The sequence below is a fragment of the Falco rusticolus genome, chromosome 6 (genome assembly GCF_015220075.1).
Source record: "Falco rusticolus isolate bFalRus1 chromosome 6, bFalRus1.pri, whole genome shotgun sequence".
In the NCBI taxonomy this organism is placed as follows: domain Eukaryota; kingdom Metazoa; phylum Chordata; class Aves; order Falconiformes; family Falconidae; genus Falco; species Falco rusticolus.
In genome coordinates this window covers 71679731-71784450 of record NC_051192.1, presented here as the reverse complement: position 1 = coordinate 71784450, position 104720 = coordinate 71679731, and the positions used below count along the sequence as shown (strand labels likewise).

Below are 104720 nucleotides of genomic sequence, written 5' to 3'. Positions count from 1 at the left end.
CTTGTTGTGTTCCCTTCCATTTTCAATTACAAAAAGTATTTGGTATCGTTTTCCCTAAGCTGTTACTTAAACTATTGCCTGATGTGAAATAGTTGCTGTATTTTACAGCACAGGTAGTCTCCTGTGGGAGATTTTTAATGAGAGGAGAATTCATTAAATTAGTTTGTTGGTAGCATGGTAAATCAACTCCCTCAGCCCTAACAGTGAGGTATAACAGAGCTAGTAGCAAAGCTAGTGTTAGCGCTGCTAAGCACTTTCTATTCTAGTTTTCAGTTGTTCGTAACGGCCAGTCTGAACTGAAACTGCCCCTGCTGGGTATCTGCTTCCAGCTGTTTTATTTTAGCTTGTTTTGGTTGTTTTGCCTTTTATTGTGATTTGTTTGCTTTGTTTTTAGAAAGTTCCATTTACAACAATCAAGCCAACTACAAGGATGAATTTAGGGGATAATACACGGTTTTGTCCATTATAAACATAACCATTTCACTGAACAGCCTCTAGCATCTCTCTGGTTTGTAAAAACAGCTTTCAGATTTGGCAAGTAAATTGCTTTTATTTCAGGGATATATTTTTCCATCTTCATGAAAATGTGACCTGAAGAGAAAAAAGCTTAAAAATGTGGAGTAGAGGCTTGTTAAAATTGTGCAGCCCAGTCCCCAGAAAGTTCCACCCATGTTGATCATGTGTGATCTTTCGTTAGGCCCATCTCCATTCACATCTGAATGTATGCCTACTCTCCAGGGAAGGGCTGAGCTTGTGCCTTGCGTTGTTAAGTATAAAACAAGGAGCCTCTAAGGGGCTTGTGTAACACAGCCCATCTCTCTCCCCTTCAACACTTTTACTCAGGCTACCTGTAGTTAGGCAGGGTGTTGGCAGCATGAATCACATAAAACACCAGTCTTCTGCTGTGAGCTGTTTGTGGGTTTTGTTGGTCTTCCTGTATTAACACTAAAGGCTACTCATAGTTGTAAACTCCAAGTAAAATTTAATGCTAAGTGCTATCGTAAACCATGATGTGATTCTAGAAGGGATCTGTAGAGTGGAGGAGTGCTTCTGAAGTACCACAGACAGAAGAAAATGTTGTGGGTGAGGGGAAAAAGGAGCAGCTGAGCACCGTGAGACAACTGTAATTCTGGAAGATTTTTGTGCAAAAGATTGTTCTCTTCATCGGGTGGGACTATGGAAAAGGAAGAGGAGCAAAATACAGGTTTTTACAATGCTGATTCAGAGGCATCAGGTTTAATAATCTGTAGTTGAATAAGGAAGTCAGTTACCATGTTCCGGTACAAAAAGGTGACTGTTAGAAATAAATAAGCTTTCATATGCATACACGTGTGTATAAGCAGTGAGAAGGACAGTGGTGTTAAAGTGATGGAAGGTTGTTTTAAAGGCTGAGGAGAGTGATCTACAGCCTCATTGGGCCGCCTTTATGGGTCGTTACCCTTCAGCCCTGACGTGTCACTTCCTTGAAAATTTAGTATGAAAGTCTAGATCCAGAATCATCCCTGACAGTTCAATCAAATGGTAAAAAGCAGAGATACTGCTCTTTATAATAACCATGAAGTTGTCTGGCAGAACATACACATTAATAAACAGCTACACAAACTAAGGCCTTTTCTATGAATGAAACATATACGAACATGGAATAAAACTTGCAAAGGAAAAAGAGATGGGTTCTTGGGCAATGATTTCGTGGGAGATGGTACTCAAATTTAACAGCACACTGCTGCTGAAAGCACCTTTTCATTTCCAAATCTGCTTTTCAGTGCCTTATTTTGTGCAGTAATTGTTGAATCTTGCTGCTTCTCTCCCAATCTGCAATGGCTGCATCAACTCAGTAGCCCAGCAGAAACATAACCAGGCAGAAAAATACACAGCTTTCTGCTGAATTAGTTCAGTCAGTTACTTGTTTCAGTTAGTTAGGTCAAAAGGCTCTAAAAAGCATCAGGGCATAAAGGAAGAACTGGGACTGCATCAGGGGGTGGGAGGCTGGGGAGAGCCTCTGCAGGCATCAGCAAAAAAAGAGTGAGATAACCTGAAGCTGTGCATTTCCTCTGACTTTGTGAGAAAGCATTATGGTATAGCACCAGCTGAAATTTGTGGTAAATACAGTGAAATGCAACTCAGAATTATGGTTGGTCAGTGGTATCTCAGGAATCTTCCCAGATGCTGAAGCCAGCAAACTAGTATTTCTGGAAGCTAGCAAATGGTGAAATAAGGGACATGCTCACAGAAACCTACCTGTGGGCCCTGGGAGCTGGCAATATCCAGTTTTACTGTGAGCTGATAATATCCATGATTTTAATGTGAGGTCTCCAGGAAAATTAGGTTCTAGCTACAGTTAATAGTGGAAAGATTAACGGGAACAAAATGCAAGAATGTGATTGTGATATGCAGTGATTTGGGAGAGCGTACGTAAAACTGTTTCTGTCCACCAGGCATGATCAAAGGACTGTAGCAGATGTTAAGAGCAAGTGATTAATCTGCCTTGGGTTCTGCTCAGTGTAGTGATTTGGTTTTCTTAACTGAGTTCTCAATAGCTGATAGACTCCATCTTCTGAAGAAATGGAGCTTTTTATCTTCACTATCATAGAAATCTTTGGTCTACATAAATCCAGATTAGGACCACTAGCTGTGCTCTGCTTCCAAGATATCCCAAATTTCCCATCTTTCTTAATAAGTATGTGGATTTTAAAGCAGTTCAAGAAGTCAGAGTGAAGCCCTGAGGGATTTCAGTGACATTTGAAGCGGCTTGTTTGTCATTGTGTGATGTTTTCAGCTGGTTGAAAACAACTCATGAAGATGAAAGTTTCTTGGGGTGGAGGGGGGATTTTTGTGTGTGTGTGTATTTTTAGACCCTTTCCCTAATATTTGTCATCCTATGATAGACGTCAGATCTCTGATACCTGTCACCCCTATGTACTCAGTACAGAGGGGTCTGTTTTCAGCTGCACACACTGAGAGACAAGAGTTTTCCAGACAACATCTCACTGAAGGACAGAGGCACAGGATCCCTTGCCCTCTCCAAATTCTAGCAGATGCACCATGGCATACTGAAAACCTGTACATGCCTCAAAGCACCTTCCTGGGTTGAAAAATAGTTTGAAGCTAGGAAAGCTGTAGGATGAAAGTTCATATATGCATGCCCTGTCCTTACTCTTTCCTAGACATCAGTTCATGCCCACTGTTCTTGCTGTTCATGTTCACGAACACTGTTCATGTTTCTGTCCTACCTGTGGCCATTGACTGAGACAGGAGCGTGAGCTGGCTGCACCTTTGTTCAGGTCCAGGATGGGCAAGCTTATGGACAGGAGTATCCAAATCATAAGCACCTTTGGATCATTCTCACACCAGAAATGAAAGGAAAGTAAAATACAACATCTGTCCCAGAAGGAAAAGGCCTGTGAGATCCTGGCTTTTATGGGGTGCACAGAGAGTGGCTAAAGCTGTGAATTTGCAATAACTTACTTCAGTTGCTGGCTTCCCCATTCTCAGTCCCTTCCTTGAACCACCTCTGGCACTCAGTGAACTCTGTGCTGAGTCATGATGATAAATCTTCAGAAAATTTAGCTTGCTGTTGATGTTTCTCTTCTGGAACTGCAGTCTTAGAGAGCTGATTCTTGCACATGTTTTGAAGAGGGGGTGAAAGGCGGAGGGACAGTCCCTTTCAGACCCACGTGCCATAGCGTCGGGGGGCAAACAGAAGGGAGTGAGGCTATCCACAGCATGAGCTTCATTTTGGAGAGAGTGGATACGATCAGGATTTATAAAATCAAGGCAGTGGGTACAGTGAATGCAGGTTGTTGTTCTCCGAATCCTGCAGTACTAGAGCTAGGGGGCAGCCACTGAAACCAATAGGCGATTGGTTTAAGACAGATAAAAGGGAATACTTTTTTAAGTAGCAGGTATAGTGGACTTGGGGATTTTGCAGAGGGTTTGGAAGCAGATAGGTCAGTGGCCTGGAAAGGAGACAAAACGATTAAATGGACTACAGGTTCATGAAGAGACTCTAAAAGGAATGGGTAGGGATGTGCTCCCTAACATCCCTAATGCAATGATTGTGGATACTGGAGGAGAACAAAGGAAATGTATATGCCCGGCTTGCACGTTCTCTTTAAATATCATCTCTTACTATTGGAGATAGGATACCGGCAGTAACTGAATGTTGGTCCGACTCACCAGGGCATCCCTTGTGTTCTTTTCAGGTCCCTGGTTTTGTGTCCACAGGTATGTAAGGACAAATGTGATGTTGCTAGGAGTTTGTAATTTATTTGGGAGATTGTGTTTTATATTTTGAAGGTGATATCTCAGGGTTCTGTTACCTCAGTGAAACCTGATGCTTAGATCACTAACACTGCATTGTACCCTATTGAGGAAACATGCAGTTTTACAACGATTGACATAGAATTAGCACTTGGAAAGGGACCCTTAGACTAAACTATAGTCCTTTTCTCCTGGGATCCTTCTATTCTGTCTGCACAGAACTTGATGGATACTCATGTCTCGGGAAAGATTTTGTAAGCTATGATAGAATTTCCCCCCAGAATATTGGTGTATTTTGGATATAATATTTGAGAGTCTTCTGCTGGAAAACATTTAGTGCAGCTGAAGGAGAGGGAGTGCCAGATAAGACAGATTGCTAGGCATGAATCCCAACCCTTATTTGTATGAGTATTCCTTCTGCCTTTAGATAATCACATTACCATCAGGAGTATTGCTTATACAAGTACTACTGAGAAAAAGTGGTGAGCCGGCTTGGGCTCTCAAAGCAGTGTTCTTGTTCCAGCACTTTCCCAGTGAGATTCTGACCTTGTTTCCTCGTCAGAGCTCATTAGAGTTGGGACATCCAAGTAAGGAGGACCACCCACTACTAAGCAGCCTTCAGTAATGATTACCAACCCATCTTTTAGACCTATCAGAAGTAACATTTTTAACAGTCCAGACATCGTTTTCTTTCCCCTTCCAAAGCTCATCCCACACTTAGATACACGAGGGTATATTAGACAGTACTGTATTTCATGCTTGGTTGATTATGGAGCCAGATCTTTGGTCTCTGCTGAGGGTTTTTTTGCTGCTCCTCCAGTGCAGATGAGCCAGAAACCTTCCACAACGATGTGGTAAAGGAGCCTCTCGTGGGTGTAAGACTGGTATCTCTTGGTGATTATCATCAGGCAGCGTGGGTTAAGATATGTCTCCTGCCAAGCCAGCCTGGAGGAGCACAGCTCAGTGAGACCTCAGGGATCTTGCCTAATAACAGTAGTGACCTAATTTGAAAAAAGAAAAAAAAAATCGTCATTTTTTTGTGGCTGATAATACTCAAAGGAGTACCACTGTGGGTGCAAAGGGAGGATTCTAAACATCAAATGATAGAAAGTGTTTACATGTCTACTTTTATGTGCAATTAATCAAGCTTGGAAATAATGAAGTAATATTTATTTGTACACCTAAAATGAGGAGCCAAGTTAAAGCACTTACAGAAATCAGCCCCAAAAAATGAAAACATGAGAAAAATAATGCCAACGACACTGCAACTTAAACGGCAGATTTCAAGCCAAACATCTATGAAGGAAGAAGTATTCCATGGAAAAATATCACATTCTTGCCATCTTCCTGACCACAGAGTTAACACTCATTATGGTAAAGCTAGAATTACAGCAATATGAATACAATGCCGCGGACAATGGCCTGTCAGTGGTTTTCCACTATAAACTCGCATGTGAGGTTTGCAATTTTGTGAAATACAATTATCTTTGGCAGGGATATCCAACTACAATATCAGCCCAGAAACAGAGATTTTTAAATTTGTTTATTTCCTTTACCAAGTTGTTCAAAGTTCATTGTTTGGTAAGTGTTAGAGCCTTCCTGGCTGATTGCCTGCTTGTGCCCTATCTGTACTATGAGGATGTGTGGAGAGTTTGTTGTCACTGGTAGTGCATCAATGCTGGGCAATATTCAGAGCTGTGAGGCTATTACAAAGTCCACACTTCGGACCAAACTGCTTACATTTGTTATCAGTGAGGTCTGGGAAAGTCAGGACAGCAGGGTTATAGCAAATTAGCACTGACTAACATATCCAGGCATGCACAGCAAAACATGCTTTAGGGAATACTAGAGTATGTTATTACAGCTATGGAAGGAGAGAGAACTGGCCAGGACGATTAAATGGGTAAAATTGAAAAGATTTGTCTCTCTTACAGAAAAAGAAAATTCTGAGTCGATGTTACAAAAAAACCCCAAAACCCTATAGGGTCAGTGAAACTGCAACACACGAAAGCCACTTGTAGAATTACAATTTTGATTCTTTAGTAAGGTTTAGCTAAGGCTCTTCTCTATCAGATTGTGGTAATTGAAATCCAAATCCCAAGCCCGGTTTGTTCTTTTCACAGACAACTCAAAGGAAAATATGGTGCAAACAGTGAGTGCTGATCCCCAAATTGAAGTATAACAGCATGTTTAACTACAAATGCTAACCGTGTAACATCTGCGTATAAACTTCTGGGAATTAGGTTTGAAATAACCATATGTGTAATGACTTACTTAAAAGTAATTATTTTGAGACAAATATTGCATGCATTTAAGGGATCTCACATATGTTTCGATGTGACTCACTAAACATGAACATATATTTTACATGGATTTATTCCGTGTCAGTGCTCTGGAAGAAAACATAAAATCCTTGTGCTACAGAGATCTCTGGTTGCTTCAGCAACTTGTTAGATGTTGCAGGGAAAAACTGCTGAGTTTACATAGTTTAAAATAAATATGCATCAAAGCAGTTTATTGCTTTATTGACAGTATATAATGAACCAGCAATCAGTGAACTCTGAATACAAGATCAGTAATACAATAGGCAAATCGTACTGGAAATTTCTGAACAGTCTCCCATAACTAATCCCAAAGTCTTCTTAGTGTACACACACACACACACACACACACACGCATGCACGCACAGAGTTGTATGCACCCCCTCACTTGTTGGCAGTATGGGTTACAAAAACACCCCCCTTTCCAAAGGTTGCAGGTCTCCCTATTTACATGTGCCTCCTCTGGCAGATGTGGGTCCTGTACCTTAATGCAGGCCCCTGCGGCTCCCTACAAGTTGGTGACTGAACCACATGCCCTTGAGAAAGCTGTTTCCCCTCCAAGGTCTCTCCCTCCTGTTAAGTTTTCATGCATCTTTTATACTTCTTTTCAGTCTGGCTCCTGCTTAGTGTCAAGCCTCTTTGTATTGCCCCAGTAACCGTTTAATCTGGTCGATGGTCATCTTCTGTAACATGATCAGTTGTTTGGGCAAATGCTGATCAGGCGTTTGGTGTATTTGACACCCCCCACCCATCCCCACCCCCAGCAATTATCTGTGCCATTTGTCAAGGCGGGGGCTGTTCGTCCTGCCAGGTCCATAGTGAGGGAGAGCCATCCTTGGGAGACACGTGGGCCGCAGGAGCAGGAAGAGCAGTGGGCACAGCGAAGTGGCTGCTTGCAGCCGTGTGGCTGACACTGCTCAGACCAGAGCGTTGCGATGTTCTGGATGCATCCCACACAGTTGAAGGTAGTAAGTGGGCAAGCAAACCTATTTCCAGACTCTCTTCAGGCTCCAAAATCCAAAAATAGTTGCTTTACTCAATGTCTTTTGAACACCTATTATGATTCTCAATAAAGGGATCATAAATGGGACGGAAGCAGCAAATTGGATCATTGGAAAAACTGCACAGAGAGGCCATCTGGGCCTGGTGCTTTACTGGATCGTGAAGAATTCACATTTCACACTCCCACGGTTTACATTTTCCGAGGTGATAAAGACATTTGGATCATTTTATTTTTTGGATGTTTTACATGAAATGAAGAGCCGTGATTGAAACTGGAACTGGAGTCAGGAAATAACCAGACTGTGTACAATGTGGTAAAGTGCTAACAAATGCCACGTGTTACATGATTAATTTAGTATAAATGCCAGTTATAGATTTGGTTTGTCAGCAGTTGGCTCAGGTTTTGTGATTACTGGCCAATAGTTTTAACTGATGATTTGATCTATAACAGAATCTCCAACTTTGGGGAATGAAAGAGAGTTGCATTGATACTTTAATGCATTAAGTGTATGCAGAGCTGTTAGCTTCTAGAAAGGGTACAGATAAGTTCTGGAGTTTTAATGTAACTGGTGAATAGCCTTTAGTTTCAATACAGTATGATTTATGGTGGTAAATCAGGGCCGGGGGGATAGAACTATGTGACTGCTATTGTTTCAATATGTCTTCAGGTGACATTTTTGAATTGCAGTAAGACATGCAAAGAAGACTCTGGGTCTGACTGTAAATACAGCTGCAAAGTATGGCACCGCTCTTGCCTCTGAGTCAATCCCTAATCGCTGTTCTTGGCGTGTCAGTGCTGGGCCGCAGGGAAGGGCCATCTGTCAGAGGAATTGAAAATGGAGGCACTGACCATCTGTAGGTATTTAAAGTCTCCTGACATTTTTTACAAGCTGAAGGATAATCCAGTGTTACAATTTATAGTGTGTCTACCTATTATCCTCTACATTTTTCAAGGGAATACAGTATTCTTTCACTTCTGTGGCCTACCTCTTTATGTCACAAACCTATTTCCCCCATCCCCGCAGTTCACTGTTGGCTGAAATGACTCCCGTAAATCTTTGTAAATTGGAGGTGTTTTCAAAAGATGTGCTATGTAAATTACAGCTCACTGTTACTGCTGGAGCTAAAATGCAAGCAGAAGCCTGCCCTAAAGCCTTGGAATTTTGAGTGGCCTAAAATGGAATTCAGATCTAGTTTCTCCTTTGAAAAAGTCAATAAACACTTTATTCCCTTTCTTTATCTTCTAAGTTTGGTGTAGATCATTTGGCAAATGCAAATGTCAGCTCTGTTCCAGAGAAGAGATGTATAGATGTGTAAAGGTACTGTGCTTGCAGACTTCCTTTATGTGCACAGCTTTAGCCGGTTAACACTAAATCATAGTATACGCTATTTGTAGAATCAAAATTTTGATTGCATTAAGAAATTAAGAAAGATTTTTAATGGTTACTTCGCACATTGAACAGTTGAATTTGACATACGCATTTCTATTTAAACATTTATTGGGCTGTGTCAGTGTGAAGGAAACCAGCTCTGTCACACGCATGAGCATGCACACACACACAAAGTTTGGCTTCTTCCAGCAACAACAACAAAAAAAGGTTATTTGAATATTTTGGTTAATTATCTTTCTAATCCAGCCATTCAAATACTGTACATGTGCCGAGCTCACATGGAGAGAAAGGAAAGATACAGAGAATTTTTAATAAAAATGCAGTCCCAGCAGGATTTGAAGCACACTGCTTTGAAATACAAAGCCAGAACTTTATTATCCAAGCTAAGCAAATTTTCTGAACATATTCAAGGTGTTGTTATGGTAAGTGAAGGAAGCCTGTGAAGTTGCTTGGAGTTGTTTGAGAATAAAAAATAAAACACATTTACATTTCAACAGATGGTTGGCAGAAATCAGAACAGAGTCCATTTTTCTGAGCAGGATCTGCATGCATGCAGACTACAGAGGGATGAGACTGATGGCTCCTTTGCTGCACAACCTTGTGCTCTTTATATGCATCACATCAGTGTTAGAGAATGGAGAGGTGAATATGGGATGCGATATGGAGCGGAGACCAGCTGAGTGGGAAAAGCTATGCACTTGTGTCACAGGGAGGAAAGGCAGGGAATATGAAAGGGTATTTCACCCTTTCCACATAGCATCCTCCTCTCCCATTTTCTCTTAATACAGTAGTACTAGGAGAAGAGTGGATATGGAGGTTTCTGAGTAGAGAAACTGGAGACTGCCTGTGGCATGCTCAGCCCCTGCAACTTAGAGTAATGGTGGTTTTGGCATTCCTGGGTGCCACAGCATGCTGGGGCTGCGATGCTCTGCACATCTGCATGAAGCAGTCTTTTGGACCAGGAGAGCTGTGACCATCTACCTGTTTATTTTCAGAGCTGGAAGCTGGCAGCTGGCTGTAGTGCTGCGAGAAAGGTGCCTTTGTCACCTCCCTGTTCCTGCCACCCCAAGAGCCTGCCTCTAAAGGCTTGAAGTGACCTGCTATAAAACATCTATGAAAGACTTACTCTTTCTTAGGGTGGAAGTGTTCTTCAAGACGATACCACCAGAGGATTTGGACCAACTGGTTTTTGCTTTCCAACAGAAAAAAAAAAAAAAGGTCTGTCTGGATTCTAGTGATACCCTCCCTAAAGAGCCTTTTATGGTGGAAATGACTGTGTGTATCCTGTGTTACAATAATTAATCTGGCACCAATTAGCTATCAAACTCATCACTAGAGTATCTGAGCAAGTCTTGGGTACAATATTGCCTCATAGAAGCTACTGCTGTCTGTCACATTCCTACTGTTCACTGGTTCCAAGGGAAGGAGTTTGCATTTTTCTTTTTTAGGGTTGGTTCAGAGCCTTCATAGAGGGAGGAGATAAAATTGGTTCAGAGCCTTAAACCACACACTATACAAAATGCTTGTATTTCCAGCATGGACATGGCATGGTGTTCCTGATCAGATTCACACTTCTAATACTAGAGCTATGTTATCTCTAAGTCACCATTTTCTTTTGAGACTATGTCTAACCTTAGCCCAGTCTATTAAAAGCTCAGGTGATCTGAATTCCCTTTTTCTGGCTTTCCAAAGAGCAACATTTTAGCTGTTCCGATGGCAGTGGTTTTGTGAGGGGGAGAATAAGGAAGCAAATTGTCACTCTTGTTTATGATTTCAGACTCTTTTTGAGAAAAGTTTTAGTGCACCCACATTTAAATGTAACTTAAGGTTCTTCTTCCTTCCTATTTTTGAAGCTTACTGTTCATATATTTTATGGAAGATGGATGTTACTAGCACAGAACAGTGTGGTTGTTATCTATTATACCATGATATATTTACTGAGAAAATTTTAATAAATAAACCACAGGCTTCAACCTCTGAACCCTTCTAAACCAGCTGATTCCCATGGGGGGTTCAGGAGTTTTTATGGACGGATACTGTGTTCTCATGAGAATTTTATTAGAGCTCATAGACTCGAGACTGACTAGCAAGAGAATTTATGAGGTTACATGGGAAATATCACATCTTTCATCCCAACACCCTATGAGTTTATAAAATGAACCCTTCCTTAAGCTGTGTTATTAAATAGAAGAGTTTTAATGCAACTTTAATAGAATATCTAATGTTATCAATGATTTCTCATCAGTCAGTACAGCTGGTTAATTTTGCCAGCTTTTCAGTTTTCAATTATCCTGGGTTAGGGAGTTGGGTAAAGGGTTTTTGCTAAAAATTGAAAAAAAGGCAAGGGAGTGGAGGACATAAGTTACTAAATGCATCAAAGAAGCTTGTCAAGATAGATAATAAGAAGGGTGAATAGTGTCTGCTATGTATTTGCTTAGCCTCTATTCTGTTTACTCTGTTGAATACTCTCTAAAATTCCTCTTGCTGTTCTGTTTAAATTTAGAACAATGTTGAAGTTCTTTAGCTGCTCATTATCCCACTTGAAATTTAACTTAAAATGTTATTTTGCATCATGTAGTTCAGCTGGAAAGCTGCCCAAGCCAAGAATTGAGGTCTGTGGTAGTGAACTACAGAGGAAGTGGTCTAAGCAAGTCTCCCTTCTGGGGATATTCCAACATTTTATTACATTGTGTGCACTAATGAGTAGAGCAAAGGACTGAGAGCCAGGAAGGGCAGAGTTTTAATCAAATGACTTATGCTACAGCCCTCAGCAAAATACGTGACCTTGTAATTCGGCCATCTTAGCTATAACAGTGGATAAAAATAGGGACTCAGTGTAGTGTTCAGGCAGAGATAAAGATGTTCTGTTTCAGCTGCATTCATGGTCTGCAGGTTTTTTCCTCAGCTTTCAAATAGACACAATGGGAAGACAGAAGATCTCCTTTCAGCTACTCCAGAGAAGCTCAAATCAATGTTGACATGTATTCTTCCTTGAACAAGAGCTTTTACAACTGTCAGATGGAGGTCAGTCAGTCCTTTGATCAGTCTGATTCACTTGTGAATGATCAAATTTGTTGGTCGTGGTGGTGATCAGGTACCAGGGAGACCAGACACAAGGAGGATGAAGACACACGTTTGGTGGGTTCAAATTGGATATGCTCCTGGTGCAGTTTGCCCAACAAGTAGAGCTGGGAGACTGTCAGGGCTGCACAGTTTGGGACACTGAAGTCCAAAGAATGTCCTTTAATTGGTATGTGAAGCACATCAGATTTCAGTGGCACTGGAAACGCTGCCTTGGCCATCATGCCAACAAACTATGGTTGTTTAAGATGTCACAGGCTTTGTTTTAAATCAAGGGTAGATCTTTGGTACTTAGCTAGCTCTGATGTAGTTAAGAGCAGCCTGCTCCTGCTGCTGTTCCCTGCAGCTCCAGCTATGTGTGTTAGTCCTTACGGCTGTCTCCGATCATGGCCCTAGAACTCCACCTGGGGAGCTTCAGGCTCTCAGCAGTGTGTGAAAGCATTCACCTGTCCCCAAGATTCCTTTGAATGGAAGGTGCCATACAGAAGTATTAAGAAGAGCTACCTACCCTACTTCTATATATTTCAGGCCCTAAAAATGAAAAGGACTGGCTCACCTTACCGAATGTGAAGCCGTCCCTTTTATTTCAGTATTACATTGCACATATATTTGTCTGCCCTTCAGAAATGGAAGAAAACCCAGTGGGGTTTGACTGCTTACCTGATCAGCTTTCATACATTAAAGGCCTGTTGTGACGGTAAAGCACAGGGAATCAAAGTATCCTTGGTTCTTAGTCTACGGACTTAGCAGAACTGCATTTTTATGATGATTGATCAAGCATAGGGAAAACATAATAAAAAAAGTATTGTGTCTCTAATCTGTACTATCTCAGGACAGGAAGGAGTGGGCAAGTTAGATACTGTACTGCCTTTGGTAAATCAATTGATCTATGTATTTTCAGATTTTTTTGCAGAACAGGTTGACTAAGTCTCTTGTGCTTCAGAGAGAAAGTATCCCTAAGCTAACATTTCACTGATCCTGTGAAGGTTAAAACAGGAGGAAACAGCATACAAGCCGCACTACAAATCATTGAAGTTATTTAATAAGAGAAAAGCACTAGGCTGGCCCAGAACCAGTCTGGACAGGCTCTTTGTTGAAGTTATCAAGGTGACCACATACCCAGATATAATTTCTGGCCTCATTTTTTGTATCTTATGTATTTGTATGAATTTGTTATTCTTCTGTTTGACATTTCACATTCACCGGATTTGTTCTTTTTCTGTTGTGGTTCATGTGAGCACAGCAGTTTGGAGTTGGATCATTATTCCTCAAGTTCTGCAGCAGTTAAGATGCAAATATAGAGACAATTTCCATGTCCATGACCCTAGAAGAGAAAAAGCTTTGAAGGTACAGGGAACTTACGAACTCTACTCCTGGCACTTTTAGTGGAAGTTGCATGATTTTGAACATCTCCATAATATATAGTTACTGTATGGGTGTTTTTCCATCTCCGTAAAGATTTGCGTCATACCCTGCTTGGTTCTCTGTGCAGTGCTAGCTATTCCTATTACATAAAATTTTCTTAACATGAACAAGGACCAATCAATGTAAGTCCAAATATTTTTCCCACCAAAATATGTTCCTATAAAACAAATACAAATTTAGTCACTGGTACAATGTCAGGCCTCTGAGTTAATGAAAACATTCTGGTTTTCCTTTATTCTTTAACATGAGCTTTATGTTTGTCTCTTTTTATCAGCCCATAGTATAACATGAACAAGCAAAGAGGCTCATTTTGTATCTCTGAATGACCATCAGGTTCTCATTGGAGTACATTGCAAACAATGCTATAAACTATTAGGAATGGGTGCACAACAGTTTTTATGGGGATATTTGCTGCCTCTGGCAAATAAAAAATTGTTCCCCTCATAACAGATAGTCATATCGCTCACTGGTTATCTGTAGCCTCTTCCTGCCAGCCGGTGCCCTAGCAGGGGTGGTGGCTACTGAGGCCATCTCTCTACTAGAATGCCCTACTTTGTGCTCTGAACAATTATTTCAGGCTCTTGTGAATGTGTTTCCACAAATATGTGGCCTGTGAAGTGTGCCTGCTGACACAGAGACACACTTTTATTTCCCTGTTCAGGTTATCATCCTGCCTTGCTGCATCTTTGCCAGCCCTTACTCTGCCAGCTTCTTAGGCTTCTTCAACCAGTGCTACAAAACACAAAGCTTACTAATAATTGTTTAGTATTTTAGAGTTAGTATTAAATGTAGGAAAATAGATGTTATTGCTGTGACCTGACCAGGAATTCTGAGTGCAACTTGTGCTTCCAAGTGTGTTTCACTGTTTTAGATATTTTCTAGTAAGAAATTATTTGACCTTTTGTCCTGTCCGTCCATGATGAATCTCAGTCCTAATCTAAGATTCGGGTGCCCTGTTCATCCACCCTGTTTTTCTGCTAGTGGGAAAAGCACTGTTTTTGCCCTGTCCATCCACAAAGAAGAAAAACACCGAAGACCTCCTCATTAGCAAAGTTCAAGTTGGGAGAAGGGATGATCTGAGCATCCTTTCAATGTGGAACACTTCAAATGAAAGAACAAAAATTGAGGAACGCACAAAAGAATGTTTTCAAATGATGTGTTTTTCAGTTGGAGTTTGGATTAAAATAATAGGAGAAGGAACCTCCTTCTGTTGTGCTAATTGATGTTGTGGAATAGCACAGAAATGTTCTGGAAATACTAACCAGCCATTTTCCTTCACAGCCAGAGAAGGAAAACCCAAGGGAACTGTTGCCTTCCTAATTGTGGAAAAGTGCAGGAGTGCAACTCAAACATGTATTTTACATTTTGATTTTAATTATGCATTATGGTTTAAATTTACTTCCACAGTGTGCAAAACAGTCAAGAAATTTGAACTCTAGGTCATGAAAGAAATACACATGGATATTGGCAGAAAACGTCCTCATTGGGTGCTGCTTCAGACTATCATTTACATTTTTAAATCACCCATCCTTAGGACAATTACTCTGTAGAAAGTCCATTGCATCAGATGTACTTAAAGTTTATAAAATGTTCATTAGATATGTTTAAAAATATAGTGTGAGAAAAACCTGTTTCTGTTGGCACTGCCATTTTATTTGTTTGTCTTTTCAGACATGTTTTTATTGGCATTTCCATCTATGTTTGAGCTCATTTTTAATGAACTTTTAACTGCTAAATAGCAGTTATCTGGGACAGAAGAATCAAAAGTAGTTAAAAGTTCCGCAAAGCTAAGAAGAATAGACAGAAGTACTGCTCAGCATTTTACACAGTAAGCTGTGGAACAATGAGCTATAATTATCTCCTGTTAAAAACAGCAAAATAAGAAATATGCCAGTTTAGATTTGAAGTTGGCAGCAGTTCAGAAGGTTGAGAGAATGAGAAATTGTGGAAATTTACTGCTTTATTTTTCCCTCCATGCCTCCTCTATGTGAGCTTTTTAGGTTGTGTGCAGACGCTCAAAGTTTATTTGCTCTGGAAGCTCCATCTTCTATACCCTCATCATTAATAGTGGTAGCATGAAGCCAACAAGAGAGGCTCCAAAATATGTCGGTTGTCATTATTCCAGACACCAGGCAAAACACCTTTCAGACTAACTTAGTAGTTACATACAGTTCAAATAGGTGTGAGGAACAAGGAAGCATTACCATCCTCATTTTACAGATAGGGAGTTAAGTGTATGATTCATCTCACTGACCTGAGACGCATGCAAGTTCGATGTTTAATACTGAAGTAGTTGCATAAGCTCCTTCCTTAGTGGAGATGGATAGCCCTCAGTGATTTACTGCATCTGTCTTAAAAATCTGTTTTAGAGTGGGTAGAATGGGTTATTCTTTCTTAAAGCTCTTGTTCTCTCTCTCCGCTGACTATAAGGGAAGCCACATATGAAAATTCCTCTAGGCAATTCTGCCACTGGTGGTAATGATCAAAATTATTATAACTGAAACCTCAGATCTTCATGAATCAATCTTGATCAGTCTGATCTTCTTGGTCACTTTCAGAAGCAGATTGGCCAACCTGTGCTTGTAAGATTTTCCTAAACCTTCAGATGGAAATTTTAAGCATTCTTCAGTCTGGAAAGAAACCGGTTGGATGCTCAGGTTCGGCAGGTAGTAGTGGATCATTTGTACTTTTCCTGGAGGTCAGTAACAAGTGGGGTACTACATTGGTCTGTCCTGGGACCTGCCCTGTTTAACATCTTCATCAATGACCTGGGGGAGGTGAGGGAGGCAGGGCATTCTTATTAGGTTTGCAGATTGACAACAAAGTGGGGTTAGGGGAATGACCACCTGGTACACCTGAGGGCAGGACTGCCATTCACAAAGACCTAGACAGCCTGGAGAAATGGACCGACAGGAACAATATGAGATTCAATAAAAACGAATGCGAAGTTGTGCACCTGGGATGGCAAACATGAGCCAGCAATGTGTCCTTGCAGCAAAGGTGGCTAATGATATCCTGGGCTGCATAAGCAGGATAAGCAGGTTGAGGGAAAGGATCCTTCCGCTCTGCTCAGCACTGGTAAGGCCAGGCTGGAGTGCTGTGTCCATTTCTGGGCTCCTCGTTACAAAAGAGACATGGACATACTGGAGCAAGTCCAATGAAGGTCCAATGAAGGGCCACAAAGATGATTAAGAAGCATCTCTACTATAAGGAGAAGCTGGGAGAGCTGGGATTGTTCAGCCTGGACAAGCGACGGCACAGGGGCATCTCATCAATTGGCAGAAGTACTTGAAGAAAGGGTATAAAAAAGAGGGAACCAGGCTCTTTTCAGTGGTGCCCAGTGACAGAACAAGGGGCAATGGCCAAAAACTGAAACACAGGAGGTTTTAGCTGAACATCAGGAAACACTTTTCCACTGTGAGGATGGCCGATCGCTGGCACAGGTTGCCCGAGATGTTGTGGAATCTCCGTCTCTGGGGATACTCAAAAGCCATCTGGAACAATCTGGACATGTCCCTGGGCAGCCCCCTTTAGGTAATCCTGCTTGAGCAGGGCGTTTGGCCTAGAGGACTTCCAGAGGCCCGTTTGAACCTTAATAATTTTGTGATTCTGGGAAAAAAACCCTTTCAGCAATTCAGGCCAGAGCCCGAGTGTCAGGGGCACAGCTCTGCTGAAGAGGTCCTGGGGGTCCTGGTGGGCAGTGAGCTTAGCCTGAGCCAGCAGTGAGCCCTGGCAGCAGGGATGGCCAACAGCATCTGGGCTTATAATAATAGGAGCATGGTCAGCTGATTTGGGGGAATGCATATTCCCCTTTACTTTGCACCCATTAGACCTCATCTACATTAGGATGGCCAGTTTTGCCCCCAGTCCTCCCCTTGCAACACACAGATAAACTGGAGCAACTTCAGTGGAGGCTGCCAAGATGGTCGAGGCTGGAGCATATGCCCTGTGAGGAGAGGCTGAGGGAGCTGGGCTTCTTCCATCTGCAGAAGACATGGCTTCAGAAGGACCTAGCAGCAGCCCCCAGTGCCTACAGGGAGGTTGTCAAGGAGATGGAACTAAGCTCTTCACAGTGGTGCATGGTTGAGGGATGAAAGACAATGCTGTAAGTTGAAAAGAGAGAGGTCCATAGTGAGTATGAGGAGAAGCCTTTTCCCCACAACAACAGCCCAGCAGTGGAACAGATTGACTAGAGAGGTTGTGTATTCTCCATCCTTGGAGATTTTCAAGAACCGCCTGAGCAACCTGGTCTGACCCCATAGCTGACACTGCTTTAAGGACAAGGTTGGGCTAGAAGCCTCCTGGGGTCTCTTCCAACCTGAAAGGTTTGTGACTCTCAGCTGACTATGCACTTACTCTTCATGCCATTTCTTCTCGTTGAGGCCAACAATGTCAGATGCTGTGAAGAGAGGAGCTCAGAACAAAACTGACATAGCATTATGTCATTCTCCTAACCTACATTGCCCCTGGGTTACTGAATGCCCTGCTTAGTTCCACTCACCACACTACAGAATAGATGTAGGAGAGTCAGAAAAGATACAGAAAAGAGCACTGTGAGGAAAGACTAAACAGGTTAGGTTCTGCAACTTGAAGAGAGATTACTGGGTCTGGATGCACTATGGGGCTAGGAAGTGATGATTATTGAAGAGATGCTAAAAAGGGAATGATTAGTCACTGTTTCATGGAATACAAGAAGTAGAGAACACTCAACAAAAGGATCAGGCAGCAAGTTTAAAAACAAACAAGACTTGTTCATGAGTATATAACAACATTGTGCAATTTTTTGTGGAAGCCAAAAGTACAAGTAGATTCAAGAAGCTATTAGATGAGCTAATGTAAAATACATGCATTGGTACACGGGGATTTGGATGAAACTGTCACCTCAGGGGGTTCCTAAATGGCTGTTTGTTGGAGGTCAAGAGGACGTCAGGAGAAAGTTCAGGGTATGCATGGCCTTGGTCATGCCCCTGTGCGTCTGCTGCTGTAGACCATAAAGGAGAGTCCTATGCTGGATGGACATTGGCCAGTCTGACAGTTCTCATTACTACCTCACCAGCAGCAACCATAGCCTGCTCCTGCTCCCTGATAAGGGTGGATGAAACGGGAAGTTAAAGGAAGAGACAGCCCAAGTTCTGAAGGAAAAGGTACCATGTGAGAGGAAGGCAGGGAATCAGGAGACCACATTTGCTATTGACCTGGGGCTGCTGCGTAACTCCAGACTAGCAATTATTTTTTTCTTTTTGTGACACATTATCCCCATCTATAAAATTTATCTTTTGGAATCTTCTATAAGGGTTATTAGCATTAAAATATTAGTAAATATGAAACACAGGAGGTGCCAGCTGAACATAAGGAAATACCTTTTCACTGTGCAGGTGACTGAGCGCTGGCACAGGTTACCCAGAAAGGCTGGGGAGCCTTCATCCTTGGAGATTTTAATAAGCCAGCTGTAGTGGAATGAAGCTGGGCTAATTAGCACTGATAATATACAACTGTGGGCTGGCTTCAGGGGCCGTGGGTTGGCCAATGGAGATAAGGTGCAGCTGTGGCTGGTTAAGTGAAGTGGTTGGGAGCCAATGAAGAGGGAGCAGCCGTGGGAGAAGTAGAGAGAGGAAGAAGCAAGAGAAGAGAGAGTGTGCCCTGGATGAGGTGAGAAGGCTGCAGAGGGGCTGAATGGAGAGTGTGCTGGTATGAAGTGGTGAAAGACCTTGTTGCTGCTTGATAGTTTGGAGAGTGCTGTGACAGCCAGCTGGACATGCTTCTGGGCAACTGGCTCTAGGTCACCCTGCTTGAGCAGGCAGGTTGGACCAGAGGTCCCTTTGAACTTCAGATGCTCTCTGATTCTGTGAAATAGCAATACTAGTAAATATTAAATATGACTTAAATGTCAGGACTATTCATGTTAAACTATTGAACCTGCCTGGAGGTTCAACAATATGCCTGAGAAAGAAGGGGAGTGGCTCTCTACTTAGAGGGAGATTTTATTCATGTTTTCTGATGTGACTAATATTGCAGTGTTCTTTGTAACCTACTTTTTTATAAGGCTTGTTTTGCACTGTATTTGGATGCTTCTTGAGGTACACATGGATGAAATCATAGCTGCCATCCACTAATGTAATTTTTAAAATATCTCAGCAGGGCAGAATACTCCTAATCAAGTATCTTAGGGACTAGGTGGCCACCTTATGTTCAAAGACATAATGCTGTTTTTATACAACCATATCTTCCTGTCCAGGACACTGGGCACACAGCTACTTTCACTATCTGTATCGTCAACAACTTCCATACTTGGAGCTCTGTCTTTGTTCAGCTTTGATGCATTTATCTGGGCAGATGCCATTAGCTGAGCTCACAAAACAGCTGTAACCAGACATGAATTTTACCCCACAGAGGAAACGGAAGTGTTCGGTGTGTCAGTAACGGGTTGCCAGCTGTGGAGTCTTCAGGTTACACCTGTCTGTGGCTGCTGCTCTGTGCTGGTGCAGAGCCAGTCCGCACTGCAAACACTTTGACTAGCCATTGCAATGGTACCCAAGCCATGAGTGCAGTGTTGCTAACTTATCTTTCTTGTTACATGAGGTTTGGAACCTCAGTACACAGAGTTGTCGCACCTGGTTGCTTCTAAAACGCAGGTTTACATGACTACCTCTTTATTACACTGCAATCCATACAGCAGGTAGCCCCAGGTGTATGTACAGCATGCCCTTACTGCTGGCCAGGGTGGGTGTTTTGCAACAGCAGTGAGACTGCTTTGCAGTTGGGAGAATATACGGCAATGCTGGCTTATGCAAAATAGACAGGAAGACAAAAGATGGTTTTTATCGCTACTCATTAACAGAATGAGTCCCTGAAACGCTGCAATTTTCCATTGTCCATTTTTTAAGATTTTCCATTGCCAGTTAACCTTTTAATTTTATTCTTCCCTAAACAAAAAGGGTCAGGAGGATGAGAGAAAAATTCGCTTATCCCAGGCTCTACCCCAAAGCAGTGTTACCATACAAAATAAATACCTTGGATACTAAGGCATAGAGATTCAGGTCCAGACAAAAAGAAGACACAGACAAGTTTTAGGTATGTCTGTGTGAAGCTACAATTCTGAAAATTTCTCTCTGCCCCTATATTTGGAGGATTCAACAGGATTGTAGCTTTATTAATTTCAAAGCATTACCTATATACAGGCAGATATACATGTATGTACCTCCAAACACACATATGTATAGAAAGAGATACATATGCAGAGACTTGACAGACTTGAGCAGCATCACGTTTGGCTCACAAAGAGTGGGAGCGGTGGTCCCTTCCACATCAGCTCCAGTGGGGAGTCCTACAGCATTCCCTGGCATGGAGTGAGCTTCTTGCAGCAAAGAGAGGTAACTGCTTTTTCCTTGAGAAACTCCTTCTGTATTTGACACAAACTAATTAAGGTTAGTTGGAATTTGTGTATTTTATGTGAAATGTATCCACCTTATTTCAAGGCAGAGTTTCGTCCTTATGCCATTTTCAGGTTTTAGGATGTAAAATATATCAGGCCTGTGTGAGATGGCAAGCTGGTGACAGTCTAAAAAGACAATGTGTAGACAAAGAGGGAAGGGGGAGAGTTAAAGATAAAATGCTGTTTCTCTGTGTGTTTGACCCCGTGCTGAGCTGTAAGGTTTTGTTTCTTGCTTTAACCTTTGCTTGGTATCTCACTTGTTATTGTAACTTTGCCTAATTTTTCTCACTCTTTTCTTTCTTTATGCTATTTCTTCACATAAATACAAAAAGCACAGCAGTAAGCATTAAAAACAGTGAGATCAGAATGACTTCAGTTGGCTTACTGCAGGGGTGAATCTTCCCCCTTGCCATAGGCCGAGCAAAGGAGAGAGGTGAGGGGAATGGATTTCTTTAAAGTAGTGACATGGAGACTTCCCACATTCGTGCAGCTTTTAAATCATCAAAGCCATGGTGGTTATCTGTCCATTCCTTCTCAGTGTCCATTGCTCTCATGACTGATGCTTTGGTTTTCTTGAGACGTACTTTACATCACATTGAAATGATTGAGAGGTGGTTTTCTTGGTGCAATTCAGTGATTAGGAAATTAACGCTACAGGCACGGTTCTCTATGGATTTACATGTTGCTTTGGAAAGCAGAAATGAAACTCCACAAAAACGGCCCAGTAGCATTATAAACCTATCTGGCAGCAGTAGTTTCCCAGCTTGAAGCGAACAGCAGCAGTGAATTAGGCCCTAGAGTTTAATGACCTGAGCAGGCCCGGGGAGAGCGAGCGCCCTTTGTATGCAGGCCAGGAATCAGTTGCCTGGACACTCAGTGAAAGGCAGATCAAAAGGCTGTTTGAAAACCCAGGCTTTTAGAAGCAAAGATGGGAAACAGGATCTTTCTTTTCTAGCTCTGGAGCTGGGAGATAGAGGAAACAATAGCTACTGTATAGATAGAGAGTTATTTGAATTCTCCCTGCTACCTCTGTGCACCTGATCAAACAGCTGGTGGTTGAAAGGATGGTGTACCGTCAGGCTTCCTGCCTGATACGAGTGTGATAAAAATTGTTGCAGCTGAAACATCTAAAAGCACAAAGCTTAGAAAAAAAAAACAGATCCCAGGGAGGAAAAGTGAGGCAACACAGAAAGAACCCTAAGTTAGGACCCTATTGTTCTGGCCTGCAAAGGCTGCAGAGGGAAGACCAAGAGAAGAGGAGACAAAATGGCTTTTCTCTAAATACGCCTTGGATGGGCTGTACACAAGCACTAAAGACACACTTCCAACCTACCTTTTCTTTAAAACAATCTTATCCCACTACACTAGTACATCAACCCCATGTACCCCTCTCCTATTAACAACCCCCTCTTGGTCCAGGATCCTACTCTCCCTACCTGCTACTCTGGGACCCCAAACATACCCCAGCCTCCCTCTCTCACTTCAGCAGCTAGGATCCTTTATCTCACCTCTCTCTACCCCTTTTTTCCCTACATTAGTCCACATTTCCTACTTTTTCTGCCTCATACCTTCCCCTGTGGCCAGACCCAGGGCACAGCTGCAATGTTGGTGGCCTCCTGCCACAGGAGCAGGGTGGAAGACAGGGGTGTCTCTACTGTTGACCTGCATGCAGGGAATCACCAAGCAGTTCAGCAACTCAGCGCCAGAGTTGCCACCGAAGTGGTATGCTAAACCCTAGCACCCTATGAACCAGCCTTAGAGATATCAAAACCCCAGCTGTACAGGGAGGGTCCTGGGAATCCTGCTATGGGTGGCTCTGCTAGGTGACCTTGGGTTTGGACTGGATGAGCTCCTGAGGTTCTTTCCCACCTCAACCTTTCTGTGGGTATGTAAGCACTGACCTCCATGCTGAGAGAGGCAAGAGGAGAAATGAAGCTGAAACTGCCCTGTTCAGAGTCATGAAGGTTGAGTTTGAACTGCATCGTCAAGTGCCAGGCCTGTTTTTCAACCACTTGAGCACATTTGCTGCCTAAATGAAGTCTCTGTGCAAACCTTGATATAATTTTCCTCTGAGAAAAGGCAGACAGGAGAAAACATTACCTTCCCTGAAATACTTGGCCAAGGACAGCACCCAGCGACCTAGGTGGCTGGGCAGCAGGAGTGAGATGCAGAGGACTGCTGACCCGGACATAAGAAGTCATGTGAACTGATGGAGGGATGCGAAATGGTGAGGACATGCATGGGGACAGGTGAAAAGCTGGAAGCAAAATTCCAGTTCAGCCAGCACATACGATCCTGACAGCTCTGGACAACAAAATATAAGTCAATACTGCATCTCCAGGGCAGAGTGGGAAAGCCATGCTACTGTCTGTGTTCATTAGGAAAATTAAACATTCCTGCTATGAAAAATACATCCATTATAAAATGCAATGGAGCAATTTATTTCATATCCCCACTATAGTCTGCTCTAGGTAAAACAGATAAAATTACTGCATTTTCACTAGGAGTGTTGTCAAGATAACTTTTAGTGCAGCTATTTTAAGAAATTTGTAATTTAAACAGACATGAGTTAACGTACTTTTACATTGTATCCACTTCCTCAAGGGCTTTAGCCAGTCACAAAGCAATTTCATTGTTGACAGCAATTCCAACTGTGTGCTAGTAGCAGTGTGAAATGCAGAGCGTGATCTCTGCTAGTTCTTGTCACCACTGAGGAGGGCTGTGCTCTGCCTTTGCAGTGCTTGGAGGTTGACAGAGATCTGTGGCAGGGCCAGCATCCATTGGGCTGAGCTGTGGCACCAAAGGCCATTCAGCAGGTCGGCTTTGTAAAGTCAGCCTTACAGGGCGTACCTACCGGTTTGTTTTGGTCTCGTGCTTTTGGTTTTCTTTTGATTTTTAAATCACTGCGTTGGAGAGAGCATTTGAACACTTCAAAATTATTCTTCCACTGGAGCCAAAAAAGAACAGCCATACGCTGCAGAAACGGTGAGGGGGTATGTTTATCCCAGTGGCCCGGGGACTTTGAAAGAGCTTTGAATGATATAAGGAGTTTTGAACGTTATCTAATGGGAATTGTATAGGATGAGCATGTTTCAGATATTAAATCATTAGGACTAAATAAGGATGGACTAGGCGCAACTTTTTATGAATACATACTAATAAGCTGCTGTTTGGAAGTCTTACGCTATTTGCAGTGATGCTGCTAGCAGCATTGCCAGCCCTGCAAGCTCAGTCGTTGGGAAGGTGCCTGAAATAACTGACAGCCTGGCTTAGATACTCATTGTTATTAGGTCTGGTCCTTTAATTTTGCTCTCACAGTTTCTTTTGCACAGTCTGGCAATTAAGTTGCAGTCCTGCTGACTAAAGTACAAGCCAGGGAGTAAACTAAGGTGATGTAAGGTGCTGCTGTGCCGTATAACTGCCTCACACTAGGGACTGGACTGATAGTGCTGTTTTCATAAATAGGAATCATCTCCCTAATCCCAGTACTTCTCTGTCTTTAACAAATTGCATCAGCAGATTCTTTGAACAAATGGATAGATGTTTGTTGTGTTTCATAGCCCAGAGACAGATAGTGTGGGAAAAAGAAGAGCTTTCCATCATTGATCATGGGGGGAAAAGGCAGTACGAATGCGGGTTGTATAGCACAAGTTTCCCCAGATATCTGTAGCCCCAAATTCACTCCTAGTACCTAATGCGGGACTGTGGCTAGCGGAGGAATACACTGCTGTTCTGTAAGGATGCTGGGAAGTTGTGCAGGTGACCTGACCCTTTATTTGCTTGGTTCTGGAAAGCTCAGGTGAGTTTACAGCATGCCGAGCCTGTGCATTGCAGTTGTGCTAGCAGGGCTTCTGCTGCTCCTGAGTCTCGCAAATCCATACACCTGGCAGAGTTTCCCCCTTGCAACACAGGAGCATCTAGCTTAAGGAGTATTGTAAGCCTTCTATTTGTCATTTTGCCACTTTGTACTATGTGAGTCCTGATCTCTTCCAAATTGGATTATCCTCTTACTCTTTCCAGTGCCCCTGAAATCAATTACGTCAATGTTCTGTAAGTAATGGTGAGACTATACTAGAGAAAAGACATGCAATGGGTTTTACATGCAAAAATAAAGAACCAGTCCAAGTAATGTATGTAAGCCAGGACACAAAAAGCACAAGGTAAAAACAGATGGGAAAAAGGGTACCCCTAAGTGAAGAGAGGTAAAAGACAGAGGGAAGGAGCAACATTAAGAGACTTAGCAAGGATACAAGAAAACAGCACACAAAAAAAATACACAGTATATCTGACTAAGCAGTGATCTAGAAAACACAAGGAAGGGAACAAAAAGAGGGAAGACAGCGTGAAGCAAGGAGGATAGAAACCTTCAGGACAACTGAAAAACAGAGACATGAAAGCTGAAAGTGTGGGAGGCTTGTCCATAAAAATACAAGTACAGAAAAATGTAATGAAGTTGTGTGCTAAATTCATCCTGTTCAGGCTCGTTTTGTCAGCAGCATAGATGACTGCAGCAACCAGCAATGGAGGAGCTCTCAAGGTCATCTCTCTGACTGCCTGCAGAGCAGAGAGCTTCTCGGAGCCAATAGTGTCTTTTATTTGCTTCCCCAGGCTTTTAATAACCACTAAATATAAACTGAGCTGTTGGCAATGTAAGTTATGTTCTTTGTGAACAGTAAAAGCATGTGTTAGATCCTAATGATAAAGGGGTACAGTGTGGAGGTGAGAGAGATTGTAGGTTGCAGTAAGTGTATTAGCAAGGACAGAAGTTACAACGATTGCCTGTTTCTACAGAGGTGATTCTGTTTTGTCTGTCCTTCCAAAGTTGAGAAGACAGGCCCCAGGCTGTTCCGCCAATAAACCTGGTTCTGTCATAGTGCCCAGTCCTCTAATGCAAGACTAGATTAATTCCTCCATTTTCTGCTCTTCAGTTTTCATTGACCATGGGCTGCACAGACAGAAATATGCACAGCTGCATATGGTATGTTGTTGAATACACACCAGGAAGCCTCGGACATTCTGGCTCCGCTGCAGGTATTCCATTATATCAGTTTGAGAAACACTATTATAATGTAATATAATACAGCCCCACTCTCATCATGCATCACTCTGCATGGAAAGTTAAACAACAGGAATGCTTCGGAGATCATTAACACCATAGAGCAAGTGATCTTGCCTGAGAGGAGAAATAAAACTTAAAACTGTCCAGTGACTCAAATGTTTAATGCAAGCTTGCTGAAAACTGGATAGGAGCAATTCACTCTGAACCCAATGGGAATGACGTGCCACAGCTCAACACCGTGCAGAGTCATGGCCCCAGCCATTCTACTGTGCCGAGCCTTCAGCTTGGGTAATGGTGGTAAGCTTTGTGGGTTTTTTCTTGGTCATCCTGTAAATGTACCACTGACTGTCCTGAAATGCATTTTAGAAGTTTCCAAAGGTAGGAAACTTTTCCTTCTAAAAGTAGGCACGTAATTGCCCTTTCTGGGCTTCCTGTTTGCTTGGGCAATGGGAATTTCTGGATTAGTACATGGCATTTAGCCATGTACTTCACCAGATGCAGTGCATCAAATCATTGCCTGACAAGACTAATCTTTTGTATGGGAACACTGCTAAATATAACTCAGCTTCTGTCGTTCTTCATGGTACGACACAAGTAGCTCCATATCAGCTGGATATCAAAAAACCAAAGAGACAGAGAAAGCAGAACCTACAAGAGGGCAGATCTCTCCCCGGGCTCATCCCCAAAAGGGAGGAAGGTGGGATACCCTGTGTGAGGATGTCAAGACACATCACAGGTGCTTAAGTGTGGTGCTTTGGCAGCTCAGCTATTGTTTTCAACAGCCCCCGGGAGGGTGGCATCTCCATGTCAGCTTCTGCACCCCAGGCCAGGAGCAGAGGACAGTGGGAGGGGAGGTGACCCCTCTGCTTAGGGGTGGCTGCACTGCCTAAAGCCCTTTCTTTTGGACTGCACGTGCTGAGACATCTCCTGTGCCCCAGTGGAGGCAGAGAAGGACCAGCGTCCACCTGGCTCAATGTAGGCAACTGCCAGCACAGACATCTGTGCCTGAGCTGCTCAGGCTGTGCTCACCTTATAGCCAGCAGACATATAGTCAATATAATGGAATCACAGTAGGCTCTGCTTCATCTTGTCTTGGAATCAATGTCTAAAATCGTTCAGATGAAGGAAACACTGGACATGCATTTATCTCCCAGGTGACAGTACAGAGAAGTAAAAAGGTCTGGGCTCCTCTGTGTCCTATAAAGGAGTCCAGATCAGCTGTAGCTGCATATATTCTGGGTGTCTTAAGTTGGGACGAGTGTGATGCCAAATACTTTGCTCAGCTATAGCTCACAGGCCTGCTGATCACCACCCATAAATTTAAATCAGATGCTCTCTTTCTAGCTGGGACAGCCAAGAAGTGAGCGGAGGAATGCAGGGAGCTTGACACAGGATCCACAGGCAAAACAGTCCACACTAGGAATCCCTCAAAAACTGGAGGAGATGAATGTCAGAGCACAGGGATCTCTCCTCTTCTCCCTGGTTTTGCTGCAAAGTGCAGCAGATGGAGGGGGGAAAATAAGTCGTTTATTCCTGTAGGCCACAGGTTAGTCAATACATTGAACCTGAGGTCCAGCTGACTAGGCTCTGTGTGGGTACACCAGATGTAAAACACCCAGCTCATGAAATGAACATTTGTTTAGATACTTCCTTTGTTTCCTGAGGGTGCTCGGTAAGCACCACTGGGTTTGCACCGCCTTATTCCTCAGCTCCCTTCCATCTGGTTCAGATTGCAGCTTGCTAAGTGCCACACCACATGAACCTGCGACCTTTTCTGATTTATTATCAGGCTGGGGAGAATCTCAAATGTAGAAATTAGTTGACGGTGCATTAAATGAGTTTCCTACATAAAGCATAGTGCATTACGGCTTATTACCGTGTCACTGTTTTCTGAAAGCACCTAAAACAAAGCTCTGAACTGCTTCACATATTTTTAGTAGGAAATCATAAATCTTCCCTGACATTTTGGCAGCCCTCTTCCTCTTCTGCCCTCCCATGAAATTCTGTTTTCTAAACTGATTTCCATAATTTCTTTCACTGTGAACCTAACTTGCTGCCATTGCTGGTTTCATGAATTTTACTATCCCACAGGAAAAAGAGTAGGGAGGATGGTGGATTTTTTTTTTTTTTTTCCTGCCTCCAAAAGTAGAGGATTTATGCCAGTGTTGGAGGAGAAGCATCATGTCCTCTTGCACTACCCCTCAGGACTGAGGGCTCCTTGGAAGGCAGGACTCTAGTACTACAGTTTTGTGAGCCTGGTGAGTGTAGGTGAGTGCAGGTGTGCTGTACAGGCCTGGCCTGGGCTGCATACATGTTGCATGTCACCTGTGATCTCCAGGGAATGAAGCTGGTGATGCTTCTCTCATCCTTGGTCAGTCCTGTTCAGCGAGTTCCCAGCATCTCCTCTCTGCTGGGGGCGACCAGGCACAGCACTGAGTGTAAAACGTGAGGAACGATTCCCTGCTCCTTCCCACTGCTGTTAGTAGGTGGAAATGGCACAGAGCTGGTATCTCCTGGTTCACCACGAGATGGTGGTACATGCTAACGCTGGGCTGGTGCCGGAGCATCTCCTGGCGAGCACCGGCTTCGCTTTCCCTCCCTGAGCAAAACTGTACCGGAGTGACAGATTTATGCTGGGCATCTGCAAATGCTGGCAATGCACTCTATTTTCATTATAGTTTTATTTTCTCTGCTTCTGACTCCTTTAAATTTTTATGTTATCGTCCATACCCTGGGTGTTCAGACTTAGCCTCCTGATTTGGTCTACTGGAGTTAAAACTAGAGTTAGGGGTTTGCTGCAGAGGTCCCTTCCAGCCTTGTTTGAAGGGAAGAAAAGATGGCAGCTCTCACCAGTAGCTACACCTGGGATTTGCTGGGGGCAAAGCAGGATTATCTGCAAAGAGACTCCATCTCACAGCCTGGGCTCCCCACTGCTTTGGCACAGGACTCCTTGGGGAATATGTGTCTTACAGAAAGTGCCTTAATATGTATGGACTACCTTAGAGTAGCCACTTCATTACAAAAGCTGTGCAGGCAAGACAACTTGGGTTTGAAACTTCATTATAAACCGCACAGAAGGATCTGGGGTTGACTTTTTCACCACAATGAAAACTAGTATGTTCCTTCTGCATTTGCACTTCAATGTGGAAAAACATGGAAGAAATGGAAGAAAAAACCACCAGTCCTTATGCCTAAGTATGTGTAGTCCCCCATATGTTGGTGTGCCCTGCTCTGGGCATGTGAGGCATGTGATGGCCGGAGTCCCCCGGGCAGATGCCATGAGGTGACTGCCGCAGTCTGCAGCATGCTTGGCATTGGCATGTGCTTGCTGCTGAATAATAAATACCTGTCTACAGCTCTAACTCCTAGGCTTATAACTGTAATATCTCTCCCAGTCCTTCTGTGTAGCTTGATATAGGATCTTTACCCACGTAAGTATTTGATGTGAAATGTTTTTTTAAAAAAACAGGTAGCCCAGATCACTGCAGGGGCCCAGGGGACAGGGAGTAGGATCAGATGGGGTGTCCAGCCCCAGGCACCTGCCTCCAGAGGAGGCTGAGCGTGCAGGGACAGGCTGTCACCCACTGGTGACTGTGGGTGACTTGCTGAGAGGCCAGGCGAGTTTGAGTTCGTTTGCACAGGTATCCCAGTGCTCATGCTGCAGCCTGGTCAGTGACAACTTCAGAGGTGACATGAAGTCAAGTTTCCTGTGGCAGAGGAAAGGAGAGAGGGTGCCCTGCAGGACTGTGCTAGCCGAGCACCTCAGGAGTGACTGTGCGTAAGGGGAGGCTCTTGTCAGGCAACCTGTAAGACACAACCTGTAAGCATCCACATCGCATGTGGTAGCTGGGCCCGGATTCTGGCGTTTAATCCAAGATGCTGGCTGAGCCACTGCTGTTGTGAACAAATTAGGTCCTAACAAACACTGGACAATCCTCTTGGCTTGTACTTACTCCTCCAGACTGAGACCTCTGTTTGCGTGAAGCTGCTCCTTGGCTCTGCTCCTGTGCAAACTCAACAGTCGCTTAGATGGCGGGTCGTTCAAGAGGACCTCTTTGATCCAGAAAAGAGAAGAACACGAGACTTGGCAGATCCTTGGGAGCTTACAGCCCTGCCTCTCACAACTGACTTGCACAGCATAAAGATGCAAAACTCCAGGTGCATTGGCAGGCCAGCCGCTTGTCTTAGGGGCTACATGGGATGCTGGAGCCCCATGAGCCTGAACATACAAGCCATGTGGCTGTTGCGGAACACATAGTGCTGGCATACTGTATGACTGAGGAACTGTGTGCTGCAGAGTCCACTTAATGACAGAAGTCTTTTTCCTTTTCAATGAAGGGCTGAATTCTTCCCCCAGCCTTAAGTCTATGTTTCTAATGCCTTTTATATTCAAGCTATCAAACTTCTTCCAGCCAGTTTGGTTATAGCAACACTGACCTCACCTGGATGGCAGGACCGATTCTGAGCACCTTAGAGAGGCATCAGTGCTGGACAATGAAGATACACTCAGGAACAGCTGTTAGAAATTAATACTGAGTGAACAAAGGACAGTATTTAATTACACGAGGAAGAAAAATACTTAGATATTCTGTACATGACTTAGCTGCTCCCTGCTTCAGCCCTTTGGTTTGGTCAGACCTCTATAATCTCATTTGTATAGCCAAGCTATCTTGGCATATTATTGAGTTTGGCTCAAGTAGCCAAACTTCATTACACAGAAAGCAGAATCTGAGATGTGCGCAGCCATAAAATGGAGACACTGAAGACATCCAGTTAAAAACAAAGACTGAGCCAAATGCGGTTCAGACTACAACCAATCCCACATCAGTTCTTGAGTCCAAATTTTCTCAGAGTTCAAGGTGGAGGGAGGGAAAGATGCAAGTTACATACATGGCTGGTAGTGCAGCCTATGGTTAGGACTCCCCAGTGCATCCTGCTGTCTCGATCCTGGGTTTATTTGCATATATGTTTACCTAATCAGCAAATATTTATGCCAAAGCTTTCCTTGCCAGGTGTGTGTTGAAGGCTGAGTTTTCTTCAAAGTTTTCTGCCAAAACAGTTCCACATTTCTGAGAGCATCCTTCTTCCTTAACATAATCATGGCCAGGTTTACGACAAACAAAAGCCCACATCCCCCTCCCAATGTTCTGGCAATCTTCTTCAAAAAGCTGTGGTGCTTTTTTTATTGGAAGAGGGACTTGGCATTGCACAAAAAAGTAACCTCACTGCTGAGATAGACTTTTTCTAATCTCAGTGAAAAGTCTGTCTCAATTTGGCTAATTCATAAGGCTTTGGAAAAATACCAAGCCAGCTGTAGTTCACAAATGCTCGCCAGAGGCCATCTAGAGCTTGCAGGCTTCGTTCTCTGGTGAGTTCATGAGCACGGGACATGCTCCAGGGCCCAGAGTGGGACTTCTCTAGCAATTGCAATTCCTAACTGCTTCAGGCCAGAGCAGTTCCAAATTCAGATACTCAGAGTTGAAATCATGGATTTTTAATTTTTGGTTTTTACCTGTTTGTTTCCAGGCTCCATGAAGAACATTAGCTGAACTGCATGCTGAGGAGGTGAGACATGCAAGAGGAGGAGACAGTTTGGAAAAGGAGGCTTAGAGCAGACAGAATGAACCCTGGCAGAGAGCTGGGGTACCCAAAGGGCGTAGAGACTGGGGGAAAATCAGAGGATGGAGAGAACACTGAGGCACGACAAAGTGCAGAGTGTGGCAAGGCAAGTGGGAAACGGCACGTGGGGAAAGGATGTGAGTGACCTCATTTCATCTTCTCTTTGCATGTTATTCTGAGCTCACTTAGGAACCGTTGAGCTCACTTAGAAGGCCTTCCCATAGCTTACTGACTGTACATTAAATAAACCTGGTTATGAAGACAGAATCACACATTTCCACCTGATACCATCACGGTGAATGTTATTAAAAAAGCTCCAAAACTTCCCAAAACAAAGTGCTTGCTGAACACACCCGAAATGCAAGGAAGGGCATTACCATCATATTACAAACAGAAAACCAGAGCCTGGAAGTATTTCCTGATTATTCAATCTGAGAAGTAGATTTGTTCTACCAGAAGGCTGTATAGTGTTGTGTGGGTGTACTTCATATATTCCTGTTACCCTCTACAGCAGATGCAAGTCCTAGATTTTTCTGCAAACTAGGCTTAACTAATGTCAGACATCTAAGGAATAAGGGATGCAAAACTCATAACTGCATGTGGAAGAATTTGGCCTGAGCTGAGGAAGAATGGAGGGGTCAGAATCTGCAGCCTGGCAGACCCTTAGCCAATTATTCTACAGTATCATTTGATATCAAAGTTACTCCAAGCCTGAAGGGTTCGGGAGCACTCCTTCCCTTCCAGGATGTCATAAAATTTGGAGAGAATTTTCATTCTAAAGCTTCAAATTTGTCCTACTAAAAAAAAAAAAAAGGGGTGGGGGGGTGGAATTCAAAGTCCCTATGTACTTCAGCTGAGCCTGGTCTGGCCCTGGAGACACTGCCTTTGCCATCACTGCGTAACAGAGCGGTGCTGCCAGTGCCCACTACTTGCTCTGAGATACCCTGTTCAAATAGGCACTTTGTCATCTCACTGTGAGGGCAGCTCCACCGTTTGGCTCACATTCCCATTCCCAGTTTCTTTAGGGCTTGCTGACAGGCCACCTAGGTTTTATCACTGTGACCTGCATTCTTGGTGATTGAACATGTTGCTTTTAGACATGCTGCACTGCCAAGAATAATTGTTAGTTTTAAACCGGCTTTGAAAGCAGCAGCCAGCTTGCCGAAGGGATGCAGAGGATGAGTTAGTGATGGCAGCCACTTGGCATTTCCAACCCTGTGGTGTGAAGGAGGATGTGTTTTAAATATTGTGACTTCTTGAATCTCCCATTATCTTGTCAGAGAAGAGGAATGCAATTGACAGTATCAGGATACGTACACATGATCTCTTATTACTGTTTAAACATAGAAAACAAACTCCTGAGCTGACAGGATCACTATTAGCTATGCAAAATTATTTGTCAGCTCTTTGGAATATGTTTACTTTTCTGGACAGTAAAAACACTGTTTCTTCAGCAACTTCTACTTTTTTGTCCTTAAACAGCAGTGTGAATTATGTTAGTCACCTATATTTATTTCTTTCTTGTTACAAAAGCAGGTGGGCCTACAACTGCAATCGAGTCCTATCTACAAGTGCACAGTTCCAGAAAGAAGTAATTCTGCATTTCAAATTATCCTCCCTGGCTATGAAAACCTGTGTGTTTTTAAAAAATCTTTTCAACATCTGCCAGTATGTCACCGTACTAATGCAATCCTTTGTGGTCATCAGGAATTTATTAAAGCACCTTCATGTCAAACCAACTTTGTTTATACCTCACGTGACAAGAAGTGAAGACTTCTTAATTTATAGAAGCCCAAAAATGCTCATAGATTCTACAGATTTAGAGGCAATTTTTAATAGTCTTTTTATCACACAAGACTTTAAAACACTCAGATGTAAAGTAACATAAAGGCAGTGCCATTTTCTGAACCTATAATGTTTCAACTAAGTGCAGTGTTAGACTATACATGTAAATGCCTGGTAAACTGTAAGTGGAAACCTAAAGCAGGGGCTGTTATGCACACAGCATGAAAAGTAATTTAACTTAATAACTCCAGTTCAGGTTTCAACCTTGAGAACTCTGCATATTCTTTTATTTGTGCCTAACGATGTTGTACAGCATTTGATACTTTTGGGATCATTACAATGTTAAGTCCCCCATCTTGTCCAACTGCAAATTAAATTCTCTGTTTCCCCTGTGGGCCCAACTGCATGAAACAGTTGCACAGCTGAGTAAGGCAAGGGGCTGACTGCATCCAGAAATTCAAAACTGCTTTGGCAATTTCAGCTCTTTTGGGTGTCTCTGAAGAGGACAGGGAAGGAGGGACTTGGTGCAGAGTGTGGGATCACAACAGGCATAGGAGCGACCAGGTCTGCTAGCACCCGTGATGTGCCAGGCTCACTCCTAACACGGAAAGGCACTTCAAAAATACAGCACTTTAGAGCAGAACCTTCTGCTCTTCCTTATTTTGTAATCACAGTCTGGAGGCTACAGCTGCCTGCACACTGGTGTGAGCTGCTGGGGCCATCTCTGGTTCCACTTTGTCCCTAGTGCAGTTCAATTTTGGGTGCAGAAATGCTCCAGGGCTGAAGCTGAATGCAGTACCCAGCCAATGCCTTCAGCACCAGTCAGTCATGCTGGGCCTACAAATCTTGCCATCTTTTCTGACCTTTGCCAAAGCACCCAAGAGGTGAAAAGCAGCACTGGTACACCCTCCTGAAGACATGGGGTGGTGGGAAAAGTATGGTAGCTCTGGTCTTCCTCAGGCCAGGAGATGTTGAGACCGTTCTCCTACTTCCCATTCCAGTGACTGGGCTTTCATGCCCTGAAGTAGGCATCACCCTCCACCTTGTCACCCGCCCATACTTCAGAGCACCAAAGAGCTCCAGCTCACCTTTCAGAAGGGCCCTCTGGAGAGCATCCAGGTCCTGGATACTTTGCAAACAAGCTACGTGGGTTTTAGGACCTACCTCTCTCTGAAACCCTTTGTACTGGCAGCCCATGGTGATGCCTCAGTCTATGGTGGTGGGACTGGAATTTGAGGGGACTGTTTACTGCAGGGGCTTTTATGGAGAGCCTGGCAGATGTCACCAGCAGCTCCATCTGCCACTGCATGGCCAAAGGACCAACAGGAACTTCTGCCCTTGAACATCTGCATCCTCTGCAGTATCTCTGGGCCAATCGGGCAAACAGGTTGAAATAGCTCTGGTTCAGATTAGTTACACAGAGAACACAAACAGAAGCATCAACATGACCTTCGAAAACTGAGTTCCCACACAAGATGAAAGGGAGGCAGAATGGCTGCGAAAGTTTGTACAAGCATAACTAATTAAGTTTTCACATTACAAATACAACTCAGGAACAAATCATTATTTTTTGGAGTAGCATCCAGTCTTTGCATTTACTTATGGCCGTGCAAGCTGTCCATCAGTGGAAGAACATGCCCCAGCAGAGGTGGGAGTGAGATCCATCTCAGATGTCCGATACAGACCAGTAACCCCTCTCTCGTCAGCAACATCTCCTTCCAGCCCCCCAGCAACAGACCCCAGCCTCTTCACTGGCATTTGCTCACCGAATGCCAGTCTTCAAACATAGCTTGAAGGAGGCAGATTATCAGTGGCCTACTTGTCAGCAGTTTGTCAGGCTGAGCACAAATAGGAAGGTTCAGGAGAAGAATGGAGGAACCCAAGATTCACATCAGTCTGAAAAGTAATGAGGGACTCCTTGTTAGGAAAATAACAGACCAGTCAGTCCAGGGTAGAGCTGCAGATCTGGGACTGAAATAGGACAGGTAGGAGAAATACTCACCACGCTGACAGAGAAATTGGCCCACACACAGAAAACAAGTCTTCCCTGGAACTAATCCGCTGTGGTCACGCCTGACTGCAGCTGATGTTTCTAATCTTTTCCTCTGTATTAGATTATCACTGCTTTTCCTTCTCTGGATTTGCTCTGTGTTTCATTTTACTTGCATGACTTTTGCCATTATACAAACTTAAAGTAACGTATTTTTTTTTTTTTGTCTTATGCTTAGCAAATTGTGAAACATGCTTCACTGGGAACACAGAGCTCCAAACTGATGAGACAGGCAAGAACATGAAAATAAGGACAAGAGAAATCCCATTGTGTTCACTTCAAGCCCTGTCATCAGAGTAACTCTGCCAAAAAGTGACCTAGAACTGCAGGTTAGGCCTGAACTGTGGTTTACATATTTATAAAGGAAAAGGCTTTACAAAGCAGGTGCCAAGATTTTGAACCTATTAACTGCTTTTCTAATGCTTTTCTGGGTCTCATTGAAATTTCTGCTATTGAAAGTGTTATTTATTTGGAGGTGGTGAGGGCAGGGGTTTTTTTTATTTTTAACACCATGCCAAAAATCCCAAACCTGCTCCTGGTCCTCTTCATCATCCAAACCTAAAATACCTTTCTTTCCCCCAAAGTAAGTCCATATGTTCTATGCATACTAAAATGCCTAAATTATTAGGGGCCAATTTTTAAGTACTAAAATGCTTTACAGGTATGCTATGTTGTACTGAAAGGAAAAAAACATGCTTCAGAGGAGTTCGCAAAAGACTGCATCAGGCTGGACCCCTCACGTGTCCTACTCAGTCATTTCTTCACAGTAGCATCATTCCGTGCTTTAGTTTTCTGTCTCACTTTTTGTGTTCTCCATTATTTAAGTTAATGCTTCCTTACTAGTCCAATTCCTTCCACAAAAGTAAACACAAGAATAATATTGTGGAAGTAGCACATAGTGATGGTGCTGCTGACTATAAAAGCGCATAGTTCATGTACGCTAACAGAGCAGTACTTGTGTGGAGGGAAATCACTATTATCAGAGGCACCGATACAGCTGGAAAACTAAGTTGTTGAACATACAGGTCCCTCTCAGATTTAACACATCACTAAAACTTAGGTGATAATGCCTCTGGTGTTTGTTTGCAATAGCTCTTCCCATCCCCTGGCTCTGTCCACACTGTCAGAGTTGTCTGCAAGGCCTATCGCCACAGAGCCTGATTCCTGGCCAGAATTGTGGTGCTGCACATTAATGAACGTTATTAACAAGCAACAAGTGGTGCAGGTGTTCATGGGCTAAAAGCTATTGCAATCTGACCGACCTGGTGGTGTGTTGCATTGGAATAAGCACAAACCGATTCTAACACATTTTTTAGCTGCACGGAAGAAAAAGACAGTTGTTTTCATTGACTGCTTCTCAAACAAATCCTTCCATCAAGGACTTAAAACCACACTTGTAGGTTTTCTCTAAGCAGTTCCTGCTAACCAAGTTACAAACACAAAAGTGCAGAAAAAACTAAACAAGTAGACAGGACAGAAAAGTTGAATGAGCATTGGCTCTTCTTATTTTAATGAAGAAATATTTTAAGTTAATATCAGTGCATATTTAGAAATAGCATGTGATACTCCCAATGCCAAATACATCAGCAAATTACAGTTTCAAAACTTTATAAATTAATGGCAAGAAAAATAAAATAATTAAGATTAACACAGAGAATAAGGTTCAAGATAAACATCCTGTTTGTTTGTCGCACTGTGTCAATTATATTCCTGGTACTTAAACAGCAAGGTAGATCCAATATTTCATGGTAATTAGGCTCTCCAAAATAGCAGTTAAATGAATTAAGCTGTTTGCATTTATTTTTGATGTATCATTTAATGTTATTCTTAGCTGTTACAAAGAAATTTAGTCATATCAGAGTAAAATTTCATTCCATGACTGATAAATCACACTAGCACAGGAACACTGCCTTCTGGTTATACCCACTGGAAACAGTCAGCTGAGAATAGGAAGAACTACACGTGAGCACATTTGGCTGTTACATAAAATGGCTTTTTTTTTTCTGGTTTCACAGCCTCATAACAATACTGTTTTTCAACATTGTTCCCAGTCATTGTTTTTAAAATGGTTCATCAACATATCCTGAATCAATCACTGATATAAATAACTCCAGTGACAAAATCTATTATGGAAGAACACAGAACTGCAAACTGAAAGTTGTACCAAATGATTTTAAAGTGGAACTGTACTTAATCTATAAAATCCTGTTAAAAAACCCAACCAACCAACCAAAAAACATCACACAGTAAAAGCAATGTCTTTAATTAACTGGCAACAGTGGAATCTGAAAAACTGAGTTACAATTTTTAGAGACAGTTAACTCACAATGGACTCTAATGCAAGCCAAATTGTACTGAAGCTAGAGAGATGCACATTTAAAGCTTGCAAGTGTGATACAAAAATATTCTCTAGTTCTTTCATTTTGATACAGGGAGTTCAATTCCCTAATGGAAGAAGATAAAATACATCCTCTTTCCAACTCCATCGCTGTACATATATATTCCCTTGATATCAGGAAACAGCATTTCCCTAACAAAAATATCTGCCATGGGAATTGCAGACTTTCTGGTAGTAAGGATTTGTTGATTTTGCTTTTTAAAGTATGTTTTCAAGCAGGTGAAATACTGATAGGATACGCATTTCTTTCACTACTAGTCTACTGCCTAAATCATATACATCAATCCATAACTTCAATCCAACTGCAGTCTGCATTGCCTAGAACGATTTGAGAACCTAGTGTGATACTACGGCATGGAGATGACTGCCAGATTATGAAATACCAGGCTAAATCAGATTAGTAGGAAAAGGCACATGCTTCGGATTTAGCAGGAACATCTGCAGGCTCCTCGTTACCATATCCTTACACTCCTGAAGTTACAGTAATTCTGTGCATTACCCAAACAACAGAGTTTGCTTCCAGAAAATCGTGAGGTAACAGGAAACTTCTGCTTATGGCACATACACATGAAAGTCTGTGAACTCAGCTGAAACTCTCGAGGTGCTTGGGACAACGCAGACACAAGGTAGGCTACAGTCTGGTTAGGCCAGAAACAAAAACTTAACCTATCATTATACTGCACACATTCCTTTTATGCACAAATACAGGGTGCGCAAAATAAGCTGTTTGCTCAGTAAAATTTAATGTTTTGCATATGTAAAATAATCAGTTAATACTGCAATACAATGAAAAAACATGCACTAGATAAACAGAGCTTCTTCCCCATGAACAGGAGTTCTCAGGAACATTTTATTCTGCTTCAGGTAACATCTCATGATTTGCCAGCTTACAGTCCCTTTTAAAGAACACAGTATTTAGCTAAACTGAAAAGCAAAATTAAAAAACAAAAACAAAGGAAAAAAGTTTTGATTTTAGTTGCAATACAGCTGGGATAGATGCAACTGCGCTGTTGCAATGCACCAAAGAGTAATGAAAATTCAACATGAATATCAGAAGAATAAATAGATACCCTAAATTAATTTCTGTAAATACATTCAAAGGTCCACTTAAGACACCCTTATGCGTAACTCACACTTCACTGAATCTGCAGATAGAGATGGATGTTAGTTCATGGGGAAAGCAATTTATCATGTGACTCGGTTTATCCGTCATTATTTCAGCAAAAATCAGTAGCAAATTTGAAAATCTACATTTATTTTCCCCAGACCGACCACACAGAGGCTTGTCATAAAGTCTATTATTTCCAATGTTCAATCAATAAGGCTTTATTTACACTTTTTTATTATAAAGTCAGGAAAAAGTTTGGTGCAATGTGCAAGAAAAGACTGCACATTTCACTGACTGGAGACTAACATCTGCTTATGGTTTAATGCTAACCCACAGGCAGCCAATTAAAGTCCCATATATCCATGTTTTTACATAAAGTTTCCTTCCAGATTCTGTCAGAAGCATACTAGCAGTCAGGCCACCTAAAAACAGCAAAGATGGCAAAGTTTTCTTGAGGCTTAGTTTGGAATGAACACTTTTCCCAGGGAACTTATTTCTTCTTTTGGAATCCTTTGCATCATAAAACTCTATTAGTAACCTATAAGCAGACAAAAGGACATGGTCAAAGTTACACATTAGCCTACCAGTAACTACCTCTAATCACACATTGTTTAACAATTGATTTCACAATATGCAGCAGCTCATCTGTATCAAGTTTAAATTCTCAGTATGGCTTAAGAATATGATGCATTCAAAGTAACATGGCACGTCAGAGTACTCAGCCTGAACCCTTGTAAGCAATAAAAGCAGATTTTCCTTGGAGACCAATTTTAACACTGAATATAAAAGTTGAAAAGAGTCCTTTTCATTCAGCATTTAGCAGGTACCGGGCAGTATCGTAGGACAAACCAGCACACAGTTAATCACTGAACACCAAAGGAGGGAGGAAAAAGTATCTTCGTAAAACAGGCTAATAAATAACAAGGGCTCTCAAGACACTAAATATTTTGGAAGCCATAGGTGCAAGAGTAAAATGCTATGCCACTGGTTTAGTAGTAACTTTCTTCCTCCTATTTTTGAAAACCAGTAATAAATGGATTTGAAAATTTTGGGGTTTTGTTTTAAGTATCTCTAAATTCGCCTGACAGACTGCTTTGGTCCCAGGAAAGATGTTCCAGTTAACAGGAGTCTACAACGAGACAGATGATCTGGGTTCAGTTTTGCTGGTCTTCACCAGAAGACTACTTCAGGGATACTGGACAGCCTTTTACTGTATGCATCAGTTCCTTATCTATAAAATCAAATTCAGACCTTCTTCCTCTCAAAATTGAAGAAAAATTACTTAGTGATCCTAAACTTCTAAGACACTTTAGTAACAGTGCCATTTTTACAGATAGTCATGTTAAGTTTTACATGGATTTGAAGTTCACTTGACAAATTAATCTAGTTTTACTTCCATGGACTGTGAGACTGGTGGAACAATTTTAAAGCAGAACATACTTGAAGAACCAGGGAAATTTCTGTCTCACACAACGTATTCAAAGATTTGGGAATTAAACAGATTAATCTCCCTTAAACTGGACTTCAGATGTGGCAAAGCAAACCATCATCTCTCAAACAATATCTAAATCCCACATTTAGGCATGGAGTCCTTCCAGAGCACAAGGTCACCCAGGATCTGCTGCATATGCTCACTAGTGACCTTATCAGGAGATACTGGAGGGAGCCAGTCACTTCAGTTCTGCCACGATTCAAAGACAGACAGATGAAACTTTCACTTCACCTAATTTTCCCAGCGAAGGTAGGGATCTCGTGTTTTTATGCAGTCACTATCTGATGGAAGATGCATAAACAGTTTTGACAGATTAGATCAAGATCTGCCCCTTTCTAACTGTAACCTAACACTGATTACGAGGCTAGAATCAGCTTTTTGCTTTCTTGCCTACCATGGGCATATTACGTTCATGGCTGCATATGACTCAGCTACAAGAAGGTACATGGCGAGTATTCAGATGAATATGAGTCTTGCCTGGAACATGGACTCACACTTCTTCAGTGTAAGGAAGCTCTGAAACCCAAGAATCCCAACCTCTTGAACAAAAGGTTTAACCACAAGGTTATTATACAAAGCATGCACAGGACTACCAACACCACCTCTCTTCTGAGAGCCTTACAGCTTGCACTGCTGGTAACACAGAAATCACGGGTATATCTGTTAACACGAGACAGCTTCTTGAAACAGAAAATCCTGCATATTGCTACTCACTTATCCTTTATTTCAAAACGTTCATGAAGCCACCTTCTCATATACATCTGCTCTTCTGGAATGTCCTTCAGTTCAATTCGATCAATGAAAATATGAACTCTTGGGCATTCCTTGCAAAGAAACTCTAAAAGGAGAGCAAAACAACAGAACTGAGTTAGAAAAACACCGTAGGACATTTATTTGTCTAAACTACACCAGAAATCTGACCTTGTAGCTTTAAGTGCCTTGAAAATCTAACTTCAGTTCTCAAAAGCCTCCCCTCTTCATGTTCAGACCCTGAGCACTTCACTAAACCTGGAAGCCATCTGGCCTAAATACTTTTGAGATGGTGGCCCATTATCATGTACAGCATGGAAAAGCTGTCCTAAAATGCACCCTGCTAACTATAAAATGCTGTGTTTGAAAATGTTATACTTCCACCTGAGCAGCAATTTACTCATTCTGTAGCATGGGATGCAATAACTTTGATGTCATAAAGTTACCCACCCCGCAGTTTTGATTAAAGTTAGTAATCCTCTTTGCTCATCCTTTTTGAAATCTAAATTTTGTTTGCTCCTGGATGACAAAATCAGAATTACAGTGATTTCCTGAAGTATGTCAAGAAGGAAGTGGGCTTCAGTTTAAATAATAACCTATAATTAAAAAGGATAATGTTCAAAAGACTCAGAACAAAATGCTGCCTTCCATTTTGCATCCCTTCATTTTTCCTCTGTCTTACAAAGCTCGAGACAGTCCTATTGCTATCCTCTTCTCCCATTTCCTCAATTTGTCCCTAGAAAAATTTAGCGAGCAAGCCTTAATTACAAACAAAACTCCATTACTCAAATAGCCTTGTGGAATTTCTTACAACTAACAAGTGGTAAGAATACTGCTCATGGGATGAAAATCCAACCAGTGTTTGTGTATTAGTAATAATTTGTATTTATCAGTAGCAAGGGTATTGCAATAGCCATAGCATCCCTGTGAAGAGATGTACGATGTGAGGATGGAAATGCTTAGAAATTTGGACAGTCTTCATATTTTGAAAAGGGACCAGAAGTGCCTTCCTACAATACCGACAGGCAACAAATGTAACACAGACTGGGTGGTCCTTTATCTTGTTGACATTCTTTGGACAGCTGTGCAGATGTATGGAAGACTTTGACCCCTAACTGTTAGGGGTATCTTGAGGAATGACTATGTGCAACATAATTGTTGCTGCCTGTACATCTTTATTATTGTCTGCCAAAGCAGATATCCCCCTATTTGTTTTTCTGCTTTACAGGATTATTGATTGTTAAGGACTCTGCTGTAAAAGCAATCCTTATCGTATACTAGAAATTGCCTCACAGATTTTCAAAAGCCTATTCGTACAAATGTATTTGTGGGCTTGTAGAGGGGGAAGGAAGGAGACCGGCTAAAGAAATCAGCAGTGTCTTACAGCATTTTGAAGCAGAAATCTGTAAGGTGTTGTGTGCGGTTTTGTCTAGTCACCACGGGGTAAAGGGAGCAACATGGGCCACACACCACCAACTGAAGAAATGGCTGAGGGCTCTAACCAGAAACAAGTCCACCTCTTCACCACAGAGCAGCAAACACAACTGTTGCTAAAAAGTTTCTGGTACAATAATCTGCTAGCTACAGCTATTAAGGTGGCAGACAAGTTAAGTACTTGGGAGTCCAGAATGATGGTACGTATAGACATCACCTTGAGGTTTATGTGCGTGCTTTTGCTAACCACAAAGAAATCAGTGGTTCTCTCCAACCTCCCCCCTGCCCACCACCAAAGGCTAGGGGTGGGCAAGATCTTGGGAGGGGACACAGCCAGGACGGCTGACCCAAAGTGACCAAGGGGATATTCCATACCATATGATGTCTACTCAGATATAATAGCTAAGAAAAAGGGGGAGGAAGGGGGGGAGGCATTCATTGTTTATGACATTTGTCTTCCAGAACAGTGGCTACATGTACCGAAGCCCTGCTTCCCGGGAAGTGGCTGAACCTCACCTGCTGATGGGATGTACAGAATAACGTCTTTTGTTTTCCTTCACTTCCACACGCATGACTTTTGCTATTCTTTCATTAAACTGCCTTTATCTTGACCCACAAGGGGTTTTTTTTTTTCCCCATCTTACTTTCTTCCCTCCTTGTTCTGCTGAGGAGGGGAGTGGCAGAGTGGCTTGGTGGGCACCTGGCACCCAGTTCAAGTCAACCCACCACAACAGTATTTTCCAGATCTGTTTCTCTTAGGATACTATCCAGGCATATGAATGAAGGTCATCCACTATATGAGCACCTAAAAGCATACTATTAATATTTTAAAATGACAGATGTATCATCCCTGTCTTAAATGCTTATAATGTCCACTGATGTGCAAATCCTCTTTTTGAGTGCCATTACCTATGAAGTGGAACATTCTAACAATATGCAAAACTGTATCTAAAAAAACCCGTGCATGGAAGCCAGATGATAGTCTTTTTTGTACTAGACTCCTAAACAAAACATCTGTGCTATGCAAATTTAGCTAGGGCTGAAGATCTAGTTTTAAAAGATGTTAGACACATTCTGTGCATTACATAGTTTATGTTTCTTTTGCTTCACAGCACATAGGCTGTTCTGTATAGGAACAAACAACTCTTTCCTGATGTTATTTATAATCTCAGTTATAAATTATTAAGCAAAGTTACAAACCAAACAAAATTCTAAGCCAGATGAGATACCATTATTAATAGCTATATGGTATTTTTAAAACTAATGTTAAGCTGCTTAAAAAAATACTGATATTTGGTCATTTAAAGACAGCAACAGAGTAAATTATCAATAATAAGCTCTAGTTAACAAAACACAAATAAGGCATTAGTATTTGAAAATTAACACCTTCCACCACCAAAGCTGAAATGTAGCAACTCTACAAATCTTCTTAGAAAGCAAAAAATCCTCCACAAAAATTGAAGTGTTGCTGCTGGGTTTCTACCTTATGCCCAAGTTCCAAAACAAGTTGACCCTTACTACTTCCCACACTAGTCATCTCCAAAGAGTCTAAACTGAGTCCCCATATGTGAAGATCCTAAGACTTTGTTTTAACTTCCCACCTTTGTTAATCCCAATGCCCATCTCCACAGCCTTCCTCTCCCTTGCAGCTTGAGACTTAGTAGAGCCTTGCCAAAGACTGTGTAATTTGCAGCTGCTCCCCTAAAGAGGATCATGATGGATGGCTATAAACTCTTCAGAAGGGACGGGCAAGGAAGGAGAGGCGGTAGGGTCACCCTGTATGTTGGAAAGCGTTTTGATTGTCTAGAGCTTAATGGTGATGATGACAGGGTTGAGTGTTTATGGGTAAGAATTGAGGGAAGGCCAACGAGGCAGATATCATGGTGGGAGTTTGTTACAGACCACTGAACCAGGATGAAGAGGCAGACTAAATCTTCTACAAGCAGCTCGGAGAAGTCGCACAGTTGCTAGCCCTTGTTCTCAGGGGAGACTTCAACTTACCAGGTGTCAGCTGGAAATACAATACAGCAGAGAGGAAACAGTGTAGGAGGTGCCTGCTGTGTGTGGAAGAGAGCTTCCTGACACAGCTGGTGAGGGAGCCAACTGGCGAAGGCACCCTGCTGGACCCGCTGTTGGTGAACAGAGAAGGACCTGTGGGTGATGTGGTGGTTGGAGGCCATCTTGGGCAGGGGAGCCCAAGATGTTATGGAGCAGATCATCATAGGCTCCATCACAAGGCACATACAAGACAACGAGATCAGGCCCAGTCAGCACGGGTTTATGAAAGGCAGTTCCTGCTTGACTGACCTGATCTCCTTCTTTTTCAAGGTGACCCACTTAGCGGATGAGGGAAAGGCTGTGGATGTTGTCTACCTTGACTTTAGTAAAGCCTTTGAGACAGTTTCCACAGCATTCTCCTGGAGAAACTGGCTGCTCATGGCTTGGACAAGTGTACTGTTTGCTGGGTAAAAATCTGGCTGGGTGGCTGAGCCCAAAGTGTGGTGGTGAATGGAGTTACATCCACTTGGCAGATGGTCACAAGTGGTGTTCCCCAGGGCTCAGTATTGGGGCTGGTTCCGTTTAGTATCTTTATCAGTGATCTGGATGAGAGGATTAAGTGCGCCCTCAGGAATTTCGCATAAACACCAAGTTGGGTGGGAGCGTTGATCTGCCTGAGGGCAGGAAGGCTCTGCAGAGGGATCTGGACAGGCTGGATTCATGGGCGGAGGCCAGCTGTATGAGGTTCAACAAGGCTCAGTGCTGGGTCCTGCACTGGGGTCACAACAACCCCACACAGTGCTACAGGTTTGGGGAAGTGTCTGGAAAACTGCCTGGTGGAAAAAGACCTGGGGGTGGTGGTTAACAGTCGGCTGATATGAGCCAGCAGTGGCCCAGGTGGCCAAGAGGGCCAAGAGCACCCTGGCCTGTATCAGAAACAGTGTGGCCAGCAGGGCTGGGGCAGTGATCGTCCCCCTGTACTCAGCACTGGTGAGGCCGCACCTCGAATCCTGTGCTCAGTTTTGGGCCCCTCACTGCAGGAAAGACGTTGATGTGCTGGAGCGTGTCCAGAGAAGGGCAACAAAACTGGTGAAGGGTCTGGAGCACGAGTCTTATGAGGAGCGGCTGAGGGAATGGGGGCTGTTTAGTCTGGAGAGGAGGAGGCTCAGGGGAGACCTTGTCACTCTCTACAACTTCCTGAAAGGAGGCTGTAGTGAGGTGGGTGTCAGTCTCTTCTCCCAAATAACACGAAATAGGACAAAAGGAAATGGCCTCAAGTTGCACCAGGGGAGATTTAGATTGGATATTAGGAAGAATTTCTTCCCCAAAAGGGCTGTCAAGCATTGGAACAGGCTGCCCATGGAAGTGGTTGAGTTACCATCCCTGGAGGTATTTAAAAGACATGTAGATGTGGCACTTAGGGACTTCCGTGGTTTAGTAGTGGACTTGGCAGTGCTGGGTTAATGACCGGACTCTATGATCCTAAAGGTCTTTTCCAACCTAAATGATTCTATTAGTCTATGATTTCCATCCATCGAATCAAAGCCATTTTATCAAAAGCCTGGGCACTAAGGACATCTGCAGATGACTTTGTAATGTATGCAATCAAGCTACTCAGGCAATCTGACTAGTCTTTAATTATCCAATTCATGTCAGGGTTTAATGCAACTAATCCCAATTTTTTTTTCTCTAGACGGACAATGTCACTGCAATCACATAAGAACACCAGTGGGTAAGAACTATATATTGAGAGGTCGTTTTTGAGAAGAAACAGCTGGATTTTATCACCACAACCTTTAAAGGATTGTGGTGGTCCCACGACTATTAATTTCACATTAGCTTAACTCCCAGAAGACTTACGTAATTAAGCTAAGAAATAAAATCTTATTGAAGCAATTTATTATGTGCAAATTATATCCAACTTCAGGGACACTAGCCCTCAAGCCAACATCTGACAGGCTTTTCAGATCCTTAAACTTGCCAGAATTCCTTATAATTAACAGCAGGAACAAGGAGGCCTGAACTTTCCTTCAAGACAAAACTTAAGTGCAAATCACACATTATAATCAAACATTGTACCAGGGACAGCATTAGTCAATCAAGAACTGAGTACAATTTGGGTTAAATGAACACTAACAAGCTGTGTGGGAGCCAAGTGGACTGACTTTTGTGTGGGAGATAATTTCCTAATAACACTTTCTATCTGGCTAAATAACAGATGTAAGTGCAGAATGTTTATAATGCTTCTAGTGACCAACCATTGCAGAAGGAAGGAACTGAATGTAATGCAGTGGATTGAGCATTTTTTGTTCTTAAACCGTGACACTGGGGCCTTCCTTCTGTGGGACAAGATTCACACTAACACAGGACTGAAATATTCAGTGCAGAATTAGGATTAATGAACAAGGTGCAACAGCCTTCAGAAAAGGAATCTGGTCTACAGTTTTTAATTCCAAACAAATGTTTTGGGAGGGTGTTTTGCTTGCTGGGGCTTCCACAAGGTTGTACCAGTTTTCAATTTCTCACCTTCAAAAGCCAATTAATTCTGTTTTCAATTATCAGCATTACCAGGGAAAGTAAGGGAAGGAGAGAAGCTCTAAAGCACAGCCATACCTGTAACTGAGAAGGGACATACAAATGGCCTCAGACCACCTTCCTCTTAACTCTACCGCAGAAGTTCATTCCACCACTCCAAATTATTTGCCTTGCCCCTTAAGAAAGTTGTGACAGGGGCGTTACACTTAAACAGATATTCCAGTTTTCAATTACTAATGAAGTCTATTTTTATATGCACTTTAAATATGACAGCAATAAAGTAGCTCAGATTTCAACCTCCTACATCAGCTCTTTTACTGCAATGTAATTATTGCCAAAGTCCTTCAAAATTAAGGAAGGACAAACTGTAGCCTGACATAGCAGTGTCTACTTAAAGAGTCCCTGGTTCTCTCCTGTTTGTGATAAACTGAAAGTGATTATCACAGGAAACTGAAATCTGAATAACCTTTATTATTCTAAATAAGTAGCATTTCAAACATATAAGAGTATGTCTCTTCAGGAATAGAACACTGCATGTTGTGGTGCTTATAGTTTCACTGGCAAAACAGTGATAGCAAAGACATTCATTCCTCTCTGAACTGTAGATGCTTTCTCCACCCTTTTAAAATGTCCATTTTTCTGGACTTAAGTGTGCAGCTACCGAAGCAGCTGGTAAACTATCCCCCCCTCAAAGAAAGAAATCCCATCTCTCCACTTTCATTTACTTGGTACACCAAAGTAACAACCCATTGGCAAAACAAACTAATTTAAGTGCTGTGTTGTTTCTCTGCCTGAGACCTTCCGTCACCTCAAGTTGAGCTGACAGGAAACTATTTCACGGCTTGCTCTAACAAAACAGAGCAGTGCTACAGCAAAGCAGAACTAGATGGGAAAGCAAACATCCAGGGTACAGCACAGGTTGTTTAGATGGATTAACCTGGGGAGCAGCGGAGGAGTGGGCAGCACTAGCACCTGCTGGTACTGCTGATGTAGGGAAGCGTGGAGGGGATGTTGTGCAGGCTACGTGGAAGCTTGCCTGGGACCTGAGGAACAGCATTTTCAGAAATACTGCTAATCCCCTGTGCAAGGCCTGAGAGGCACACTGAGACCAGAGCCTCTATGCATGCACGAGGGGCACAGCGTATGGAGTAAGCACCTCAGGAGCTGGGGGACATTCTGAGATGAGAAATGGGATGCACCTGAATCATTATTAAACCAGGGTGCTGGCAATGAAAACTAAAAAAAGTTAGGGCACATTTCAACTAGCAGCTGGGGAAAGCTGGAGGTCAGGAAAAGCAATCTGTTCAGAGGGACGTAACCTATGAGGTGGATGTGGCTAAAATTCAATGTGAGGGCAAAACTCAGAAGCGCCTCTGTACCAGCATAAGAAGCCTAACCATGAAGACAGAAGAAAAATAATTATTGGCACCAAGAGATTACCCCTGTAAGGCAGGTATCCCAGTGGTCTTGAAGTATCATGCAATGTCATCAGGCTACCACGTTTATAGGAATGGCAGAATAGGATGTACAGGTGAGGGAATGGCAGAGTGTGTGAAGGGTTATATAAAGTGTAATAGCCTTATATAATAATGAGACAGAAGCACAATGAAATCCTTGTGGACAGAAATCCCAGTGGATGGAAATCCCAGGCCCTAATAAAACATATCTTAGACAGATTTTTAAATTACTTCTTGATAAGTGTGATAACAGTGACCAGAAATTGTCAAGCCAGACTGAGAGCTGCAAGTTCAGGACTGACAGCAAGAGCGTGTAATTCCAGCTACCTTTTATCAAACTGCATCAATACTTCATCAGGATGAGGCATATGCAGTGGGGTGGGGTGGGGTGTGTGGGACACAGACACCAAACCAACCCAAACCAAAACCAACTAACCGAATGAAAAAACCAGAAAGAAAAAAAAAAAAAAGACAAAAAAAGAGGACATTGTTTCCTGGAACAACTAGCAGCAAAACCCACAAGAAAAGATACATTCCCGATGTGGTCTTCAGTGGTGCACAGTGTTAGTGAGAACTGCACTGGAACCACCGTACAATTAATTAAGCAATGTAGAGAAAGAGACCCAATGAATCCAGTGCACAAACACAGAATTAAAGAACTATGTAATAAGGGAGGGAGGGAAAGAAAAAAACCCAAAGTGCAGAAACAGTGCAAAAGGAGGCAGCCTAGAGGCTGTGAAAAAAAGACCCCCTAAATACCAGGAAAACTCTTATTAGAAACCCACATAAAAGATGTATAATACTGCAAAAGAAGTAGTCTGGGTGGATCTGAAACCCATCTGTATGGCTTAAAGAGAAAATTAAGGAGGCTACCACTATACTCCTACCTTCTCTTTGAGGAATGGAAATCTCGTCCAAACAAAGGAAAAGCCACAAAACCACTCATACCAAATATAAACATAAAATTAAGAGGAATAAAAAGGACTTGAAAAATGCAAAGGATGCACTTACCATTTTAACTTTTCTGAATAAATTAAAAGCAGTAAACCAGGTAAGGCACTGGTGGAACTGCTGGATGACAAAGGTGTGAAGAGCAGCACTCATGGTAAAGTATAAGCCAATGCAAGAGAAGCTCAAAAATTCATTTGTATTATTTTTTCTTGCTGAAAATGTTTGATTCCTACACCCATTGCATTCTTTGTACCAGATCCCTCAAAGGAAGTAGATCAATAAGTAAACAGACAGCAAGTATTAGACTAAATAAACAAGTTAGATGTCAGGAAGTCACCAAGTCCAGACAGCAATCATTCAAAAGCTCTCAAATGTGGAATTTAAAAACAAAGATGTGTAACCTATCATCACAAACACCCACTGTCCCATAAAAATGGAACCCTTCTACAAACGAGGGCTTTAGAGATGATGCTAGGAAATACAAACCAAAGAGTCTTACCACCCTGGGTAAGATAGCAGGGTCTATAATAACATCACTACACGCAGAGATAATCACAGTCTGTCGGCAAAAAGTTGGCATGGATTCTGTAAAGGGAAATTCTGTCTCACCCATTTGATGGATTTCTACAACAGCGTCAAGGAGCAGGCGGATAAAGGGAATTCACTGGACATGACATATTTAAATTTCCATAAAGTCTCTGAGAGGGTTCCACATTGAAGGCTATTAAAGAAATTAAGCTGCCATGGGATTAGAGGAAATGATGCTTTATAGACTGAAAGCTGCTTAAAGGAGAGGAAGCAAATGGAAGGACTTAATGGTCACTTTTCAGGATGGAAAAAACCCAGCAAATGATGTCCTCCAGGGACTGATGCGAGGACTGGTTTTATTCTGTGTCATGACCAACGAGCTGAAGAAGAGAGCAAACAGTGAAAAACAGTTTTTCACATCTTTTTCAGGACCTCAAGCTCTTCTGGGTAGTCAAATGCTGGCTGAACTCCAAAAGGACCTCAAAGCTGAACAAACTGGGTGAAAATGTGGCAGCCAAGCTTCAGCATAAACAAACACGGGGAAAAAAAACCTGAAAACCTAATCACATGACGCTTAACTTGGAACTGGTGCTTACAGTTTGGGAGTTGCGGCCCTTCTCTGAAACCATCCTCTCAACTGTGCAGCAGCAGCCCAAATCACCCCAGATAGTGGGTGGCATCAGCAAGGACACTGAGAACAGGGCAAGTGAGTCACTTTGTAGATAGATAGAAAGATTGTGAACCCACATTTTAAATACCATGTGCAGTTCTGGTCCCTGTATCCGCAGGAGGCTGTACTGGACTCAGAGAAAGCCAAAGAAAAGGCCAACTAAAACATTTAAGGAGAAAAAGCACTTGCATTACAAACAAGGAGAGAGATTAAAAAGCCAGAATTCTCAGTTTGGAGAAGGGAAGCAGAGGGAATGATATGACATCTTAAAAAATAATATTAAAAAATCCTGAAGATGACAGGTAAGAATTAATCCTGCAAATTCGAGGGTAAATAATCACATTTCTGTACCTTCCAAAAGATGCCCAGATCTAAAGACTCTCTTAAAATTATTATCAGAAAATAGTACATATGGGTTTTTTATACCAGTATTAGCACTGGAGAACAGCAGAGTGTCATTGTAAGATGTTGCTGAAACTAGATGGTATTTGATGAAGACCCATAGCACTTGCACTGAAACAATCTTCAAGTGGCTTTAATCTGTTATTCTAACACATGCATTCTGGCCTTTGTACTGCTCTGTAAGAATTTGTAAATATTGTATGTGGGCCAAGTTAGCAGGAGGTTTCCTACAAAAGCATAATGGTTTTGATCAATAGGCTGCCAGCAACAGAACCTTGATCAGGTTAGGTCTGTGGATTACATCTAAAGGGTACCCCACTGCTGGTAACTGGAAAGGAGCAAATTTAGATAATCTGTGCCTGTCTTGGAACATTTTTAAAGTTTCAGAAGTGGAAAAAAGAAGTTGAACTTACAATTAAAAAAAAAAAAGGGGGGGCAAGAAAAAATACGAGGATTGGACTAGTTCAAAACAATGCTCCAGCAAATAAACAGGATCTGTTCGGAACTACGCCAGCACTGCTAGTATTGATGTTTTTGCCTTTCCTTCAGCCAGTCTGTTTTGATAAATACAGAACAGAGTAGAAGAAACAGACTCTGATCAACAAAAAGCACAAAAATAAACACAGGCTCTCTAAGCAGAAACGTATTTCTGGCCAAACCTGATAGTGTGAAGAAATTAAAGTTGTTATTGTTATCCTCAGGGTTTAGATACACTTTTGAGTAAAGATCAGGAGCTCCTCGAGCTGTTGTACATAAATGCTGCCTAGGGAGCTGAATGCTTCTTATGTGCATGAGGCCCAGTGTGCAGGGTAATTTTATGAATCTCCAGTGTAAATACTTCCAAAATCCTCTTTGTGTAGCAGAGGTTTTTGATGACCATGTGCTTTCTGATCACTAATTCCCAAAGGGAAGCTACAGATATCTACCTTCAGTAGGAGCTGCTTGAGAGTAACAGAGATACACAACATCCTAGTTTACAGAGGCACACACACTCTAGGCTCAAAGGGATGGTGTAGGGGGTTATTACTCCCATTGGGGGGTGTTAATAACACTCAGATGCAGCACCCACAGGTGTTTGTGATGTGGGAAAAGGAAGAATCATTTGTGCTTGCCTTATTCTTACACTGCTCCTTAGGCAGTTTTTTGACTGTTGGTGGAGGCATAAAACTGGGCTACAGAGACTCCGAATACAGTCATCTTTACGGCCTTGTTCTGAGATATGTAAAGAAACAGAGGTGCCACTCATACTCAGACTGATACTCATTTCTCTGATTTTTTTGGAGTCCTGTGAAGAACTACAGCAAGACCCGCGTACGTTCCCATAACCTGATGCTGCTCTTCAGTGAAACATCATTATTTTTGAGAAGTAAAATGTTTATTTGTTACAGTACGAAAATACTTTGTGTTTACCCAGACGGTCCTTATCTGCAGAATATTGATGCATATGTCCACATCTGTGTTCAAAGTGCCATTTCAAATAAGCCATCCACAAATTAACAGATAGGCTTTCATCTTATCCAAACTATTTTTACTAGGAAATTACAGGGGCTCTAAAATGACAGATCTAGTCCTACGGAGGACAAGTTAAAATGCATTCAGTTTAAAACGGAATGATAGTTTATTTACTTTGTGGTACTTGGTGAAATCACGTTATCAAAAAAGTTGTATTTTAATATTTTACACAAAATAAAACCAGGGTTTTCCTTTAAAGGAAAAATGAATGATAGAATATCACAGAACTATGTTGTCAACTAGTACTGTTACCAAAATTCCTCCAAGTATTTAAATGGAAATTTACATTTTGAAATACGAAAGGTAGTTACCTAAATATTGCTTGAACAGATGCGGAATTACAAGTTCTTGATATGAGATCTACTATACATGTTAAAATGCAAATTTCACCAGTGCTGACATCCAGCCTCAGTTCTAATCTACACCCTTTCTTCAGTTGCTCTAAAATAATTGCCATTTCCATATTCTTTCATGCAGTAAGAACACAACAGCTAGCAGAGATCTGAACAGATTATTAGTCATTTCATCACTGTAAATCTTACTTTGGACAGTTTTACATTCCTGTTACTGTATATCAGTTTATTATCAACATATCTGTAACCATCTACTTCTTATCATTCTTTGGACCTTGAAAGACAATGGATGTGATCAAATCTGGGCCACGGCCTAGACAAAGACTGGTTTCTATTGCTCCAGTTTCTTTTCCATTGTCCTGTACTTCACTGTCTAACTGGGTCCTAACAAAAATGCAAGCATTTGGAAAAGTGTAATTTCCCCTAGGGAAGTTAGGCTAGTCTGACCTCCTCAAATTGTACTGATCAAAGTGATGTACAGATTTTCAGAAATGTACACAATACACACGCTTTCAAAGTGTTTGCTCTGGAAATTATATACAGCAGAGTCAATAATTCTCAGGAATTCTTCTGACTTCTTTAAGACAGAGTCTACATGTACTTGCTATTTTTATTCAGTGTTTACCATTGTCACATGCTGCTATTTCACACAGTCTTTCATCTACAACAGCCAGATGAATACCATCTGGTTATGTTAAAGCCTTCAGGCAGAATAATAAAGATGCAGATGTACATAATGCTCTTTCAGGTGCAAGAATGACAACGGTTCCCATGTCCCACGAGACCTGCCTCCTAACACCAGGCAAAGCTGGATGGAACACTTAGGACATTCATTCAGAAGGGGGAACACTAGGTTGTAATTTTTTTTTCCCCAAGCTTATTTCTACTGTTTACTTAATGACAGGGTAGTAAATATCAACAAATCCAGCACAAGAGTTCCCCCCCCACCCCTTTTCCCTTCTAAATAGTTTTTCCAGAATTCAGCACCTGAGATGCACTTCAGCTATGCCCATATGTCTATTTACAACTTTTCCTAATGACCACAAATAAATACTGTCTAGCAGGATGGTCCTCCCTAAGCAGGACCATCACGTTCTTTCATTAATGATCTGGACAAACCATCTTCAGTAGTGATAGAGGAGAAATCTGTGGGAAATCGCTGTTCTTTGGAAAGACTACCATGTGCAGGATAAGCTTTCATTGGAAATGTACCAAGATCCAAACTTCTTGGAATCAAAAGGAAAAAATAACAAATAAATGGCAGGAAAAAAAATTCATCCATTGGTCACAACTGAACGTGAAGCAATAGCAAAAAGCAACATCCCTGTCTAAAGCTAATCTTAGTAGTCCCTGTCTGAGACTAATGAAATTGACGCCTTCTAAACCAAACAACTTGCAGCTGGAAAGTGCCAACAAAACATTAAAATGCATAAATACTGACAAAAAGTTCAACACATTTGAAAGGATATACTATAGTAATTTGCCTGCTCTAAAAAGGTACTGTTACCAGGTGTGCCTAGCATTCACCGTTCTTCTCAAAGCACTAATGCAGAAAAGATGGTGAATATCCCTTTTCCATTGGCTAGTATACTATGTTGTGATTTAATCCTGTTAAGCAAGTCAACATTGTGATATTTAAGCTTGCTGGAATGAAAAAAAATTAAAAACCTGATTTTGCTAAGAAAGTCTATTTACACTAAGAGTTTCATATTACAAAATTTAAAATGCAATTCATTTTTTCTTCAGACTTTTTACACATTTACAGTTTACTAACATAATTTCTCGGATAAAGCATGGTAGTACAATTCACAGTCACTAAAATTTCTGTTTAACCTGCTCTGTTTACTGCTGGAGACAGCAGCCAAGAGCTGACCAGATCCCTGGGTAAGTATGTTTTTTTCCAGAAGTGGTAGAGGCTCTTCTGAGGAATTGAGATTTATAGAACTGAAAGTAAGATGCATTTCAAGAAACACATTATATCTGTGTGGAATTCAGATTTCATTCACATGGGAAATGTCATACTATGGGAAATACAGTCCTCAAGTAAAGTTGTGTTTATCAGAAGTTTGTTTTCCATGCAATAAATTTCAATCAGAGTTGCTAGATTGAAAAAGACACGTCAACCTTATCTTTTAAAAATTACCAGGATCACACTGCCATTTTATTCCGATGAGAATGAAACCCAAAATTCTCATTCAGCATTGGCACAAATATGAAATGTTCATATGAAATGCACACATGAAAATGGCATTTTATAACTCATTTTAGTATGGTAAAAGAGCAATAATGCTAAAAAATGTCAGATCCAAAACAACATGTAATTCAATTCTTGTTATATTATATCCCTGGACAGACCAATTGTTGGACTTCTGCATAACAAATGGTGAAATGATCTTGATCTCTTAGAACAGAAATGTTTTTCTTCCACTTTATGACTGGAGGGCCTAAAAGAATGACAGCTATGTTCCACACTGGCATTTATAAAGTGTCCTTAATCTACATAATTTATATTATATGGAATACACGTGACTGCCACACTAGCATAGATATCCTACATGGATATTTCATCTACCTATTCTGTAATGGGTAACAACTGGTTGGCTGCACTTCATTCTATGTTACTGAACTTATTTTTACCCAAGGCTGAAACAGTGATTACCCCAGCCCTAATAGTAAGGGTGGCTGAAAGATACGCCTGGGCTGCCCCGCCGTGAGTCTCCAAAGGCTGGATGTGGGGTAGCCACCCCAAACCGCCTGATTAACACTTGACACTGGATGCAAGAAATAGCCAACAAGGAAATGAAATTTGTTAGTTCCCTTTCTGTAATGATATCATGCTTCATGCAAACTGGAAGGTTCAAGAGGTGAAGAGGTCTTATAAGGAATTTGAACATTTGCCATCTTATCATTAGGTAATGACATTTTAATAGTTTAATTAACCATCAGGCAGTGAAAATTCCAGCATGAAAATGGTTGAAACTGCCTAGTAATTAAGTCAGGAAACAAGATATGCTGCAGGGAAGGGGAAATGGTCCTATTTGTTTTGAAGGGGGTCTTCAGAAGGGTTGAGTAACAGGACAAGAAGGAGGCTGCCCAGTCTTCAAGTAAGTCTGTAAGAGGGTCATAAGGTATTTTAAAAAAATAAAATTAAAGATTTAAATAATAAAATCTGTAAAATCAGGTTAAAAAGAAAATTATAAATAAAAAATGTTAAATCATGAAAAGCACTTTTGAAATTTAGCCATAAAAAAAATTCCTGTTGGGAACAAAACGTACATAAAATAAAACCATCCTAAGACCTTACGGTACAACACAAATGTTAAGTCAATACACAGTGTTGTTGCTCACCTATCCAAAAGAATTTTAAACAGGGTGAAAATATAAACCCACACAATTCCAGAACTTCTAAACAAGTAGCAGCTGGAAGGAGTTCATGTGAACTTTACACCATCTCAAAGAGTTACATCTGCTAACGAAGTGACATGGAAACAGCCACTCTACAAACTATTTCTAGCAGCAGAAGGAACAAGTCCCACTGACACCAGGCCAGAAAAGGAGCGGTAAGATAGCTAAGAAATTCCCTGCAGGTCCCTCAGCCAACACTGATCCCAAAAGTTTGAACAGCTCTGCGGAACTACGGTGGCATTTTTTCCCTGCTCTGTATCAGTAATGCAAAAGACTCAAAAGTGCCACTTTGAGCCAACTAGCAACAGACAGTTGTGCACAGATATGGCTGAATAACACATCAACTACAACCGGAAAAAAGATGTCTGGCTCTCCAGTGACAATGCAGGTAAATGAATTACTATAAATAAATAAATAAGTAACTCCACCACCGAGCGTAATCAAAAACCAGCAAACCCTGAAGCTCTCTGTCCCAGAGTTTTCCCCAACAGAACCCCCCCGAACTTATTTTCTGGTTACATTACTTGGGGAACATACCACTGACTGACCCCATTCTCTTAAGGTGCTATAGGTGTTTTAAAATACTACACCAAGTGAAGCCCACTTGCACAAAATGCTGTTAAGCATTTGTAAGGTTACTGGGTATGTGTAGTAATTTTGAAAATTGCCAGTAAAAAACTATTACTACGTATTTTCCTTTTAAAATACATGCATTTCATCAATTAGATCACATGTACACATATGTAGCACAGAAGAGGGAAAGAGACAGAGGGAGAATTTACAAGGATGCCAAATCCCAGTGCTAGAAAAAAACATGAAAGTAAATGGCACCTGCTGCCTATGGCCCCAAGTTCTTTTTAACTGCAAAGAGCACCTGTATGCAGAATTTGAGTACAGAATATTCTCTGCAAGGAACAGGGAAGGGAAGGAGATGGCAGGAATGTCATAGGTAACTATTGTAAAGCCTAGACACTGGTGAACAATGCCCTTCCAAGGTATCACAAGATGACTGAAGCACTGTGGAGATTATCTCCAGGGCATTACAAAGCAACCGAAGTTGGTTCTGTATATTAACAAGCATATGGCTGTAGCATATCTCACATACATCAACTCACCTGTCATAGATGGTGCCAGTTTTCTTTGCCCTTTGTGGTCCACAGTACCTTCATAAGCTACAGTCACATCATACACTGCATCCAGATAGTCTTTCATTGTGTCAATGGCTACATGAGTAGCCTTCACGCGTGGTGTTAGCACATGCTTTAATATAGCAAGTCCTAGAGGGGAGGGGAAAAAAAAAATAAATTACAGTGCTTGAAAGTAAACCAGACCACATTCACAAAAGGAATATCATGGCAAGGAACTTTAGCACACCTGTTCAAAATCACAAAGGGTTTATTTTTAATCTCAGTTCTCGTTGAGAGGGAGCATGTGTACGTATGCACATTGCATATGCTCTACTGAGCACATGTAGAGGATGAAACAGAAATACTAAACAGTATTAATGACAAAAAAGCTGCTCAACAAGAGCCCTTTTTATAGCTCCTGCTCTAGAAGCAGTGATGATTTTAATGTGGCTCAGAAGCCTGGCATTTTACTTCCAAAGGACAAACTAATTTTGTCTGAATACTGAATCCTAATACTGCCCCACGGTAACAAAAAACTGGTTGTCTTAAACTACACATACTTAAATAGGATGCTGTATTTCTCCAAAGCTACCATGCTGTTAGAAGTTCCAGTATTTTATTATTTCCTACCACTGATTCTAGCTTTCTCTGCTTTTGCTTCCTTCTAATGGCACATTCTGGGATGTTAGATATGGTAACTCTCACGGTCCTCACTTCAGGGAAGGATGGGGGAAAGCAGTTAGACTCAAGACAGCTTCAGCTCACTGCAATGACTTGCTGCTACAGAAAACAGGACATTCCACTTTATCCTCACAGTTGTTTCCCCTTACTGCTTTCTTCTGTAGGCTTTTTCCTGCTAACTTTGTAGCGCCCTGGCACCCCTCCCCCGCCAGCTGATTCATCTCACCATCCCAGCAGAAAACTAAGCAGGGAGGGGGAAAATACAGCACCAAGCTCTGGCAGCAAGGAGGAAGTCCCCATTGCCCTGCAAACAAGCTTTTACAACTGGCTCGGCTACTAAAAAATCCATAGTCACAGAAATTAACCGTTGTCTTTAACCATCCAGGCCAAGACACAGAGACTGATATGTCAAGGACAGAAGTAGGTCAGGTTGAACAGCACTCCGCAACTCCTAACAACTGCGTTTCATATCCATGTGTGCTTCTGCTGACCACTTCCACCTTCCACAAATACACTGGGTTCAAGGGTATAAACTTTATTCTGTAATTCTAGAATATATTCTAGAATTCTAATACACAATGACTTTCAATATGAAAACAAATAAACAAAAAAAACCCCTAAACTTTTTCACGATCTGAACAGAGCTCTTCCACACTTACTTGAAAGTGCTTCTAGGAAAAAAAAACCATATTAAATATTTTTTTTTTTGCCTTAAGATGTGTGACTTTCTCAAAGAGAAGTATCAGAATAAAACTGCAATTCCTTTCTAGCCTTATTTTTCGTTGGCTTACGCTTCAGTCCATTTTTAAAGAACCATCCATTGGTGCTACTGGTTCCTGATATATGAAGCAGAATTTTTTCTAAACCAATGTATTGTGTATTGCTTTTGATATCTTTCTGCTTGCCAAATCAATTCAAAAGATATTGTATTATGTCACAATTTTGTGCTGAACTTCTCTCCCTCATTGGGCACAGGATACTTTGATCTGAAGTTATGAAACTATCTACTGAACACTGAGAGATAATGCTAGTTTCTAAACTGCTCTAACAGTCTTAGAGTTGAAAATTTCAGTATAAATAATTATCTTGATTTCTTAACATTTGCTAAGTATCTCCTTGTCTGAACACAGAGATAAAAGGTTATTTCCTAGCACTCCTTCTGAAGCCACTGTTCTAAGCCTTACCAGCAAAAGCGGTAACTGTCTATGTGAAACGTTATATGGATCGTGTAAATATTTTGAAGCATAACATGGTGGTAGTGTTTTCTTAGCTTGTGAACTATTACATCAAACAGATAATTATGTTATGTTTCCAAATGTTTACTCTGAAGCACTGAATATTCTAGTGTTGTGTTAGCAACAACATTAGTGTGGACATTACGCTCAACACAACTCTTGTTGAGCCGAATTTCCAAGCATATTCTGAAAACACTATCATTCCTTTCCTGCCCAACTTGTCTTCACCCTAACCAAACTATCACTGTGGGGAAGAAAAAGGGAAAACAGGTTTCATCAGGGAAAAATGAATCCTCCAGACAAATTAATTTAGTTATCTAAGACTATTCAGTGCTGAGTTTTGTGAATGCGTGGCCAATTTTGGTGATGAAGATGGTCAGTGACAACCTGTGAAGTGCAAATGTAGAATAAACCCCTCTTACTCCACATGCTATCAGTGAACTCTTGAAGGTTTCAGTACAAAATGAGTATGCATCTAATTAAATAAATTTAAAAGTCCATAATCCATTATTCAGAAACGCTCCAGTGCATGACAAACAAGCAGCAACACCAGGAGTTCAGCACATCCTTTTAAAGAATCTGTTTTATAAAAACATTAACCACACATTCTTGCAATTACTTGATGATCTCTGCTAAAATCAACAGAACAGAATTTAAACCCAAGTAGTTACAGTATAGTTACCTTGGCAAGCTGCCTGCATCCAATTCACAAAACACACTGCTTAAACTGTTTTTAATGTTGTGCAATACTAGGTTAGGACTCTCTGTCAAAGTATTTAAGGTCATGAGATTTTATTTTAAATGCCAAAGAAAATGAACTAGATGTCTAATAATGTAATAATCTACCTTAAAATGCTATAGCTTTTCTCTTCTACGTTAGCTAACTTTTAAATGATAAACAGACATTAAAAAAAATATGAAAATAATGTGAAAATCTTAAATACAGTGAGCAATGACACTTCAAATATCATCAATTTACTAGACTACTGTAAGATGATGAATTACTTCAGAAAGTCTGCAAGAAAACTAAACTGAATGAAGGTTTTAGCTTAAGAGTGCAAAGGCCTCAGTCATTAACGTCTATAAGAATTTAATTTTTTATCTAAACGCAAAAGAACAAAAAACACCGAACAAAACATCATTTATCTAACCTCTCAGGGTGAAGTTACATATATAATAGCTGAGTACAACCCTATGGAGAAGACTGCCTTTCCTCTTCCCTTCATCCAGGCCAAAAGCCCGCAGAGCTGTTCAGTGCAGGCAGGCCATCCACATTTTCAGACTTGGTCTGCATTAGTTATATTTTCACCCCTGACATGCACACACCACATTTTTAAATGAAAACAATGAAAAAAACCAGCTCTGAATTAAGAATACCCTCTGCATATTACATTAGCATTACCACATTTCATCAACAAAAGTTATGTGCTCACTGAAAGTGAATGTCAGAATTAGTTTGAGTTTTTCCCCACCTATAAAAACACGCAACTTGACAGTAATACAAAAACTGAAAGCAGGGTGAAAACAATTAATTTATTTTGATAACAATTAGATCTTTCTTTCCTTCCTTTTCCTTTTGTGTGTGTGTATGTTCATTAGTGATATTAGACTGAAAGCTTTGCAGCTATCTGGTGTGTCCCAAGCACTCGCCCAACACTGAGGTCCCACCAGCCTTCTGGAATGCCCCCAGTGATCGAAGCCTTACTTATTGAAACAGAGTCCAGACTTAAAAAAATTACATACGGTGGGCAGGCTCATCCATTTGTGTGCTAGTATCCATTGACTTACATATGAAGGACTCAGCTGATGACAGTATTAAAAAATCGCATGCTCTTGTAAAAAAGTGTTTTCTGTTAGTGTGAACTGAAGCACAAGAATTACAGGTAATCCTCTCAAAAAGAGTATGACCATTCCATAGCAAAACACGTGAAACACCACACTTTGGTACACTTACTGCTGTGACAGGTATCTACAGAAACACAAGGTAGCTTCTTGCTTTCCTCAACTTAATTTCCTAAGGATGACTTTTAACAACAGAAATCCTTTCTTCATCCTAATGGATGGTACACCCCTCCAACGTTACTTAAGGTCCATATCCCACCCTTTTTAAAGATTATATTCTCCTTTCCACATCTCACTGTGCACTTTTACATCAAGCTTGCCTACGTGAAAGTGTGTGGAAAAAATATCACCAAAAGCTATTTTCTTTAGAGACAGTCCCAAATAACATCTATGGATACTGAATACTTCAGATTGCTTTAAAATACAATCTAAAACCAATGCCAAGATCTAGAAGGGAAACATTTTCAATTAGCTCAGTTGAAATACCTCTTTTTTACATAACCTGTAAAAGCAATTTTGAGATAAGCATATCCTGCATGTACAAACATCTTAGCAGAAAGCACAATACTAGTCAAGATAAACTTCGCATTAAAAACCATTTACATTTGCAACCTTTCTGCATAAAAACAAGGGAGATAATAAATGAATACCCAAAATGTTTGCTTGATTAAGTGACCTCAGTTAGAAATCAAGCATCTCCATAAATACCTTTCATCAGGAAAACTGTTTTGTCTTTATTCAGCAAAAGCAAGCCAAGTTATATTTAACAAGCTTCTTACCCCTTTCTCTTTGACTTTTCAGATTTAGTTACATTAGGAGGAGGACGACTTTGGATTACTCCTGTTTATTTTTTCAGATATTTAAAATGCCATTTCTTAACATTTGGATAAAATACCTGATCTATAAACCTAAGAAATTTGGGTTGTTTGGAACTTTATAGAGGTCTAACTACTAGAAAATAGTCAGGAATCTATACATGCATATGTTGGGAACATATAAATGGAACAAATTTTATACCAGAAGCTGGTACAAAAAAAAAAAAAATCATGTATTTTGTGGGTTTTATAGAAATGTTGTTCTATAGTCCAGTACCATTAAAAAGGCCCAGTCTTGCAAGACTTTAACAGTTTGAAATAAATATCTAAAATAAAAAATGCCACTTCTAACATGAAAAGATTAGAGTTAAATCCCTATGAAAATATTAGTGCCACCTAAGTAATATAATTCCCTGGACTCATCAACTCAAGCCCACTAACTAGCTGGAAAGAATTGCTGCACTTTTAAGATGCCTAAACTCATAGACTGGAGCTGAAAAAGGGCCACCAATACGTAAATCACCTGAATGACTGCATCAGATTTTGAAGATTGGCTGACTACTCTTATACAATGGGAAACTAAAGCAAACCCTGAGCTAAGAGTTACTGACATAAATATTGGAATTTGGAAGGCAAAAGCTCAGGAGACAAGGAGCAAAACACATGCCGCGACATTCTTAGTTCTTCAACAGAGCAGAGGAAGAAATATTTGATTATGAGGATCTTACAAAATGTCCCATTAGAAATACCAGTCACCAACCATACTGAAACACGGAGAGAGCGCCCGTCCTGGTAACAATTGCTGGAATCATCTCACACACCAGCTATTTCCCATCAGGTGAGGACCACTGGGTGTATCAGGTTCAAATCCAGATGGCACATATCCCCATCAGCTTGGAAGTGGGGGCTTTCATTTGCCTCCGGGAGAAAAGAGAAAACCTGGAGGCACATCTTCATTTGATATTCTGGCAACACTGCTTACATGGCTTACTGTGACTGTGAAACCCCTGCAAATATTGCTATTTTGGCCAACAAAGATAAATACCGGATTAATTTTCTCAACCCCACAGGATTTAACTTCTATGAATAACTCCTGCATTAATCCTACCACAAATAATCAAACAACTTAGTTTTAGAGACGTAATTTTTGCTTTTGGTTTTAAACTTTAGGAAGTGCATTTTTCCTTCCCCAAGGCAATCAAACAAATGTTTTTTGAGTTTAAAATGCTCCCTCCTCTATCCTGGGTTAGAAGCTGATCTGACTGGAATTTTCTGCCACTTGTAAAATGTGTAGAATAAGTAATCTTCAGTTTCTGAGGGTACTAGCATTACCCTTAGATGACAACATTCTCAATTCATCACCATAAAACTAGTATTCCTGAAAGTAAGCAACTTTCTGCATCTCATTGAATGAAACTTTGGACAGAACTCACAACAGAGTTCAAATTGATTAGAATAGAGTGTCAAATCTATCAGTGCTGAAGGCTGATCCGCGTGTCTCAGTCTCCAGCATGAAAACCACGAATATTAATGCCCTAATTTTATCAGTTTTACCTCTAGATGTTTTTGGCATTCTTTGGTTTTAATAAACAAAAAGCTGGCAGCACATTAAACTTAAACTTGATAAGGTAGTTAATGACAACTTTGAAAGGTCAGTCTATGGACTTAATTTTTAAACTGCATAATATCCTCTATTTCTTTCTAAAAATAGTAAGAAAGTACACAGTCCTACTCCCTCCCTAGAAATTTCTCTGTGCTTTATAGCCTTCAGTCTCAACATACTCATGTCCAGATCTACCCAGATCTATCGGATTTACCCCGTGTGTCTGATTTGCCCATGTTTCAGAAAAAGGAAAAACTTGCTCTTGCTAGGAGTCAAGATTTTGGTAGAACCAAAGTTCTGTGGCAGAACATACCATAACATGAAGTATTGTCAGTATTTTAAAAAGTTCTCTTTCAAGGGTGACCTCTACCACCTTTAAATTTTTTCGCTGTTTGACATCCTTCCATCCTATTCATAGTCAGGTAAGATTTACTTATATATTCATATCAATGAGGAAAGACGTAACAGTTGAAACCAGCAATGTCAGAATATTCCTTTGGATGTCAACCTAAGCTTTTTTGTTGGGTTATTTTTAATTTCTTTTTATTGAACTGGTCCTAGAACCAACTGTAAAGAGGGAGTAACAGTGTCCAAAACCGGCATTTACTTAAAAAGAACATCAAGATATGAGATACAGCTCATCAGCTGGTCACATGAAGGCCAGGTAATTAAGTTCTGCTCAAATTAATGAACCTTCTCTAGAAGAGAATCAAGCCCATGGAGAGTAAAAGTAAACACAAACCCCACAAAACCTTTTCATAGTTCCTCTCTGCAGAACCACTAGAACATACACACATACATATCAAAAACAGTACTTCAGACATCATGATAAGCATGAGTTATGCTTGTGCTCTAGGAGTAGCTTTGTTATCTTTAGACATAATATCTCTGGTCCTAACATCAACGTGAAGTTTAAATCTTATTAATTAAACCACTTTTTCCAATATTACCACTTGCACTATTTTCTCAACAAAAAACTTTCTGTGCAAAAATGTAGGGAAAAAATCATTATAAAACTTACCTTTCAAGGTATAAAACAAACTAAGACATTTCCCTGTATGTCTGTGAATCATTGTGCTCTGCAACAAATATACTAAGATGACAAGATGAAATTATCACGCTTCTTTACAATCCCATGAGGAATGAAATGCAAATTTTAAACTGGAAGTCACAGTACATCCTTAATCCTCTGCGTGGCAGAACTACTGGGCATTATTTACTACCTTTCCTAAAATTGTAGGAAATAGGAAGCCTCCGGAATCTTTTAGACAAGCATGCACTTGTGACTTTTCAGTTCAGCTCAGCAGCGCCACGTAAGAGCCCCTGCATGCTTACAAGGAGCACAACCAGCACTCAATCTACACGCACCCAGCTGGTGAGGCATTTGGTCACGGCTTCCATGGTGCAGCTCCAGCACGCAGGCAGCAGCCAGGACTGTGGTGGCACTGGGGCTGCTCAGAGGAAGCCATGAGCCAGGGCCAGCAGTGCTGCACAGCAGCGTGGTGGGACCCTGGGGAGTTGTTGTCATCTCCTGCTGGAGGCCACACAGAGCTCCCCGTCCTCACAGTTCCCCGATGTACTGGTATGTGCCTCGTACCTCTTAGCCATCAGAATAGTTTGGTATGCAGTTTCCAGTGTCAGCCATCCCTGCTTCTCAGTAAACTTGTGTGAGGGATGCTCTAATCCAAGTAAGTATCAATTTTCGCATGAACATGCAGGGGAGCAGGGTCCCATGCAGACTTCTTCCCATTCTCTCCATATAAAACGTTGAGGAGACACCATCAACAAAACAATTTAGCAGTGGGGAAAAGCCAATCAAGAGAATTCTTGCACTAAAATTGGAGATGCTTCTTGTTTAATAAATACTTGTCTTGACCATTTTTAAAAGGAGTAACCCTTACAAAACAAAAGCAGACCAACACTGGAGAGAAAAGCACTAGAAGAAACAAACAGGTGCTCTGAAAGCACAAAAGCAGTGTTTCACTGTTTTGCAGATTGTGCAGTTATAATTAAGAGGTTTACTAAAATAATAATAATAATGATAAGAAGAGCCCTTTCTTTTCCATGAAAGAGGAGGAAGGAGGGGGAAAAAACCTATCAAACACCCCCTCTGAACTCTCAAAGAACCACCAACCTAAATGAAACATTTGACTTTCATTTCCGACAGGAAATTGAAGCAATGAATAAATACATTATGACTTAAGCACTCCTGCTCATACACGCAAATTCCATTCTTCCCAAGGAGGAAAAGAAAAGCATGTATCCTTTTGGACATGAGCTAACAATACTTAATAGCTTGATGATATCAACAGGCTGATTCACAGACTTGTGAATTCATTTCAGTATGTCACAGAAATGAATTTACCAGACCTATTTGTTATTCTTTGTTTATCTTCAGAGTGAATTATTTCACTTTTGGTCAACAGGAAAAAAACAAAACCAGGAAACATGTTCACTGAACTACTGGACTTAAAAGTTTACGTGTATTGTGCATATAACGTGAGAAAAAAATGAAAAAGCATGGGACCCTTAGATTTTTTGCAAGCCTTTCTAAAGATGAAGTAATTCCACCTGTGGTTATAGAGACAACACCAACAATCAAAGCGACTACAGAATAAAGTTCAACCAAGGAAGGGTGAGACTGTAAGTTGAGAGGAACAAAACCAAAAAGCCATGGTAGTACAAACACTAATTAAAAATTAAGTGATGGAAGATTGTTAAGGCATAATCTCTATGCAAAATATTTTTTATATCGAGTAACAACTGTAATTGGAGTTATAATGTCAACTTAGAACAGTGCCCTGGATCCAGTGTAAGTAATTCTAATGCCCCTGAAGGAGCAAGAAAAGAAGTATCGATAAATATATAGAGACAGAAACGAAAGAGCTTTTTTGAGAATTGATACTCTTGTACAACATGAAATGCATGAAATGTCTGTACATAAGCAACTCTCATCTTACTTTGTGGTAAGAGAAACTGGTTTATGCTATTCTAGACCTTAAGTATCAATCAGGCAGGGGCTTAACAGTCTAGTTAAGGCGAGATCATCTTCATATTATATAACATTTTATATAACAGGTTAACACCATACCAAAAGAATTATTTCAGAACTTTTTTTTGCTTACCTTCCTTTTCAGCAAATGATTGACTATCTGCAATGACTTTTGGTATTTCTGGGTTGTAACGAGTTCCCTCTGGAAAAATCACTAAATACATCTGTGGGATTAAAAAGAAACAAAACAGACAAGTTCTCATAATGAATGTAAGCTGATGTCTTTTATAGAAATTGTCATCACTTGATAGGTCCATATTATATTTAGTTCACATCATCAATTACTGTTAAGGATCCAAAGAAAATCAGAATACTTGAGCTAAAATTTCTTAGCTCTAAGAAACTTACTGTTTGAGGTTCAAAATAATGTTTTTTGAATATGCACCACAGAAAGCTGCCCAGGTGATTTAGGAAAGGAGATAGCATGCGTGAGCAAGTCAGGTGCAGCTGATACTAACTAGAGTATCAGTTTTGTTAAGCGGAATAAGAGGAGATTTTGAAAGGACAGTCAAGTATGACTAGGCCACAGATGACCTATATTATAATTTTTTCTTTAATACTGATCTTGCATCTAGTCTTTCCTTATATTGAAATACACATTTAATTCCATTCATAATGAGGAATACTATTAATTGTAATTATGATAGATGAGCTACCTTAAGCGCCTTTATGCATCTCACTATATGAGATATTAAATATATTATGAACTTAAACTCACATTTCAGCATAACTTGAACTTTAAAGTCACATTCCTTTAAGCATTCATGTCTGCAAGGTTAGATTTTCCCCAAGTAAATTAGTTTGCTTGCCTATTCAGCAACAACTGTCTGTGGCTTCTCAAATCACTACACAGGTAAAGGTTGCCTAAGTATCTGCGTATCTGACTGTAAAATTAGAAGGAGTCACATTTGATGGATTTTCCATTTTTTTTTTGAAACAGAACAGAGGTTTCCATCTCCCTCTCTTTTTTTTGGTGTGTCTTACATAATCTCCTACATAAAAGTTGATGCAAAACATCACTTAAGCAAGGAAAATTTCATTTTGGGGGTTCATGTGCAGAAGAAAAGGCTACGGCCACAAACAGTAACCAGTGTGGAGTTGAACATGACACATTTGCAGTAAAATCATGCCTACTGTGCCGAGACTAACTACTTAATGTTACCTTTGCAGAAATGAGTCTCAAGAAATATTTGAAAGAAGAAGTAGTAGTAGTGGATTTACAAAACAGTCCAAAGAGGATTATCAGTGAGTACAGGAAGACATGACAAGTGGGAATGCACCTCATGAAAAGATGCAAAATTGAATAAAAACTCAGAAAGAGACACACAGGAATGTAACTTTGTGCTTCTGGCCCACAAAACATCACTGTGTGCTGGTATTTGCGCTTAATGATTGCAGAACAGCTAGAGTGCAGAAAGACAGGACCCAGCAAATGAACTCTCCAGAATCACCCCACAGTGTGGAAGGTTGAAAAATGTGCTAAAATGCAGAGGAGGGAAGAAATCTAGGAACTGTGCCAACCAGTGAAGCCAGCAGGAGATCAAGAAAGAGGAAAACTGAGTACATAGCCTAGAATCTGGCAGGGGAAAAAGAAAAGAAAATATTAAGCATGGCAGAACCAGTAGCAGTAGAATAAAAAGAGCTAGAGGAAAGGCTGTACTTCTCATGGCATGTTTGGGGATGAGGAGAACTGGCAGATTGCAGAGGCAGGTGAAGTCCAAGAATATTCAAGGGCTGGCAGAAACCCAAGATGTATCCTGATTTGGTGGGAAAAAAACAAAAGAAAATGGGTTTAAGAGTCAAGGTGCTTACTGTTTATAACATGACAGTAGCAAAAGCACAGGGACGAGTACAGGAATCCTTAGACCCAGCTGCAGTCCACACCTCCCCCGGTCACGTACACATTTCATCTATGAAGTACACTGCTGAAATATTTCAGTGAATGAGTAAAACTTTTCAGAGTTAGCTGGAAAGGCCATAATATTCAAATCCAGGTGCATTTTTTTTCTTTTCATAAATGTGCTTGTATTAAAATCATGTAATTTGGATCTTTAAAATGGTACTTCAAGATGAGGTTACTTCCCCCCTCCTCATTAAAGACTGAATGTTCAGCTAATACAGTGGCTGTAACAGGTATTGACAGAGCAAAGAAAGTGAAGCACACAGGACAGGAATGCCATTCTTGGGACACAGGTCAGCACTTAAAAGCATGCGATGCCATTACGGGTTTTCAAAGCAGATAATCAGCCACTGAAAGCTGATTACACAGAGGATAGTATCTACTTACTCCAGTCCTACGTGTGTAATACCAAGCAGGAGTTGAAATTATATCTTAATTATTCCTGTAAACCTCTAAAATGCAAGCAGCCCAACAGGTTTGTTGACCAAAAATCTGAATCTCTCTGAACTGAAAGCATACCAACAAGGCAGAGAACTGGCCTTTACATCAAATTCAGCATATATAAACCTAGTATGTAGCTCATTAGGAGTACTTTACCAAGTAAAATTAATGAATGTAAACTGATGTCCTACTTACACTCATGTACAGTCCTGCACAAGACAAAGATACTCTACCACTGCAATTCAGCCTACCACATCTTCTTGCATGACTGGCTTCTCTCTTCTCCAACCATGGGCAGCAGAAGCTAAATCCTTAAGTACTATTTCCAATCTAAGATTTCAAATAAGCTCCCCTGAGTTTGGCTTAAGAATTGTTGAATTACAGAAGCATTTTAATTACCTAGAAACACCAGCTGCTGCTAAGGCAATTTTTTATACAGACTTTTTTCATTTAAGGCAATTAGCTACATAAAAGTTACACACTTTATTGTGGTGACTGCAAAATACACTGCTCAAGTTCAAAATGGCACAGAAAATTATGCATTACCATAGTACCCAATTCATTGAAACAGCAGTTTTAATCCAAGCAGAGTAGGTCCCCTATGTTCAGTTACATAGTATTTTCACACCTGTTTCTGTGTCATGGGTGGGTGTCAATACACTCGCTATCTCTCATCAATTTGAAAGCTTCAAGGAGTGGATCAGGATTCATTTAGCAGAACCCTACTGATTCTTGTTGGAGACAGAAAACCAGAAAAGAGGCAGGTGTTACCCAGAGTCCCCAGCGTAATGTCCGTGAACTTGCCACAGTCCACAGATGAAATGAATGGATGATGGTAATCGCTTTCACCCAAGTAACAACGCTATTCATTTCCCCAGTGTTGTGAAGGTCTCCCAGGAAAAAAGAAATAGCAACAGCACCAAGAGGGGCTGTGCTTCCAAAGGGGGGAGTGGGGCAGCCAAGGAAGTCCTTGAGATAGATCAGAGTGCCACAAAAGGATTTGGTATAGGTGGAGCAGGGGAAAGGGTCATGAATCACCACAAGTTCCTGGAGTACAGAACAAAGTTTGCCCAGATACCATCAGCATACAGCAAGAAGAGGTGATAAAGATAAAACCTGGCCAAGGACAGGGCTTTGCAGGGTGTCCTGGAGACAGTAGCTGCCACTCTGTAGAAGAACATAGGGTGTCAAGAAGTGGTAGCTACTGACTAAAGGTCTCTTGCATTTACTGTGCTGCTCCCAGATGGGTGACAAGGAGAAAACAATTAAATATTTTTATTTACTACGTTCAAAATTATATTAAACAATGCATTTGCTTAGTTTAAATATTATTATTATTATTATTGCATCCTGACAACTAGACCGATTCATATCTGAATCCATTTAGACCACTGCCTAGAACACATGCTTCTGGTGAACTGGATGACAAACATTAACAGTCAGATCAATTACTGAAAAAGATATGGTATGAGAAAGCCTATCTGGTATAATTGGAATGAAATACAAAAGGTGATGTGAGGAAAGCAGCAAGGACATTCAGGATTTACAAAGAAGTTGTTGGGGATTTGCAAATTAGTAACTATATAACAAAATTATTACATTAAGCCTTATAGCAGTTGTATTAATATATCTACCCTCTCCAGGTTTTCAGTGTTTGACTGGTACTGTTTCACACGACAAAGATTTATTTTGTGACTGAATGGATGACAAAACCAAAACACACAGTAACCAGTTAAATATTGGCTGTACTGGGTTAAATCCCACATCTCAGAATGCAGGTTTCCTCTCTCTATGCATGATAAAAAGAAATATAAGCTACATTTTCAGTTATCAAACTGAGTAGTTGGTGTTCACGAGAGTGAACTTTCTTTATAATACAAGCAGATTGAGCATATCAAGTGTCAGCTGTATATATTGTTATATTTAGAAATGCAGTTTATCTTGTTATGGCTTACATTTAAACAACATTGGCTCAAAAGTGTCTTTCAAACCATGTGATAGTCTCTGTTCCCACAAGACATAAGATTGGAATTTGTTACCAAGATTTTATGGAATTTAAAACAAAATCACATCATTTCAAGTGAGTTTTGCCAACAAAAGGCCCAATATTGAACCACTTGAGTGTATACTTCACTGAGTTTGAGAAGCAAAGTAATTTCCAGAAGTAGATAAGACAATTTATTGGTTCAGGATCCCCACTAAGAAAACAAAGGTGCAACAGTCTTTCAGTCTAGCATCACAGTGCTTTTTTTGCGTGTCTAATATTGCTGCGATGCGGAAAGAAGGTGTGAACAGCAGGGCAGGCAAAGGGGCTGTTTAAGGCAGCAGGTCAGTAGAAGTTGTAAGAAAAGGCAAGCAAGGAGCATCATGCAGTCCACTGTCCCTACATAAAATGAGGCATACCAGATCACTAATCCAGTTCTTCTGTCAATGTAAGAGGTCAAGAGGCAGCCTTATCTTTTCCTGTCTGCATTCCACCTGCAATTTACTTCTCATTACAAAAAAATAAAAGACCACAGTAAAACAGTAAAGGGCTTGCTACACTGACAAGAACAGAAAACCGCTTCTGCCTTTCTACACATCTTCAGTTTCATAATGGGAACAGGGATGGCTCCAGACAGACTGAACATTAATCATTTGGATTCTTTTGTTTAAACTGTATGTGGAGAGAAACTGTAAATAACAAAGTGACCCTTAACACAGACTCCCATCTATCTCCTCCCTATTGGCATATAATTCTTTCCTTAGCAGATGACAGGCAAGCTTTTTTCTAATGTTACATTAAAGAACTCCACCATGTATGCACAGAATGACTAAGCAACAACAGCTGCTCACTAAACTGAAGAAAAGCCCACCCTAAGCTGTAGCATCCAGTGCATAACTTTGAATAAAAATCCCAGAATAGTAAATGAATTATTTTCACATGAAGCTGATGAGTTCAGGGCAACTTCCTTTACTGATTAAAATGTCTTCATTTTAAAAGCAACATGATTGGTCATGACTGTCATGCAAAGTTGCAGAACTTCGAAGTTTCTTCATGAATAATGCACTAAGGACACAGGTTATCATGTTCTTCTCCCAGTAGTAACTGTAGGTTGAAGGGCATTTACAACATCTACATTTAAATTCTCAGATAAAGGGGATTGTAGGAAGTTTAGTCTTCCCTCAAATGACTACTCAGCGGTCTGTGTCTTTTACTCCAATAGATATAGACATCTGTCTCAAAAAACAGGCTTTTGACAACTTTGGTTTTGTAAAACTTAAAATTGTCAATCCCTATGTGATTTGGCTGAAAGCGATTTAAAACAGAATGTATTTCTGCAGCTTTTACACTTATTTCTCTTCTATACTGCTACTCTAGATAATATGAGAAACACGGGAACAACTGCCGGGGAAGCACATCCAGGTTCTGTGCCCATTTCCCACACCACCAAACTTGCAGATAGCCAAATTACATCAAAAATAAACGTACCCAAGTGGTGCCAAATTCATTTGGCATTAGTTTAGATAGGTTAGGTATAGGCTTTTGATCCACACGCAACTGAGAAGGGAGAAGAAAGATTATTCCAGAAAAAAACCCAAACCTTCTGGATTTATTTCATGAATCATGTGTAGACGTCCACCATGGAAAGCAGAACCCACAGTGGATGTAGCTTTAAAGAAAAGCTTTATGTTTAAACCACCCCTTGCATGCCAGCTGGGCTAAAAATCACACACTAGCCTGTCCAGTCAATTTATAGCATTGCAGGACCACTGAACATCATTTGCAGGTTTCCAAAGAAATGCAGAATTAGATTAATTTCTAGGCACATCTTCCTAAGATTGTATTAAAAAAAAAATCCACGTTTCTATAAAGGAGACTAATTTAATGCAAAGTTCAAATCAACTCTTACCACAAACCCTTATTATTACAACAAACCACTGCATCTTAAGGCATGCAGAGGAAGCCAGAAAGCCAGACTCAACTACAAGCTCCTCTGAGTAGGAAGAAATCCATGGGCCTATGCAGGAAAACACCCTGCTAGGGTATTTCATCTGGACTAACTGAAGCAAACTTCACCAGCATTCTGCAGGGGGAGGAATTGCTTAGACTGATGACTCCAAGTATGTTTCACACATCCTGCAATTTGTCTTTGCTTATTCTATTACACCGCAAGTTGTACAGAAAGTAGAATCTTTGCCACTGACATACAGAAAATAAGCTGACGCAATGCAACCTTTTAATATCCCAGGACCTTCCCTGGTAATGTGGGCACAAGCTACCACTATTGAGTATGACCATCTTCTCCATGTGGACATCATTATATTAGACACTGGAGAGCAAACATTTAATTGTCGTAATGTATTTCTGGCCTTTGTAACTTACATGCTAAAATCTAGAAACAGATCCACTTTCTTATCTTAATTAAAAACAGAAAAAAACCTGTTCATGTTACATCTTAGACCAGGACAAATGAGTTTGAGCACAGTCTTAAACTGAGATGCTTTAGTCATTTAAGCCTCTCAGTAAATGTGAGGCCAGTTTACTTTTTCAACACAGACACATGAGCAAACATAAACACAGTAGCCTCCCCCCACACCCCCAAAAAACCCCACCAACTATTATGAAGATCAAACCAAACAATGCACCACGCACCACCTCTACCCAAGCCTCTGCTTATAAAAGGTTTGACGCTTGTATTTGGAGTGGCAAATTCTAATCACATCATTTTAAATAAGATGGAAGTGTAACTGTTCTATGTCAAGGCCTGCTGAGTTGGTTTTCTTAAGTCTAGCCAAAAAGGCCGAATACATTTTAATACACAGCAAGCAGTGGAAGCGAAGCACAGTCATTCTAACCACTGAGCCACAAACCATACAGGGAGTCATGAGAAAAGTCACTTGGCACTAACAATCATTCTTCAAATAGAAAATTATCAAGAGTTTGGGGTTTTTTTGTGTGTTTTTTTTTTTTTTCTCCTCCAGGCGTAGCACACAAAGTTCTAAGATGTCACTGCCACTAAAAAGGATGGATCATTGGGATGACTAATTAAGATTTGGTAGGAATGGTTCTTCACTTTCAGAAGTCAGGAATACCAGTCTCTGACAACCACACAGTAGTCAAAATATCATCTTTTGAAACACAGGGAACAGGAACAGTGGTTTCTCAAGGAAGGTGCTATAGACCATGTTCTCAGGTTTAGTTTAGATCTCCCCTGCCCCCTAAAGACAGAATCACAAAGTTCGTATCATTCGTATCATAACAAGGACTAGTTAAATCTTCCCAAGTTTAATTAGAGGTATCCTAATCACAGAAAGTAACTGTAAAAATACAGAAAGAAAACAATTCCATGATTACCATCTTGTAGTTTGTAGGTATCAGACACAGCTCATTTCTTTAATAAGCCTTTGCCATTAAAAACACAAAGAAATGAGAAGAAAGGTATAATCTTACCGGAGTCTCAGCTTTCACCTGGGCCCGCAACTTCTCCCTCATTTCTTTTTCATTGAATTTGGCACTTCTTCTTACATAGACTCCTCCATGCTATGAGAGGAAAAGAAAGAAGTATTAAATATTTAAATAGTTTAATGTAGAAGAGTTGATATAACAAACAAGAGACAATGACAAGTTGCCTTTGTGACTCATGCTGCAAATTGCCCACAAGACATTTTCTCCTAGGATGAAAGCACCTGAAACTAATTGTGCATTTGCATGTACTTAGTTCACAAAATCTGTTTAAATAAAGATCAGATGGAAAAAAAAAAAAAAAGGCATAAGACACTTGAAGTGTCTTGTTTAAAGGTGTTAAATAATTAATTGGAAGGTGGCACTGAAACTGACCCCAGGGATCTATCTATTCACGACAACATTGTCAAGCAGCACAGCTTGTACATCAAGGGAAAAATCACACAACTGAAGTTATTCACATACAAGTACTTATAGATCAATGTTTTCAATTTGGTGTGCCCACTCCTAAATACTGATTAATGCAAACACTGGAACTACAAATATCATACCTCTACATACAAAATTTATGAATAGCACAAAAGTAACTAGCATCAGTCTTGAAAACTTCTATGCATTTTATTAGAGAATCAAACTTAACAAAGAAGTTATACCAAGATAATAATTGAATAAGTAACACAAAATCTTTATAAGGCAAAAGATTTTATAAAAGTACTTTTACTGAAAACCATTAAAACTTGGATCATTTCCTGGAAAAGATTAGTTTTATAACTTGTTCCACAGAGTTTATGACAAAAACTTAAGTAAAAGGACTATGGCAATGTACACACAAAGAAAGAGGGTTATAAAGAAATAAAATTTGCCTCATCATTTCCCTCTTACATCACTTTATCTACCGCACAGCTACACAAGAGGATGTAAATGAACATGCTCCAAAATGAACTACTGAACTACTGATACAATGAATTCAGGGTGGGTGGGTGAAAAAAATAAATAAATAGCTTCCAAAGAACAAAATTTTGTTTTTCTAACTGATTCCCTAGCTTGGTAATACTCTTTTCTGCCCACCCTGAATCGTGGCATTAGGATTTGTCAGATTATTTCTGTCCATTTATGGTTTTACACGCTCTTAACAGAAAGGTGACAGCAAGATTAAAACTACTAAAAGCTGAACCTCATTCAAATGTCTTATCTCAGGAAGATACAGTACATTTTAGAAACAGGGGTAGGGGTGTGTGGGGAGCTGTTCTTTTATTTGCATGGCATAGACAGGTAAAAAGTTTGAGGGGTCAGGAGGAGGCAGGCAGATGAGGCAGTTATGCAAAGTGCTTTCAGGGTTTGCTTTTCATGGCATGGCAACGGCCATGCAGCTGCTTAGCTAGTGGTATTTGATGTGACTTTTACGTTGTTCTCCAAAAGCTGCAATGAAAAGGAACAGAAAGTCAATGATGCATTAACTCCTGATTAAATATTCTGTTTTAACATTATGGTCTGTGGTTCCCTTCCAAGTTGTGCTGCTGTGGCTGGCAGGGGACCAAAACCAAGAACAGAATCCTCCAGTCCACCAAGCTTGGCCTTCAGCAGGATGGAGCATCGTATCAGCATCCCACAAGTAGTTTACCAGTCCTGGATAGATAACGGTATAAAACCAAAAAATGTTTCATGAGCTGTGCAGCAGAGCGCCACATGTTATCTACACACTCCATATGTAAGACCATTTTTAAGATGTGACACCATTAAAGGGAAGTAGAAGTCTTATTCTGTACAGTAATACTCACCACCACAACTGCTTTCAGGAAGGGCAAACTCAGTTTGGTATGAGAAATAACACATCTGCTATACAAAACTTCCACATCATTGGTAAGTCATCCTTCTGTGTGAGCTCAGTTAGGTCAAGCTTTGATAAACGAGAGAAGGCTGGAATCAAAGTCTTCCCTTATTTATCAAACTACAAACCAGCTTCAGTAAACTGGAAGAACACTGAACCACCTTTTCCTTGTTTAATTTGTGAACTTGGAGAAATCAAATTACTACTGTACAGTTTGCTTAGGACACAATATCAAAGACAGGTTTGGTGACCCCACCTAGACTTCTTAATGGTCAGAAACAGATTTTTACTTCTCAAGTAAGTATAGTCATGTAACATAAGAACAAATTACATAATGTAAGATCACCATTTGCTGCATAAAACCCAACTACACAAAAATGTCAGCTGCCCTATGGCACAAAGCTAAAGAGAGGCAAGGTGCCATACCAGCTAAATATTTGACTAAAATTGAGTAACAACCAGAAGGGTACACAAGCTGACGCTGAATAACAGAAGACATACTTCCTATGTTAAAAAGTCAAGCAAACTCTAGCGTATCGAAAATATTTATGGATATTACATCCCAGCCTCACCAGGTGCTGTAAGATGAATAGGAGCTAGCTGCATTTTGGTGGAGAAAGATAGGGCAAAAAAAATTTCAGATCCACCCAAAAATAATAAAGCCTCATTTTTATGAAAAGAAATAGTTCTACCTAATAAATCAAACCTGAAACATAACAGGTTAATTTAAGTGGTTCTTTTCTTTTCTTGCTATTAGATAGCTGCCTCCCAAGAAGAATGCTATTTATGCAGTTGTATATAACTCAAATTCCCCAATTTGTATTGCATTTCCTTTTCAGTAAGAGATCAAATATATGAATGCTTTTCAAAACAGATTTCTGGAAGTACTGTTTTTAAAGTTGTACTTTTTTTCCGCTGTACTTTAAAAGCCCCCTTCTTAGTCAACAATGGATTATGTTTACAAATATACTTCCTTTGTGCCTGAATTTCGCTCTCCTGGACATCCAGACCACGTTTATTTCCAAACAGGATGTTTACGTGAGGTAGGGAATATGAATTCCACAAACATGGCGTAATTACGTGGCTCTGGAAACTTTTAGTGGAGTGTAAGTGACATCACTGACAGAACATCAACAGGAAGGGCAGGAAGTGTTTTATGTTTTTGCACTGTTTGGTGTGATAAAAACAATAAAAATACCTATTAGCTTGCACTGCAGGCCTGCTGCATCCCGTCTCAGTCATTTAAACACACACACATCACCTCCGTAAGCTGCCTTTCATTTGTGTCACTGAATATATATAGATAACTAAATGTAATTATCCCCTACTACGTTTTGTAAAGTTCAATGTTTTGAGGAATCAAAAAAAAAAACCAAACCCAAAGATTTTATTTAATATATATGTTTTGATTAAAAAACGTAGGCTACATTCAGATTAATTTCCACAGGAACCTTCTTTTAACAGTCAATATAGCAGTCAGGAAACTGAGAGCCGGATATTCCGGACAGCAATAGTCATTTTCCAAAATCTTGAAAAAAATCATTTCTGGACAGCTAGTGATAGCGGATGGAATATATATCCTGCCTGTATTTTAATTAAAGCAGACTTAACACACCATCAATGTAATGACTACAGGCAAGGACAAAGAGCAAAATATTTCCATGCAGCAGACTGGCCACTTTAGCGGAAGAAAAATGTAAAGAACCAGATTCTTTAGTAGGGACAAACACTAGACAACAAAGAAGTCCATTTTTCTCCCAGTGGATAGCCTCAGTGAGGTAGGACAGTCTATACTTATTTAGCGGACTGGGACAGCAAATCCACCAATAAAAAGAAACTGTGAACAGTTTTCTTATTTTGTCTGCACATATTCTTTTCTTAACATAGTGATTTTAGAAGAAAGGATGGCAACCACCCATGCTCCAGCCTAGATTTATGTGACATGATCCAAGACCCTGAACCTCTGTTCAAGTTCTGTACCCACACCCAAGCCAGAAGGCAACATCTGATGGCTGGGAAAGGCTACTGCTTAAGGCAGTCCCTATTCTTCAGCATATTCATTAGGCAGTTCATGGATCTGTACCTCCCCTTGCTCAATGCTCTCTCAACCCAATCTAACATTAGCTTCTTGGAGGCAAAGTTTCAGTGTCAACGGCCACACAAGGGCTATCCTGCCTCCTCCCCTCTTCCCACCCACGGCTGTATACTCAAAACTTGCCCCCTTTTGTTGTTTCTAGCAATCAATTGATCTGACTACGGATGCAAGAGTGCAAGCAGTGAGAGAGAGAGGAATGTGCAGCCAAGGATGAGGGAGAGAGTAAAGCCTCCTATTCAGACACACGTCTGTGGTTGCCCAATCTTCATATATTCCTTTACAAACTAGCATATAGTTCACATCATACCCAGCATAGTATTTCTCTCAGTATCCCCCATCCTCTCGGGAAGGGCTGACAGTCAGTTCAAGGAAACTGCCTAATTGTATTAGAAGTATTTTTCTAAGTGTTTTTTGCCTTTTTTTTTTTTTTTTTTTTTTGGCCTAGGCAGTGTGAGGGAGTGGGGGGTAGAAAGTAGATTAACGTTCAGGGAACAGGTAAAGATCAAAGACAGAAGCCAAGGAGAAAAATCTTGCTGAACTGGCACTTTAGAACAGTTACCCAAACTTAATCCATTTCTATTCTAATAGCTAAATGCTATTCTAATTCTAAATGCTGAAATAAATACTGTGAAGCCATTTCTGATCACCTAGCAGAACATACCATACTTCCAAAAACATGCCCCTCTATGTTTTATTTCACTTGTATATATAAAGTCCTGCTTTCAGAAAAAGGAAAGAACAGACGTGACAAATTCAGAAAGGATTTTAGAGAGGTAAAGCCATCTCCACCATTTCAGACTAAAGATCACATCCACTCAGTATGTTGGCTGTACAGTGACCATGGCCCACTGTACTTCAGGAATTGTGTAATTTTGAGTCACGTCAGGTTGAGCTCTCAAACGAAAAGGAACAAGAGCAGCATTACGCCGGAAGAGGAGAAAGTAAAAGGCCATAATAAGAATACTGCTAGACTAAGGTTTTTGTGTAACTAAAGTCCAAAGCAAAACCATCAACACTTTCAGAGGCTGGGATCTGCTTTTCCTCCACGCTAAGTTACTAAGGTCCAATTTTCCTCTTTCATATTGTGCTAAAATAAAACAACTGAAAAGTAAGTAAGTACACCACAGGAGTGTCAATTTACTCACAATTTGTAGCATGATAAAAAAACCCCATACATAAAAAAATAAGGCTGTGTACACCTGTTGCTAACTGGGGTTTTGGACTGTAAAAAGAACAAAGTTATGGAAATATTCTGATATGCTTCTAACAGACTCAACAGTTTTGATTCCAGTAATAAACACCATCGATAAGAAGTATTCACTTAGAAAAGTAAACTGCTTCTTTAATAACTGTCCCTCCACTAAGCTACACACCTAACTACGCAGAGTGCAACCTGCTCTTTTCATGTTCAAATAAACAAGTGCCAGCTCAGAACTACATCTTTCCAGCATGGATGATAAAGAGAGGGAAGGTACCTCTTACATATTTGACCCACAAACAGCAAGGAAAAAGTGAATGGGCTTACCTGTGAAAAATACCACCCGTACAACGGCAGCCATTTTAACCCATCTTTCAAGACATACCGGACATGCCCGAGAGCATTCTGCCTGATTGCCAGCATGTCTGCAATAATCCAATCAACTGCAAAGACAAAAGCCCAAAATGTTTAGTTAAATTAGTTTCTAACTGCCACTGATGAAACAAAAAGCGCATGTCGTACATATAAATATCATTAAAGGTTTCTGAACTAGAAGTTCTTGCTTATTAGGGCAAGGCTGGAAAGATAGTACACAGACAAGCAGATTTTTAAAATCAAGAAAAGTGCTAAAACAACAATAAAAGAATACAAACCTGTACACTGATGATTCGATAAATATATTACATTTTCTTTATTTTTTGGCAAATCCCCATAGATTATTACCTAAAAAAAAATAAATATGTATTACTTCATTATTTATTTTCATTGCATTTGGTAGTGATGAGATCCAATGCAGTAATTAGCTATTTACTGGGAAAACTGCCAGCAAGTTAGCACCATTAACAGAAAAACACTCCATCACTGCATCAGTACCCACCACGCATATAAGTGACTTATCACCAAAGCAGTGAATACTAATTAATAAGGGCTTAGAAAAGCTATTCTGTTCTTGCGCCTCAGCCCCAGACCTGGATCCACAGAAGCTGACCTACATCCACAAGATCACTGCATAAATATAATTAAAGGTAAATTGTAGACACGTACAAACCCACCATTTAACTTTATACATCTAATAGATAAGACATGCTTCAGCCAGACACTCATCATCATTCAACCTAAAATGGTGAATTCTCCTGGATTAGATCAAGAATAATATCTCAACCATCTGCCATGATTTTAACCATCAAGAACAAACAAAAAAACATGAGGCTGAGGCGTATCTTACATTAGTCTTCAGCTTCCAGCCGGAAGGTTTTGTTTTTTCCCTCTGTTACATTAAAGATACCATTTAAACTTGTAGTTTCCTGCTCCTGAAAGTGAGTGAAATAACCTTCTGAGAGCATGACTACAAAGCAAGGTGCTGAAGCAGTAATCCAAGTCACCTTTTAGGCACCTTTTAAAACAGATTAATTACTTTTATTTCAAATATAAAATGAGAAATTAATTAAACCATTTCAATTCTGAATTGAAGAATCCATGCATCTGTTTAATCATTTTTAATAAATATTTTCATTATCTAATGAAGCTTAGTTTTTCTAACCTGTACATGCTAGGTAGCACTCCCCCCGCCCTCTGCCAATACCAATGGCTGTACTCTTTGTTTCTTCTTCTTCAAAGTGACTCCATTCACCAAAACCTGAAGTGCTATTTGGAAGGTTTACACGCTTACTATCACCACTTCCCTAGTCTGGACCATCTGGGAGTTTTATTAGGAAGATCTAACTAATATTCAGAACTTGATTAATATAATTTAGTATGCCAAGTCTTGTATTGATCCTTACAAAAGGTCTCTACAAGCATCTCTGGAAAATCTACCCACACCTCTGTTCACCTGTGATACTGGATGGGTAATGCCTTGTATTGTAATGCTACGCAAAACCCACACATAAAGCTGTATGTTTTACACTCATTCTCTTCCTCTCCTTTTGAAAATGCAACTGCAGCGCTGATCATATTTTGTTTACAAGGCGAGAAACCTGATATTGGCAAACTGAGATAGTCAGTAAATTTGGGAACAAGACCACAATAAATTTTAACTGAATATTCTTTGCAACAAGTCAGTTGACAAGTTTATTCTGAACAGTATCCAAGTAATTAAAACAAGATTTTGCTGCAGGAGTAGTTTTCTCATTAAAGTTCCAGGAGAATTTATAACCTTACTGCTGACACTCCAGGTCCCACACACCAGTGCAAAGTAGCAGTCAGAGCATCTGATCTTACAGTTCTGGTGCAAAAATTCCACTGAAATAAAAAATTATCTTCCTAATCTCACTTACGGAATTAAAGCTTCATTTTTCAAGTGTATATTTTCTTGGCAGTGTTATGCACTAGGCGCAGAAGCACTGTTATCTTTAATTTCAAGTTAAGACTCCACTATGCAGTTTCTGGCAAAGACTGTTTTAGAGGAAGGGAAAAGGCCCAATACAACAAATCACTAAACCAGAAGGTCCTGAATGCTGCCTGTGCTTTTTTAAAATACAACAAGAACAAGAGGAAAACAAAACCTGCCCTTGACACTGTAAGAGCTACCACACACAAGAAACAGGGTTTGAAATACAGTTTATAACTTCAATTTGTAAAAATTTCCACTTTAGTGTACAAAGTCAAAACCTCAGTGTAATCAGACCCACAATTCAAAGCATTCACTTGTGATTATTTTATTAAGTTAGAACAAATATTAAGGATCATTCCCTTAAAAAAAAAAGTAGCATTGTGCCTGCCAAATGTAACAGTTAATCTGTTTAATTTTTTATTTCAGTAAAACTGGATCTAGTTCACTTTTTAATCCCAGAGGAACACTCACTCATCGTTACTGTAAGCAATGTCAATGTACAACATTATGTCTTACCGTAACAGTTACATGTTACATGTAACAGACCAAAATCTTTTTACTCATGATAAAACAGTCATACCGTTGTACAGAACTAAAAAAAAAAATAAAATAAAATATTATTTCCCCCATTTATAATTAGTTCTCATTAAACACAACAAATGGATATCCTATTTCAAAGCAAAGGATGGAATGAGAAAATCTGGAAATTCTATGTTGATCGCTCAGATGGCTCAGCCTAAGAGGATGCAACAGCTTTAACTGCAGCATCATCCACTTCAGCACTGCCCATTTCATTATCTGAAGAAACGGCTTATTACAATTCATGATAGGCCAGCAAACAGCTACTCAGATATTAGACATTCACAGGTAAGATCTGAGAGCTACAAACTTACGATACAACTGTTACTATAACCAGGTAAGAATGGCAACTTCTGACCTACATTCTCTAGAGGCTTCCTTAGGTTTCACAGAAGACACCTACTCTGTGGGCAGCCACACAGCTCTCCTCCTGAGAACAAAGCACTTTCACTTTGTTTTTTTTTCTGGAAATTTTCATAGACTTTACACAATATAGAGGGCTAACAGTTAAGAGCTTTGAATCCTGCAGAAACACTGCCCTTTTCCCTTCCAGATGATGTCTGAAGAATTCACCTGCTTGTGGATAAATTGGGAAAGAGTCCCATCATGGCAAGCCTTCAATTTCTGGCAGTCCGATGCTTTTGGTAAACCAGAGCACCTATGTATATTATAGCTGCAGAAGGAAATTACACAGTACTCTCCTTCGTGGTCTCCAGAAAACCTCTGATTCCCTGCTGCTTTTTGTAGCTAACTTCGCAGAATCCCCTGCTGCAGGCACTGTGCAGTCTCTGGCTCCTTCTCAGTCTGCTGGTGCAGAAGAGATCCGGGGACCACAGTGAAGGCAAGCACTTGAGTGATTTACCAGGGACAGCAATGCAGAAGAAGCAACTGCCCACAGTGCCAGCTTGCGTGCATGCCCCTTCTGAAGCAACCCGAAGAGATCACGGTAGCCAAGACACTCCTAGTCCTCCTCAGAACAGTGCTGTTCCTGGGGTCTGCTGAGCACCAGGGGGGATGGTCTTCCTCTCTGCAGGGCACTCACCAGCCAGCACCAGGGAAGCAGTGCAGGACATGCTTGGGAGGCAATTTTCAGTTTCAGAAGCTAATGTACCTAGTGTTTCAGATATTTTATGCCGCTTTCCAAATGCCACAGCATACATACATCCCACCTATGTATCAGCTTTGAGAGACTCTGAGAATTTAAGTGTCCTGCCTGCACAATGAAGCACAGGAGGAACCTATTCAGTTGAATAGGTGCTGCTTTGTGGTTTGTTTTTTTTTTTTAAAGGCACAATTAAGTCAAGAAAAGAAAACAAAAAGAAGAGCAACACAGCAAGCCAAAGTAAGCAGAGATTTGAGGGAAAATATTTAAAATACAGATTTACAGTCTAACATTACAAATGTTACTTGGGTACAGAACATTAAAATGTGTGCTTTTAACCATGTTTTGGTTGCTTCACAGCCCAGTTCACAGTAACGGGTAATACAGTTACTGTTAGTTTGGGTCTTTCACAGCTGTTTACATAGCAGTGCTGTCAAACTCAATTCAGTGAGGTCTCAAAGAAAACTCGATGCTATTAGACTCCCTTCTGTGGGAAAGCCAGTACCCAGCTTCCCTGGATGCCATATACCAAACCGTTCACATGCTCAGGAGGTACAAGACACACCTCAGAGTGCTGTGGCCAGAGTAAGCCCTGATTCACTGGCAGGAGGTTACAACTTCTGATGAGAGAATTTACTAATTCAGTGATCGGCTGATCTAGGCATGAAAATAGCAGCTCCTGGGTAAGCTGGTATTTCAGATTCCCTAGCAGTTTCTTCCAGTGCAACACATTAAACTATGGCCCTACTAACATGGTAGGTCAAGTAGCAACATAAAACAGTCCTGCATGGCAGCCACACCTGAGTTAACTTGTAGTTTGCATAGATTTTCATTGCAACAAGGTTGATACTCCCAATTTAGAGGTTGAGTTTTACTTCCTGCTTATGAAATCTGTACATACCAAAGAAAATTAAACAGAACATTTAATCGTATCCTAACTACATCAGCTCAGTAAATAGGGCCATGACAAAAATAACTCAAGAGATACACTATCAGAAGACTGCTGGCAGGTCAACTGGCAAGCACATCAAACCCTAAGCATAGAGATTACCTTTATATGATAATCGGATGTGGCTGATAACGGGAGCAGTTCAGGAACTGACCTGCAAGCAGATCTGGCACTTCTGCTTTAGTGGCCAAAAGGCAACACAGCTAGATACTGGTGGTAAAAACTAGGGCCATCTCATCTGATGTCCTATCACATGCCTACCAGGCACACTCATTCTTGGGTCCTTACAGGACTTAACCCTCCTCTCTTCTCTGTTCAAAGAAACTAGGTGTGAATTGCAGAATGCTCCCATCCTTGCTGTTACTTCAACAAACCCGATATGCACAGGGACACTGTGCAGAGAGCATTCTGATCAGGAAAAAGTCAGCTTTAGGCACAGGCAATAGCAACTGGAAAGAAGCATAAAAGCAGTAGGATAGCAGCAGGAGAACATTCCTTCCCACTCCTGGAGGAAGAGAGAAGTAGAACATACAAGACATCAACACTTCAGTTAAAAAACACCATACAAACTTCGTATACTCAGCTGTCCCCACAACATGCTCTTCTCTCCATTTTGCTATTTCTTCATGCCTAGTTTTATAACTGGGACCGCATGATCTTTGGGACAACAGCGTCATTTTTAGCTGGGCACTACTACAATATGAGTGCTTATTAAAATCAGTAGTATCCCTCATATGTTTGTTAAAAAGTCTGGATATAATTTTGTGGTGAAAGGGTGGAACTTGCATCAACAAACCACCAGAAGCAACTACCAGATACGGCTTGTGAAGTCAATGTGTAACCCTGTGCAAGCTGACTTCTGCAGCACTGCTGCAGGCATCTTATGAGAAGTTGTTTAAATTCTGTCTTCGTCTAAAAACCTGCCTGTTGACACAACCAGTCCTTTGAGCTTCTAGAGAAAGTACCTCAGATCACAGAATCTATTTACCCTGTTTGACAAGAAGCAGGCTCAAGACAGGATACAAATGGGTAAATTGTACATGGTGCTGACAAATTTCTCAGGTTTTCAGATGTCCTACTATAATAAGAATTTCAAATGTTTCTTTTTCTTTACAGAAGACAGAAGCACTTTTATTCACATTTAACAGATACGGGTTTCACTTGCTTACAGCATAAGGAATATAAATAGAACAGGAGACTTCTATGGTTTAGGTTTTAGTTGCTTTTTCTCTAGATCTAAAAAATGTTTACCATTCATTATCATTTTTCTCAAAATACCTTTAGAGTCAAATACAGTTTTTAGGTAGTGGTTGTATTATTGGTCATACCTCGTAACCTCTTTAGTTAAAGAGACTATCTGCTCAATACGTAACTGCACAAATCTGAAGTCTGCTGCTCAGGCTGAGCATCAAACCATAAAATCACAATGCAATCCATTTTACTGAAGCAGAGAGTTCAAATATTCTGCAGCTATGTGTTTCACTGGGGTTTAGTGAAGAAAACCACTGCCAAGAGACTGAGCTCTGAAGAATGTCGAGAAGATTCCTATATGTAATTACATTTTATTATTTTTAAAAATCATTCAACTGATTGAGCCAGAAAGCAGAGAACTTCAAGAAGCAGTTACTCCATTTTATTTCCTTTTTGTTAAGAAGACTATATTAGCAACCTATATGGATTATGCAGGACTGAACCATACCATTTGATGTTAAGTATCAAGTGTGTACATTTTTGCTTTCATACTAACTTTTAGTCTTATGGTCTAAATTGACAAACTTACAAACATGAGTGGTTCTCCTTCATTCAGTGGCACTAGCTGCATGTATAGAAGTGTAGTTCTAATGATGACTGTAAAGGCTTTACAGTTTCTAGCTCAATTAAACATAACTGACCCCTGAATGAAGGGAAAGGTCCTTCTGGAAGAATCAGAATCACTAAAATCTTAAAAGAAATGTGGTTACCTTGGAAACTAATGAAAACATATTAATATTTATAATAAAATTCATAATATCTATGTCAGTAAAAATACAGCTTTAGTCTTTTATTCTGTGCATATTTGACTACTTTCTGTATTTAAGCATAAAAAAGACTTGCAAATATTTAGGCTATAACACATTAGTTGCCTTATTTTCTAGAATTTTACAACAAATTAAATAATTTTCACTGCAGGCAGGCTGTCTGAAGGAAAATCCTGATAGTTTCAGTGCCGGCAGCTTATTGAAGGAAATCAAATAGACAGCAATAACTACCACACTTACATTTTAGAGCAAAAGCTCAAAGAGTTTCACATAGAGAGGTTAACTAAAAAGTACGTACTCAGAATGCCTAGTTACTGCAGCAGGCTAAATGACGCCAACATTCCCTGTTACTCTGAATACTCTAACAGGATTACTGTAATTCTAAAAAAAACCCCCAAATCCAAAAAAACCCACAACCCTGTAAAAGGAAGGAGACCTTTATCAACAGATGCACAATATTACGTGTTTAACCAGGCTAGTTCTGTTTTCAGTGCCTGCCCGCCTGCAACTTTCACAGATGCTGCTGAGAGGACTTAGATGTGAAGGACTGAATCCTACAGCAGTGTTACGCACTTTTCCTTACAGCCCTGCCCACAGCCTCAGGTGGCGATTTTGAGCAGACCATTACTAACCATTTTATTCATACCAGTCTACCATTACCTCAAGAGTGATGTGTATAGTTTCGTAAGTTCTATTTAGAGGGTGATTCAGGTGGTGATTATTGTTTAGAGAAGGGGCATGTGGTAGAGTAAAGAGGTTCTGGGAAGTATCTGTAATAACTGGAATATCCAATATGAGCAAAAGGCTAATTTCAGAGAATAAGTTTTCACAATACCAAGTATGTCGGGGCAATTTAAGTTAGTTTACGCTTATTTAAACAGTCTTAGACTAGATTCAACAAAACCTCTGGTAGATACCCATGGCACATCAACCAGAAGCAGGAGCTCTTGGCTTTGAGGGGAGCTCAGTGCTGCAGAAGGGGATTTACAGAATCTCTGATTCTGAGCCTGCCAGCTTTGAGTTGCCACAATTTAGCTCACTGAAAGCAGATGCAGATTTTAAATTGTATCCCACCCTAACACACTGCTCACTGCTGTCAGAAGGTGCATCTATGGAGTGGGGATTCTCTCTTCTGAAAACAAACTGCCAAATCACCTTTTTCAAAGCAGCAGTGGAGACGTGTATGAAGAAAGAACTGATGCATCCTGTAGGCTGAGTTTGTGCTCCAACTCATTAAGTTAAAGAGAGGCACCATAATATTTATTCCTTTTTGGGTTTGGTTTGTTTGTTTAAATAGAAAAAAAAAAAAAAAAAAAAAAGAGCTAAACCTTTTATTGAGGTCCCCAGTCCTGCCAGCACATGTTCAATACCATTTGACAGTACTACACACATCTGTATTACTTAACTCTTTCAGTCCTGGTGACAAAACATGAACATAATGTTAAGATTCTGGCATCTAAATTCTGAATAAAACCTATTTCCAGTGTCTAAATAATTTACTGGATCTTTCTGCAAATGACTTGCTTTTGTTAACAAAGCAGTTCTACAGCATGGACCATGGAGCAGCCCACAATTACAACCAGTGACCACTTGCGAAAGTCAAAGTTAGAGCATCCAAATACCTTTTATTATAAATCACCAGTAATTATATATTTTTTACAAGTACTGCACGTATTTCCAATATATATAGCACATGTGAAAGGAGATTATTTATAAGATGAGATTTCAACAGCAGGGCTTTTCAGAACATCTGGCATCTTGCTATTACACAAAACCTGAACATGCCTTCTAGCACAAGAGTGGAAGGAAGTATTCCACCTGTTTCATCAAGAAAGAAATTGTTCCCCCTCATAAGCTTTTGGCACCTCTGAAGATCTCTTCTCACAGATTTCTGCAATTTCCTTAAAAGAAAGGAAAAAGCGACCCACATTTAATGTAGCTATTGTTTACTTTATTACTCTTCTGTAGTGGAAAATACATAATGTTCATGTCCCATCTCATCCACCCCCCAAAAATAACAGCTACAGTGCCTTGGTACATTAAGCACATTCTGGAAATGCTATCCCTTTGTACACCCCAGGCCAGCCAGAAGCAGGAAACCGCATGGCAGTTTGCAGTGTTCTTCTAGTTAGTGCTCTTTATAATAGGCCCTTTGCTTCTAAATGCCAAGGACTCCAAGGAGTTGATTGTATCTCTGTAATACTCTTAGAAGCATTTGTATCAAGTACAGGCAGAACTGGTGTGAAGTTATCAGCGAGTCAACACGCAAGGGAAAGGGATGATTAGGAAACCTCTGTGTCCTGTGATTGTGGAATAAGGTTTTTGAAAGCTCCTACACACATAATTTTCAGTAAGTATTTAGAATTTAAGCACTATGGACTTTCAAGGTGAGGCAAAGGAATCATTACACAGCAAAAGAGAACATGCAGGGAGGTATGTGAGCTAGCTGTAACTAATCTACCACCAGACCTGAACACAGTGAACTTGAATCAGCTTTGAAAAACAGCCACTGTTAAAATCACTCTAATATCTGCGCACAACCACAGCCTGTGAACGAGCCAGTTCACCTGCAGTTTGCTTGTGACCATGCACTACATTCCCTTATGCAAAAACGAAGCAAGTGTTCCCTCATATTTCCAAGTAGCATTAGAAAATGGGATGGCTTAACTCTTCAAGTCTGAAGTTCCAGAGGAAAAATTACTGCAACTACCACAATACTGTTCAAAGTCACCCAAAATAATTATTTTTCTTCACATCTATTATATGCCCAAATATAGATTCAACCAAGTAACACAGGTAGCTAATTTTACATTTAAAAAAATCAAACTAGGATAAACTCTGATTTCCTAGTCACACACTGAGGAGCTAGTTATAACAGGGAAGACGACAAGTAGTATGTGACAGAAATGAAATGAACAAAAGAAGAAAATAATTTCCCTGGGTTTTTTATCACAAATCTCTTCACAGCATAAATTCAAATTGACAGAACAAAGATTAAGGAGTATTTTTCCCCTGAGAAAATTATACTTCCTCATAATTGTAATGTCAAAATCCCTGACATCTGAGCCTACTTCATCTAACACAACTAAAACTTAAGAAAAAAAGGATACCCTGTAAGCCTGAGGTAAATAGTTTGAAGCAACTGGAGTCAAACATTTAGCTGCGACTAGAATCTTCTCTTAGCAAGAACAGTGTCTGATGGTAGAGTACCAGGAGAAAAAACCTCTCAATTAACCATCATCCTTACATAAAGTACCTGGACATATTATGTAAGCAGAAGGAAAGGGCATGGAAGAGCACTGTAAAACTCCATGGCCCAGTATCTACCAAAACACAATTAAATGCAAAAAGGGAAAAGTATATAAAACTCATGCAGGTTAAAAAAAATAAATACAAAGAAGTGGTTTTAGAAAAAGTGATAAATACTATTTGTATCTTCAAATGTAAGAAATTATTCAAAATCAGGACAATTATATTAAGAATGGAATATACTAAAAATCTTAAGATATTAAAATTAAAATATATTTAAAAGACAATTCAGGAGATTGTAAAACTTACTGACCAAATACATGGAATCTGCGTTTTTAAGTGCATTCAAACTTGCCCTTTGACTCCTTAGCTTTTCCTACCTGACAAATGCTCGACTGTTTAGGACTTTCACAAAATATATGTAGCCAACTTCAAAACGTGAACATACATACTACTTCTAAACTGCAGACTGCATTAGATAAGGCTGACATAAAATTCAGATTGTTGTGACTTGCCAATTAAATAACACATGCTAGGCAAATCTCTACACAAAGCTTCTAATTTATGAACCCAAACAGCAGTTTTGGTTTATGTAGCTGATACTCAATTTTTAAAAATGCTAACAGACCTCAGTTTCAGTTTATTGGTTTTATTTTTCATATATTGGGCAAGAGGTTGGGGATGATCAGGACCAGCACCAAATGCAGACCCTCACCATACTAAATTTCCTCCAGAAATTTGGCCCCAGAGCCAAATCTGCAGCACAGCAGAACTACAGCTGATACCCCAGATAAACTGGAGTCATGAAGGACTTCATTTTCACCTTCCGAATGACAGCCAAAGGCAGACATAACAAAAATGAAGATTACGCAAATATATATTTTGCAATAACTGAAAAAGTAAGAGCACAAAGCTTACACACCTAATGTAGCTATTTTTGCTGCCTCACACCACAGTTGAACGTAAGAGTCCAAAATTAGGCATCCATCCCAATTTGAAAGTGGCATCCCTCAGGCTTAGCAGGCATCACTTAATTTCTGCCACAATAACACACAGGACTTTGTAGTATACTATACAAGACATATGCCTGGAGACAGCTGTGCACTGAAATCTCTAATTTGATGAGCCAGGGTAAACCACCTTCATGGAGCCAGTATAACTGCAGAAAAATTTCACCGGACTTCTTTCAAAAGTTTACTACACAAAAGTGATTCACTTCACTATGTTCTCCAGTTTCTTTTCAATCTTTGCACTGCAGCAATCCCCAAATTTCTATCACTCCCCCAAGACCTTTATTTCATTATTTCTACCATTGCAAATACATGGCAAGTTATGATTATCTTAACCTCTCTGCATGCCCCACAGCAGCTAACAGTTTCACAAAGCACCAACATGAGCGGGGTACTGACAAGAGTTGCTGCTGCAAGCTGCACTTTCCGAGTTCATTCCATGCAAGCCCTTGGAGGCTGCTCAGCTACCATCTGAGCTTGGAGGTTTGCCTCACATGCAGCTCTGCACATTCCCACTCAGCTCCCATACCATCCAGTACTCTCCCACTCCTGAGCTACCAGACTGGGAGGAGAGCTCAGGAAACTCAAGCACAGGTTCATAAAATCAGGCTCATGCCAAAATGCAACTGCCAGCACTTTCTTTCCAAACACAGCTAGAGAAGGGTGAAAAGTGACTTCTTTTGACCTTCTGGTTATGGCATTTGCCAGGGAAATGGGTCCTCACCTTGGGGGACTCAGACCCCGTCCCTCACATCTACCGACAGAAAGCACCTGGAAGACCTTCATCCTGCCTTGCTGAAGTCTGGTTATGATGCCTCCTTCACTGTGGAGAGGGGAGAACCAGGTTCCTAAGAGATGATAACCTGCCTCATCAACAGCAACGAGAAGTATCTCCCTGTGAGTATGCTGCAGCTTGGCCATTATTGACTTGGACTGCCTCTTGTGCTTCCCACCTCCACCTTGGGCCCTCCTGAATTACCTGTTGGATGGCTGAACAGCTTCAAAAGGGAAAGCAGGGAGCAAAGGTAACCTTGCCTGGGAAAGCTTCTGTCCTAGGAATAGAAATGGGCAGCAACCCTCACCTCCACTGCAGATTGGCCAGTAGCTAGAAGACTATCTATCCCAAGCTCAGACACAGAGCTCTCCTCACAGATTTCCTAGGAAGCCAAGACATGAAGCACAGCCCAGGCTCTACTCCACTGAAAAGCACTGTCAAGAGTTCAGCAGCATTGTCTCCTCAAAGTTCTGATATGCTCGAACCCCAAGTAGTTTTCAACCTAGTGGAGACACAGCAATTCCAAGCCTCAATATCAATCCAGAAAGCACACTGCATTGTTCAACAGGGATCTCTTGTCCTTCCTAAAATTAAGAAATACTACAGCTCTGCTAAACAACACCGAGGTAGCTTCTGATTCTCACAGCCCTTCCACAGTTCCGTAATGACAATGAAAACCAGAATTTCATAACATCTTTAATGAAAGCACCACTTCCAAAACCTGCTATTCAGCAGGAAGTGGGGGTAGGGAGGACAGCTGACACAAGCAGTGAGCAAAATCCATGCACATTAATTCACTCATGGATTTTAATTGTCAAAACCTTTCAGATGGAAAATGATCCTTTAGGAAGAAGTCCGAGTGATGATTTCTTTATTATTTCTTCACTGCCACTCAATACAAAATATCAAACACAACTACAAAAAAAAAAAGTTAAAGAACACTTAGTCCTCATCTGATCTGAAATGTGCACAAACCCAATAGGCATTAATTTCATCACCCTGACAGCAACTGGGATAAAATTCTAAGGGTCACAGAAGGAAGACAGCATTCATCATACTGAATTACTAGTCCTTTCAGCCCTTCAAACATCCTAATCACAGGCATATTTGCAGTCATTTTGGTTTTTGCATCCTATTAAGATGCAACTGTTTATTATCTGTATGAAATGTAAGCGATCAGACTTCCCTAACACAGTAAAGACAAAAGCAGTAACACAACCACAGCTCACAGCCTACTTGAAGATTTAGAAACCTGGGGCCAAATGAACTATTAGTACAAGCAAATGCAAGTCTCTGAAGTGCTTGAATTGCACCTGTTTCTGTCAGTGACTGCTTTGGCTCATCGCTGATGAAATTAACATCCCCTCCATAAGACTTTCTACTTACTTTACACAGAGTTCAAGCATCTTGTATACATTCTTCCTAGAAAACAGCACTGTAGCACTTCTGCAGCTTGTAGCAGGACAGGTGGGAAGCAACACAACAGCATTTGCATTAAAAGCAACACAGGGCCAAAGCAGGGACATTTTCTCTATGCCAATTCCCAACAGACTACATTTACAGAATTTCATTACTAAGAGTTTATAACCCTGGAGATTGTCAAAGAGCACTGTGACAATGCCACATGTGGATTACTTCTATGTATTTATAGCTCCTTAATAAAATTCATGGATATCTGCTAACCTGCAATTGCACTAACGAACTTACAGAGCATTATAGGACTTCACTTTATAGTCATACTGGCTTTGTCCAGTTTACCTCACTGACAGTACTGGCTATGAGCTGCTTTTTGTACTCTACATACTTGATCTTTGATCTTCTACAACCAGCTCTTGCACGACAGTCAGCAAAAGGGCTATTTTTGGCAATTCATTAACAGAATTCTAATATTATTGGAAAACCTAAACTGATTCTATCTTAGCTGAAGTTCTCTTAGGCTTTGTAAAACAAATTATCTTGGTGGAAAAAAACAGGTCTGACCCAAAATTTTAACAGGGGAAGTATGAGCCACTCTCTAGAACATAAATACTCAGCAAGGGTTCACAGCAATTATAGTTCTGTAATTATTTTAGATCTCAAGTCAAATACTTAAGAGAAAGGGAATTATTAGTCTTTCAAGATTTTCTGTCATGCAGATGAGGTTATCACCTTATTTAGTTACATTTCACAACTGAAAAGAATTTGCTAAAGATAAAATGCCTTCCCAGCATGAACCAGAGCTTTTGTTTTCATAAACTTGGTTAAAAATGCTCAAGTCAAGAAGAACAAAAAAAAGAAGAAAAATACAATTGTGCATATGGTCATGAGCAGGAGACAGATTTACATATTTGATGGCCTAACAGCAGATGACTTACAGATATACATCACTTCCTGACAGCTAAATACAACATAAATATAGATACATTAGTATTTCATTCAGTCAAAAAATAATCTACATTTATGACCAAACCCAACTTTATTCTATGAAGGCCCCACTCACATTACTGGGAATTTCAGCAAAATTATTATTTTAAGATCAGACTTCTCAAAGTCACAACTGCCATCATATTGAAAAAACACAAATATTCTAAGCGTAACAAACCAAAGAACGCCAACTACCTAACACTGAAGACTTTTTATGTATGGTAAGATGGTGGCAGTCACTTAAGGCTTTGGTTCGTAAGTCAGTTAAGCAACTGTATAATCCCAATGACTTCAGTGAGACTCCGCAAGAAGTTCCAGTATTCTGATCTCTGAGGTTGTTGGCCTCCATTTATCCAGTTATAAAAAAAATCCCAATATACTTCAGTCAACTGAATAACAGACCTGGAGGAGATGCTGAATGCCTCCCTCCCATGGCTACTACGATGCCTTAATGCTGGTAAAGCCCTACAGCTGCCTTTATGAAACCACACAAGTTACTATTCTCGCACTATTTTGTGGGATTAAGTTATAAATTTAATGCTACTACACTTCTGTATCTAATTACATGCCTTAAAACAGCAAATTCACAGTAGCTCTCAGGTTACCATCCCAGTCTCAAAGTTGGACACGTGCTTAACTTTCCATTGAGTTTCAAGTTTTAAGTGCTCAGTGTTTGCAAGAGTAGGTCTGAAAGGATACCCTGTTTCTTCTCCTTAAACAAGTGGGGGATATCTTCTAATTAAACAACACATGAATTTTAAGGATCCTGCCTCTTACCTCTCTACACTTGTATCATATTTTCCAAGTTTTTATTTACTTTTCAGTCTCAGTTACCACTTTACTTATCCTGTGACAATATGCCACATTGATTTTGAGGACTCTTTTTGTTAGTTATCCTTTATTTCAGCTTTGCATGTATCATCTCCTCTTAACATAATTTGTTGCTTACTGTGACAAAGCATCTCTATTTTAATACTGTCCTAAAAGACCACCTGTACCATTTCCTACCATTTTTTTTTGGTGTGTGGATGACGTTCTGTCAATGCAATAAAAACAGAGGTCAACAGATGATGGCTGCCTTTTTGTTTCTTTTTGTTAGCATTTTCCCTTCTGTACCTTTATGTACATTTTTTTGATAAAACTTCTCATCAGAAGTTCAAAGTGGTTGCTACTCTGTGCACACTATGGGAAATTAGAGAAATTTTTCTATTAGAACTTACATCTCGAGTTTTGGCTCTCCTCCTTAGAGTGGGTTGAATCAAACTACTATACTGCTGCTTTCAGCAGCTAATGACCAAGACGTGATATTACACATGAAGATACCTGCATTAACGATGGTACATAAAAAAGAAGGCAGATAAAACATCAAGCACTTACTCTCTGAACTACTGCTCTTTCCTACCTTTTTTATCTTTTTTCTTTTTTTAATTAAAAGAACAGATATGTACATTGCAACACCCATTAACTAATTTGGAAAAGAACAAGGGTGAAGTTACATGAGTTACAAGCTGGATCAAACACTAAAAATACCACTAAAAGAAAATCTCACTTCCATTTTGCATTTTTTTTATTTACCCTGATGTCAAACGGTGAAATTCTTCTATCTTTAGCTGGCTTTGGGGGTTTGTATGAGAGTCGGTATGAAGTGAGGCCTACAACCGCAGCTCAAGAACGGAAATTAAAGGAAACCCAGCCTGACCTTGTAATAAACACTTCATAAGACTGGATGAATGCTTTAGTGTGAATATGAAGAAGGGCATATTTGTACCTGCTCTGACACCTGCCAGTCAACATGCAAGCACTTGTTATTCTTTACTCTCAAGCACCTTCACCTGATACTAACTTCAAATACACTGCTGTATATTCAGACGACTTCTGAAAGTCAGGTTTAGTCACAGTAAGCGCCTATCATTTACGTAATTATTTTTCCATGTAGAATTAAAAGCCTCCTTCTTTACTTTTAAAATTACCGACCGATATGTTACCTTTCAAACATTTAATGCTTTGTGAGACAAGTGAAGCATTATTATTCAAATGCAAATACCCCTCTGGTCACAGAAGAGAGGCCTCCAATTCCAACTGAGTAGCCTGCAACCTCGCACTTCAGCGTCTGAGCCACTGCATAATCACAATCCATGGCTGGCCCAAGAACAAGGGCCAAGGAGTGACAGGGGATGGAGTGCGTGAAAACTGAGAAGTTGTAATAATTTAGAGGTTAAGTAATCTATTTATTGATAGCTTGTACGTGGATTAAGTACAATTATAGTTGGTTAGAGCTTTCTCATCTGCTGCCAATTTAATACTACGGACGCACAAGCCAGGCCACAGGGTTCAAGTGTGCAAGGGAGGCTGCCATTCAATGCTGACAGAGCACGACCGCTGTCGCATCCTTTCCGTTTCCCCGACCTGCGAAATGAACACAACACCAGAACTCCATGAGAAGCATCACCAGAGGCGCAACAGCGGCTGCGAAGCGAGACCGTCCTCTGCGGCGGCGGCGCCCCCCGGGACGGGGCCAGGCCCGGTCCGTACCTGCCGGCGGCGGCTGCTTCCTCGCCGCCGACCTCGCATGGCGGCGGGCGGGCCCTGCGCGGCGCGCTGCCTCCGCCGGCCAGGGCGGCCCGAGGGGAGGGGAGGGAGGCGAGCCGGCAGCCCGGGGCCGACACCACCGACGGCCGCTGCCCAGCGGCTGCTGGCTCCCGGGGGGCACGCCAGGCCGGAGATCACCCCCCCCTCCCGGCTCACCTGCACACCCGTGTAGTTCTCGAAGAAGAAGAGCACCATGCTCTGGTAGATGGTGTACAGGCGGTCGTCCACCTCGCGGTAGAAGCGGGCGGGCAGCACGGCGGAGAGCAGGCGCCAGGCGCCCCAGGCCAGCACGTAGGTGGGCGCCGTGCCCATCATGACGGCGGCGGGCAGGACATAGCGCATGGAGTAGGTGTGCAGCACCAGCGACAGCAGCATCTTCCCGCTGCGGCCCCGGCCTCACCGGGACACCCACATGGGCAGCACACTCACACGCAGCCCGGCGGCCCCGCCGACCGCATCGCCCGCCGCGCCGGGCTGCCCCGCCAGGCGGGCGGGCGGGCAAGCAGCAGCGGCGACGGCCGCCGCCGGCAGGGAGACGGGGAGGGAGACGGGCACGGGAGCGGGCACCGGCTCCAGCTTACGGCTCCCCCCGCGCCGCCTCCACCACCATATTGCCCGGCCGGAGGAGGAGCCGCGCCGGCAGGAAGGCGGCCCCTCGGCGGCCGCGGGGGGACTTCCGGGGCGGGCGGGGCGGCTGCGGCTCCGCCTCGACCGCGACCGGAGGGGCCGGGCCCCGCCCCGCCGCCGAGGCCGCCCGCCGCCGAGGCCGCCCGCTGCCCGTCACCCGCAGGCCCGGCCGCTGGCGGGGCTCCCCCGGGCAGACACGGGGCTGCGTCCCCGTCCCGCTGAACCGGCTACTGCAGCTCCCCGGGGCGGGGGGATGCGGGCTGCGCCCTCGTGCTCTGGTGGAGCTCGGGAGCATGCAAAATGGTAACTGATGAGCTGCAATTAGCGTTAATTTTAACCCAGCATCGGTTAGGAAAAAAATTAGTTCCCCCTCCACATCCCCCGCCTTCTGCCGTGAGTCCGAAGTGGAGCGCTAAGAAAACTGCGCTCCCTTTTGCCAGCTACCGCCACAGCGCTGGGCAGGCCCCGCTCCGCGCCCCAGCTGTGACACTGCGCTGTGACCCCCCGCTTCCCAAAGGCAGGTACTCGCCTGCCCCGCGCCGCTCCCAGTGCCCCAGCTGTCACACTGCGAGGTGACTCCCCCAGGTTCCCAAAGGCAGCCGCCCCCCCCCCCCCCCCCCCCCGCCCCCCGTGACTTGGTGACAGCAGCAGCTGCTCCAGCTGCTTTTGAGGAAAACGTGAGAAGTCTTGTAGAAAACAGCAGCGTAACAACCTTCCCAGAGGGAGCTGCTTATTGAGTTTGAGCCCATAGTGAAACATCCATTCCTTGTTTTTAAAAAAGTTGTATCCTGAAGCCTGTGAAGAGCTCATTGTTTTAAAAGAAGCGGATGCTCGGTACCTTCGGCTAAGTTCTGTTTCCTTTGCCAGGCTTTAATTGGGATGAGCTTTGTCCTTTGCTGTTGTTACCTTGTGCTATCTCTTTCTAAACGTGTGCTGAAAATAATTGTATCCTGAATAGTTCAGCACAATAAGGCTGGGGAGTGACACTGTGCTGCAGTACTGTAGCCATGTTCTCCTCCAGCCCCCTCGGGGGGCCTGAGCTCTGCAATGAGAACTCACTTTTGACATGCATCATAGCTTCTGTGTCCCCAATGAGACTCAATGGTTGTTGTTTCCTTTCCCCCTCCATGAAGGAGGGGGGCAGGAGATGTCACAGCAGCTCTTCTGTCAGGGCTTCCCCCATCCTGATCCCGATCCCATACTTCTGTCCTCGCTGAGTAGCTGCATACGCTGCCCTCAGCTCAGGACTACCAGCACAGAGGCACTTTCCCCACCGTGGCCCCTTTCAGCAGTGAATTTTTCTGCTCTAAACCAGGCAAAGCTAGGTTGGACAGAAAACTGGGGAGGAAGCTTTGTTTTGTGATGCCTATGACATGGCCACATGGAAAAGCAATTCATTCACCATGATACAGGCAGGAGAAAGCAGCCCAACACAACACAGAGAAGGTAAAACTGGTGCCAGCAGAGCAGAGCCAGGTATGCAGGAACCAGCGCTCTGCTGTGGCTGGAACATCGGGACGAGCTGGAGAGTGGATCGAGACCTGCTGCTCCGCACAGGCGACTGCAGTGAGAGGCTGGGATTCACAGCAGCTCGGTGTGCTTGGCTAGTGGGACTGCCACCAGCAGCGGGGAGTGTAGGTCAGCAGTCTGTAAAATAAACTGTGAATGGGGAATGGGAAATGGCAGCGGATTGGGGAAAATACAGCAAAACTAAGCTGACTGGATCTAAGGGCAGAGTGTGAGCTTGTGGGATGAGGGTAAAGACTCAGTCAACGGCCTCAAGAGGAGTTGCAATGGAAAGAATGTGAAGGGAATAAAAGATATCAAGGAATGAACCTGAGGCCTCTGATAAAACTGTATCGTTCCTTACAGGACTATGAATTCACTCATACTTTTGAAGAACCTGCACATTAAATAATTAAAAAAATATGTATTCTACATTCCACATTTTTAAGAACCCCTCTTTTATTACTCTAATATTTGAATTATAGTTTTTTCTTCCATTTGATGCTTTTTCACATTCTTAATCTGTTACCATCCCACACCACACAGACATGCACATGTTCACATACTTTGTTTCTGTATTTGATAATTTGTTATTTTCAACAGGCTCTTTTAATAAATTTCTTCACTTTGTTAAGTATATGTTATCAAATGTATAGATACTGCTTTAGTTTTTAGTCACACGGAAGGAACAGAGTCTAGTGTAGTATGGCTTAGGTCTTAATTTAGTAGTATAATTCTATCAGTATGATATGGTAATATGGTGTTGAAATGTCTGCAACTGAAGCTCAAACTTTTCAATTCAAGAAATGAGTATGCCACAGTGATCAGATCTGGGACAATGCCACAGAGTTTCAGCTTCTCTTGATTTATAGGCACTTTTAATCCTACATTATTGTTAATTGTGCTGCAGAAATTTGAATATTGGTCTTTCACACTCTAGACTACAGAGGAAAACTAAGAAAAATGCTCTATCTTTGCTACAATTTGTAATTTCTAGTCCTATGAAAGCACAGGCCCTAATTACACCTCCTTTAACTGATACATCAGCAGAATTGCTTCCTAGACATTTTACTTTCAGCTGGAAGAAGCAAAATCACCCCATCTAGGGCAATTGGGACACCATTTAGGAAATTAAAACTTTAAACCTGTTAAGGTATTGTTTTCTTCTATAGAACAGACTTGGAATTTAAAAGAATAAAAAAGCATCAGTCTGCCATGCCTAAGAAGCTCAGTCTGTTTGATGTGAGCATAATTATTTGGTGTGAACCTGCTTATGCTATTGTTAGGTTCTTCTGCCAGTGGCTGTAACCTCTAAAGTGGCCAAACTCACCAAAATCTGGAAAAGTATTAGATTTTCATCTTTTACTGAAAAATACCAGTGACTGTACCTCTAGAAGGAACCACAAACTGTGTTGCTGAGCACCAACAGTGAACCTTAAGGGATTTTCTCATACTGCTAGTCACAAAATGGTGTTTCACAATTCTGTCACCCAGTCACTGTAATTATCAGTTAGACTAAGCAAACCCAAATAACATTAGATGCAAATCAAACTGCCTTGAGGTTTAGAATCTAAACCTTTTACAGATGGTCTTATCTTCAACAATATCCTGGGAGATGATTATTGCTATTACTTCTGTTTATATACGTTGAGAAATGAGGCACCGATATTAAGGCCAAAGGACTAGATTAAATAAGGATTTAAGCAACTGAATTCCTGGAGTCCAGGACTCTGAGTGGATGCCTAGGCTTTCTATGCAGTGCGTATCGTACACAGAGCTAAGCAGTGCAGAACAGGATCCACAGCATTCATCGGTCTGAGCAGGAACTTGATTAAAATTAGCAGGCTGAATGTGTATTTGTGTAAGGTCGGGTGAAAGGAAATGCTGAGGATGGTGTTGTGGCCTACGTATGGTCTTGCAGGACCTTATTCTGGATTTCAGAAACACGTCTGTCAACTTGAGATTCACAACTCACGGATATCTCTCTGAGTCTGATAACACATTTTTTAAAATGTGTTCAGAGAAGACACCATCATCACCTCCTACTGCAGAGAACTGTATTAGACATGGATTCAGTTTGTTGAGGGCATCAGAGTCATACGTCCCATCACCAAGGTGGGTGACCTGCAGAGCAAGAATAGTGAGCATCTCTCATGCTGACGATCCATTCACTTAGCGATTGTTTAACGTAACATATAAAAATAATCAGATTAGATTACTGGTAGATTAGTTTAGATAGCAGACTAGTTTAGACAAGTAGGCTAGTTTAGATTACAGGTCTTCTAGCTTGTGCCTTTTCTCTAGCAGCAGCCACAACCTTCTGCATCTCACTGTGTTTCCTCTAGGAGGTAAAGGCTTCCTTGAATCGTGCAATCCTCTCCAACCTCAGGTGAGACCTGTAATAATTCCTGTCCCTTTCTGACTCTGGCCTTGCAGGGTTCCTTCTTGTGTCTCTCCCATTGGACTCCTTGCTTGCCCCTCATACAGAATATAAGGCTGTACAACATCTAGCTAGTCCACCTCAGAAACACATCTGCCTGCCTGTGCTTTGCTTGTTTCATTCCTCATTCTTATGTCCTGTCCATAGACTGTGTCTCTCTTACTACCTGAAAATGATGAGGAACACCAGTGGACCAGTGTTCTGAGCTAATTCCGTGTGCCATAAGAGGATTTTCCATCTTATGTCCCTGGGTGGCAGTGGGCATGGATGTGCTTATGGTGTGATTTATACAGTCTTCTACATCATACCTTTGCAGTGAAAGGGAAACTCGGGTTCAAGTGTGCATTAATTGAGGCAGGTTTCAGTTCTTCTCTGCCTCCTATGAAATTTCTTCTTGAGGATTTGGCTATAATTTTAATCTCTACAAGTCAGTAAGAATGACAGAAACAGAAGTAGTGAGGACAGGGCAAACTTCTCCCATGCTCTCCCAGCCTTCTCCAAGCCTCCCATTTGTGGCTCAGGGTCTAGAGCCAGGTAATCACAGACAGATTAATCCTACATGTACCTATCCATTCTTCCCTTTATCCATATTGGCTTTTAGCCTCCACAACATCCTTTGGCAAGCAGTAGAATCGTCTCCTTTTGTTTTGAACATGCCTCATTGTAGTTTCATTGTATGTACCTTAGAGTTTGTCTTGAAAGAGACAGAAAATCCCTTTCCACTCTCTTATTTCTGCCACTCATGATTTTTACAGATCTCTATAATAACCCCTCTAGGCAGTCTGTTTTCCAGACTGAATTTTACTCAGTTTTGACCTGTATGAAAGCTGTTCTGTAACTTTGGTCTTGCAGGCATAGCCAGCATTACCTATGACATTTGTTAATTTTTAAACTTTCACTTCACAAGTGATTCTTCCTTTACAAAAAATAAATCCTAACATTATGTTCATTCTCATAGGATTTATCCATAAAACTAACATTCATATTCTCTGTTGTATAACTATATATACAGTTTTAGTATAATATGTCACCATTTAATAAACGAAAATAGTAAAGGAGGAGAAACGCACTTTGTTAATGGTTAAACATATTTGATGACTCTAGAGAAACGGTGGTTCTCAAGACACTTTACATACTGTGGAGGAAGGAGTGTTTTAGTGAACACAGACTCTTTTGCATCAAGATGGATCCTTATCACCTTTCATCTGCCTCCAAGTTTTCTCCTTCCCATTTCCAGCCTTCACCCACCAAACTCAGTCTAGTTTCCAAAATGCGTCCTTTGTTCTCAGCTCTGCTCTTGTCTCTACATGTTTTTTTCCAATCTCCTTCCCAGGCAAACCTAGCTAATTCTACTCCCATGACTCCTGTGCATCCCATTCACATTTCTCACACAATGTCAGTCTCTTTTTTTCCTACCAAATCCTAGTTTGCTCTTGATTTCCCATGAGAGCTCCTAATCCTGTTATCCAGTCTTCTGTATGTCAAAGTCTCCTTGCTCGAGCGATTCCAATTTTTACTTCCTGCCTACTTGGTCACAGTCCAGTCTTTCCTCAACAATTCTCAGCCACAGCTTCACCCTCAACCAGCAGTTCCAGCTTTGCCTGTTTCCCTTCCATTGGTCAAGCTCATTCCTTCTGTATGTAACTTAGGTGGCCTTTTCCTCCAGGGCACTTGGGTGCAGGCAGAGAGGGCACGGAGCAAATGGCAGAAATAAGGTACCGTGGCCCTCCAGCTGGTCCTTGGAGAGCCCAAAGGGACAAAGCATGCTGTCTCTCAGAGAGGACAGCATCTATACAGCCTGTTCAGTGAGAACAGAATTTGTGCGTTTAAGTAGGCAAACTCTGGGTTCTTTATTATGCACTTGCAAACAGACTTATCAAAGGTCTGTGACTTTGCTGAATTTGAGCTGATTTTCACAGTAGCAGCAGAAGACACGTTCATAGCTTAAATGCAACTTGCTGTCTTATCAAATCTGAAATTCCTGTTCAAAGGCCAAAAGTAGTAGAAGAGGGAAAGGTTATGAGGATATCAACACCAGTAGAATAACATATTTTCCATAGCTATGTTCCCTAAAATAATGTAGTTTAGGACATTTCAACCCCAGATTTTAAAACAGACAAAGACACAACAACAAAGAAAAGACCTCTGACATTTGAAATGAAAATCTATTACCAAAAACCTGAACTGACTTTAATACTAGCTGATGCTACAGTTCTTGTCTACAATTAGGGCTCTGTTCAAAGTGGAAATCTAGCTGAAGGACAAGTTAGTATTTAAATACAGAAGCCTCAGAAACCTGGGATCATAAAAGACTTTGGAAAAGAGCCTGTGTGGTGTGCCTAGGTATAGTTACAGCTGCTCATGTTTAGCAGAACCAGGAAAGCCAGTTGAACTGTATATATGAATGTTTAGGGAAGCATTAGTTACCTCCTTCTATCTAAAGTTTTAGTTCTGTACTACCCACAACCACATATGAGGGCTTTATTCGTAGTAAACCAGCACTTTTGTAGGGACAGAATGGCTTCAGTATAACAAGACTGTAGCAGTAGGAATCTATACCATTGCTGCAATTACTATGATTAGGTGAGTAAGGTCATCCAATACTGACTGTATCTTGTCTGTGTACCTTGTCCATGAAAGAAACAGGTAGGCTTGCTACTAAAGCTTAGCAGATTGAGGAACATCGGGTTCAAGTCCTGGCTCAGATACAGGCTTCCTATCTGCTGTTGTACAAGGTATTTTGGTTTCCCGTTTATAAAATGAAAGTAATACTTATCTCACAAGGTCATTGTAATGGCAAATTAATTAAGTTTAGAGGAAGGATACTCTTGTGATTAAGGGACAGCATGGAATCTAAGTTTGCCTCCTGACTGCTGACTTTCTGTAGCACCTGGCATAAGTTACTTCATATCTGTGCCTCAGTCCCTCTGGTGTAAAATAAGGACAGTATTTCCTCCCCACACCCTTTATTTGTTTAGATTGTGAGCAGAGCTGGTTGGAAAAATTCTAACATGTTTTTAATTGAGCTTTTGCTGACTCATCAAAATCTAGTGTTTCAATGAGAACCCTACCCAGCTTCCTGGCGGCTTGCTGACCTGGTTCCTTGGCAGAGATCTGGGAAGTGCTGGGAGCCGTGGCTCTCAGGGCTTCCAGGCTCATTCTTCCTTGATAGTTGGAGCTCTCAGCATCCACAGCTGTGGGGCAGCCTGCTGCGTGGGGACTCCCATGGCTCATGGTTCTGGGGCAGTCCACCTCCAGTTCCCTGGAGCTGCAGTTTCACGCCTTTTTTTTTCTAAATAGGGTATTGTTCCCAACAGAAAGAAACCATATTCTGAAATAACACAGTCTTCTGCAAAACATAGTTACCCTTCTCTGTTCAGCTTTTCAGAGCAGGACTGTCTGTTGCTTTAATACTCATGCGTTGCATAAGACAAGGAGAAGTACAGCCCCCTGTTTATGA

The 104720-nt window shown here is 41.1% G+C and overlaps 1 protein-coding gene across 2 annotated transcripts; it reads right to left on the bottom strand.

Moving 5' to 3' along the window:
• Positions 1–36901: 36901 nt before the first annotated feature.
• On the bottom strand, positions 36902–97340 carry AGPAT5 (1-acylglycerol-3-phosphate O-acyltransferase 5). 2 transcript variants are annotated; one of them, XM_037391174.1, is made up of 8 exons: positions 96844–97334; positions 80335–80404; positions 80009–80124; positions 74549–74638; positions 66847–66937; positions 57534–57695; positions 41138–41261; positions 36902–39469 (listed from the first exon to the last, which is right to left on the bottom strand). In XM_037391174.1, the coding sequence occupies exons 1-8, from the start codon at positions 97060–97062 to the stop codon at positions 39244–39246; spliced, it is 1098 nt and encodes a 365-aa protein (XP_037247071.1). In that variant the 5' UTR covers positions 97063–97334; the 3' UTR covers positions 36902–39243. The 2 variants fall into 2 exon arrangements, with proteins under 2 accessions (XP_037247071.1, XP_037247072.1); XM_037391175.1 differs by lacking the exons at positions 36902–39469; positions 41138–41261 and adding an exon at positions 55916–56123 and having other exon boundaries at positions 96844–97340.
• Positions 97341–104720: the final 7380 nt, after the last annotated feature.

Bases quoted from the DNA above. Each gene is read 5' to 3' on its own strand.
- AGPAT5 (XM_037391174.1), bottom strand. From the start codon at position 97,062: ATGCTGCTGTCGCTGGTGCTGCACACCTACTCCATGCGCTATGTCCTG. The intron at 66,938-74,548 runs GTAAGATTATAC...TTAATCCCACAG, and splicing joins AGGTGAAAGCTGAGACTCCG to ATGTATTTAGTGATTTTTCC. The intron at 41,262-57,533 runs GTGAGTTGATGT...CTCTCCTTTTAG, and splicing joins ACTGGCACCATCTATGACAG to AGTTTCTTTGCAAGGAATGC.